This window comes from Dermacentor albipictus, chromosome 3 (genome assembly GCF_038994185.2).
Source record: "Dermacentor albipictus isolate Rhodes 1998 colony chromosome 3, USDA_Dalb.pri_finalv2, whole genome shotgun sequence".
In the NCBI taxonomy this organism is placed as follows: Eukaryota; Metazoa; Arthropoda; class Arachnida; order Ixodida; family Ixodidae; genus Dermacentor; species Dermacentor albipictus.
Window position 1 is genome coordinate 85,092,461 of NC_091823.1, and position 144,179 is coordinate 85,236,639.

The 144,179-nt window shown below is 42.2% G+C and overlaps 2 protein-coding genes and 2 long non-coding RNA genes across 4 annotated transcripts; all 4 read left to right on the top strand.

Moving 5' to 3' along the window:
- Positions 1–16,932: 16,932 nt before the first annotated feature.
- LOC139057444 (uncharacterized) lies at positions 16,933–21,850 on the top strand. The gene is made up of 2 exons (XR_011512798.1): positions 16,933–17,485; positions 18,021–21,850. It is a non-coding gene; the product is annotated as an uncharacterized lncRNA (long non-coding RNA).
- Positions 21,851–31,081: 9,231 nt separating this feature from the next.
- Positions 31,082–42,369, top strand: LOC139057448 (uncharacterized). Its single transcript, XR_011512799.1, has 3 exons — positions 31,082–37,199; positions 37,807–37,931; positions 41,649–42,369. It is a non-coding gene; the product is annotated as an uncharacterized lncRNA (long non-coding RNA).
- A 7,416-nt stretch (positions 42,370–49,785) lies between these two features.
- On the top strand, positions 49,786–80,450 carry LOC139057715 (zinc finger protein 678-like). Its single transcript, XM_070536461.1, has 5 exons — positions 49,786–50,206; positions 58,397–58,615; positions 73,760–73,795; positions 76,320–76,523; positions 78,509–80,450. Exons 1-5 carry the CDS (start codon positions 49,786–49,788, stop codon positions 78,913–78,915), a joined length of 1,287 nt encoding a protein of 428 aa, XP_070392562.1. The 3' UTR covers positions 78,916–80,450.
- A 5,051-nt stretch (positions 80,451–85,501) lies between these two features.
- On the top strand, positions 85,502–128,454 carry LOC135898944 (zinc finger protein ZFP2-like). The gene is made up of 7 exons (XM_070536462.1): positions 85,502–86,185; positions 91,307–91,342; positions 101,040–101,445; positions 112,757–113,022; positions 119,715–120,055; positions 125,013–125,308; positions 127,392–128,454. The coding sequence occupies exons 1-5, from the start codon at positions 86,143–86,145 to the stop codon at positions 120,035–120,037; spliced, it is 1,074 nt and encodes a 357-aa protein (XP_070392563.1). The 5' UTR covers positions 85,502–86,142; the 3' UTR covers positions 120,038–120,055; positions 125,013–125,308; positions 127,392–128,454.
- Positions 128,455–144,179: the final 15,725 nt, after the last annotated feature.

Genomic DNA, 144,179 nt, shown 5'->3' on the forward strand with positions numbered 1-144,179 from the left:
CATTCGGACAGAAATTGAGACAGAAATTGTTCATTGAGTAAGTCACGATTGTTTGATTTGGTTCTCGAAATAAAATCTATCATAAAAAGCCTGTGCACTTGAGGAGTCTTGTCGCAGGGACTGACAAGCAGAGAGCTGTTGTGTCGGTGCATGGAAATCCAAGCTGCGTCTCTATGCAGACATTTGCTGCATCTCTGTGTGGGCAGTGGCTCAATTGAGGCTCAACAACATAGTGAAAATGCGCCTAGTGTTACACTGCTGCTTGCATCATGCCTCACTGCATAGCATTTGTTGAAACTACTACAGCCATGTTCATGGCAAACTAATTTAGGGGAGACACAGCAGCAACAAGCTCTTGACAAAGTATAAACTCCACTTCAGTGATGAAATGTGGAACGATCTGGAGTGTGCAAGACATAATGGAGGATATTCAGCACTGTGTACGAATCACACACCTCAGCGTCTTTTTTTTTTTTTGATAATGTCACTATACTCTTGACCAATTAGAGCCCATTAAGCAACCTGTGGTGTCTCTTGCAGCCACTGCTGCTGCTCGTCTTTGTTAGAAAAAGTGACTTGCAGTGACCTACGGTCAGTTAAACAGGGATTTTTGTATTTAGGGGTTGAGAAACTAATAATTTGCTAAAACCTCACATTTTTCAAAAGGAGTTTGTTTCCTTTTAAGCAATATGGCTGCACTCACAGAACAGCCTATTTCAACATCTTGTTGGGACCTTTTTCTCTGCGCTCACCATTCCTTTGCTGCATACAATAATTTGAAAGTGAAAGATAACCAGCAGTCCTGTCTCATGTTTAAGTAATTTTGCCATTTACATATTGTCTCAACAAAAGACACCTTGAAACACTCAGTTATCACTTCTGGCTTAACTACGTACTTTTCTTTCTTCCCCTCTTGAAACACAGGGTAATCTATAAGATTGCGCCATGCCATAGTGTTCAACTTAGTGGCAATGGACTGATATGAAAGCAATTGAAATTGTGGTACTCGGCACCAGTACAATTTGGCTCCTTGTCCATAGCAATGCTTATTACATACTTAATTCCAGATAACACCTGTACTGCGGCTTCCACCCAATATTTATCTGTAGAATTGTATTGGCTTCTAACTCTGAAAGCTTATTGTGGGTACCTATTCTCTGCATTACCTAGGGCTAAGGTGAACTTCTTTACTGTGTCACTTTTTCTGCAAGTGCTTCTATGAATCTGCTGTTCAGCTTGAGGGTACATTTATCCATTTAAATATACCTTCATGCTACCTTGTCCTGTCACTTTTTTTTGCTGCTGATTCTATCAGTACATTGTGGTAGCATGTGGAACTTTATTGGGTCATATGAGTGGTGCTATGCAAAGTTTTATGATGTATTGTATGTACAGCCTTGTCAAAAGAAGTGAAGCCAATAGGAGCACAAGCGCTCCTTTGTCTTTGAGGAATTATTAGTTTTTTAAAGCTGTAATCAAAGGAAGTGAAGCCAGTGGGAACACAAAAGTTCCTTCATCTTTGAGGAATTCTTAGTGCTGTAAAACTGTGAGGAGTAAGTACTCTCTGATGCTTTTACTGATGCCAACATAGCACAAGGCCAACAAGACATTTCGTATTCCACTGCCATCAATAACATGTTGATTCTGTTCCTTTCAGCAAAGGCTGTGTGCATAAGGTATTTTGCCTTGTGGCTGGCATGAGGAGTTCATTCTTGGCCATGCTGTTGTAGTCCACTTTCTCTACCCGCATGTGTATCACCAGTAGGTTAACAATGCTAAATTCACACTCCCACTATGTAGCAGTATTTAGAATGTGCGATGGCCTTTGTTCGTGGCTGTGTCTTTGTGAATTTTCCTTCATCACTGACTGTGGTTTCAGTACTTTTTCTGGGCATTTGATAATATGTGATCTTTTATTTTATTGCCCGTTACCTTTAAGATGTGTACTCTTTCTTGGTGCTTTGTTTCTTATTACTCTGTCTGAACCATGTCACATTATTCTTGGATGTAAGCATTTCTTTACAGTAATTGAATAATTTGTGTTTAATTAGAATTCATCTCACAGTCTTTTTTGGAGCATTACAACATCAGTGTGCTTTGTGAATGCATTGTTAAACATTGTTTATATGTTGTTATTTTTTTGCTTGCACCTATGGAAGTGATCTTTGCAATTGTCTGTTTATACACTTAATTTTTCGCTTTCTTACTTCCACTATCCTTAGTATTTTATGCTGTTGGATGCGCCAAGAGAATTTCAGTGCCGACACGAGGAAGTTTAATTTGTTATTGCAACTAAAAACACTTGCTATGAGAGATGTATATCAGCAACTCAAATTGTATGCCATTTCTTAAGACCCGTCTGCTTTTTTGGTTCCTACATGTTCATGTAAGACATCGACAATTCTGAAGGCACTGGTGTTACATTTTTCTTTAGTGCAGAGTTCATACAGATCCTCAAAAGGCTCGAAGATTCTTTAAATTTAAAATCACATTTTCAATGCCTTCAATGGGCTGAAATATTTATGGGTCCTTAAAAAATTATTAAATTTTATTTTAACAGTTACAGTTGTTGAATAATGATGAGACTTGCAGAGGGTAACCAAAATTTCAAGAATCAGAAGTCAAAAAAACAATTAGATACTTTTATTCGGCAAGTTGGTGGAAAAAATTGTCAGTGCATTATCATATGCACCTGCCCTAATGCGTGACACATCAGAATGTATTTTGCCCATTGTCAAGATAAAAATGCTGGCAGTTCCTAGCAGCAAATTCATATTCAATGGCAGCATTTTAAGTGGCATGGCATGCCCACAGCTTGCATGTGATAGCTCTCAAACACTTTGTGGACAGTCTCCTCGTTGCCAGAGTGGAAAAATTTACAACCGCTGATGATACTCGGCAATCATTCATGACACTCTCACTATCCAACGCATTAAATGTGATCATCAAAGGAACCCTTGGAATAATGAATACGCGGAGTTCTTTTGGAAGTGCAAGTGCAAGGTGGAGTTGTTTGAAAAGACTTCAGTCAGCGTGGACTTTTGAAGAACAACACATCATGAACTGAGCTTCTTTTTTTATCCTTAGTAAAGAGCAAACATGCATGAGAGAACTGTTCAATGTCGAGCTCATATTGCTATAGAGAACTTGAAAAAGTGTGCTGTGTCTGCCACAGTCGAATATTCTGCCCGAATGCTAGCCTGAGAGGTTCATTGTTGATAACACCTTATTTATTTATTTTCATAATATTGTTGACATATGTCCAAGCAAGAGAGGTACAACATTGCCAACTCTCCCAAATCTCCAAATCTTTCATAAACTTTATGAATTTGGGGTCATTTTAAGAATGTTGCGCCAATTTTTACAAAAATTGCTGTTTGCAAAAAAGTTTCTCTTGTCAGTTTCTTAATCTCTGGTTGGGAACTTTGCTATAATAAAAAAGTGCAAGATGGGTGCATGCTTCAATCAAGTACAGTAAAACTTTGTTGATATGATCCCATTAGTACGATTTGCCAGTGCCAACGTTCACGATTAAGAACTCAAAAATGACCCAATACAGTTACGGTTATTATTTACCGGTTCATATGTTCTTGGAAAACACAATCTTGTGGCACCAACGTTCAGTAGATCGCCAAACTGCAATTGTATGATACGTCTTCCGGCTGCTAGATCCCATGTAAACAGGAAAAGTCGCAAGGCGCGTGTGATCGGGAATACTAAGTCACCCACTGCAGCAGCTTCTCTACAATACTTGCCCGCCCGTCTCGTGTGAAAACGCTGGTGGGCACTAACCCCCGTATTCAAAAATACATCTTAACTTGAAGCCCATGCTCGACTTGATCTAAATGAAGCCTGTCAAGAACCAGGAAGGAAACGCAGTAAGCGTGAAATACATCTTAGCTTGAAGCCTATGCTTGACTTAATTTAAATGACACCTGGTGTGAACATGCCCAAGACGCTCACTGCGTTTTTTTCTGGGTTCACGACAGGTGTCATTTAGATAAAGTCGAGCATGATCTTTAAGTTAGGATGCATTTCTGATTACGGGGGTAATTTTCTTATTCCGTTATGAGCAAATCTCCTCCTGGGTCATCGCACACCACATTCACAGCTATCGCACCCAACCCTATTGAAATAAACATGTTCACTTATATGTCTCGCGGCACATAGGCCGTAGTGCCATCTGAAGCGTACTTTACACTTCTAGCAAGTAATACAGTGAAAGCTCGTTAATCCGAACTTCAATAATTTGAATTTATGGATAATTCGAACTGTGCGATTTGGTCCCGCCAAGCTCCACAGAAGTCTATGTATAAGAAAAGCCCGTTAATTTGAATGCGAGAAGGTTCCGCCACGGATAATTCGAACTACGCGCCACTGTGCCGGCGGCTTGGCACCTGGAACATGGCCAGAGAAACACGCCTACTGCCTACACACAAGGCTGCGTCGCCTCCGGAACAGAGAGAACGGCGAGAGAAGGCAAAATCGGGAAAAATCTAACCAGCGCGGGACCGGCCAGAAGGCAGCTGTGGCTGCCTTCTCTCCGTTCTACGTGACCTCCAAGACTTCTTGCCCATAGCGAATCTCGAAGCTGCTAATGTTGTGCGGCAGATGGCACGGCAACCACCAAAACACAGTGAATCAAGTGCATCACAGGTGCGCTTGCAATCAAGAACCGATAAATCGGGGCCTTAGCCACCTTCACATGTTCAGCGTTTTTGTCTCAGCAGTCTTCATCGGTTGTGCATGTCTGTTTTCAGCTTAGGAGGTACTGGCCATCGCGATTCTTTTTGATGGTGTTAAGCCTCGGCTAACGTTCGTTTTGGTAGACATCGGTGGTGTGGCACTGTCGGACCCAGAGCTGCGACTTGATGATGGCGTGTGCCCGCGGCACACGCTACAACTTTCTGACATGCCAAATTTCTGACATGCCCTACTGCTTCCAAATCGCAGTGTACTGTTGTTCTCCTTCACTTTCGTTGGTTTAAACTTTTGTTAAATCGAACTGAAGCGGCTTCCCCTTATGGTTTGAATTAACGAGCTTTTACTGTAATCCAAATACGCTGTGATTTCGTGCTGCATGTAGCACAAAGGGAGCATCACGTATCGCTCTGGCAGCATCATAGGCATCGTATTTCAATGTTGCCCACCGGCGCGATTTTGTTTACACTTCCAGTTGCACTCTCAAAACACTACGCTATAGGAAAACAACAGTGTGTGTCTCGGGTCGCTAGGTCCTACCAACTTGATGCCTGTCCGCATCTTGTGCCACAACGATTCACGCTGACTGGGCAGGTTAAAACTTTCCACCAAAATGTCCTGCTCGAAGAAGCTGCTGATCCAGGATGAATTCGAGGAGTACATACTTAAGCTCACCAAAACCGTTTTAAAGAATTCACGTTTCGGGGCCACTCGAGCCCCACCAGTCTGGATTGCAATTTCGTCTGGTGCTGCAACAATTCATACAATGCTTCGCATTATGTAGATGTCAACTACAGTTGAGTCTGCCAATTTTTTAGTGACTTCCGTTTGTACGTTTCCATGATTAGTAAGTTGTTTTCTCACTTTTTTTTCTAAAATGTAAGAATGAGGTTCTGCTGTATATACAGACAAGTTTCTGAACCAGGCAATATCTGCAACAGCAAAGTTCCTGAAAGACTCACTGTCACAAAAAGACAATGTGTGTCTTGTCACTTTCAGCTGTTCCAAGATTGCTGCCACTGCTGGTGGTGGTGGTGGAGGCAGGAAGTGGTTGCTCTTGGCCATTGTCTCTTATTTGGTTTCTCCATGTTCATCTGAGTGGCCTAGTCTATCCTTAAGGATTGCTGTGCAATCGAGGTATGCTTTCAGTTTCTTGTGACACTAGATCTTATCAATTTTAGCTATTATTTCTTGATGTACTTTTAAAATGTTCTTGGAATTTTTCTGTTACTGCACATCGAAGGGTGTGAAGACCTACCACCAGTTATGGCACACTGCGTTCTAGCGCACTGATTTGTCTGTCCTGCCTTTTGAATCTCTGTGCGAGCATCTTCACTCCACATGTCCTCCTCCAAGTTAGCGTCGCTGGTTGGCAACGTGTTTTGGCGTACTCCAGGAGTTGACACTACCATCGCTTGCATCGCATGTTGGTTCACTACTTGAGAGAGTGTTACTGTCGGTTGCGCATCTGTCCAGGACGACTGACTTTTTGCAAAACATTCTCTAAGCTCTCCATTTTCTGCTGCGAGCTGCTGTATTAAGGCTTATTTCATCTGTTTCTGAAATTGTTAGCTGCATTTGCTGTTGTCCTTGCAGCGGTGATTGCTGCTCGGGGTTGATATTTGTATCTGGTAGTGTGCATGGCAGGTGGTTGTTGAAAAGCTTTGCTGCCCAGCTCACCTGAGGTGTTCTCGTTCATGAGGCCTTCTGGCTGTTCACTGGTAATGGTGGCCAGGAGTCCTGACTTGGGCCCATTTTGGGTGTTGATCATGACCACGATCTTGATGATAATCTGGATCTCAATCGCTTCCTTCCCGGGTTGTGTGTCCACCACACCCAGGATCTAGATCTCGAGTAGGCATGCTGTCCACGAATTCAGCTCCTTTTCCTGGATCTATGAGCCAATGCAGCCACACTCCTTGCTTACCATCAAGTGCGGACCACTCAGCTGCCACATGGGTGTACAGGTGTGCTCTGATCTTGGGCCCCATTTGCCGTAGGCTTGCCGCACTGATTAGTCCAGGTTGGGAAAGATGTCCACGCAGTGCCCCATTTGGCCCCAAAGTGTTAGATTTGTGCAAAGTGTCTGTAGGGCTTGCATCACATCTCTCCTGCTAGTATCCCGATGTGAAAATATATTTATTTGCCTTCAAAAGTCGCAATTTCTGATTAAGACTTTCCCATGGTCCTCGCGTGTGGCCATCCAATGCTAAGATGCTCATGAGTCTTTTTCTCAGGGATGCCAGTGGGAACCCCATGAACAACTCCTTTAACTGAGTTAGAGAGTGCCAAAAAGTACATGGTGCCCTCGTATCTTCCCGCACTGAGTTGCAGGGATCTTTCGAAACTGCAGGGCTAAGTCTTCTTTTGTTGTGCTAGCGATGATGATGTTCTGTGACCGGTAGGAGCAGGTAATGACTGTTTTTCCAATGACTTCTCCCTTGAGGCTGCATGCTGCTGCAAGCTCTTGCACAATTTGCATGACCGTGAACTTGTATATGTTGAGCCCTTGTTGGGGTCGAAATATTATTTTCGAAGTGCTCTCAGGAAGAGGTTAGGTCAGCACTTGAGTGGTTCGAGGTTTGACCTGGGTGGCAGCTTTGTTGAGTGCCAGCTTGGCAGCCTTACGGCATCTGTGGCATTGTGTTATGAGCCATTCATTCAGACAATCACTCTCGGACAATGAAAGATCTGATGGGTAGCCACATTCCATGCTTCCTTCTTTGTAGGTTCTATGGCTATAAGGTGCCCATTCAAGCTGCCCAGCCCCTCGGGGAAGCCAACTGCCACCACACCTCAGCATGGATAGACCATACTCCTGGTTGGCCTAGCTGGGCAGCCGCAGCTTTGCAACTTTCAGAATGAATAATTACGTGAAAGAAACACTCACGGACTGGCGGGTGGTCTCTTTAGCTGCGACGAATGATGTAAATTCTGTGGGATATTGAAGTGAAAATCAGCAGAAATTTGACGTTGAAATGGGAGCCTATGTGGAGAATTTCCATTCCTGTCGGCTTCGTTGGCTTCGACCAGATACGAAATTACCTAGTTATTGGCCTGTAGAGATATTCTGAGAATTTTCATTTTAGGTGTTGTCTTGGAAAGAAAATAGCATCAACCTAACCGCCCCTCTTGGTCACTGAATTGCGCTCATGGGCTGTGAGTACTAACTGTGTAGTTGTGGAGTACCCCCTCTAAAGCAGCTGTGTAGCACTAAGTATATTGTTTAATCTTAAGAAATCATTAAGTGACTAAGATATGTGCTCTAACACTTTGCAACAGCAACTGGTGAGTGATATTGGCCAGTAATTACTTACAGTCAAGGACTTCTTTTAAAAACTGAGGTTACTTGTACCAAGTGCCAGTCATTGGGGACACCGTACCTTAGTCTAAAGATTTAGTAAAAATAATAACCGTGAATCAAGGTACTACTTCTGAATATCTTTTAAGAAATGCCAAAGGAATGTTACCTGGCCCTGAGGCTTTGACCACGTCCTGCCGCAAAGGAAGCTCAATCACACTTTCATCAGTTGCGCTGATTATATTTGTACTGCCAAATATGAAAAATTTTATATTTTCACTGCCACTACATACAACATTTTTACATTTCCAGATATTTTTGTTAGTGGCTTTCGCTTTGTAAATTTTCTTGCACCTACATGACTTTTTTTTTTTTCAGTGTTGTTTGGTGCATGACATCAGGTGATCTTTATATGTTTCACGTATTTTTTTTTACCTCTAGGCTCTAGTACTGGTGCTAATTCTTGAAGCTTTCTTGTTATTATTTTGCTATTTTGTATTATATTTAGTACTCATATTGTACTGACGATTGCAGAACTGCCAAAGAAAATTGAGGAGCTAGAGGTAAAGATTAGTAACAGGGCTGTAAGTACACGTGAACTTCTCTTTGGTAAGATCTTGCTGAGAATGATATTCTGGGATCGATATTGTACAGTTGAAGAAAGAGGTTGATTGTTTTGATTCAAGTGCTTTTCACTCGAATGGGCTTGTTGAAAAACTAAATAGCCAAAATGCTATGCTAATCACTGAAAACAAGCAACTGAAATCCCAGAACCACTCATTGACACGCAAGGTTGAGGAGCTTCAACAGCACTCTCACCTTAGCAATGTCAAGATCAAAGAAAATCCCTGTTCTCAAAGCGAGGACTATGTTGCAATCATGAAAATAGTAGGGGAGAGAATTGGCTGCCTTGTATTGCCCAGCAAGCTCAACATTGCTAATCGTGTACTCACCAGATCGAATGACAAGAAAAACATCATTGCCCGGTTCTGTTCTAGAGCTAACAAAGCTGGCTTTGTTAGCAAAGCACATAAAGTCAAACTCCATTTTAGTGACATTGGATTCTCTGGCTGTTCCAATGCTCTCGTTTTTGTTAATGAGCATCTGTCCCCATGTAGCAAGGCTCATTTTTCCAAAGTACTTATGTTGGAGAAAGAAAAAAACTGAATGTTCCCTGTACTGACAACAGCCAAATTAAAGCTAGGAAGAGTCATAACAACAAAATTTTGCACATTTGAAACAAATCTGACTTAATGAGAGTAGACTAAACCGTTTTGTGTCACCACTTATGAATCATGGCTTCTCTACTGAAACCCAATCAAGTGAATTCCTTCTTAAGCAAATTAAGTTCGATTATTCATTTCAGTGTGAGGAGCGATCATAAACACTTCAATGAAATTGATAATTTCCTCACATGGCTAACTAGTTTTACTATAACTGAAACTTGGTTAACATATAACATAAATAATTTGTGTTTCTTCCCTAACTTTAAATCGGAATACTGCAATAGATTAACCAACAGTCACGCTTATGCAGCCATATATATTTCTTCTAATCTTGCTTATCGAAGACATGACCTATGCTTAATCATTACTAATTGCAGATCTGTTCAGATTGAATTCAGTAAAAGGTTCCTTCCTCAAGGTGACAGGAATTTCATATTTGGCTACATTTAGTATTCTCCTTCATTCTCAGTCAATGAATTCTGTACTAGTCCTGATCATATTTTACATACTGTATCACTAAAAAATAAAAAGGTTTATAATGGATGATATAAACATTAGTTTACTTGATGAAACATCTGTAATAACTATACTAGGTTATTTTATTCCTGCAGATATGATTGCTTAATTGACTTTCCCACACACTAAGTCTCTAATGGCACAAGTACACTAATTGATCATGCTTTTTCTAACTTCCTTTTTGCCTCTGGTGAACAAAGCAAGTTAGAAAGTTAGAAACATTGACATCAGTGATCATTACCTCCTTCTCTTGCACATTCTATTAAGACCTTGCCCACCTTTGCATACTATGTTCTGGACAACAATGGCTTCATAACTGCTGTTGCTAATACAGACTTGTCAGAAATTAAATCACTAAACGATTCACAGAAAGCCATTCCCGCATTTTTTTCTGAAGAGGAGGAGGATGTTATAAGCTGTAGGTGGGTCTAGCCATTGTTAGATACGGACCCTTTTCCTGGCATCACTCAAGTTCACCAGACCACATCGAATCGCCGTCGCACCGAATTAAGGTGCGCAGAAGCACATCTAACACTTTCCCGGACCTCTCAGACAAGTGGGCGACCCCCCACCTCATGCGCCGCATGTGGAGCTATTGTCCCACTGCTTGACTCTTCTCGAAAGTGCAATGGCAGCCTGGCACGGTTCCAGGTAGTTGATCCTGGTCCCGAGAAAAGCTGCTTTGCAGCTCTGAAAGCTCGTTCAAAAACAACCCGTATCCTCCAGCTGAGCGCTTTCAGACGGGGATGCAACACCAAGGCAACGCGGGCTGTAAGTCACTGTGAAGCCCTCGGAGCCACACCATCTGCCAATTGTGATGGCAGTTGCAGACCAGGAGGCAATACCGGTGGCAAGTCATCCCTCGAACAGTAGAGCCCTTGGAGCGACACCATTGGCCGAATGTGACGGCACTTGCACGGGCACCTACCATTGGAGGAAAATGACGACACCTGAGCGTGCTCGACGAATGGCCAAAAGTGACGTGACCCCGAGGCACCGAAAGGGTTAAAAGCAAGAGACTGGGAGCAGAGAAAGCATTCCTTGCCATGGGCCACGGCGTCCAATTTGCTGCCGGCCATCAATGACTTTATTACTATTAATTTCTTTGTGTTCTTACTGTAAATAATGTAAATAAACCTCCAGTTTCATCTGAAAATCCTCCTCAACATCGGCCAACACCCACGCTCAATGGCAAGATCCAATACCATGCAAGGCATTTTAAAGCGAAAGCTTTACTGGCCGCGAACTTGCGATTTCGTCGTGGCGGTGCTCCGAGGAGGCACATGACGTCACAACGCTCACCTCGCCGCAGATATTTCTCTCTCTAGCTCGCTCCCTAGTCTCTACTGCGCATGCACCACTAGTAGCATCGAGCCACAGGTGGTCCGCCGCTGCGCAACGCGGCACCTTTCTGCCGCTGCCGTTTGGTATGATGTCACACCGCGTTCCTTGTCGTTGCGCTCGCCTCCGCTCGCTTCGCCAGCTGCGTCGCATGCCTAATAACATGTCGGAGGATTGAAAAAGAGAGCTCGCGTGCGCCACAACCACAGTTGAGGCGGCAGTATGGATAGCGACAGTTCTGATAACCAGGAGGAGGTCTGGAATCGACATCGGAACGAGATGAAGAGGAAACGAATCGCCCAGGAAACAGATGAACAGCGTGCTGAATGGCTGGCCAAACGCTGCAACATAGCTAGACAACCAGACTAACCTGGACTTGCAATCAAGATTAACCAAGGCTAACCATGCTATGCCTTAGCTTTCGCTACTTATATCCTGGCATAGCCGTGCTAAGCCACTGCCAATTTTTTACACTAATAATTTCATATGAAAGTTCCTCCAAAAAGAATTGTAAACAAGCTGTGGCATTCTCTTGCAATCCATGGACCTCGCAGAAGTTGGCAACATTGGTAAAACGGGATAAGTTATATAGTGACATGTGTGCTTGTTTATCTTTCTCCTGTGACAGCTGTTCACTGGCTAACAAGCATTAAACGTTATCACTCAGTGCAATACGCGCCTGCATGATTTAGAACTTACATGAATGTTATCATTAATTCTATCTATCGTGCATGTCCTCGCCGAACCTTGTACTATCTGATTGCGTATGCGGCACGAATTATATAATAGTTTCAGTAAACAACGAGGGCATGATTGCACTAGAACCTTCGACGAGTGATGTATAGAAGCCGACGCACCTGACCCGTTGATCAGATTTCGACGATCCCCAACTGTATTCGCCGCTATCGTTGTGCTTCAAGTGTAACTTGCTTTTGTGGGCACAGGTTCGCACAATGAAAAGTCACTTTCATCATTCACAGTTTTACAACTGTTTTCTGCACCATCACTACTACGTGAAAATAAGAAAACTAAAAAGTAGATGTTTAACATGAAGTTATATGCCCGATATAAAAGCTTCTGTAATACTCTGAACTGTCAGCTAAATTCAGCTAAACAATTGTATTTCAAGCAAGAAACTCTAAAGGCCGGTAATAACACTTTAAAAAATGGGAAATTGTCAACTCTTTTTAAACAGGATCACACGACAAGACCGGGTGTCCAGAATTTTAAATGATAGAGTTGAGTACAATTCTGCACCTGATATAGCTTAGGCTTTCAGTAGTTTTTTTTTTTTCATAACGATTTGCCTTCTCCTACACAGATTATTAAGATGAACTGTCTGCCCCATTCATTCTTCCTATTTCCGACAATGCTGGAAGAAATATTTAACATTATGTATAGCCTAAAAGTGACAAGCGCTGAAATTGATTAGGTCCACCCTGATAACATTAAATTAATTAATAAATCTTTATTAAGTATGAATTTAAGTATAGAAAAGTCATCCCAGTTCTAAATAAAGGTGACAGCTCATTATTACATGACTACCAACCTATATGAATTCTACTGTTCTTTGTGAAAATTGTTGAAAAACTAATTGAAATATTTGGCTAACAAAACACCTTTCTAAATTTGTTATCCTCTCTTCATTCCAGTTTGGTTTTCATCATGGATATTCGACAGAGCTGGCCCTGATCCATCTTCATCATCATCAGCAGCAGCAACCTGTTTTATGTTCACTGCAGGACGAAGGCTTACTGACCAAATAAAAATAATTAATTGACGAAGGATTTCTTACGGGCTCAGCTTTTATTGATCTAACACAGGCATTTGATAGCATAAATGATAATATCCTATTCGGCAAGCTTGAGGCAATTGGCATTTGTGGTCCAGTCTTTTGCTGCTAAAAAGCTACATACATTTAAGAGTTCAAGTTGTTTCTATTTATAATGTTTACTGTCAACAGAAAAGTGTTAACATTGGGGTGCCTCAAGGCTCCATCTCAGGGCATCTCTCGTTTTTGGTTTACCTGACTGTCTTACTTCCACAAGATGCATTCTGTACGCTGATGATCCTACTAAATTTACCTTTCACAAAAGCATCTCATTTCTCGTTAATGAACTAAGTGCTGATTTAGAAAATGTACTAACGTGGTGTAATGCCAACATGTTGTATATTGAGGCCACCAAGACTGAAGTTGTATTCTCTTCACATCAGCGAAACTTAGCATCCATTCCACCTATCATTTTTGGTCCCCACCATCTTCCTCTAGTTCATATTCATCTTTCCTTGGCATTCTACTTGACTGTAATCAGAAATATCAGAATTGTATTGCCCATGTAAAGAATAAAATAGCTGGTGGTATATACACCTTAATTAAAACATGCCCTTACTTTACATGAGCCACCGTTACACTCACTTTACCACTCTTTTGTTTGCTCCCATATTACTTATGGTATAGTAAGTAATGAAACACCTATAACACTGACATTGCATCTCTACAGATAGTTCAGTGCTAAGCCTTAAGGATTATTACTTGCAGTTCATGCTTCACTAATGCCAAATCCCTACTAGACGAGGATAACATCCTTACCCTTTCTGGACTTGCCGAATACAACTTAAGTATATTGTTCTACAGATTTGTGAATAATGAACTACTACCGGTAACATTTTCACCATCTAACTTGGTGATTTATAGTGCCACCAGATTCGGGTTAAATAGCAATTTTCAATTACCAAGAGTTCACAATAACTCTGGTAAACAGACTGTACCATATCCATATCAAACACACCGCCACTCATTATGAAAAATGCAAGATCCTTACACCAATTTAAAAGAGAACTAAAAATGCACTTATTATGGGCAGACTAACGAGAAGGTTTATTGTATCCATTTCCTTTTCTTTTAATGAGTGCTCTTTAACTATGCGAATAAACTCTTGTCTTTTTTTATATCCATCCAGTTTTTCTGTTATGCTATGATTTGCCTTGCTACCATGAGATATGCTAAACCATTGTTGTTCTTTGTAATCAATTCTGTATTTTCTTCTGGTAATGTTCTTTTTTATTTCCTGTGTACTACCTTATTGATGTGTGACTGCTCCTTTGAGATAACTATCGTAATTGTTTTTGTAGAGGACGTCCTGATACAGTCTTTGGCTATGAGCTCCCCTTCTGTGCAATAAATACCTACCTCTAACATGATCAAACTTTTAATAATAAATTAGTATTTGAACGTTTTTATTGTCTCCTGGCACATAGGGGTTCCTTTGCAAGAATTGTATACTTATCCTTGATTAATAATTCAGTTAACACTGTGCTTCACAGTGTTCAATAAAGGGCTGTTTGGTGAATGTACATTATTTCTTGCCATTTTAATGCTTGCACTAGTAGCAATTATCTTTTGGTATCACTAACATTTTATTGTGCTGGATGCTCCAAAAGAAGTTGAGTGATAGCATTGGCATTGGCATTCATGATAGATAGCATTGGCAATTATTGGAATTCATAATTGGCATTGAATGCATCTGTAATGACATATTCATGAGCAATTAAAATTTTGAGGCGACTGTTGTGATTGATGTTCTCATTACGCTTCTCCATTGGTTCAACTACAGTACCGGCAGCCCTGCAGCCACTGGTGTGGCGTAATTATCCTCCAATTATATTTGTTTTAGGTAGGTCATATTTTGACTGAGCCACGATATGATAGATACTGTACACAATACCATTATTGTGCTAGTGGTCAGAGTATGTGCTATTCCTGTTTTTTTTATCTCTCCGAAAGATTCTTCCAGGATCACATTTGTGCCAGTCTCTGACAGCAGGGTTCCTCAATGCTAAGATCACTTCAGGGCGTGTGCTTCTATGTTCAATAATTCCAACAATTAGCTGTTCCTTGTTTACTATGTTTATACTGTGCAATAATGTGCCTGTTTGGGTAAACTAAACATGTGAACAGCACTACAATCTCAGCAGCCCATCTATAGGTTGCATGGAGTATTAGACTGATAGCCCTCACAATTTTTTGTGCTGTGCAATGCTTGTCGTGTGTTATATTCTTTTCTGTGGTAAGATCAATGGCATACTACGGCACTTTGTTTGTTCTATTCTCCACACCGGGCATGACCATAGAGTGCATTGATAGAGTGCATTGCTTGATCTGAGTTAAGCCAGCTCTTGCATTACGAAATGACCTACCTGGTTTATCTTTTTGTAAAGTGTGCATCACCTTATCTTTCAGTGTTTATTATTGATTTAAGTACTTGTTAAGTTAATTGATGTCTTTCATGCTTAGCAGAACAAACAGGAGAAAATGCTGGAGTAGCATTTGGCCACACTATGCAGACATACTGATCATTGAACACAGTGGTGTGTTCTAGGTATTATGCCTTAGTCACATATGTTGTGCACAGAAGCTTTATTTCTCTGAGTGCTATGTATATTAAATAGCTCAGATAACAAATTATCAGCATAAAACCAGAAAATAATTGTAATAACAGTGTGTGCTCGATCAAGGGCATCTGGTCTCTGTTCAAGGCTTTATTGAACAAGCATGGTTCTTGTCACCTCAGGTGGTGAGCTTTACTGAAAAAAAAAAAAAAACGGGGACTTGCTTTTGTATGGTCAATGGAAAAGGGGGTTACCTTAGGTTTGTAAGACTGTATTGTGAATAACTATGTGATTGAAGAGGTTATGCTTGTCCAGGAGAGTGCTTATTTTTGCATTCCACTGGGAACAGTACATTGGTCATGGCACCTTCACATTATTGCTGTTGTTACTGGTGCATAGGCTGTGGTGAAGGGCGCGAAACTCGGTAAGAATGTCGATATGGTCACAATGTGTAACACGTACCAAGATAGTGTACAAATTTCTGTGCACCAAGTTTGACATTTATACAGAAAATATCCTAAATTGCTGACAGCGAAAAATTTTTTTGAAGCTTTGTTGCATGTGAATTGTTTTTATGTGATAATTGTCTTGGATATCATGAAAACATCGCCATTTTATTTTGGCTGAGGTGGATGCACATGCAAGTGCTACACTCCACATCCTCTGCTTTCAATGAATTTTACCATACAACACTGCTTTCTTTTGTGCAAAAGTATGGTCACACTTTGCAAAACCTATATACCTTTTGGGCAAATCAGAAAGGTTGTCCAGCCCTTGACTTTCTTACAATTACTACAAGAAACTCTGGTGCTGCGATGGTTCAGCCACCATGGGAATGATGGGCAGTACATGAATTAGTCTGATATTTGTGCTTGGGGCTTCAGCTGTTCTTGTAGCTTCGTTTATTATGCTTTATCTGAGTCTAAGTTGAACTAAATATCAGAGTAATATATACTTTTTTTAGTGCAGGACGTAATAAGACTCTGCAAGCAGGCATAATCGCTACTAAGTGCAGTGGTTCCACTTGTCCATGCATCCTTGACATAATGGTTTCAATATCGGGCTTCCTTGCCAGGGGTTCTGAGCTCGAATCCTGCTGTTGGATAACTTTAACAACATTTATTTAATTATTTATAATGCAGTACTTTCTTAAAAATTATCACTTTGCAGTCTTCAAGCCATTTAAAGCCAGAAGGACGAAGTTTAGGCAAATCCATGTACTACCCATCATTTCCATGCTGGCTGAACTGGCCTGCTTGAATCTCCCATAAACGCTAGCGCCACAGTATCCTCTAGTAAATATATGAAACTGTGTGGTCCAGCTGTGCTATGTTTGATCATTTCTGAGATCACCCTCAAGGCCTATTGAAGGAAAAAAAGGCTCATCATTAGCACAAGCATCTGTGTTCTCTGATTGTGGTACTCCGTAAACACAGTTTTGTTTTGTTTGCGCAGGATCAAGGCTTTCTGTCTCTCCAACAACTGTCAAGGATGAGAAGTCGCAGCAGTCACGCCTCCACCGTTGTAACTTCTGTGACTATGAAACTGGAAGACTCTTCCATCTGCAAGCACACATCAGGGTCCACACAGGGGAGCGTCCCTTTAAGTGCCATTTGTGCCCTCAGAGCTTCACACTGAATGCCAATCTGAAGACACACCTACGCACCCATACAGGCGAGAGGCCATATCACTGCCCTTCATGCCTTCGGAGCTTCTCGCGAAAAGACACCCTCAATGACCACCTTCGCATCCACACAGGCGAGCGCCCATTTAAATGCCCTGTATGCGGGGAGACCTTTGCCGCAAAGTTCACCCTCAAGACTCATTTGTACGTCCACTCAGGCAAGCGGCCATATCAGTGCCCTTCATGCTCTAAGACTTTTGTGAATAGCAGTGCGCTCAAGAGGCACTTGCGCACGCACACGGGCAAGCGACCATAACGCTTCACCGACTGTTTCAAGTTCTTTCTGCCTTTGACTTGAACAGATGAAAACACTCCACGATAACACCAGTGAGTAGGCCGCCAGCCTTGTAGATGTGCACAGCATGTTAGCTACATTCTAAAAACAGTTACACCCTTTGGGGTGTATATGTGCCACATAACAAGAATCGTCGTCTGTGTTGCCCACATTTCCTTTATTTAGGGCTGCGAGCCCGGTACTTCCAAGTCACGAACGACATGCACATTATCAGCATGACAGAGCATTCTTAACAGGAAAGTAGCAAGCGCAGTGTTTTCAAGAAAGGAAACGCAAGCAAGACAGATGACGATTGTTGTTGTGTGGCAAATATACACCCCAAAGAGTGCAACTGTCTTTAGAGTGTAGAGCCTGAATTATGAAACTATATATCAGCGCATTATGGTATTCTGGTGCCGTATTTCTCATGTGTTGCTATAAATTCTTATATGTTGTCTTATATGTTGAACTGCCAAGTTAGTACGCAGGATGTTTCAGCATAACCTAACAAATTACAAAGACATTTGTTGTAGCAACATTGCTATACATTGCACTAACCACGTTCATGTGGTATTCTTTCATGTGCAGGCACAAAAAAGCTTGAAGTGAGCAGCCAACATCAATGCCTTCAAAACACTTGTGTGTGCAGTAAAATAGTCGTAATAAATTCTGAATGTTAGCTTACTTATTGGGACTTGTTGGTGATCTCCAAATATACTGCTGCCTAAATGAACATTCTTGTGAGTTAAACTGCCCCTCAACAGGTTTGGGCATTACCAACAGACAAAGCAAGGTGCATAGGTCATTCGATGAAAATTATGTCAACAAAATATGGAATCATTCCACGGTGTGAAAACAGCTAAAGTTTTATATGAAAACCTATGCACCTTTCCTCTCGAGGTAGCCCCACTTCTTGCCAGAAAATGAAGGTCACATGCCTCTGTGTAAAACACACTCTCCGCAGCATCCCCAATTATGACATATGACTTCAGTAAAGCATCTAATGCAAAATGCACTGCACCACCACTGGAAGTGTGTCATTGTGTGGAAAATGAAGAATAAGAAGGAGGGGAAGAAAAGAAGGTCGGGTTTCTGATGTATACATGACACAGTTTCTCTGCTTGGGTATCAAAGAAACCAGGGGAGGAACGTCACTTCAGGATGCTAGTCGAGGTAAAGGAGATGTTTATGTTGGCAGTGAAGCTCTCCTCCTGGCAGCATAGTAACACGACAATTCAATTCCTCCTATCTGCTTTAAATAATAATGAACCAATACGAAAAACTTTTGCAGTAAGATGCTCCTTAGGTGGCACTTTACAAGTTCCAGTGTATAGCCAAAATTTCTGATGAGGCCTCATGAGAGGTCCTTCAAGATGTTTACACACGCACCAGAAAAGCTAAATGCATACTGCTTTTCTGTTAATGCCCTCAGTTATAGGAAAGGCCTGTGGACTGAGGTTCAACTCGTACTATGTGTGTGCCTTGTTCTGGAGCCAACCGGTGTTTCCATGTTGTCAAGAACTTAAGAAGTATAGCGGCAAGTAGAAGAACCTGTTTAATCGTCTTGTCGCAGCACTTTATTCTGCATTCACTCTTTCTTTGCTGCACACAATAATTTGAAAGTGAGAAGGAAACCACTAATCCTGTCTCATGTTTACATCAGTTCATGATTTATGAAACTTCTCAGTAAAAGCGCTCGTTCGTCGCTTCAGCTTGGCTATACTTGTGTTTTTTATTTGTCTGTTTCACCATGCCATAGGATTTAACCTAGTGAAGATGAACTGATATGAAAACATCGACTGAAATTGTGGTTCTCTGCATATATACCATGTCGCACTTTGTTTATTGCAATGCTTATTGCACACTTCTGTTTCGAATATCACCCATAGAATTGCTTCCACCCAATATTTATCGATACTATTGTAATTTCTTGAAACTCGAAAGGCTTTTTGTAGGCACCTATTTGCCGCCCTGCTTTTGGGCTAAGGTGAATTTCTTTACTGTATCATCTTCACCATAAAGTTTCATACAGTAATTACTACAGGAAACTCTTGTGCACGGTCGTTCAGCCATCATGGAAATGATGGGAAGTGCATGGATTTGTCTAATCTTCGTACTTGCAGATTCAGACGTATTTGTGGCTTTATTTATTATGTTTTATCTGTCTTCCTTGTCCTAAATTTCAAAGTGATCTATAATTTTCAAAGTTTAGAAGACTCTGCAAACGTGCACAAGCGCTACTAATTGCAATGGTCCAGCTTGTCGAGGTGGCCAAATCAAAACGCGCCAAGCGTCTCAAGCCACTGGCTTGCCCACGATAAATCCATAAGGGCATTATATGTCGCTTGTCAATTCATGGGTTCGTGGTGTAATGGTTTCAATATCGGGCTTGTGTGCTAGAGGCTCTGTGCTCAAATCCTGCCATCTGACAATTTTAATAATGTTTGTTTAATTATTCATTACGGAGTACCTTGTTGAAAATGACAAATTTACAAAGTTACAAAGTGGTTTGAAGCCAGAAAGACGAAGTTTAGGCAAATCCATGTACTTCCCATAATTCCCATGCTGGCTGAACCACCCCTATTGCAGCTCCCATAAACACTAACGTCAGCATTTCCTCTAGTAATTACTGTAATAAACTCTATGGCTTTACTGCAGGTGCTTCTTTAAAATACACTGTTCTTCAGCTTGAGGGTACATTAACCCATTTAGATATACTGTCATGCTATCTTGTGATTTTGTATTATTAAGCATGAAATGCTTTTAGCTCTCATTGTTGGCGACCTTCAAGAGACCTTGAGCCAAAAGCCAGAGCTGTTATCCAGGCACTCAAGATGAGGACGGAGCAAGAATGAAACGAGAACATCCGGGCATCGTTGCAAGAACAAAACATGATCATCCGGGTAACCACTCAAAACGTAAGAAAATGCAGTCTTGTGCAGGACCACATTGTATACGCTAGTTACTGCACAAACAAGTTACAAAAAAAAATATTGCTTCCAATTTCTTCCTAATCTTTGTTCACAATATCACTCAAGCTGTAACTTCTATTACGCTGAAGTTTAATTTGTCATTTCTAATAGCGACGTTAAAAAGGCAGATACGTGGCACCATACTCTTGATTGTGATCTTTTGGTGCTGAGACAAAGTTGCCTGTACTCTTTTCAGCATCAGCGGTCCGTGAGTTTTGCAGCGCTGGTTTGGTGCTGTCTTGAAAGATGGCGCCATGCTGTGTGACCAAGCCAGCAGCGTTCGGCGCGTCATGGATAGTTGTTTGGCCGAGGCGCGACTTGCAATGAGGTTCAGTTCAAAGCAGGTTCATTTTGGCTCAGTAAGCTCTCAGGCCTGCGTCGCATCATGGCTTGGCTGCATTTGCTTCTCCGTCATTCTTCATATCAATGAGGTTGCTGTCACAAATGCTTGCAGCAATGCAGCACAATGCAAGAAAAGTTAATAAGCGTTTTTTGGAAACCAATCGCTTAGCGAGTTATACACCAGAGCAGAAGACTGCTCGACTGTGCCGACAATGCCAGGATTATGGAGCCATTCATCATCACGCACCGCAGCCACCTACCTAAGGCTGCACATTTTCAGCCGACTACTTCGACGTGACAAGAAGAAAAAGTAGCGACAAGCGTTGAGTGCGTTGCACTGTTGGAAGAAGAAAAACGGTTGGAACGAGGCTGTTTGCTGTCACTTTCTGTGACGGGAAACAGTTGCATCCTTATGGACCACATGACAGGAAACGATTGCATCCATATGAACCGAGTGACAGGAAACAATTGCATCCATATGGACCAGTGCAAAGTGTGGTATGGAGTGGTGTGGAGTGGTGTGGTGTGGTGGGGTGTGCCATTGCGAACATGTACTACACCTATTTTAATATAGTGGTTAGTATCATCTCCAACCAAACTGCTTTGCCGGTAGCCATTTCATGCTTACATTTACTCTCGATTATGGGAGAGCCAGCAATTCTTGCTGTAGAATATAGAAAGACATTGTGGTATCATGTGGACCTTTATTGAGTCATGCTGTGCAAAGTTTCATAAGGTATCTTATGTACAACCTTTGGTGAAAGAAGTGAAGCCAATAGGAGCAAAAATGATGCATTGTTATTGAAGAGCTCTCTATGCTGGAAAGCTGTGAAGCTCTGAAGAGTCAGTACTGGGGTTCATGTACCTCTCTGATGCTTTGAGTGACGCCAGTGCGGCAGGGGACAAACAAGACATTTTTTATTCACTTGCCGTCAATAACATAGCAACTCTGCTTCTTTTGACAACGGCTGTGCATTTAGTATTTTAGTGACCTGCGTGAAACAATTTACAATGTTAAAGTCTTCTTTCACTGTTTTTATTCATTATGTGACAAAAGTTCTTGTAAATAATTCAAGAAATAAATACCAAACTTTCTCTACTTCATTCCTCGTTGAAACCTCAGTTTCTGTGCATGTCACCTCACAACTAAATAATTTTTAATCTCAGGTTTGATCCATTTTGGCTTTAGATAAGTTGTCAAAACTTGCTGTTAGATTAAGCCTTTTGTTCCTTCGAAGTCTCCCCCTCTTGGTAAAGAAAGGATTTTTTGCCATTCATGATGCATAATTATTGTGCTAACAAAGCTTAGTCTAACTTTTTTTTTTGTACCTGTAAGAACAAAATTATCTGCATAATGTAAAATCTATTTAATAAAGTTATGTGTCGCAACAAACATTTTTGTTTTATTTAGAAGTAGAAAACGTCATCAACGTCTTGCTCTAGAACTGTGTGAATTCAAGTAGTGCAGTCAGACGGCCCACTATGGGAAAATGACTTTATCATGGCTTACATTAAAATTGGAAGCCGAGCCAAACATGGATCTTTTGTAGGCACTGTCCTTGTTAGAATGAGAATACAACCAAGCCAAGCCATTCCTTTGCGTAGAACATCTACTGGCACAATCATTTTCTAAATATACAGGAGTGATGAGAGGTGTGCTTTTTGTGCCACTAAGATGAAAACTTGGATGGAAATACTATGGGATGGTGCACTTGCTTTATAGCCAAGAAAAACAAATGCACACTAGCTACTCAAAAAGGCTGTACAGAATTGCTAATCTTTCGGCTCACATGCTGTCTAGCACTAAGTTGACACAACAGCAAATTCTGTTATGCATACCAACTGAGACATCCATGGGCAGACTATGCAAAACATACAAGATGCTTTCACAGAGGTTCCCTACTGAAAAAAAGATATTGAAATGCTGTCCTAAGGTTGTGCTCAAGCCGTAAAAATGAACTTGATTGGTATGTTTTGACACTCATGCAGGGACGTCCTAAGGATGTCCTAACATACTTGTGTACATCCCGAGGATTTCTTTAGGAGTTTATGGTGGTGTTCTGGATGGATCATTGTGAATAGGAGCATTATCAGGGTTGTCCTCCCTGTTGTTTTTCAACCGTAAAAGTCCGATCTAGTGCCTCATGGTAAATGATGCACGTAGCAACAAATGATGGAGATACAGCACACCACCATGATCAAATAATTCACACAAATTGGATGAAATAATATCTCACCTGAATGTCTGTACTCGCAAAGTTACACCAACCTAAAATTCACATGATTTACATTACCGACCTCAATTTTGTTAGGTAAATTTGAATCATTTGCTTTTTTTTCTGCTTTTTATGGCTGGGAAAGAAGAAGAGAAAAACTTTTTCCCAAGATTCTCTGTTATTATTAGTTTTTTTTTTCTTTTTTTTTCCAAGCCCTCAAATTTTAACAGTACCACTCAGTTCTAGGTGGCAGATGGCTTCCCGAAAAGAGTGCACCTAATAATGGGATGTAGTACAGAATCTCTGGTCATTGCAGCCTCAAGCACCCCAGCTGACAGCATATCAGGGTTGGCATTCTCAAGCACGAAGGCTTCCTGTATTCTTGGCTCACCAAGGAAAGTGATCCAGAGAGACACATACTCAGAATGTCAGCATTACCCAAACTGGCTCCCAGCCAGTAAGTCAACCTGTAGTTTTACCTGCTTAAGATCAACGTCCAACACAGCAAACTTGGCGAGCTTTGTGCGACAATTAAGCATTCATGTTCAAGCTGACCCAAGAACAGTTTGTAATATGTGAATATTTCAGACTGGGGAAACTTCATTACGCCAAACACCACAGCCAAGGCTTCTTTGTCCAACTGACTCTAGTTTTCAGCTTCTGTTAAGTGTCCTGATGCAAATAACACAAGCTTTCCTACCCCAGATTTAAGTCAGTGTGCCAGAACTGCTCCTATGCCATAAGGAGATGCATCACAGCGAAGCTACTATAGTGCCCAGCTCGCTCAGGAAGACATTGTCTCTAATCAACTTCAACTAGACCTTGACTAGGCATAGACTACAACTACAGGCTTTCCCGCTCAGTTTAATCCAAACGCCATTGAAAATAATCCAGGTGTGTGTCAATTTAATCTGAGCGCCAGCATTTTTAATCCCAGTGCCAATAATTTAATCCAGGCGCCACCACATTTAATCCCAGCGCCATCCGAATTAATCCACATGCCAAGTCATTTAATCCTTGCACCAGCCATTTTAATCCAAGTGCCACACATTTTAATCCCAGTGCCAGTCAATTTAATCCTGTTGGAAATTGATTGAGAAACGAATAATTCTTGCAGAAGAGCTCGTAACAGGCGTCATGAATGCCGTATATTTATTGATGTGATCCCTATATTGGCGACAGCACTATAGGAGCACAGTTTCCACGCTACCGGTGTTGTTTTGGTTTCTTCAGAAACAATTCCGTGTGTTATACCGCTCGCTCATTTCCTCCTTTTCAAGCCGCATTTCCGAGTGACAAGAGACTCACATAAGTGAGGTAGAATCGTGACGGATTTTACGCGACTTGTGTTGCGATCATGACATGCGATTTTCTTCCCTATCGCCTTGCATATCGATCGACATTGTTCGCAAGGGTAAAAACTTGCTCACCATTACTCAGGCACTTGGCATAATCACTAAGCACCACTCTTCTCACGCATGTGCTATCCTAAACTGCCGGCATGCTTATCAAACGAAGTGCATAGTTGGGTGAAAACCATGATGACATCATGTGAGTCACTAGAGATCACCTCATTGGCTGCGTGATAGTGAGCCAGTTATTACCCTTTATAGCCACTTCGTTTGATATGCATGCCGACACTTTAGGATAGTGCATGCGTGAAAAGAGTGGTGACGTCACGAGAGTCACTAGTGATCACATCACTTCAGTCAATTATAGGGAGCAGGGTTTTAAGCTTTGAAAGCGATTTCCTTTGATATGTTAGTTGCCTGATCAGGATATGTGTGACGGCGGTGACGTCGAGTAGGTCACTAGTGACCTAATCATGTCACTCAAGAATAAGCTGTCACATTCTCAGAACCAACTGGTTTGATATGCATGTTGGAAGCATAAGAGTGTATGCAAGACACAAGCTTAGTGAGCTATATTGAATCGCTTAGTGATTATGTCAAATGCCTGAGTAATGGTGAGCAAGTTTTCACCCTTGCGAACGATGTCGATCGATATACAAGACGATAGGGAAGGAAATCGCACGTCATGATCGAAACTCATGCCGCGTAATATCCGTCACGATTCTGACTCACTTATGTGAGTCACTCTTGTCACTCGGAAATGCGATTCGAAAAGGAGGAAATGAGTGAGCGATATAACACACGGAAGTGTTTCTGAAGCAGCCATGACGACACCAGTAGCGTGGAAACTTTGCTCCTAAAGTGCTGACGGCAATATGGTGATTACATCAATGAATATACGGCATTCATGACGCCTGTTACGACCTCTTCTGCAAAAATTATTTGTTTCTTAATCAATTTCCAACAGGATTAAATGGACTGGCACTGGTATTAAAATGTGTGGCATTTGGATTAAAATGGCTGGCGCAAGGATTAAATGACTTGGCACGCGGATTAATTCGGATGGCGCTGGGATTAAATGTGGTGGCGCCTGGATTAAATTATTGGCACTGGGATTAAAAATGCTGGCGCTCAGATTAAATTGGCTGGCACCTCGATTATTTTCAATGGCGTTTGGATTAAACTCAGCGGGAAAACCTGTAGACATTCAGCTAGAGCAGTGTTCTTTCTGTGCTGTCGCTCTCTATCCTTTTGTCTTTTTTATTTCTGCTAAGTGCTGAAACTGTGGTCATAATATCATAAGGATGTCTGCACAAGTTAGCAACCTTTCGCTTTCCTGAAACCTAGCTTGTTTCTCTAGTCCTCAGTGCCACGGTGCCTTTCTTTAATAGCTGGTACAAGAGTTGTAGTACAGAAATCAAACTTGGCAAAAAGGTTCTATAGAAATTGAGCAGTTCCAGGGAAACTCTGTAGCTCACATATAGTTTATGGCTTCGGGGCCTTGACAATTGCTCCACTCATTCAAGCACCGAGTTCATAATGCTCTTATTAATCACATAGCCCAGGTATTCTGCCCTATGTGCTCCAATAAATGCATTTCTTCAGTTTAAACTTCAAACCTATGTCACTCAGTCACTTACCTTCTCTAAATTGTGGCAGTAATCTTCATCTCATAGCCCAGTTACCATTATATCGCCAAAATAGACGACCACTCAGTGACAACCTTGCAGCAGGTTTTTATTAGGGCTGGAAAATTGCCAGTGTTGACACCACCCCAAATGACAGACGACTGTACTTGAAGAGCCCTTGGAAAGTTTTAATTGTCGCATTTTTTTTTAATGCATCATCAAGCTCTACCTGTTGATAAGTGTATCGAAGGTATAGCTTCGAGAACAGAGCACCTCCCCCCCAATTTTGCCCAAATGTCATCCATGTATGGTACTAGGTATGTCTCAATGTCTGCCACCTTGTTCACTGTCAGCTTGAAGTTACCACCTAGTCAGATGTTCACATTCTTTTTGAACACCAGCACTAGGAGTGCTGCCCATTCCGACATCTGCACCGGGTTCGAAGTGCCTTCACATTGGAGTCTGAATTTCCTGATCTTGAAGGTGCCAAAGGACAAGAGGTGCTGTCCTAGGCTGAAAAAATTTCACCTGCACGAACCTCAGGCACTCTTATCTTGGCCTTGACTCCATGCCGTACACCTAGTTCATCCAAAAACAATTCGGGAAGCTTGATTTCCCAATCGTTACTCTGTCTGTGCAATGCGCTTTCAAGAGGCTATGCAGTGTGGTATACCAAAAGCTATTGCCCAGTTTCTTCCAAGCAAGGCACAAGAACTGTTTCTAATGACAAATAATGGCAGCTTGGCCTGCCTTCTCCTGAACTCAGCGAGTACAGTTACCTTACCATCGACGACTCACTGGTGGCTGAAGTATCCCTTCAACTGAATTTATGAGGTACCTTCGAATGGGCAACTTAAAGAAATGCCTCAAGAATTCTGCTCTGTCCATCTAGTACAAGGCACTGGTGCCAGCTAGCCTTGCATCAGCACACATGCGTGAATGCTCGACTCCCATAACCTTTTATGGTCTTTTTGTATTGATGGTCCCATTCAGCAATCCCAGCTTCGCAGCTACACGGCTGTTATTGTCCAGCGATTCAGTTTCACCGTCAGTACCATCCTTTTCATTCATTTCATTGCATTTCATTCATTGCCGACACAGTGCATCAAGCCTGTGCTCTAGACAAATGTGCACTAGGCCTACTGATCGAACTGACCACCTTCCCCAGGTCATCCACTGGCACTGCAAGTACATACCATCTATCTGGAACATCCAGATTTCTTGCCACCTACCATGCAATTAGGTGCCTCTTTGCTACTCAGCCTTTCTTTTTTCACACTAAAAACAACTGTTACGCATCACGCATTCACTACATTACCCACTGCAGCAATGCCAGGAGCCTAGAACATCTGCCTATCATGGCAGCTGGTGTATATCCACCGGTGATGCATGGCTGGCCAGTTGTCGTGCCCTTGGTGGTGGTGGCCTTCATGCCATGATGATTTCCATGGTCCGCTCCAAAGGAAGGCCTTCCTCTTCTAGTAAACGCCTCCTCATGGCATCATCTCAAATACTGTGGATGAGCCACTCTCTCAGATCCAGTTCTTGTCCAAACGTGCATGGTTCCACCAGTTTATGCAGTTCAGCGACGAAGTCCTTTGCTGCTTCCCTCTCTCTTTTCACCCTGCAGTATAACCGGTAGCACAGAACAATTACGAAAGTGTTTAGCACGTAGTATGTTGTCAGCAGCGGTAGGCTTTCTTTAAGCATGATGTCACCAGGTCTCTTGGAGGCCAGTAGTCTCCATAGTAACAAGCATGTTGGCCATCCACATGGACTTTGGAACACTTGTCCTTTCTTGTCATCAGCAATGCTGTTGGCAATGAAGTATTATTCCAGGACTTCGACGTATTCCTCCCACTCTTGGGATTCGCTAGAGAATGCTTCTAACTTCGCGATTACAGCTTTTGGCATGAGCTGCCGACAAAATTAGAACAAAATAACTAAACAAAACAAAGTTACTCCAGGTACCTTTATTAGCAATTGTTACTCGTTAATAAATATGTTTGTTAAAAAGTGGCCAGGCACATTGGCTGGCCAGAACCAAACTCTTGACATCGTGCCTGTGCTGCTTGATACAGGTGGGTCAACCATACACTTCCTGGTTGCTCTGCAGATGCAGCACCACCTATGATCACTACACACTGTTTCTACAATTGCATCCTTTTGTTTTTAAGTGTCAATTTCATTAGATTGATAGTGAGTTAATCTATTTAGATATTCTGCCGTACTAATCATGTTCTCTCTTTTCTTTCTTGCGGGCCAATGTTTATTGGTTTAAAGTGTGCACAGTTATGTTAGCTATGGTGTGTACAGCATTAGTCAAAAGAAACAAGGGAAGTGGTAGCACAGTTCGCAGGGGCTTGTGAAGTCTGCAGGGGTTCGGAGCGTTGAAATGGCATGGACCCTTCCATGCCTAGCTGGTCTCGACTGAGCATTGTTCGAGGAAAAGGGAATCATAGTTGTTGAGTCAATGTGTAGTGTTTGGACCTTAAAAGAAGCTACTTGTCACTTGAGCTTCTTGTATATAGCCCCTCTGAACTAACCCTACTGGGGCAGAACTGCAGTTGTGTAAAAGCACAGTAAACATGAACAAAAAATACAAAAAAAACAGGGAACCATGCGCAGGCACTTTTTTACCTACAGGCTGACAGACATGTATATGTTCAACACGAACAAGGATAATCTTGCTCTTTTGTGGATAATGAAATGGAAGGCTTACTGACACATGTGTCGCCTTATGTTGATATGTGACTAGCTTCTATTATCAAGTGTGCCATCTCACACTTGCTTCTACTCATGATGACTTTCTTTAAATCTGGGTTTTCATTTACATCTTTGGCAATGAATGGCAAGAAAGCCGTCAGCCGCCACATTGTTTACTTTGTTATTGTATTTTCGTAGCCTATCATTTATGTATCTACCTGTTTGACCAATGTAGGATCGTCCATACCTGAGAGGAATGCGGTATACCACACCTGCGATGCAATCAATTAGTTTGTTTTTATGCTTCTTTTCGCATGCGGTACCTGTGATTCTTTCTGGCCTTGTGTTTCTGCGCAGGCTCACTAATTTATTAGGCGCCGGAAAAACATTGTTGGTGCTGCTCCTTCCAGCAATCTTTTTTAATCTGTGGAAGAACCTATGTATGTAGGGGATGACAGCAACCTTTCTTTTGTTTATGTCAGTGCTTGTAGCATCCACCTGCTCTTAACTGCTTTCCTGTGCCTTCTTAAGCAATCCTTCTGCAAGTGACACAAGCATGTGGCTCGGGTAACCAGCGCCGCTTAAATGTGAGGGTTGCCATCCGAAGCTATTGGGCATTAGGTGCTGGCATGACTTCTTCAGTGCTTCACTGAAACGCATCTTCGCGATTCCCCTCTCACTTTATTTCGTCATTCCCTTAGATGGCTGCTATTGGCCAATAGCTGAAATCAAGCTGCGGTTGGCTACATATGGCGGAGATACCACGGCCACCGCAGGGTGCCACCACAAGTCCACTGGCTGAGGACACTGCGGCTCACTGAGGACAATCACGTTTGACTTGTGTTTAGCACGTCGTAGGGTGCCTTCATTTCATTTTCATTGTCATGCCATTAGGTTTCTGTTTGATGTCCTTGCCCTACATATAGTACATTCGAGTTAGCAAATTATACTGTGTTCGTCACATCACGCGGTTACTTTATTAGTTGTCAATGAGATTATGTTACAGTGCTTTCTTTTTCATGACATTTATGCACATGTAATTCTTCAGTCATGCTATTCATACTAAAGCCTGTAATTCTTCCACGTTAACGATTTGTTGAAACTGCTGTAATTTGTTTTATTACATTTACTCTGGAAAGGAGGTCCCGTTGCACTCTTTGACTTCGGGACCTCCTTCTGTATATTAACATCTTGTAATCTTTCTCATCATTTCAATAAAAACTGACTCTGATTCTGAGAGGTGAAAGCCACGGTGTCTATGTTAACATCCAAAATGAACTTTGAACTGTGCACAACGATGACATATAGAAGGCGGAGTGTTGTGGGCAGGCCCCACTGTGCTGTAACCCTCCCAGTGTTAGGCATTGAAGAAGGAATGGGAACACAACAGATGCCGTGTTTGATTGCCATTAACTCCAATTCGCTGAACTAATTGAAGTACTTCTTGTGGTTCTTGTGGCAAAATATTTCTGAAATAGCCTATTTTCACTTCAAATGCCTTTCTCCACTTCGATAAAAAGTGATTCAGGACCCCTTTAAAGGATGTCCCCCTACAAATCTCCTGTCATGCAAATTTTTGAAATCTTTCAAGTAAAGAGATATCACATTGTTCTCTCAGCGCAAGGCGGACACCCAGGCTGCGCCTCACGCCACCATGCCCCTGGAGGCTCTATGCCTGGAGGTACATACGTTTGTATAGGTGTTCTGTGGTACATATGTCACCCACACAGACCGATTGAAGCGCATGGTTGTCAGCAGCCAGATAGGGGCTTTACAGGCAGAGGATTTGTCGCGACACCTCGTGGTGGCTGCGCTATCTACACTACTACAGTGAACTATTATAGCTGCAATATTTTCTAGTGCACTGTATACACTACACAGGACACAAGTGCAATCTCTGAGGCCATGCGCAGCAGATGCAGGCATGCTGCGGTTGTATTTAGACTGAAAGTGCAAAGATGAAGCACTTTTTGGGTGATTTTGGGATGGCAGACCGTCGAAGTCGAACCCACTTATAACGATACCGGTTTTAACAATATATTGGTTTTAATGATGAGAGTTAAGCAGCTGCATCGTTAAATTCTGTATGTTTTCTATTGTGAAACAACCTGCTTACTACAATGCTTCTATGCCGCACTATCAGTTATAACGATGAAGTATTACTACTGGGTGTCTGTGCCGAAAGGTAATGGAATGCGGAATCCTTGAAAAGAAAAAAAGGAAAAAGAAATTCGAGCCGCTGCACGCCGCCGTGCGGGATATCCCGCCTTCTCCGCTTCGCCAGCCTCGCGTGCCTCTCCCCCACGGAGGAAGGAACTTCTCCCCCGTCTCCCTTCTACCCTCCGAACACGAATGGGCTGCGCCCACAGCTCGCCGCGCCACCCTCCCAAACACGAATGGACTGCGCCCGCGCCAACTTCGCTGGCTGTTCATGTCGATGTTTATGCTAAGGCATATGGCCGATAGCGCTAGGTTTGGGTCTGCGGCAGTTGCTGCACTTGCTGGCTCCTTATGCTTAGCGGTCATATGGCGCAGTTCTGCCTTTCTGGCTTCTATAGTTATGCCAGCGGATTGGACCATTCGTGCTCGTCTTTGTTGGTTGCGTCGAAGTCGTTCCTGGCCACATGTGGTTTCTCAGCCTGGTTCGACTCGCCGCCGAAACGGGAGATAGGCGATCCGCCCGCTGATCATCGGCAATGCGCGACGTTGCCGATGGAAAGAAAGCGCGCTGCTATAAACGAAGTGCTTTCGTCGCGAACGTGCTTGCATCGGATAGCGACGGCGGCAGCGATGACGCGGTAGGGCAGGCTGCCTCGACGTTTTCCTCGGAGAAGGCCCTGCGGATGATACAGTCCGCCCGAGGCTTCGTTTTCGCGAAGGACCTTCCGCTGCACTACGTGGAGCACCTGAGTGCCTTGGAGAAGGATGTCTGCAAGCGTCACGTAAAGCAAGCGAAGCTGGTGGACGTGGGGTTTTCTTGTGCGATACCTGTGAGAAATACGTGGCGAGGTGCTTGTGGCGATCTCGCCCCAGCGTTTCTTCTGGATTTCTCTAGCTGTGAGGCTGCCGCGGCAACCGTCTCGCATTTTTTTTAAAAGACCGCTTTTGAAGCCACCAAAGCGATGCCACGGCGCAGTTGACATGTCACTTGCCGCCCGTGACCCCGCTTTGCAGTTGTAGCAGTGCCATTCTTGAACGCCGACAGACGCTCCTTGTTGCACGAGATCGGAGCGCCCAGGAAGCAGAGTTCACAGTTAAGCGAGTCAACGAAATTAGCAGATAAAGGAAGGTGGTGTGGAGGGGCAGTGGCCTCCTCGCCATTGTAGTTTTCTCACAACAGCTCTACCATCCCCCTATTTTGATTATTTTTTCATGCAACCCGGTTATAACAATGGAATTTTCGTGGCACTTGAATATTCTTAAGTGGGTTCTATTGTATTCTTATTTCACTCAATGTTAGCAATAATAGTATTACTGAGAATGTTATCGCGATCTCGAAATCCGCCAATATCGGTTGGTTGGCTGCTTACGAATTAGCTGCTGATGACATTGCAAAGGAAAAAGCAAATAATTTCTGCTGGGCCTTTTTTTTTTTTGGTACACAAGATTGTAAATGACCTGCTGCATGCACTGAAATAATATTTGTCAGGCATGTTTGCAGGAGCCTCCATTACAGATGGCTAATGTTTTCTTACTACATTCAAAAAGTGTTTTCGGGCCCCTTTAAGATTGACGCCAAGAAAAAGCCTCTAAATTCATTTTTAAATTGAAACAATGCTTTTAATGTGAGGCAACAAGCAAATAGTTGCTTGTGAAAGCAACATCCTTTGCCTGTGGCATCTAGGCCTTTGAGATGCTACATGACATTATACTAATCTCTGCATCAGCTTGGTCATAGCACAACAGCTTATAAATTTCTTTGTTGCAGTACAATTAATCAAATGTCATGCCATCGCTGTCATACTATTGTCATCACCCGTTAGCTGTCACACAAATACACATCACAAAAACAATTCTCACATCGTGTTTGTGCCGTGGCATTACCAGATAGAACAACAAATGTTGGGCTATCTGAAAATGCTTTACAGAGTCTCCAATGGTGCTCGATACTGGCTAAAGGCAAAATGTTTTGTATAACATTGGGTCCCACAGTGCAAGGAATCTGCGTAACCGTTTCTAAACATTCCGATTATTAGTACATTTTCACAGTGCCTATCCTGTCATAATTAATTGCTAGTCAGCTTTCCTATTACACGTTTGTCCGCCTATATCTTGCATTTTTTTACTGCTGTAAAGGAGGTGTGCCCTTGCTCTTTTAGTCGTCCCTGTGTTACGAAAGTAAATATATGTAAATTCGAGGCAGTTTTTATTCTTATTTCTGTTCTGTACAGCGCTGTGTGTATTTTGATATTCTACTTGTTTCATCAGATTCATATTGTTTTTAATGTTTCTGCCATGACAGCAAAGTAAAGTCTGTTAATCAGTTCATTTTTTATATATATCTTTATGGTGCTGGTGTTGCAATGGTGAGTTCTCTGCATGGGCTCATGCAAAAGAGCCACATGTCTAACAGAACTGTTAGAGAAACAGAATTTTTTTTGTGTGTGTGGCGTGGGGCATTTCGTGTAGTTATTTCTTTTTTTTTATGGCTGTTTGCTACTCACCAAAAAACATTTAGTACTGTCCTATTGTCATTTTAACACATCTCTAACATTACTACTTTCAATCTACTACTTTACACATCTCAATCTACTACTTTCTCATTCTAGTCAGCATTTAATGTTTTGTTTTTGTTATACAGATTGCTATGGTTACCCTTTCTGTAGCAATTTAGAAAGCTCAGATTTGTAATTGTGACAGAACAGTTTACATTTAGCTGATAATCTTTCGTGACTTTGTTGCGCTGAGTTTTTACACTGAAAAAAATAATGACTACAACAAGTAAGAATAAAGTGCAACTTGTAGTGGTCAATTTTCCCAGTGTGAAAACTCGGCACAACAATCGGGAAAGTGCGCCAACTAGTCTCATTTATCATTTTACTGGTCACAATGTTTATTTCGCCATCTGTAACAAAAAAATCACCGACAGTTACTCCCTAATGCGAAATTTGAGCACAACTCTCTACACGTTTTCATACACCCCTATTCTCTATTTAACTGCTCCTCAATCTCTGCCCATTTTTCCTTTCTTCTGCCGCCTTGCATGTTGATATAGCCTATTGCATGGCTAGCTCTCTTTATTGTTTTCCTCCTTTTTCTGTTATTGACATCGATGCTATTCTGAGGTTCCCCAAGGGGACCTTCATTACTCTCTGGCCTCCTGAGGGCTCATGGGCCCCCTAAAAAAGCAACAGAGTGACCAGCAAGACGCCAGCCCACTTCTCATTTAAGCCTGTAATTGAAGTGGATCCCATTCCTTTCGAACCACCACACCTTCTCACTTTCCTGTTTACTTTGACAACCTCGAAACTTTCTCTCGGCTCATTTTCCATATCGCCTCATTAGCAGCCACTACGGCTCTTTGTATTTGCACATGACTGTCACGTACAGGCATCTCCGGCATCATGCACCTGAAGGGACAGCTTGTGCAAGTCATCTACCTCTTTCGCCAAGCGGCTAGTCCTGTCCCTCTCCTGTTTAGGACGTCATTTAGCCTGCCTGCTACTATGGCAAGGTTGCGCACATGGGCATTTTCTGCAAGCTTTGCTTTTGCTCGCTCCATGACAGAACCCAGTGTCCACCCTGGAAATGTCCCTACTGCCACTTTTATCGCATTTCACCCTTTCCAGAATTGCCTCTGAGCACCTAGCCAAGTTTGATTCGCCAGCGATAATCACCATTTCACTCTGTCTTTCCTCTTCATGCTTCCCTTTGTCCTTTTTCGCATTATTCGGACTTGACAAAAGGCATTGACCCCAGTGCTCCTGCTTTTTTTTCGTGGCGGCCACAAGGTAGGTGCCGCTCTTTCCAGCTACCCCCTCCCCATCGTTGCACGCATTCCACATGTTCTGCTGACACTAGCTCGCCTGTGACGTCGGGGAATTGCGTTCCATTGTCACGACCATTCTCGTTCACAATGGCGGCCTTGTCCAGCTTTTCGTCGGCTACTTGGTCTTTTTTTCCACTACCTTCCATGCATTGTGCTCCGTATTAAGCTAATTTTTGAGCTCTTTGACCTGTTTGACAAGCGCATCCTGGAAAGCTTAAATTTTCTTCAGCCTAGCATCGACATCACAGTGTGTGCCAGTTGACTCGATTCCCTCTCCATTCTCATCCGTCCCCTTGTCTGCCTTGAGGGACCCCCCCCCCCTCCCCCCCCCCCGTACACTGCTTGCTTTTCCGGCTTCCTTGCCTTGTATGGCACGGCTTTTTCTAATGCAAATACTATAATAATGCAGAGCACGTACCTTCTAGCAAAAACCAATACGCATAGAATCTAAATCCTTAAATTGCCGCAAAGTAATTTGCACCAATGTTTTAAAAGCAATCAATGCTGCACAGACTTAAGGTATGCCACGTTTTCGCACATGTTCAACTACGTGGCTACACTCACTTTCCTGCCAAAGCAATATTACCGATACCAAAGCACACACAGTAAAACTAGTAAGACCATAAAGACTTAATGTCCCACCCAGTTGCACGTGTTGAAGCACATGGCGCGAAAGAACGCTCTGACTATCCTGCAAAGCCAAACATACACTTAACACACCCACGCACACGAAAAAAGAAAGAAAAAAGAAGGAAGCTACCCAATTATTATTTGAAAGGCTAAATATATTAGCAAGTGAGAAACAAAAGCAAGCTTAAAGCGTGCACACAAACTTATGATTTCGTCACCGCCATGGAGCCCTGGAAAAACGCGTCCATATGCCACAAAATCTCGCGCTCCCCCAGGTGTGCAGACGTGAGCGCCATCTGGTGGTGCTTCCAGATGGCTTCTGTTTCCACCCTGCACTCTTTTTGCTGTTGCAGTCTTCTGCTGTTCTCCTCACCCTTCCACCACTCCTCCTCCGCTTTCCTCCTCGCACTCTCTTTGCTATCACCTACTTTCATACCCCACTGTACTCCGCATTTGCTCTGTTACACCAAGGGAGGACATAGCACTTCAATGCTCAACGCAGGAATGGGTGCCCTAGAGCTGTGCTCTAAAACAGGAAGCAGCTGCTACAAAATACACTCCAGAATGCTTTTCTTCAGTCCCACCACTTAATCTAGTTTATCCCCTTTTCAAAATTACCGAGATCTCTTTCTTCATTGTGTGCTATTTATCCAATTGTTTGTTAAGCATATCATCCTCTACTGTGCATGGTAAAACAAAAATGGTGCTTTTAAGTTATTCAATTAAAAAGATGGACAAAAACAGTGCTTCAGCAGCATCCACCCATGGTGTGTGGACATACTGATCATTGAGTATAGATGTGTTTTCTAGATTTGAAGCACGGATGTGTACCATCTATTGTAGTACCCTGTTGTAGCAAATGAGCTTGTAACAGCTACCACACCAGGGTGCATATGGTGGCTGCTAAGGTTTTACGTTATGGAGTCTGGAGCACATACCTGAAGCTATATATAAGCACCATAAAAACACAGTATACCTAAGACAATGTATAATGCTTGGTCAAAAGCATGCAGTCTGAATTCAAAACCTAATTGTGCAAGCATACCTCCCATCACCTTAGAAACCGTGTGGGGTTGCATTTGGTATAAGAAAAATTTGCTATCCGATGGTCTTTGCAAAGGGGACTCCTTATGTATATATCATTGGTGCCAACAGCTTTGTTTGTGATTCCAGGGCTTATATTTGTGCTGCAGAGTACTTGTCTTGGCATTAAACTGTGAACACCAGATGTTTAATGCACTAACTATTTTGTTACGGCCACTTTAGCCTGTATTACGGTTATTACTGCTATATAGACTATGGTGAAGGGCATGAAACTGACTGAAACTGTCGGCATGATCGCAATTGCTAACACTTGAAAACACAAATGCAACACACACACACATAAGTGATAACACAAATGCATGTTGTACCAAATTTGGCATTTAAAAAATCATGAGCCATACCACTCTGTGAAGGTGGGTGACCAGCAAAGCTGTTTAGTTCATGACACAGAGCTGACACAGAATTTTGAACAAAGGTAGGAACTCATTTATTGCCTTGAAGGGTGGTCATTATTCATCTTCATCTGCGTGTCATTATTTTTTTATTGCGATGGTGCGATAATCACCATTTCACTCTGACCTTCCTCTTCACGCTTCCCTTTGTCCTTTTTCGCATTATTCGGACTTGACAAAAGGCATTGACCCCAGTGGTGGTAACGATGGCTTTGTGGTCGCTGTGGTACACACTGATCGACTTGGGTACAACATTTGACACATTCTTAGTCTGAGTCAAATCTATGTATGACTAATGGCTCATGCTCACAAGATGTGTTGCTCAGCAGCTGCTGGTTTTATTATTGTGCTCCAGTGTGAACAACTACCACCACCTCGGGGAGCCGGAGGAAACTAGCTATGCACGTGATTGAAGCACTGCTGCCCCAAGGAGCAGGTGAAAAGGACGCATCCATGACATTTCAACGGCACTGCCCACAAGCGCAAAGTAGACACGCAGTTTACCCATCACCCCACTAGAGCAGAAGGAAACTAGGCAGGCATGGGCTTGGAACCACAACAAAGGGAGGGTGTGCTGAGTTTTTGCTCATGCGCATGAAAATTTCATGGCAGGCTAGCCATAGTGAGCTTTGCTGTAAAACAACAATTCAATACAGCTGACAGTAGTGGAAGCATTTTTTTGTTACAATGTTATATGTGTATCCAAAATATGGAAGACTTCACCAAAACATTAATTGGCTTCCATGCTTGTAAACGCTGCGGCCAACCTTCACTCAGTTTAGGATTTCTCGCACAAAAAAAAAAAGTTTACATTTCTTGGTAAAAAATATGTGCAGGTTTTACAAACCTTGTCATTGAGTAATCGCATATCAGATTACCTTTAGCAAATCAAAATAGTCTGGCAGCCACGCTGTCTTTGATCTTACCTGAAATCAACATCTAGACCTCCTGACAAAAAATAAATATCTCATGGTTGGCATAATTATCCACGGTCTTTTATTTGTTTGGCATCTTGTAATTGCAGTTTTGCTTTCTTTGTGCAGCACCGAGGCATTACAACTGCCCAGCTGAGGGTGAAATATCTCATCTTGGATGCCTTCATCAGTGTCATCTTTGCAACTATAAAATTGGAAGACTGATCTGAAAGTACACAGCAGGGTCCACACAGGCAAATGTCCACTTGACTACCATTTGTCTCCTAGAGCTTCAAGCGAAGGTTCATGTTGAAGCAACACTTGTGCACCCACACAGATGAAAAGCCACTCAATGTCCTTCATGTCTTCTGAGCCTCTCACAAAGATCCACCCTGAGGAGTCACCTGCACATCCATGCAGGGAGGCGTCCATTTCAATGTCCCTCATGCCCTCGGACTTTTCCACATGATAGAAACCTTGAGAGGCAACAGTGCTGTGATATGGGCAAGCAACCATACCGCTGCACAGTCTGCTCCTTGTCCTTTATGTATTTAACTCGGAAATACGGGCTTGTTGCTCATGCTAACTTTCCTGCATTCTGGCAGCCCAATAGGACTAGACAAGGGACACAGACAAACAGAAAAGGCATTGACTTCAAGTCATGATTTATTGCAATATGGCACGGATGAGCTGGCACATAAAACAACTGATAGAGGAAAAAGGAGGGAGAAAAGTTTTGTTGTAGCAAACTAGTTATACGTTTTTCCATATGCGTTACAATCCTCAATCCAGACATCTTAGTTCTTTTGATTATGCCACTGAAGAAGCATTCGCACATGTTATTTTCAGTGTTTTTGGAAAGGCCTCAAAATTTGTTCTTGCTTGTTGATTAGAGAGCTTTAGCTTGTCTGGTATTCGGGTAAATTCAGACGGAGTAGGCGCTTAGGGGAGGGGGCAGAGAATATTCCTCTAATGTTAAATCAATTTAAAGCTAAAATAACAAATTTTTAGCACAACCGCAAATCATTGAAAATGAGAGGTGTAAACGTGAGCGACCTGCATGGTGCAGCCAAATTGTGGCGCAGAGCCCAGACAGACAAAAGCAGCTAATATTGCAGTAACCAAGTGTATTCTACTTCGCTGCTGGTGTAAATTTTCTGGAGTGGCATAATCATGTTGCTGCCAAAATTCACACCTGCAGCAAAGTAGAATGCGCTTGATTACTGCAATATCTGTTTAAGCTCTGTGCCAACAGGTGGCTGCACCATGCAGGCCACTCTCATTTACACTTATTCCCCAACGGCCAGTCCACCTGCGTTTACCCGAATGCCCTACAAGGCAAAACTTTCTATCAAAAGTGCACGAAACATGTACTTCATGTATTTCACTGATGTATTGGTACATTTTCATGTTTCTGTCCCACCATGCCACTGATGTACCTATACGTTCTCCCCTTTCTCCAATCATATGTACACTGTAACACACTGTTAGCAAGCTCCAAGGTGGTCCCATCATCTGTTGTACATTTCTAGAAGCATATTTTCTCCTTTTCCTGGGTTTGTTCAGTCTAGGATTTTGTTAGCGGCTGCGGAATGTGCTTCTTCGTAGACATGGTTCCGCCACGTGCATCCCTGCAGATAAGAGGAATGACTCCCTGACTTTGTGCACTGCTATGGCAGTAATTTTCTATTCAGATATTCATGATATGTACAAAGCCACTACTCGTGCTTTTTTTTTGCCCTCTGTCGTATGCTTACAAAGTTCTTTTATGTCTTCGGCTACCTGCGCTATGGCACACCTCCTTTAGCAATATGGAATAGATTGCACTTTGCTATAGGATACAGACTAGGTAGGCTGGACTGGTATGAATATATGAATTGAAATTCCATTCCGCAGTACCTTCTATGGTGCATGATGGGATGTTATCTTTTTCTGTTAGGTCCACGCTTTGTTCCCTCTAGGTTCCAGTGCTTCTGTTCCTTATGGAGCTATTTTTCTTGATTATATATTGTTTGAGCTTTTTTATTGTCTTCTAGCTCATAAATGTTTCTTTACAGCTTGACCTTGATTAAGAATTCAATGCACACGGTGTCTCTGAAAACTAATTAAATTCCAGTTTTGGAAATGTGTATTGTTAATTTTTGTTGATATGTTAATTCATTCACTAATGGCATATGATCATCTTTTGGTGTCATTAACATTTTATTGTGTTGGATGCTAAAAGCTTAGTTTAGGGATGGAGCTTGATGTCCTCTTTATTTTTGCTGCATAATGCACTGTTGTGAAATATTCATCAGGAATTCAAATTTTGAGCCTAGTGTTATGAGATACGTTCTTATATAATTCTGCTTGACTCGTTATATTTATACCGTGCAACAATGCACATGATTGGATAAAATTAAACATGTGAGTACATGAGAACTTGTAAGCTTAGTGGCCCATTTAGGTTTTGGATGGAGTACTAGACGATTCATTACATAATTTATTTTTATGCTCTGCAACATTTGTTGTATTCTTTTGTGTGGTAAGAGCAATGGTGTACTATGGCCCATTGTTAGTTGTATTGTCTACAATGGAGATGACCGTGGAGCGTGTTCATGGAGCGCATTTCTTGTTCCTACTTAAGCTAGTTATCCCATTGTGAAATGACATACTTTGTTTACTTTGTTGCGAAGTTTATGTCATCTTATTCTTGATAATGTGGAAGCTTGGGCAAGTTGGTGATTCAATATTGACATGATTGCACTGCGCAAAAGATGAGGACTGAAGGAAGAACACACCACAGGTGCTACACAGGCGTGTTCACTATTGATCTATGTTTTTGTTTATGGGTTATTGATGTCTTGCATGCTTGGTTAACAAAGAGTGACTAATTAAAACAACTCAGACGATGAAAATAAACAAAAGAAAATGCCGAAGCAGAACCTGACCATACTATGCAGACACATTGATCATTGAGCACTGCTGGGTGTTCTAGGCATTATGTATGTAGTAAATAGCTTAGGTGACGAATTACCAGCATAAAACCACGAAAAACGTGTAATGACAGCATGCTCGACCAAGGACATCTGGTCCCAATTCAACACATTGTGCAAGTGTGCTTCTTGTAGCCTCAGAAACTGTATGGTAATGAATTTTTTTGAAAAGGACGAAGAAAAGAGGGGAGGGGGAGACTTGAATTGGTACGGTTAGTGCTAAGGGGTGACCTTTTTGAACAATTATGTTGTTGAGGAAATTGTACTTGCCCAGGAGAGTGGTTATTTTGGCATTTTGACAATGGCACCTTCAGTTGTATTGCACTTGTTACGGGTGTGGATATGTGCTGGTGAAGATGGTGCAGAAATGTCTGTGCGCCATGTCTGACATTTAGAAAGAAATTACCCTAATTAGCTGACAGTGGCATAAATTTTTTAGCAATAAGGGAAGGTATATGGACTTATTGGTATGGCATCTTCTTTGTTGCAGTGCAGACAGAATGAAAGGGACAAAACTACATTGGACAGCACGCAGTGCGGTGCTCTGTCTAATTTACCTTTCCGTGTCCCTGTCAGTCTGTTTGCACTGTAGAATGTGTATTGTTTTTATTCTTTTGTTGTCAAAGATATCATGAAAGCATTTTGTTCACTATAATGATTTATCGTGAAAGCTTTAACTAGGGCATGAAATATTTTGTTTGACTTGCATGTGCATGTTTGCATGTGCAAAGGCGCATGCAAACACTGCACTGTACCTTCTCTCACTTCAATAAAGTTTAACGTTGCAACCCCTCCCCCTTTTTTTAGGAAAGTATGTTCACATTTCACAAACTGGGTCCTTAAGCAATCACACATATAAGAATATTGAGCAAATCAGAAATGTCAACCAGATCAACCTAAAGAACTATTGCATGAACAAAAGGCTCATGATTAGCGCTAGCATTGTATTGTTCTGATTTTTGCCTTTCCTAAGTGTAGTTTGTTTTCTTTGTGCAGGATCAGGGAGTTCTACCTCACCAACAACTACCGAGCATGATAAGTCGCAGCAGAGATGTCGTCTCCGATGTGACTTCTGTGACTATGAAACTGGAGAACTGTTATGTCTGAAAGCACACGTCAGGCTCCACACAACTGCGGGTCCACTTCTATGCCATTTGTGCCCTCAGAGTTTCTCGCGACGAGACACACTCAGGAAACACCTACGCATCCACACAGGCGAGAAACCATTTCACTGCACTTCGTGCCCCCAGAGCTTCTCGCGAAAAGAATACCTGAAGGAACACCTACGTGTCCACACGGGCGAGCGGCCATTTCAGTGTCCTTCATGCCCTGTGAGATTCTCACATAGGTCCACTCTGAAGAATCACCTACACATGCACACGGGTGAGAGGCCATTTCAATGCAATTTGTGCCCTCAGAACTTCTTACAAAGGAGTAGCCTGAATGATCATTTGCGCATTCACTCAGGTGAGCGGCCATATCAGTGCTCCTTGTGCTCTCAGACTTTTGTGATTAGCCGCCACCTGAAGAAGCACTTGCGCACTCACACGGGCAAATGATGATGCCACTGCACCATCTGCTCCAAGTCTTTTGTGTGGGCCAGTCGCTTGAGAGAACATATGGAAACACAGAACCACAATGACATGGAGTAGGTCATCAGCCACATTGGTGTACTTCTTCTAATAAATGCAGTAGGAATTGACAATATGTAGTACATGTGCAATATGCTGTCTCGCATTCTGGTCATCAGGAAGTAAGTAACCGTCTTTGCAATTGTATGGTATTTACCTAATATGTTTCTTACTTTAACTATCCTTGCTGTTATATTCTGTTGGATGCTCCAACAGAATTTCAGTGATGCCAGTTGGAAGAAGAAGAAGCTTTATTATAGAATAGTCCGGCAGTTCTTGCTGTGGTGGCCTCGGGTGACGGCTCGAAGTCCTTGGACTCGAGCGGCATCTTTGGCTTGCCGGACGGCTATTGAATACATGCACGATAACACCTATTCATGAGCTTGAGTGGAAACAGCTAAATATAACAGGGCGTGAAAAACAGACAGACCGCGGCGCTCTTGTCTACATTAGATCATATGTCCGAATCGTACTTCCCTAGGACATATGTAAAAAGCCTGTGGATCATTCTTGGATCTCCATGGGCTTGTCCCATGCATACGAATTGACGTTTGTGGAAACGTTCCATGAATGTCATATTGGGATATTGGGGTGTCCAAGAGATGTTTAAATATGGATTATTCTCATTGCATAATCCTGAGTACATCCTAAGGACATTTATTTTGGGATGTAGGATGCTTCTGAGACTTTCTGTGTTAGCAATTGTTCAAAGTATGTTTGTGGGATATTTGCTTGTGGATTCAAAACAGCCACAGTACATCCATATCGATTATAAATGAACATAATGGGGACGTTTTTTAGAATGGCCCAGCAGTGCAGCAGGCCTGCTGCATTTACCCATATTCCGCTAACAAATTAGCTTGGCCTGGTTTTGTGTTGGCTTGTGGGGCAGGATGAAAAGTAACTGCATGGCTCTTGAAGATCCATCCCAACGCTTCAGTAAGGCGACCAAAAATTTTTGTCATGCAAAAGTTGAAGTACTGGGAGAGAGTCCAGGAATGCAGCCCATCGCATCTAAAGAAGGCTGCACTTCAGCTAAGCACTGTGCACATAATTCCCTGCTACGGTAACCAAACACATCACATAGAGCTTGATAAAAATGCATCATATCAAAACATAAAATACAGTCTGCCAATTCTTTGACACGTCCGCATGAGCGTTGACTGGCCGGCTAGTCAGTGCCTTCTAACCATGTGAAGTGACAAGATCAGCAAGAGTAGCGCATGCGCACCATGTTCACTGGAAGTACAAGTTTCGTCTGCTAGGCTCTTTCCAACAGCACGACACAGCCCTTGGCACAATTAAGTCTATGCAAGCTCCCCGGCTTATGGAGATAACAGCTTCCAGTGAACTTGGGGTGCATGTGCTACTCTTGCTGATCTTGTCACTTCGCATGGTTAGTAGGCGCTGACCAGCTGGCCAGTCGCTGCTCGCATGGTACTGGTGAAGAATATTTTGAATGTATAAGCTATAATAAATCTGAACATGTAAGCTATATTTTTTTGTGCTAACATGAACAAAGCTGCAGAACTAAGTTCTGCAGGCTGCTGAGTCATTTGACAGTCTCTTTAGAAATAGAACATTTATTTGAGTAAAACAGCTGCAGGAAAATTTCAAGTTTAAATTTTAAATGTACTCGACAGTTTTCAGTAAAGCATATTAACCAAAACTAATAAAACTAAATAATTTCGTCATGCTACTAGCTCGGCCATTAGAAGTTATGGCACACCATGGCCAGTAAAAAAAGTGAAGGAATTCAACTCTTTACAAATGCACTTTGGCTAGCAAGAAAAGTTGGGAACTCGCGGTGAGGCCACTACGGAAGTTGTCATGAGGCTTGCTGCGAGCTCACTTCCGTGACTGCAGGCACATCAGTGCAAGATTTGCTGAAAAGTTCAGATATGTTAGCCACTATAAGTTACCAGAGCCTTCCTGTAGGCCATATTTATTTATTTATTTAACAACAATACTGTCAACCCCCTTGCGGGGGTCCTTACAGAGAGGGTTATGAAAAAATGCATATAAAAGAAAAGAACATGTGCAATAATCACAAACACAGAATACATCGAAATCAAGCGGCGCATTCGCACAGACAGTCATCCAGAGATTTTTTGAATTGGGACAAATCAGTATGTTCCACTACACACATCGGTAACTTGTTCCACATTTCAATCACATCTGGGAAGGAGGAGTTCCTGAATGTATTAGTGTGAGTGGTATAAGCTTGGATAGATCGGTTATGGTTGGTTCTGGAGCTCGGTTTGCCAGGTGCGAGTATGTATGTTTCCTTCCTAATATTTATTTGGCCTTGAAGTATTTGGAATAATAATTTCAATCGATGTTTTTGTCTACGCGTTTCTAGCAGGTCCAGTTTAGAAAAACGGAGCATTTCTGTGACTGAATCAGTCCTTCGATATCGGGAGCATATAAAGCGCACCGCGTACCTCTGAATTTTCTCTAGTTGTTTCTTCATATAACATAGTAGTTACATATACTAAAACGAGTAGTAGTTACATATACTAACACGAGTTATGCTAAAGATGTCGCAACTACATTAGGCTATAACGAAAGTACTTGAGACTAGTTCATTGGTCATAGATGCAAACAGCTGCTGTATGATCACATATTTATAGAGAAAATGCGCTCTGCATCCATAACATATTCTTGTAAAAGTCACCAGAGCAAACAATGACACTTTTGAGTACAGTAGTTACAAGATCATTTCAGTTGAGGCAATATTTTGCACATGCACCTTGGCCATCTAAAAAACTTTAAAAGCCCTCTCTAAGGGTGGGAGGTACAAAGGAAGTTAGTAGGAGGCCTATACTGCAGGCTTGCTCACTTCAACAGTCGCAGGACCATAAATGCAAAATTTGCTGAAAAGTTTACAGATCTCTTAGCTATCAAGCAAGCTACTTCAGATTTTCTGCAGGCTTGCTTCAGTAGTCGTACACACTAAAAGCACTAAAGATAGATACATTGGCCATTAATAAAAATACTAAAGGGTCACTTAAGCAGTTGAAAACATGAACATTACTGTAGAGTTCGCTGGTACAAAAACAGTTACAAGACACTTGCTTCAGCATAACACCAACCTGAGTTCACAGGTACTAGAAGTTGCAAGATACTTGTTGTACTGGAGTGGTCACAGACACAAATTCACCGTAAGTGGTCCCAGGCTCGAAGGCCTCTAAGCAAGTAAGCAGAAGCTGAATGCGACCTTTCTTCCGTGGTCATAGCAAAATGTTGCTGAAGCCGTCACAGGTACCTTGGCGACTACACATTTGACTAAAGGCTTGCAGCATGCTCGCTTCAGTGATCACTGACACAAAAATGCATTGTATGAGTTCACAGCAGGTTGCCATTATCCCTCAAGAGAAAAGTGTATAGCAGCTGTGTCTTACCAGTACTCACATATGGGGCAGAAACCTGGAGGCTTACGAAAAGGGTTCTAATTAAATTGAGGACGACGTAAGAAGCTATGGAGAGAAGAATAATGGGTGTAATGTGAAGGGATAAGAAAAGAGCAGATTGGGTGAGGGAACAAACGTGAGTTAATCACATCTTAGTTGAAATCAAGAAAAAGAAATGGGCAGGGCATGTAATGAGGAGGGAAGATAACCGATGGTCATTAAGGGTTATGGAGTGGATTCCGAGGAAAGGGAAGCGTAGCAGGGGGCGGCAGAAAGTTAGGTGGGCAGATGAGATTAAGAAGTTTGCAGGGACAACATGGCCACAATTAGTACATGACCGGGGTAGTTGGATAAGTATGGGAGAGGCCTTTGCCCTGCAGTGAGTGCAACCAGGCTGATGATGATGATGAGTTCACCTGTACCAAAAGTTACCAGAGGATTTGTGTGGGCTTGCATCAGCGTTCACACACAAACACAAGTTCACCCTAAAAATTAATGGGTATCAGACAGCCTCCATGTAAGTTACCAGAGGAAGAGTGTGTCCTTGGCAGCAGATACAAATACTTCTGAAAAGATCACAGGTATCTTGGCGACTAAGCAATTTACTAAGGCTCTCTGCAGGCTGGCTTAGTGGTCGCAGATAATCACATTGCAGTTCACAGGCACTAAAAAAGTGGGACATTTCTGTGGATTTGCTTCAACAGTTGCAGAGACAAAAATTAACCCAGAGTTCACAGGTACATAGGCCCATAAGGAAGTTCCCATTTGTGTGGTGCAGCCTTTCATCCACAGTTGCAGATGCAGAAGAGATCACGGGTACGTTGGCGACTACGCAATTTACTAGTCATCCTGCAGGATCGTTCCAGTGGTCGCAGGCATGAAAATGCACTGTTCAAATCAGAGGTTCTAAGAAAGTTAGCAGGCAGTTTCTCTGAGCTTGCTTCGGTACTGATCAGCAACAAAGAATGACGTCAGGCCCAACGTGACACCATGCTGATGGCAGGCACACAGCATGGCTGTAAAGTTTGCAAGAAAAGTATGTTAGAAATATGTACAAAAATTACTATCCACCCTGTGGATGTTGACAACCTACACATTTAACAGCAGTCTGCTGGTTCTGACAGTAACTTTGCTTCCTTGTGGCTTTATACAAACTTGATGAGCTAACAGTCACCAGAAAAGAAGTTGTAATAATTTCAATTCTGTGCAAAAATAAAAAGAATTTTCCGATTCTTTACATTAGCATAGTTTTGTCAAACGAGCTGATAACAGGCACCGTTCGCCCCAAAAACAGTGATTGTGACAGCTAATTACCAAATAGCTATAAGTAAGTATTATCGCAGCTGTATGTGTTATTGCCAGTGTAAACTATAGTAAAACTTCGCTTCCCTGTTAAATGAATAAACTTGGTGTTGTGCATAAAGCCAAACATGAACACATCTCACTTGAGGTAAGCTCGCTGTAGGAACGCTGGCGTTATGAAGCAAGGCAGCAGCGACCAGCAATCGCTTCTTGCTGCTTCCAGCTAAAGTGCTTTTCCAGAGCTAAGCTTTGACACTCTAGCTGCACGGGAACAGCGCTCACGAAGCCACAACCCACTGCAGTGCACGTCCCTATCGGCAAAATTTCTTCAGGAGTGTCCCTACAATTTCTGTCGCAATAATAAAAATACCAGGCGAACGTCGAGTATATAGCTTCACTAAGAATACAATGACAATATGGGGATGCAAATCCCCATATCTCATAATCTTGTCCAGTACGTCGTGCACACATGTCAGAACATACGGTGACCCAAATGATAGCATATGTGAGAGGAAAAAAAACTGAAGCAGCATGGCTGATCAACCGCCCTGTGTGGGAGGTGCTGCCATTGAAATACAAATGCCTACAACAGTTCTGTTGTTCAGCCCTTCCGCGATTTTGCGGTTACTCTTGCAATCGTGGTTATGCAAAGAAAACTCATACGGCAGACAAAGCTTAAGAAATATGCTCGGTCACCGAAGTCGCATGACAAAAATTTAACTAACAGTCAACAGAGACAAATATTTCCTATGAATAAAAATATTATGACGTGCAAAGGAGCAACAGCCTAATAAGTAGCACAAACGTTTCGATTGATATGACCAGCTGAGAGGTAAGCTTGATATTGTCATACTGGCATGCACTCAACAATGTGCAAATAAACAGCAGTTTCACAAGAAGTCGCCCAAAAGTTTCGTTATTTCCAGAAATGCATGTGTACAGCATTGTTTGGCACTAGCATTATACCGGCCTAAAAGAAACACGTGGAAATTCAGTAGCGCAGCCGGCCAGCCATCACGTGCAGCAAGTGCTTCGATCATGATACAAATGCCTGCAAAAGCTTAGTTATTCCAACCTTACGTTGTTTTACGATTGCTCTCGCAATCACTGTTACGCAAAGAAAAATTAAACGGCAGACGAAGCTTAAGCAACACTGTTAATCACTCAGGGCGGGCATGTGACACAAATTTAGCAGTCAACAGAGACAAACATTCCCCATTGCTAATACTAAACAACACAACCTCGTGCAAACAAGCAATAGCCTAAATCGCATAAATGTTTTGATCGTTACAGGAAGCTGAGACCTAAGCTTGATCTTATTACCATCATACTAGCATGCATCCGACCACATGCAAATAGGCAGCAGCCTAAAAGTCACCCAAAGGTTTCGGTATTTCAAGAAGCATGCATGGCACTGTTTGGCACGAATATACCAGCCATAAATACAAGCGTGGTAAAGTTCAGCAGTGCGTCTGGCAAATTTGCCATCACGTGCAGCAAGTTCACCGATCGCAATACAAAGGCCAAACAAAAGTTCTGTTATTCCACACGTACACGGTTTTACGATTATTTTGGCAATCGTGGTTATGCGGACAAAACGCCAACTGCACACGTACAAAAATTTAAGTGACACATTTATTAGAGCACTGCACGGGCCCGATTTTTCAGCCTGGGCCCGCCCTGCGCATACATGACCAAGCCCCGCCGGCCCGGGCCCAGGCGTTCATTACTCTGCTTAGCCAGGGCCCGTGTATGCATGACTAGGCCTGGCCTGTAAGTAAAATACATATATATACAGTCGACTCTACAACAGACCCAGATAATCCGACAGAAAACATCCATTTTATCAGAAGTCTGTAATATCTGAAGCTTTCGTCACCATGTCTGACAACTTTATTGCAAACAATGAGTGACGAACATCTAAAGTAAAGGGTTGCAGTTTCGCCTGAAAGGCAAAGTATGAATTGCGATAGCAATATAAGCAAGATAAGTGTGGCAGGGGCAGCAGGTGAACTGAACTTCGTGCTGTGTCTCACTTCAACACAAAGTAAACATCGAAACCACAGCACATGCAAACCTACCACCACTCGGCGCACTTTGTCCAAATTGCAGATCACTTTCAAGCTACGGCGCGCCCATGGCCGCACCGTTAACAGCAGTCACCAGAGTAGAGCCCGCTCTTTCACTTGCCTCTACCCCTCTCCTCCGTGACTCGCACATGAAAGACAGTGCGCTTCCACCGCACTTTCCTCCTTCCCTCACGTGCAAGGTATTTAGCCACAATCGTCGGCTAACTCTCGCAAGTCAGTTGCCAGCCCTTGACGACACAGCAAAAGTCCATTTTATATGGCCAGTTTTGACAAAAATTGCTGCTAATTTCGTCCACTGTAGCCAATAGTCCGTTGTAGCGCGGTCCGTTCAAAGCGAACTTCGTTGCATTAATAAAATAGGTAGAACAAACTAAGGCTGAAATATGGTCCGTTATATCCAAAAGTCTGTTGTACATGGGTCCATTTTAACGAGCGTAGACTGTATATATAGATTTTTTTACTAGCAGATTGTACAGTATGTGTCTACCTTACCTTCTCGGGGTATAATCAGCTGCAGCCTGTACGCCTTAAGGCTGACGGTGTCTTCCAACTTCAATCACTGGGGTATATGCTTAAGTTAGTGTTGCTGGTGTGGACGCAGCATCGTCGTCATTCGAGCTCCGTCATGCGACTGTTGCCTCTGATTCTCGCATACTAGCTGCACTGAGCCAGGTGGCACGTGTAACAATATCAGGGCATGTCAGCTGTGAAATACTGGGTGGTGGTTGCCTCTGTACTAACAGCGATTCAAAAGCAAATTTTTTGCCCCCTGCACTCCAACTGGTTCCTGACGCTCACAAAGAAGCTCTTGAAAGACCACGACTTCCTTGAAAAGTGCCTCAACACAGACATTGTGTTCCTCAGAGCTTTACTTGAGCAGCTGGAGGATGGCGTACTACTGGGGTACTACTGGACGCAGAGGAAGGGGAACATGTTCCCAATGATCGAGCAGCTAGGCAAGCCCATGTTGTTTCTGACCCTCAGCATGCCCATACTCCACAATCAGTGCTTGCTCGAAGTCGTCGAGAAAGTGAAAGAGCTGGTCAAGGTGCACCGCTGCAGGGTTGATGCTGTAGCCAGCTACCAGCAAAATGCTTCGCTTAACTTCGATTCCCACAGTACGTGGGATCTGCTTAATTCTTTTTTTGGTGCCAGTTTGCTGATCTGCTGGTTTAGTATTGCTGGTTTATGAGTCCATAAACGAAATAAATGTATGTATACAGGAGAGCCATGCAAGTGAGCATCTCACAGTAACGCTCTAAATGATAGAAAATGTGACAGAAATAAATCAGTTTTTGCAACATTTGTACCTCGAAATTACATGCACAGAAATGCAAATAAAAAAGTGCACATGTGCGGGCAGGAAAAAGTGAACTGAAAGATCAGTCTTGCCAGAAGCTGAAGGGTGGCAGCACAATAAGAATTATTTCTATAAGCCGCGAAATGTTTCAGCAGCTCTGGAGCGGAACTTGGCTGCGCTTCGTTTTAAAAAGGAGCATTTTTTCAAATGTTCAGTCTCTGCTGTACATATGTGGCCGTGACCACTTGGGATTTGTTTCTGTCACCGTACCAGTTCGGCAGTGACCCTCAAAGGGTTAACCTTGTTGAAATTGCATCATGCCATGGGATTCAGGCTTATGAAGCTAGACTGATGCAAAAGCATGAAAGCGAATGCTGATTTCCAGAATCAACATCATGTGCCACCTTGTTCATTACAATACTTACCTCACACTGCATCCCCAGAAAAACATTCGTACCAATGCTGTCATCACGGTCTTTACCAGTAGAATTGTGATGGTTCGACAAGTTGCAGCTTATTTCACAGGCTTATTCTCTGCACTGATTTCAAGCTTACATGTGCCTTGAGCATGGTTCCTGTCACTTTCTGCAGATGCATCTCTGAATCTTCGGTCTTTCAGCTTAAGACTACCAAGGCTGTGTATGTAGTACAGTCAACTCTTATGAGCTGGACCTTGGCTAATTGACTTTTCGGTTAATTTGATTGCATAGGAAAGCCCTGGCGAGAAACCATGCATTGTAATGGAAGTAAGACTTGTTTAGTTCAACTATGGAGGCATTCCACTTCTGGTAACCTGTACCGGTGCACCCACATGTGTGCAGCAATTGCTAAAAGCTTGAAAACACAAGACACTAATGAGGCGGCACTGTTGCGTTTCTATATGTGAAGTGTGTTTGTTTCTATCTTTTAGTGGCCAGTGGTCCTTCCACCCAGAATCTGTCTTCACTTGTTTGGCGTCATTGCACACCCCCTTATTTAGCAGTCTGCTTTATCTGTTCGGCATGGTGCCACCTGGGCTGTGCCATGTTGCGAGCTAGGCAGAAATCTCCAAACTGAATTTGTGCAATTTAAACAGTTAATGCTGCAAACGAGATCCCTGCATTCGTGACAATACATGTCATAAATTGGTCTGTGCCAACTGATGAAAGCAACTGCTTGCATAGCTTAAAGTATTGCAAAACTTTAATTGGATAATATTTCATATAGAGGGACCTGAAACGCTTTTGCAGCTAATAGAACGGCCTCACTATTAAAGTATGCTATCTCGGGAAACCTCCTGCTGCACAAATTTGTCAAATCCTTCAAGTGCAGTTAGAGGTAGTTATTGCATTGTTCTCTCGACGCAAGATGGGCGCTCCGGCTGCCTACATCACCAAGCCTACAGGTACTTCACCCACACAGAGCGATTGGAGCATGTGATTGTCACCAGCCAAAGAGTTGTCATGGCACCCCATGGTGGCCACGGTATCTACCCTACACAGTACACCAGTGCGATCGCAACAGGCCATTCGCAACAGATGCAGCTAAGCACAACTGTCGCATGTAGACTGGAAGTGCAAAGATGGAATGCCTTTTGGTCTTTTTGAGATGGCAGACATATATATTATTTATTTAACTCAATATTAGCAATAATAGTACTAACTACTGAGAATGTTCTCGTGATCACGAAATCCGCAAATACTGTTTTGTTGGCTGCTTGCGACATAGCTGCTGATGACATTGCAAAGAAAGAAAGCAATGCAGTTTTTGACTTGCTCAAACAAGCAAGACAGTTTTTGTTTACACAAGATTGTGAATTTCATGTTGCATGCAGTGAAATAATATTTTGCTCACATGTTTGCAAGTGCCTTCTTTACAGATCGGTAATGTTTTCTTACTGCGTTCAAGAAGTGTTTTAGGCCCCTTTAATATTGACACAAAGGAAAAGTCTGTAAATTCATTTTTAATGCATTTACAGACTACACACTGAATGCTCCGCTGTGCTCCGCATTCGCTCTGTGACGCCAAGGATGGACGAGGCACGCCGACGCTCGATGCAGGAATGGGTGCCTAAAAGTTGCGATCTAAAAGTAGAAGCAGCTCCTAGAAATTGCTATTTCACCTGCTACAAAATATGCTCCAGAATGCTTCCAGTCAGTACCATCACTCTATCTAGTTAAGTCCCTTTGCAAAGTTACGAAGATCTCTTTCTTCATCGTGTACTATGTATCCAATTATTTGTTAAGCATATCAGCTTCTCCTATGCATGGTAAAACAAAAACATAGTGCTTTAAAATTGGTTGAATTAATAAAACTGCATAAAAACAATCCTTCAGCAGCATCCAACCAGTGTGCAGGCATGTTGACCATTGAGCATAGCTGTGTTTTTTTTATTGGAAGCACGGATGCATACTATCTATTGTAGTAAGTGAGCTTGTAACATGTGCCACGTCGGGGTGCATACGGTGGCCACTCAAGTTTTACTTTACGGAGTCTGGAGCACATACCTGAAACAAAATATAAGCACCATAAAAGCATAATATACCTAAGATAATGTATGATGCTTGGTCAAAAGCATGCAGTCTGAACTCAAAACTGCATAATAGTGCAAGCATATACCACCCATCGCCTCGGAAAGTGTGTGTTGTTGCATTTGTTATAAGAAAAACTGTGTGCACTTCAATGGTTAATGTAAAGGGGACACCTTGTGCATATGTCAGTGGTGCCAACAGCTTTGTTTGTGATTCCAGGGCTTATATTTGTGCTCCAGAGTGCTTGTCTTGGCATTGCACTGTGAACACCAGATGTTTTATACACCAACTATTTTGTTACAGTCACCTTCACCTGTATTACTATCATTACTGCTATAGAGGGCTATGGTCAAGAGTATGAAACTGAATGAAAATGTTGGCATGATCATAATAGGTAACACTTGTTGAGGTGGCATACAAATGTATTCTGGACCAAATTTGACATTTAAAAACAGTAATTCAATATAGCTGACAGTAACGTAAGCATTTTTTTCTTGTTACAATGTTATATGTGTATCCAAAATATAAGAGACTTCAAAACATTAATTGGCTTCCATGCATGCAAGCGCTATGGCTGTGTATCCAAAGTATGGAAGACTTCACCCAAACATTAATTGGCTTCCATGCATGTAAGCGCTGTGGCCAACCTTCACTCAGTTTAGGATTTCTCACAAAAAAAAAAGTTTACATTTCTTGGTAAAAAATATGTCCAGGTTTTACAAACGTTGTCATTGAGTAATCGCATCAGATTACCTTTAGCACATCAAAATAGTCTGGAAGCCACGCTGTCATTGATCTTACCTGATATTAACATCTAGACCTCCTGACAAAAAATAAAATCTCATAGTTGGCATAATTATCTATGGTTTTTTATTTATTTGGCATCTTGTAATCGCAGTTTCGCTTTCTTTGTGCAGCATCAAGGCATTCCAGCTGCCCAGCAATTGCTGAGGGTGAAAAAGCTCATCTTGGATGCCTTCACCAGTGTCATCTCTGCAACTATAAAATTGGAAGACTATCTGATCTGAAAGTACACAGGAGGGTCCACACAAGCGAATGTCCACTTGACTACCATTTGTTCATGTTGAAGCAGCACTTGTGCACCTATACAGATGAAAAGCCACCCAATGTCCTTCATGTCCTCTGAGCCTCTCACAAAGATCCACCCTGAAGAGTCACCTGCACATCCATGCAGGGAGGCGTCCATTTGAATGTCCCTCGTGCCCTTGGGACTTTACATGTGACAGCCACCTTGAGAGGCAACAGCGCTGTGACATGGGCAAGCGACCATACTGCTACACAGTCTGCTCCTTGTCCTTTATGCATTTAACTCAGAATTACGGGCTTGTTGCTCATGCTAACTTTCCTGCATTCTGGCAGCCCAAAAGGACTAGACAAGGGACGTGGTTTATTGCAATATGGCGCGAATTAGCTGGCACGTAAAACAACTGATAGAGGAAAAAGGAGGGAGAAAAGTTTTGTTGAAGCAAACTAGTTATACATTTTTCCATATGTGTTACAATCCTCAATCCAGACATCTTAGTTCTTTTGATTATACCACTGAAGAAGCATTCGCACAAGTTATTTTCAGTGTTTTCGGAAAGGCCCCTAAATTTGTTTTTGCTTGTTGATTAGAGAGCTTTAGCTTGTCTGGTATTCGGGTAAATTCAGACAGAGTAGGCGCTTAGGGGAAGGGGCAGAGGTGTAAACATGAGCGACCCTGCATGGTGCAGCCAAATTGTGGCGCAGAGCTCGGACAGACAAAAAAATGGCTGTGGCTTAGCTAAGGTTAAGCCCAGGATGCGAAGCATACTAGCCTTTATTTTAACGCGACAGCGTTAAGGAGCTCGTGTCGCAGAAAAGCCGGTGTCGTCGGCTCAGGCGTGCGGCGCTTGCTCAGGCGCACATTTCGTTGTCGCGCCGAACGCTGCGTTGCTCGACGCTCACCGCGTCCGATGCGGGGGGCAACGGCGCGAGTTGGAGCCCCGTTTCTCCTCTGTCGTGACGTCACGGTGTCACGTGGTATTGAAGGCGACACCGCCGCGCCTGAGGAGCTGGGTTGCGCTCTCGTAATATGCTTCGCATAAAACAGCTAATATTGCAGTAACCAAGTGTATTCTACCTCGCTGCTGGTGTAAATTTTCTGGAGTGGCATAATCGTGTTGCTGCCAAAAATTTACACCCGCAGCAAAGTAGAATGCACTTGATTACTGCAATATTATCTGTTTAAGTTCTGTGCCACCAGGTGGCTGCACCATGCAGGCCGCTCTCATTTAAACTTGTACCCCAACGGCCAGTCCACCTGCGTTTACCCGAATACCCTACAAGGCAAAACTTTATATCAAAAGTGCACAAAACATGTACCTTATGTATTTCACTGATGTATTGGTACATTTTTATGTTTCTGTCCCACCATGTCCCTGATGTACCTATACGTTCTCCCCTTTCTCCAATCATATGTACACTCTAACACACTCTTAGCAAACTCCAAGGTGGTTCCGTCATCTATTGTACATTTCTAGAAGCATATTTTCTCCTTTGCCTGGGTTTGTTCAGTCTAGGATTTTGTTAGCGGCTGCGGAATGCGCTTTTTCGTAGACATGGTTTCGCCACGCGCATCCCTGCAGATAAGAGGAATGACTCCCTGACTTTGTGCACCGCTATGGCAGCAATTTTCTATTCAGATATTCATGATATGTACAAAGCCACCACTCTTGCTTTTTTCTGCCCTCTGTCAAATGCTTACAAAGTTCTTTTATGTCTTCGGCTACCTGCGCTATGGCACGCCTCCTTTAGCAATGAGGGTGCCCCTTTCGTCGATGTGCTTTCTCCAGAATGGCTCTGTTGTGTTTCTTGCATCTGTTGTTCTGTTTGCTTTGTCTGGCCGAGTTTGAATAAATGGAAGTGCTCTTTCCTAAACTCCTTCCTTTCTAACTAAAGTGGTACCTGTCCTGACTCTCAATATAAGCGAAGTTCAGACTCGAAAGGTGACCGCTTGTCATTCCAGGAAGAGGCAACTTCCGCCACATTATGTTCTGGTGAAAAAACCGAGGACGGTGGTGTTTTTGAGTCTGCTGGGCATATTATTTTTGTCAGCTAGGAATCTGAGCACTATACTAAGTGAGCATTTGCCATTATTGTGTTATTTCTCCCCTATCGTGTAAACAAAATTGACCTGTGTTTGTTTTATAATATCTGGGGGGAAAAAACTGCTACAGGTTTGTCACCTAAAAATAACTTAAAGGGTTAAAATGCTCTTCTAGCTCTTCAGATTTATTCCAGATTTGGTTTTTGTATCTATCTTGAAATGGGATAATATGGAATAGATTGCACCTTGCTGCAAGATACGGACTGGGTAAGCTAGACTGGTATGAATATCTGAATTGAAATTCCATTCCGCAGTAACTTCTGTCGTGCATGATGGGATGTTATCTTCTTCTGTTAGGTCCGCGCTTTGTTCCCTCTGGGTTCCAGTGCTTCTGTTCCTTATGGACCTATTTTCCTTGATTATATATTGTTTGAACTTTTTTATTGTCTTCTAGCTCATAAATGTTTCTTTACAGCTTGACCTTGATTAAGAATTCGATGCACACAGTGTCTCTGAAAACTAATTAAATTGCGGTTTTGGAAATCTGCATTGTTAATTTTTGTTGATATGTTAATTCATTCACTAATGGCATATGATCATCTTTTGGTGTCATTAACATTTTATTGTGTTGGATGCTAAAAGCTTAGTTTAGGGATGGAGATTGATGTCCTCTATATTTTTGCTGTATAATGCACTGTTGTGAAATATTAATCAGGAATTTAAATTTTGAGCCTAATGTTATAAGATATGTTCTTGTTTCATTCTGCTTGACTCATTATATTTATACTGTGAAACAATGCAAATGATTGGATAAAATTAAACATGTGAGCACATGACAACTTGTAAGCTTAGTGGCCCATTTAGATTTTGGATGGAGTACTAGACTATTCATTACATAATTTATTTTTATGCTCTGCAACATATGTTGTAATCTTTTATGTAGTAAGAGCAATGGTGTACTATGGCCCATTGTTAGTTGTGTTGTCTACAATGGAGGTGACCGTGAAGCGCATTCATGGAGCGCATTTCTTGTTCCAAATTAAGCTAGCTATTGCATTGTGAAATGACATACTTTGTTTACTTTGTTGCGAAGTTTGTCATCTTATTCTTGATAATGTGGAAGCTTGGGCGAGTTGGTGATTCAATATTGACATGTTTGCACTGCGCAAAAGATGAGGACTGAAGGAAGAACACAACACAGGTGCTACACAGGCGTGTTCACTATCGATCTATGTTTTTGTTTATGGGTTAATGATGTCTTGCATGCTTGGTAAACAAAGAGTGACTAATTAAAACAACTCGCATGATGAAAATAGGCAAAAGAAAATGCTGAAGCAGAACCTGACCGTACTATGCAGACACATTGATCATTGAGCACTGCTGGGTGTTCTAGGCATTACGGATGTAATAAATAGCTTAGGTGATGAATTACCAGCATAAAACCACGAAAAACATGTAATGACTTAGCATGCTCGACCAAGGACATCTGGTCTCAATTCAGCACATTGTGCAAGTGTGCTTCTTGTAGCCTCAGAAACTGTATGGTAACGAATTTGTTTGAAAAGGAAGAAAAAAAAGAGTGGAGGGGAAGACTTGTGATTGTATGGTTAGTGCAAAGGGGTGACCTTTTTGAACAATTATGTGGTTGAGGAGATTGTACTCGTCCAGGAGAGTGGTTATTTTGGCATTCCACTGAGAACACCAGACGGTTTGTTGTTCTACTGTTTTGACAGTGGCACCTTCAATTATATTGCACTTGTTACTGGTGTAGATAGGTACTAATGAAGATGGTGTAGAAATGTCTGTGCACCATGTCTGACATTTAGAAAAAAAAATACCCTAAATAGCTGACAGTGGCATAAATTTTTCAGCAATAAGGGAAGGTATATGGGCCTATTGGTATGGCATCTTCTTTGTTGCAGTGCACACAGAATGACAAGGACAAAGATACATTGGACAGCACACAGTGCTATGCTCTGTCTAATTTACCTTTCCGTGTCCCTGTCATGCTGTTTGCACTGTATAATGTGTATTGTTTTTATTTGACTGTTATCAAAAATATCGTAAAAGCATTTTGTTCACTACAGTGATTTATCGTGAAAGCTTTAAATATAGCATGAAATATTTTGTTTGACTGTAGTAAAGGCACATGCAAACACTGTACTCTACCTTCTCTCGTTTCAGTAAATTTTAATGGTGCAACCCCTACCCCTTTTTTTAGGAAAGTATGTTCACATTTCACAAACTTGGTCCTTAAGCATTCACACATATAAGAATATTGAGCAAATCAGAAAGGTCAACCAGATCAACCTAAACAACTGCTGCATGAACAAAAGGCTCATGATTAGCACTAGCATCGTTTTATTCTGATTTTTGCCTTTCCTAAGTGTAGCTTGTTTTCTTTGTGCAGGATCAGGCAGTTCTACCTCACGAACAACTACCGAGCATGACAAGTCGCAGCAGAGATGTCGTCTCCAATGTGACTTCTGTGACTATGAAACTGGAGAACTGTTATGTCTGAAAGAACACGTCAGGCTCCACACCATTGCAGGTCCACTTCTGTGCCACTTGTGCCCTCAGAGTTTCTCGCGACGAGACACACTCAAGAAACACCTACGCGTCCACACAGGCGAGAAACCATTTCACTGCACTTCATGCCCTCAGAGCTTCTCGCGAAAGGAATCCCTTAAGGAACACCTACGCATACACACAGGCGAGCGGCCATTTAAGTGCCCTTCATGCCCTCTGAGATTCTCACGTAGGTTCACTCTGAAGAAGCACCTGCGCATGCACACAGGTGAGAGGCCATTTCCATGCCATTCGTGAACTTCTCAAAAGGAGGTAGCCTGAATAATCATTTATGCATTGACTAAGGTGAGTAGCCATATCAGTGCTCCTTGTGCTCTCAGACTTTTTTACTAGCCACCAACTCGAGATGTACTTGGACAGTCACACGGGCAAGTTATCATACCACTGCCGCTCTAAGTCCTTTGTGTGTGCCACTCACTTGAGCGAACACATGGAAACACAGCACCACAATGCCATGATGTTGGTCATCAGCTATGTTGGTGTATTTCCCGTAGTAAATGTAGTAAATTGCGTCACTCCACTGAATGCACCAGAATGTATTTTACCCAATGCCAAAGTGAAAGTATTTGCAGTGCCCTGCACCAATCCACATTTGATGGTTGTGTAGTAAGTGGTGTGTGTGATGTTCATAATTCACATGTGATGGCTCTCAAACACTTGGGGAGCAGCATCCTTGTAGCCAGAGTGACAGAAATTTATAGCAGTAGACGATACTCGGAAATCTCCTGTGACACCTTTGCTATGTTGTTTTTTTATTTATGTTATATATAATGCAGACCAACACTTTGGTCCAAGTAGAAGGGGAAAATGAAACAATTAATCAATCAAAACATAATAACAGTGTGATACCTTTAAAACATCAGAGATTAAATCTAAACGTTTTCGGCGATGCCAACAAAAGAAAGCATCCAATTCAATGACAATATAAAAAAACAGTAAAATAGATTACAAGACTAAACACTGATGAAGTAATCCTCTAGGTTTTGTGCAAAGCAACTGGAAGTGAAAATCTATTGTGATAGTGAATTCTATTCTGATGCTGTCGTGGGAAAAAAACTGTACTTATAGGTATTAATTTGTGCAAACACAGGTGCTAGTGAGTCATCTTGTTTATTTTGCATTCTTGCTGTATCTGGTTTAACACAATGTGGTACGCTTGGTATTATTTTCAATGAATGTGACCATCAATTGCAATAAATGTCACGATCAAAGTGACCCTATGTATACTGGAAATGCAAGTTCGAGTTGAAGTTGTTTGGAAAGAGTTCAGTCAGCATGTACTAGGTCTTCTTTGACCTCTTGAAAAAGAGCACATCATGTACCAAGCTTTTTTTAATCCTTAGTAGTAAGCGGGCAAAGCTGAAAGGAACGTTCATTGTTAAGCTCTAGATTTTTCTAGAGAACTTATTGTGAGTTGGCCACAGTTAAATATTTTGTCTTTTTAGATGCATGAAACCTTAATTTTTATGTTCATAATCACATTTTATGTAATAACTTGGCAAAACATGGTCCCTGAAGATTTAGGGTCTGGTCCTTGAAATTCCTTGGAAACTGTTGCATATACATATTTGTCCTTCAAGGCAGCATGAGCCGTGGACTCTTCAAGTAATACTTGTATAAAATTGCATTTTGATTGAAGCATGCAAAAGCGTCTATACTGCACAAAACATTACTTTACCAGCAGCTAGAGTAACCTATCAGTCCTGTTTTTGAATTGTCAGGAAGGTTCCAGAATTGCACTTGTGCCACTCTGTGATAGCAAACTTCGTAAACAGCAGTATCAGATGAATGCATGTTTTAGGTCAATAAATTCAGAACACTAGCTGTGCATTGCTCACTGTGCTTGTACCACGGCAGTAATAAACTTGCTTGTGTGAAATTGAACGTGTGAACCCTTGAACACTGTATTCCCAGTGATAAATTTAGACATTGCAAAGAGAACTAATCAAATAGCTCATCCTGTCACGAATTTCAGCATTCTAGAGACTGGCAGGACACGAAATGAACATGATTGAAAAACATCTTTAACAGGAAATGAGTAAGGTCAAACAACACAGGAATACTGTATAATTTTTTATGATAAAGCAGCTAGCCCAGCTATCTATTGTTCTAGAATACTATACACTTTACATTCATGCAAAATATCTATTCTGTCTACATATACACAGAATACAACACTTGAAGTATGTCTCAGTTAACACAGTTAAACCTCGATATAACGAAGTATTTAACTTTTCAGATCCTCTTGTCCATAGAACACCATGTAATTAGAACCTCAATATAACGAAGTGTCTTTGTGTGTGATTTCAATATAAAGAAATTAAAGAAATTTCGCTTCTACAGCAAAGGAATGCCGAGACAATAAATGGAAACTTGCAAGGACACAGAGGGTCAAATGATTGAATTACAAGCGGCTGCTTGCAAATGCACCTTCCAAATCACTCACGGCACGACAAGAGCGACTACCAAAGGGGAGCCACATCATGTTCCATATAAAGTCCAAGTGTGATAGGATCCTATCGTGCCCCGGGCACTTTGTGCTTTAGGTGCGAGTGAAAGTGTGCACGGGTGAGACAAGTAAGATGGTGGCTTCATGAGTGCTGCCTTCCCACGCGAGCAACACATTTTTGTGGGCACTTAACTGCTCGCCAATGCCTGTTATACTTCCTCGAGGAATGAATCTAGCTGTCATTGATGATGCCATCGGAAATTCTATCGCAGCCGTTTACGTAGAAAAAGCTCAAAACGCTTGACCTTTTGTGAATGCAGTTGTTCCTACGAGTCGCAGATTCTGAGCATGGTTAGTAAGAACCTATGGTAACACGAGTGACAAAAATTGGTTGAGCTATTGGAAAGATACGCTTCTTTCTTTGACTTGTGCAAAAAGGAGAAGCGACCATCTTTACCCTGTTCTCGAGCTCAGCACAGGATCGTTACAAGCTCTGCTCGTCCGGTCCAGCAAAAACCTTACCAAGTGTCGTCATCGGAGCGGAAAGTTATTGCTGAACAAGTTCAGGATATGCTGCAGAAGGGCACTATTGAAGAATCGTGCAGCCCTTGGGCAGCACCTCTCATTTTGGTTAAAAAGAATGACTGTTCTTGGAGGTTTTGCGTTAATTATAGACAAATAAACACCCTCACCAAGAAAAACGATGTATATCCATTGCCTCGGATGGACGATGTCATCGACTGCCTGCATTCAACTTCCTACTTTTCTTCACTAGATCTACGATCTGGGTATTGGCAGATCCCCATGCACCCTGCTGACAAGGAGAAGACTGCATTCGTGATGCCCGATGGACTGTGTCAAATTAATTTCATGCCGTTTGGGCTCCGCAATGCTCCCGCTACTTTCGAAATATTTATGGACTCGATTATTCGTGGTCTGAAATGGGAGGTATGTTTGTGCTATCTAAATCACGTCATTTTCAGATGTACTTTCGAAGAGCCTTTTCGAAATGCCCATTTAAGTCTCCTTTTAGACTGTGTCGAAAAGGCAAGATTCCAAGAAGTGCTGGTTTGGCGAACGACAAGGATTAGTCCTTGGCCACCTGGTTGACAAAGATGGTGTCAGCCAGACCCTTGTAAAACAGAAGCAGTCAGTGCCTCTAAGCCACCTTGGACATTAAAAGAACTCCCCAACTTCCTGGAATTAGGCTCCTACTTTCGACGGTTCGGGCCAGTTCCAGCGACGGTTCGGGTGGAAAAGATAGTCCATACGAGTGGGCACCTGAATGCGATGTGGCATTCTCTGAACTCAATTTTCTGCTGACATCAGAACCCATTCTTCGTCACTTCGATCTGTCTTCTCCTACTGAAATGCACAGTGATGCCAGCGGAATCGGCATAGGAGGAGTGCTTGTGCAGTGCCATAATAATGAAAAGTACGTGGTTGCCTATGCGAGCCAGTCTCTCAACAAGGCTGTACGAAATTACAGTGACAGAGCAAGAATGCTTAACAGCTGTATTTGCTATTCAGAAGTTTTGTTGCTATCTCTACAGACGCCCATTCACCATTGTAACCGAACACCATTCCTTATGTTGGCTTGTTACCCTCCGTTACCCCTCCGGTCGTCTAGCACGCTGGGCTTTATGGCTCCAAGAATTTGACTTCATTGTTTCATACAAAAGTGGAAGATATCATGCTGACGCTGATTGCCTTTCTTGCCTTCGTTGGTCCATAATGGAAGATAACATGGACAATCTCGACACCAGCTTTGCTGCTCTTCCTCACATGTTTCCTGATGCCACCATTTTCCTGCAGGAACAGCCCAATGACTTATGTTTGGACCCCCTGTTTGCAGATGTCTGCAGTCCCAAGGCCAGTGGTCCCTTTTGTCTTCGCGAAGGACTGTTATACAAGACAAATTACTCTGCAAGTGGTGTGTGGTATTTACTGGTTGTTCCCGAAAGCGTGCAATGTGATGTTCTCTGTGTCATGCATGATGATCCGACGTGAATGACGTGGTGAATTCGAATGTTTCCACGGTAAGCTTTGCCATCTTGTTTCAGGCTCGTGGTAGCAGCAACCACGATTCCTCCTCGGTCACATTTGCAGACAAGAAGTCATCGCCCTCATTATGACATCGGGTCAGATAAGTCAAGGCAGTGCCAAACCTCTCCGTCTTCTGACAGTGGTTCAAAATCTTGGGCATAACTTGCGCACACAAGAGCCGATAACCGAGATGTTCATGAATTATGGTGTGAACTGAGCTGTGACTAACTTTCACACGCTCTGCTAGTTCATCGATACTTATCCTCCATTCTTGTCTAATCAGCTCCTCAAGCTTTGCAATTGTGTTGGAGGTGATTGCACGATGGCTTTGGCCCTGTCTTAGATCGTCTTAGAACTTTCACATCCTTATTTGAACCGTTTGCTCTAACGCTTTACAGTGGCCAGTGAAATGCAATGTTCAACGTACAAGGCAGCCATTCAGCGACTAATTTCTTTTTGGGAAACACCTTCAGCTGTCAAAAACCTCACGACACCACGCTGTTCAACTTTTGGAGCGTCCACTATGTCACGCAACCATGTTCAACCCAGTGTATGAGAGCATCAAAGAACATTTATACTCACACCTGCTTGTCATTTTTGTGAATGAGAGATGTCTGTGTGCTACCCGCATGCCTCGCAGATAATGAACAGAACCATTATTGCGCGGGGTGGATTGGCTAACTTTCATTTGACTCGCCCTTGTACATTAGAAATAAGAAGACACAATGGAATATACAAATGCGAATATACAGCTTGATAAAGGGCAAAAAAATGTCACTCGGAACAAAGTTCACTGCACGTGTACACCAAACCTTGCAACAGGATGTTTCACTATAGGTATAGGTCTCCAACAAATCTATGTATCTAAAAGAAAGTCATTATATAATGCGTCAAACAAGGCAAGTAAACATGTTGTGAAGCCCTCCTCTCTCTGTTTCCACTCCTCCTGATGTATCGCGCGCGGCGGAAGGTGGCACTTGTGTGCACTTTTCTTCCTTGCGCGCACAAGACAGCCACCATCGTTGGCTCACCCATGCCTCCCCCCCCCCCCGCTACACTTTCACTCGCACATACAGCATGCGGCACGTGGTCATGATGTTATTTACCTTGGGACTTTATGCGAGACATGAGGGTGATGGTGACGGTAGGAATGCACCTGGAGTGTCCATATCATTGCTATCACAATAATATAATAAGAGTATCCGGCAAAGGAAGTATACCGTGGCCCATTACTTTCCGCAAAAGAAGAAGGAGAATCGAACTTTCACCGTGCGACAATTCTTTGTGCCGCAAGGATGTCTTCATATTTTTTGTTTTGTTTTGTTTTGTGAGGCCAGGGCACCGAAATGGAAGAACACAAAGGAAAGCATGTTCGCCACAATCGAATGCCTAGTTTGGGCACCTAATGTGGCTACGAAGGAATATTGAAGAAAACGTGAGACACTTGGTTCACGCAGAACCATACGCATACTGGCAGGTGTCCTACACCGGCAAGATAAGACTTTCTGGAGAAGTTGCGCTCAAGCGAACGTGTTGCAATCCGTCGATATCCCACAGTGATGGTGGCGAGCGACCATTGTTTCTTTTTCTCATATGCTAGCCAGAAAACGTTCAAAACTCTGCCAGGCGAAAACCCACTCGGCCATAGAAAAACGAACACGCCGAAGTGCGCCGTGCGGTCTATGAGGCAACACGAGAAAAACGTGTGCGCTCTGGCTGGCTCTGGCAGCCCGCAGGCAGTGAGAACAAGAAAATTGAAGAGGCTCAATGTGTCCTGGCTAATAAAATTCAAAGTAGAAAAATAAATAAGAACATAGTTACCTTTGCTGGCTTTAGTGTCTTGACATGGATGTGTGGGCAGGTGAAAAAAATTTTGATATTCTTTTCTGTGACATGGCGGCACAAATGAACCATCACAAAGCTTCGTCTCATCGGACCTCGCTGCGTGCTTTGTCAACTTTTCTGATAGTATGTTGATTTGGCTTGTCTTGTTGTATGGTCCAATGTATGACTTTAGAAAAGTTAATACACCTTTCGCATCAAATGTTTATAACATTAAACCCACAAAGTTCCGGAATTAAAAAACTAAAGCATGACTTTGTAAATGTCAATGCATCTTTTGCATCAGAAGTTCATGACAACTTTATACCCATAAAGTTTCGGAATTCAAATCCATGCGCTCCGTAGATTCCGCGGCTTCTGCGGGATGCTGCGACAAGCTCGCTAGCCATCAAAATGCCCTTGAAACTTTGTGGTTGGATGGGGCTCCTTGAGTTAGCGGCTCCTTGTGCATGGGCGTTGCCACGAAATCGAGTTCGAGTTCGCAATGTTTGTGCTGAAATGTCTTTTCGAGCATGAAAAATACATTCTAGACAAAATCCAGAATGATTTCCGGTGCCAGGGATTGTTTTGGTCGGCGGTGCATGAAAGCACGAAAACATTTTGGGGGAGGGGGAGAGCTTATGGGGCTTCAGCCCCCCCTTCCCCGAAATATACCAGACCCCTTGGCTACGCCCCTGGTGGTTTTGTATATTTATTTAGTAATATTTGTATTAAAATATGTTTTGACTGAAGCATGTGCTGCAAAAGATGTTGAGGAAATAACTGCCACAGGTGGCGAGTCCTGTCCTTTAGCTTGCAAAAAGATTCTTCCCAAAATTGTACTTCTGCCTGTCTCTCATGGGAGAGTTCCGTAACAACAAAATCGATATGCAGGATGTATTTTTTATATGTACAAACTCTAAGAATCACAGCTTTGCTTCACTCCTAGTGTTCGTGCTTAGGTGTATTAATCTGTTTGGGTAAATTTGAGCAAGTAAGGACCATGAGCCCAGTGACCTTTTCAATATTGCAAACAATGCTAGATAAATCCCTCACACAGAGCCTATTATATGTATTAAAATATAGATTGTTTCGTTGTATTCTTTGGTGTTGTACGAGTATGACTGTGATGCACTGTTACTTGGTTAATCCACAGTGAACTAAGAACACTTCTGATATTGGGTTATAACCTAGCTCTTGCACTGTGAGATATCACGTCTGGTATACACTTGCGAAATTAGCATAGTCTATTTCTTCATCGTGCACTGTTTATGTATTTCTTAAGCATAACTCTTCTCTTAACGCTAGAAATGTGCTCATATAGGATGCTTTTCCACTTTAACATCTTAATTCAACATGGAATAGTCATAAATTATAATGTGATACAAAAAATTATAGCCTGATCACTGGTGTTTCGAATGGACATAAAGCAGTAACAATTGTTCAGACAATCTTTTAGAATTAAAATGTAACTTAGAAGAAGCACCTCAAGGAACATGAATGAAAGCAATAATTTTCATTTTTTATTAATAAGTACTGAGTGAAAAAAAAAGTGAAATATGCAAAATATGTGGCTGGCTTCTAGTTTCCAATTTTTGTAAGTCAGACCGTGAAAAGAAATTATTATGCAGATTTATTGGCGTCAATACTAGCCATAGTGATGCCCATGCTCTGCAGAAAAGCAGTTGCTTCACAAATGTGAAAATGGGTAAATTCCTATTATGCAGGAAGCATTAGTTTTTACTCATTTCAGCAGGCACCTGGTTCGTTTTTTACCCCATTTAGGCTTGCAAAAGCATGGTTGTCAGGTCAAGGAGCATGCAGAAGCCACCTCATGCTTAATTATTGCATTCAATCAGCTTTTGTGTGCAAGCAGGCTGTAGTGCATCTTCAACTGGTGCTGGACCTTCCATGTGCTTTGTACACTTCGTGTCCTGTACAGTATCTTACAGTAATGTGGAGTGTTGCACAATATTGTACAGTAATGAACAAGGTGGTGTTCAACATGGAGAAGATTAGACTGCTAGTCAAGTTCTGGTTGAAGGTCAGTCTGAAATCGCCTGCATGCTTTTGAGTCAACTCACATGATGGGAAGGATTGGTTATAATAATTCGTTGAAACACTGATAGATAAAAGCAGCACACGATGGGAAAAATGAAGTAGAGCTCAAAGGGACACTAAAGGCAAATACTAAGTTGACATGGACTGTTTAAATACCATTCCAAAAACCTCGCAATGCTTATTTTATGCCAAGAAAAGACAGAAAGGTCTGAATACCTTTTTAGAAATTCAAATCTCCCGCCACCCAACCGGGGAGTTATGACGTTGCATATGCCATCTCCACCCTTTACTGCCGTCGGTAAGTAAAATGGTGCCCGACAGATGGCACTACCAAACCAAGCTGTGGATTTGCTGCTGCAGTTGCATTTTGGTCAAATGGCCTAGACTGTTTGAGCATCCTACGACATCACATGGACGTTGAATTCTCTGCTACTTGTAGTTTGTGTGAGTTTTGCAAGCCAGCAAAACCAGTACAGCACTACGCGATGATGAAACTACTGAAACGTGAAAGCGTGGGCAACGCAGAGTCAAGTGAAAATGAAGCCTTTTGACTGCCCATGTTGTTGTCAAGGGTAATTTCAATTAGCTCTTTTTTTCTAAATATGATGTAGAACTGTACAAGTATAATTTTATTCCATCTTATAGGATGCTTTTTGCAATTAATGGTTTAGTACTAGTGACAGAATTTACCTGAGGAGTGCTTTCGTCATCGGGCAAGTACTTGAATATCCTGGGGGAGTCTCTAATCATGTCCAGCATTTAGCTTGATTTCTTGATTATTAAGGTTCTGTTCACAATAATATTGACGCATTAGAGATTCTCAAGCACTAATCTATCAATTTAGCTTCACTTAATGTTTGTGTTTAGTGTCCCTTTAATATCAGTTGAATACAATTATCAAAATAACACACTCATGAGCATCTACAATTTTTTGAGATACCGTTAAAGCAGCCTACACATCAAATCAGAACATTGGACAACCCAACAGAAGCTTCTGTGTTTTCACAACTACTGTCATTTAAAAATTATCTTGCCCAATTGACCAAAGCGCAAATTTTGCTTTGTTTTATAGAGGAAGTGCTAGGAGCACTGGATGCTAGTTTTGACAATACCTACACTCAAAGTTGTATTTTTCTAGACTCCCCAATCCCTAAAAAATTTTCAAATCTGACCAATAGTTAAAGTTCAGTCATCAATTCAGATGGTGCAAACGACGTTGCTAGTAGAAGAATTCTAACGAAAATGTTTAATGTGTCGAAAAACTTTCGATCACATTGAACGACTAGGCCTGGTAAGTAGGGTGGGCAGCGTAAAAGGGACCCTGCAATGCTTTTTCGACCACCTTCTGGAGGGTTTTTATTATAATATACTGGATGAAGTCAAAAAGAATTATAAAAATTGTCGCATAGGAATTTAAGTTATTCATCTTTAAAGCTCGAAATCTGAGTATGCGACAAAGGAAAACCTTCCCTTTCGCATTTCCCTCTCTTAGTGGCCTCACTGGTTGCTTCCAGTCACTGTGCGCCTCTTATATAGAGATATACTGGAAGCCTCACCTCATGGTGGCCTTTACACACCTCTCTTTTTGACGGCTTTGGTACTATGTTTAATGAACCATATGCAAACTGTGGTGCAGGAGTACAAAGACAGCGTCTGCAATACTTTTGCATGGGTTTTCATGCACATTTATCACAGCCCAAAGGACATAGTGGCAATGCCCAGAGCACTCTCATTTCAAAGGTCTTTGCTACAAACCGTTGCACAGCATGCCTAGTGTCAGGTTGTAATTCTTACCAAAATATCTTATTCAAAAACAGAAATCTGTTTGTGTTTGATAAAGCATAAAGCATGTTTTGATGCAAATGAGTCAAATGGCCCATTGACTGCAGTCCTCTGCAGCAGCGAAACGGCACCTAAACTCTCATTGCCATTGGCTGCCACGCCACATCACGAGCTGTGTCTTGACAAAGCAGAGTGGGCGAAAGGAGACGCCTGCTGCAGTGGTAGCGCATCAGGTGTTGCATGAGGGCAGAGGGTACCTCCGCAATACCACATCACTCTCTCTCTCATGCTCTTGGTTGCTTTTGCTATCCGCAAATTCCTTGTCCGCGCAAGCTCTCGTGTGCATTCTGGCTGCGCCTCAGTAAGACCAAATCAAAATGTGGCAAGCATCTCAACGCACTCGCTTGCCCATAAGGAATTCATCACTCAAATCATTGAAAACTCATAAGAAGTGATTAGGTGACCTGTGAGGAGGAGGAATAAACTTTTATTGTAGAACCAGCACTTTATGATGGCCGGGCCTACGCCTCCCACGAAGGGACGTCGAGGGCTTGCCTCGCCGCCGCCTCGCGGGCGTGCTGGGTCGCCCAGGTTTGGTCGTCGAGGGTGGAGCTCCGCAGAGCCTCATGCAACCTCGACGAGAGAGTCGTGGTGTTAGTCTGTGCGTACTGTGCTGGGCACTCCCATAGCATATGCGAAAGCGTAGCCGGGTGAATTCCACAGCACTGGCAGTTGGGGGTAGTGTAGACGTCCGGAAATATAAGGTGGAGGCGGGCGGGTGAAGGGTACGTGTTTGTTTGTAGTAGACGCAGGGTGGTAGCCTGCGCCCGGCTGAACTTTGGGTGAGGCGGGGGGAAGATTCGGCGACTCAGGTAAAAGGCCTTAACAAGATCGTTATAAGTTGTCAGACTGTCCCTGGTGTCCAACTCATCTCCAGTGACTCCGGCGCGGTTGACTAGGCCTAGGTGACCTGTGATATTTTATTTATTTAATCGTGTAATGGTGTGACTTAGCTGCGGCCATATGAATGCTACCTGCGGCTTAGCATATCAAGCCAATCGAAATGCAAGCCATTGGCTTCAGTGTCATATGTACCATGCATCACTTCTGCTTCACAGGCTTGAAATTGTTGTGGGTAGCTGTGGTTGGAGTGGGAGGCAGTTTCTCCCGTCAAATTATAAATACAGCCAAACCTCGCAATAACAAAACCAACAGGGGATGCGAAAAAATTCGCTTTTGTGATAATTTCGTTGTTGCGAAATGAGATAACACAGATAGGTAATGCATCGCAGAACGAAACTTTACTGGTGAAATTCCGTTGGCCTACTTTGGCAAGCTTGTTCGAGGATATAGAACCACATTGCCGACAGTATAAAGTGCGCCACATGCGTCGATCAGCAGTGCCAGCACTGTCATGGAGCAGTATTCTTGGTCAATTGCTTTCTGAGATTCACTTTTGCAAGATTCGTCATAATTAGGCACCAGCGCTTCATGCATGCAGCAACATTTCTCCAGCGCATGCTATCGCCCGTAGACGCCGATGCATCCAGTGTTGAGCGTGAAAGTGATCGTATCTCGTATACACAAAGGCAGTCGATTGAGATTGTGGCCCCTTTGCGCAAATCTATGTCTGGCACCGAATCCACACGCAATGCCTTTGGGTCACATCAAAACTAGTGTTCTTGAAGCAAGAGATGCGTATTCCTGGACGATCGCTCAATCATGGCCCAATGTGTGGCATGCCATGTTGTGACTGTTATTACAAGCACGCATGCCTTAAACAATTCCACGTCGGTGGGACGTGCATTTCCTTGTTTTTGCTGCATTTTTCTCACCGAGGCGTGCATTAGACACTGCACTAGGTGTGCAAACACAGCCATCACATGTCGATAGCAACATGCGTGCTGCTTCAAACGGGCAATCAACAAACAAGATGGCAGCCATGACGTGTTTCCAGCACACATGATCGCTTTTGGTGCGTGGTTGTTTTTCTAAACGGAAATGACAGTGCCCACGCAAGTGTAATGTGGTGGTATTTTATCCAATTTTAATACAAAGCAATTGCATTTGAGCACGTTTTGAAGCCTGCTAGCCTTGTGCAAGTAGGTAATATACAAGGTTACATACTGGCAAATTTCGTTGATGTAAGATTGTAGTAAAGTGACATTTTGTTGCCGAAAGGTACGAAATACGTTGAATACTATGGGCGTTCGCCGGGGATATGAAAATATTTCATTGCCGTGGGATTTCATTATCGCAGGTTTTGCTATCATGGGCTTTGACTGAACTTTGCTTTCTGCGTTTCTGCTGGCGCTATGGTGTTGCCACATCCCACAGTACTAGAAGAAGCAATGAAAGCGACATGCTTAGTTTGTGTCGCAGGGCCCCTTTAATCACTTCTATGCATGGCAAAACTAATAATGACAGATTAATACAGCTCAAACAATAAAAATGAGCAATACTAATGATACAGTAAAATCTGACTACAGTATGCAGACATAATGACTACTGGGCATCGTGATATGTTGTAGATGTGAAGCACAGATTCGTGCCATGTGTTGTTGAACTATGTTGCAGAAAATAATTTTGCAACAAGCGTTGCGTCTGTTATGCACCTGTTATGAACAGAAATTTATCACTCTGAGAATTTCGCAACAAATAGTGCAGGTGATAATTCATCACCATAAAGCCAAAAATTACTTGTACCAGCACTGCATACCCTACTCAAAGCAATCATTTTCAACTCAACATTGCCTAGCACAAGTGTGCTATGGGCTAATGCTTGGGGCATTGTGAGACAAACACTTAACATTCCTCATTTAAGCACGAGCTTTGGAGGTAGTTACTAAATACTTGTTTTCTTCTTATTTTCAGGTGTGATTTAAAATCCATACAATTCGGAAAACTTAAGCACCGGTTTGATATTCAATGGAAATTGTTGTGACATTGTATAAGTTGTGCAAGAAAAGCTTACTGTGTACACATGGGTTATTATGCAAGCAATAAACACTTGTTTTCTAGGCATCCCGAGAGAACAAACAGTGACACATAATTCAAATTGCTTGAATTGGATTCCCTGTCATGATTCATAGGTGGTTAACACTTTAAAGCAGGTGCTTTGATTATGGACAATGGAAATTCTTTGCAGAACTGCTCAGAATAAAACAGCAGTACTGGAAATTTAAACCTTGATTCTTCATCGTTACACAAGCCTGCTGTGTGTGTGTTTGTGTGCGTGTGTGCGTGTGTGTGTGGGGGGGTGCACGCGCACTTGTTGGATGTATTGTTGGTGGAATGGTGGTTAGTGTATGTGCATTGTTTATTCTTGTTGATATTTATACAATGTATATTGACACTTATAGAATTTAGTATTTCATTATCATTAGCCATGTGTTCTGTTGAATGCGTTAAAGTAAGTTGAGTCATGACACTTGAAATTTCATTTATTATTGCCATTCAATGCACTTGTTGTTATAGATATTCATCAACAGTTTTAAGTTTAAGCCAATGGTTAATTTCCATGTGGTTGCTTTATTCCCACATTGGTGCAGTTATGGTAGTGGCAGTTCTGCAGGCGCTGGTGTGGCATATTTTCCTTGGAATAGGTGAATGACATTGCATTTTGACTGAAGCATGCATCAGTATCTCCACTGTACAAAGACATTATTCTACAAGCAGTTATGTGCCAGTCCCAGTGGTAGGAATGCCATGCTAATCATATGAATCAGCACCATTTTGTTAGAGCTACTACTTCAATGCTACAAATGAAAATAACTGCACCACAGATGTGCAAATTAGAGCAGCTGTCATTGCCAGATGGTATGATCTACCCATTATTTGGAAAATTTTGTGGAACAATAATGCCTATACTGCACGAAATATTACTGTATAAGTGGCCAGAGAATAGGCCAATCCTGGTTTTCACTTCTTGAAAAGATTCTTCCCAAATTGCACTTACACCAGTGTTTCATAGGCGAGTTTTTTAATAACAAAATCTGTACACAGCCTGCTTTTAAAAGTGTAGCTTTCTTTGCTTCTTCCCCTTACTTTGTGGGTGCTGGCTGCTGTCTTGCATGATTAGCCAGTACTGGACATAGTACAAACTGGCACTAGGACAAACTGAGACAGCCAGGGGGGTGTGGCAGGTGATGTATGTAAGCACAGGCTTGAAGTCCAGCACAAACACACTGTTGTACTGTCATTAATTTATTGCCTTCATTGCATTGTGATCATTCCTTCATTGTCATGCCATTTTCATCATTCCACCATTTTCACTCTATGATTTAAATTCCAGCATCGTCATTACTATGTTGCCATTCAATGTGGCTTTGCAGTGATGCCCTCTTCCCTCATACAACTCCTGGCACGCTATCGCGACAGCAGCTGTTTTGATTTGCCTGCTCTGCTTTGTCAAGGCGTGCTCATGACGTGGCATCACAGTCAGTGGGAGGTGCTGTTTCACTGCTACAGACGCCGCCGACTTTTTCGCTTAATGAGCCATTTGACGCCTTCGCATCAGAAAGCTCCAATAAATGCAGGTTCTAGAACCTAGAGGCAACATAACAGCCTCACATGTGTGCAAGTTTATGAAAAGGGGTCATTTTAGGGTTTATGAAAAAGCGCTATACACACCATCTGAAAACTCTACCCTTTCTGATTATTAAACAAAACTTGTGGCATTTATTGAGTCAGAAGAATTACATTCCCAAAATATTTGTGTGGAGAAAAATTTTAGTCTACCTGAGCGTCATTTGAATTCTCCCCTTAAGCAAAGCAGGATGTGCAAAAAAAAATAAGAAGTTCATCATAATTCAATGAAAGTGGATGTTTTGTCTCAATACCTTAGAAGCGTTGTGTTTTAATGTGCACTCTCCTTTGTATGCCGTGAATCTATTTTAAATATATGAATATAGTTCATAAAACAACTGCTCATAAATCTTATGTTGTCACAAGAAACCCCAAAAAGTGCTCTTAATTGTCCTTATTTCTCACATTATGATTATATGTCTTGTTTTCCTTGTGCAGCATCAAGGCATTTTAGCTGTCCAGCAACTAACGAGGGTGAGCAGTCGCAATAGGGATGCCTTCACCATAGTCATCACTGTGACTATGAAGCTGAGTATCTGTCAGAGCGAAAACTATACCTGAGAGTCCACACTGGAGAGCGGCCGTCTGAACGCCACTCACACCCCCAGTGCTTCACATAAAATACAATCTGACACAACACTTGAGCATACACTTAAGCAAGCGGCTGTTTCAGTGCCGTTGATGCCCTCAGAGCTTCTCACATATGTCTCACCTGAACACACACATGCATATCCATACAGGTGAGCGATCATACCGCTGCACTGTCTGCTCCAAATCATTTGTGCCAAGCTCTTCTTTTTTTGATGAGATACATGGTCACACAACATCACGATGCTACTGCAAAATAGGTTACCAGTGTTGTAGGCACACAAAGATAAACAGATTCGGAATTGATAATTTCCATTGTGCTAAGACTCATAGCTTTGGCCATCTATACAGAAGGTGAGGGAAATGATACTTCTAAAGAGTTTGGAGGCCATTAAAGCTGCCATTTTCATGTGACGTTTGCCCTTGTGAAGACTAGAAATTAGAAGTGCTCAGCCATCACCTACACCTTTGAAATACTGAGTAAGGTCAGTTCAACAGGAGGCAGATAAGACTTGTATTCAGCTGCCATAGTGAACTCAGTGGCTTTCTCTTTTTGAAGCAAGCTATGCATGTACTAGTGCTTTGCCTTAATGCTGGCCTGACAAGTTCATTCTTGACAAAGCTTTTGTTCCTCTCTTTTGCTTTCTAGTACATGTATGTCACTGGTTGATGAAGAATGTTAAATTTACATCCATACTGTGCAGCACATATGTAAACGTATTCTTTGTTAGGGGAAGTAACTTTGTAAATTTTTCTGTGTCTGAGGGACTTATACTGTTCTCATTGTTTGGTACATGATTTGTTTGGTGCAATGTGACATAATCTTTTCCTGTTGGCCTCATGTATTTTTCGCTTCTAGTGCTTAGTACATACGTAACTTTTGTTCTCATAGTTATTTCATTATTATTCTGTTTGAGCTCTTTCATACTCTTCTTGTGTATAAGCATTTCTTTACGGCAGTTGAATGTTTAGTCACCATTAGGAATAAGACTCTGTGCTTAATGAATGCATTGTTAATTCTTGTTTTTATCTTATTGATTGCAGTTATAGCATTTAATCCTTTTTGTAATTGTTTTTAAACAAACTTATTCTCTCTCTCTCACCCTCCCCTTTCTGTATCATTACCATTTTATTCTTTTTGCTCCAGGACGGGTCTAATGATGGCACTTGTAAGTTAATTTATTATTGCCATTCATTGCAGTTGTTATGATGTATATTTATCGGCAATTTAAATTTTGAGCTATGTGATGAGATTCATTTGCTCAACTACGGCACTGGTGGGGTATATTTCTCTAGTAATATGTGTATGAAATTGCATTTTTACTGAAGCATACCACGATGTCAGCACTGAACAAACTGTTACTGCACAAGCACATACAGAATGTGCCAGCCCTGTTCTTTCAATTCTGAAAAAGATGCTTCTCTAAATGCACTTGCACCAATCTCCACTACCAGAATCCCTGAACAGTGATATTAATACATACGTTTCTGCATCCATAAATCCCAAAAATTAGCCACATGTTGCTTGCTGATCTTATGTTGTGAGTTGCTACAGTAGCAGACATTCTCCATAAAACATCTACCCTCAAAGCCACTTCACATGCAAAAACTGAAACCTTAGCTACCGCATGTAATCTGACCACCTGGAGACCTGAATGGGACTCTTGGTCAGGACTGTACTGGAGCATCTGTTCTCTCTAGACTATCTCGTGCATGCCAAAAGATATCCATTTTTATTGATACCCATTGTTCTTGTTATAGGAGATATTTGAGGAGTCCAGTGAAACCAGCTTGCTTTCCTTGCTCCTTATGGGGACAGTGTATACAAAAATGATGTCTCTGTGTTTGACATCTCTGCTGTGTTTTGTGATTTGTGCATGCGCCCATGATGAAGGGCCTCATGCAGGGGTGAAAATGAACACGGAAAAGATGAAGAAACGCATTTGATTACAGGCGTATTTGTAATACCAAAATGGAAGGCTATTTTAAATATTTTAAAAGCCAATGCTTTAGAAAGAAAAAAAAAAGTGCCTGCCAATCTTAAGTAAACTAAGCAAGGCAAGGCATAGAGGAGGAGTGCAGCTAGACTAATTTAAAGGAAGCAGATCAATAGCACTGACTGTGGTGCTGCACAAGTTTACTGTGCAGTGAGAGCCAAATTTTACTTCATCTTGGTGTCTCAATTTAACCAGTGTGACTTAACAGAAGAATATCACATCAGCTATGTCTTCTTATCATCCATGCTTCTAGCAAACAGAAATTTCATTTTCTTGATATGTCTGTAAATCTTCCTAATTTGTCATAGATTCAGAGTGAGCCTTATAGAATTGTGTAGGCTTTTTCTTCACTTTTTTTTAACAAAATGATGCACAGTTGGCTAAGCCAATTACTTTTTATGCTTCTGTCACAGGGAGGTACCACGAATTCCCAGCAACAGTCAAGCAGGAGGAATTGCAGGAGGAGTTGAAAGAGGAGTTGCCCAAGGAGTTACAGGAGGAGTTGCATGAGGAGTTACAAGAGGAGTTGCAGGAGAGTTGTCTCAACCATTGTGACCGTTGCGAGTATGCAACTGCCAGGCTGTCCACTCTCATCATACACAAGCGTAAACACATGGGTAAGAAGCCACTTCATTTGCCGTTACTGCCATCAGAGGTTTTCACGCAAGAGTGGTCTTAAGGGACAGCAGTTCAGGCCACTTGAGTAAATTTAAGCATGAAAACATGGAACCACAATACCACAGCAGAGTATGTTGCTAGCCATCTAAGTGCACCTGACGAATTAAACAGAAATGGATCAAGAAATCTTACATGTCTACATGTGCAGCTACCTGCATGGCATTCTGGTACATAAAGGTGCACAAGTGCTACCAAGCTCGGAAAGTGCGATGCGTTGCACAGTGCCGGTTTTCGAAAGTCAGCTTCCCTTCAATACAGACATGGTAAACGGTGAAGCATATGCAAAGTATTGCGGTAAAGCATATCAAGAATGGCAAGGAGCAATTGTTACGGGACACACTATGTATTAAATATACACGCATGAACCCGCCGTCTCCTGTCGCAGTACGATCGAGCACCGATAGTACTAATAAGTGTACTGGTAGGCCGTCAGAGCCATTTTGGACTTGCCTGTGGCGATTTGAGTCATTGGGGCAGTAAATGGCATGCATTCATTTTTTTTCTGACTGCCCGACTTGGGCGTTTTCACGGCCCCTAGGAAGTCAGAAAAATCGAAAATTGTCTATAATGACTGGCAGCTTGCCACTACCCATAAAAATAAAAATGTACAACCATTCCATTTTATTGGCATTTACTGACGTATGGAGCGCATAAACTTGCATGCAGGTTAACATTGAAACTTAGATGAAGCTAAGAACTGCATAAAAAGCCATTAAACAAATATGTTACACAGAACGTTAACCCTTCACTGCAGTGATGAATTTGAAAAATATTGTGAGAAGTGCATATTTCTTTAGAACTGAACATTTTCTAAAATATATTATACCAGGAATGACACAAACAGTTTGAAAAATTTGAAAAAAGTGCATGACAAGGTAAATTTGCATCGGCACTAGAGAGTGCACATCAGCACTTAAGGGGTTAAGGGACAGTGAAATATTCTAGTTGACATTAAGAGGAAGCAGTGGAGCTGGGCAGGCCATGTAATGCATTGGGCAGATAACTGGTGATCTGTTAGAGTTACAGAATGGATGCCAAGGGAAGGGAAGTGCCGATGAGTACAGAAGAGAATTAGGTGGTATGACAAAGTTAGGAAATTTACAGGCACAACTTGGAATTGGCTAGCACAGGACAGGGGTAATTGGAGTTCTCTGGGAGAAGCCTTCATCCTGCAGTGCACAGTGTTTCCCATAAAAATTACTAGGGTGAACTATGGCGCCAGTGTCTGTGTGAGCTGCATGCATGGCAGTTGAGCCAGCATGGGAATGATGGTTAGCACATGGATATGCCTAGACTTTGTCCTTCAGGCTTCAAATGATTTTGACAATTATAAAGGGATAATTTTAACAAATTATGATGTAACACACGTGTGTATGTATATTCTAAATAACTGATAAGTGACAGTAGCATACATTTTTTGTTGCCCTGTTTACTACATGTTTCATTTATTTCATTTCATTTCATTTCATTTATTCAGCCTTAAGGGCCCGAAGGCATTACATAAGGCATTACATGTATACTTCTGTGTTCAAGTATCAAGGTTGTAATCAAAATATATTACTAAATGCATGGGCTATCATATTTGGCTATAGTGGCAGCAGTTTCTAACACAACACACCATTTACTCTCAATTTACAATTTTGTTCAATGAAAAAAAATTTTATTGGTAAATAAATGTTCAGATTTCTGAAGCCTTGCCATTGAATGTTGAAGACTCACACAAAATGATATTGCGCATATGAAAATGTTTAGCCAGCCATGCTTTGTTCAGTCTCGCCTGAATTCATTGTCAAAACTTCATGAATAAAAAAGCAGCTCATCATTAGCACTAGCAACCATGTTCTCTCATTTTGTTGGCATTATTTAAGTGCAGTTTTGTTTGAAATGAAAAGTTTTACTCTAATAACCTGTCTTACTTTTGCAGCATTGAGGCATTCCACCTGTCTAGAAACTGCAGAGGGTGAGAAGTTGCAGCAGGCACACGTCCATCGCTGTCGTTCCTGTGACTATAAGACTGAAACACTGCGTGATCTGAAAGTACACAAGAGGCTTCACACAGACGAGCGTCCATATGAATGTCATTTGTGCCCTCAAAAATTCACGCAGCTGTGCAAACTGAAGAATCACCTTCGCATTCACTCAGGCGAGAGGCCATTTCAGTGCCCTTCTTGTCCTCTCAGGTTTTCGCAAAAGGCCCATTTGGTTCAACACCTGCGCATTCATACAGGTGAGCGACCATACCGCTGCGCTGTTTGCTTCATGTCATTTACACGAAACCCTAACCTGACGAGACACATGATCAGAAGGCACCATGATACCACGTCAAAGTAGGTTACTATGCTTTCAGGCAGATATAGTAGATGAAAGGGATATTGAATAACAAGTTCCATCATGAAAAAAAAAAAAATTGACATCCATCCGTTTGTAGCACGAAGCTACAAAGGAAACCCACATGGATTTTCTTTGTAGCTTTGTGCCACATACATGCGGATGTCAATTATTCCTGTCATGAACCTTCCTCCACCTGGAAGAATTCCACAGAACCGATTTGCCATATTCGAGTTGACAATTAATTCTTCGTGCTGCGCTCTGCTAGCCCTGCTACTGCTATGGGCCATGTTTGGAATTTCTTTACATTTATTTTTTGTAGACAGCATAAAAAATGCGGGGAACAAATTACTGTGAAGCGTATTAAAATGAGCAGAAAGGTTTTTCAACATGATTTTTTTAGTTTGCATTTAATTCGATCGTGTAATAAAAAAATATTGTGGTAAGCATAGGGGGACGCTCGCACCACCACCTCCTAATATTTTTTTGGTTTGCTGGGAACACCTTCCGGGAATAAAATTTTTGGTTGCATGCAGTTTGAATATTCCTACATGACATATAAAAAAACCAGACAACACAAAAATATCGAATGGACATGCATGTCCGATCTCTCGAGGAATCACCCAGGTGCTTCTGTGAGTCTGCTGCTCTTGAGCTGGTACTGAGTTTGTATGTCATGTTATCTTGTTCTCTGCATTTTTTTCTTTCCACACATACAGATATTGTGGTAGCATGTAGACATTTTGTTGTTTCAAGCTGTGCACTATTACATAAGGAATATTATGTGCAGCCTTTGTCAAAAGAAATTAGGCTAATAGGAGCATAAGCATCGCTTTGTCCTGAGTAATTTTTTCATTCTTGAAAGCTTCAAAGACGAGTGACTTTTGTTCATATTCTTCCACAACACTTTGAGTGACATCACTTCAGCAGGAGGCGAATAAGCCTTGTCTCATTCAGCTGCCATGGTTCAGTCAGCGGCTTTGTCTCTATTGAACAAGGCTACACATTTAGTGTCCAGCCTTGATGCTAGCCTGAGAAGTTGATTGTTGACAACACTTTTGTCCCTGTCTTTCTCTGCTTGCATTTATGTCACTGGTAATGGAGACCACTGCATGCGCATCTGCTTTATGTAGAATTTTGAAAAGATGTGGGTTCACTTCTGTTAGTGCCTATACCTTTGTAAATTTTCCTGCACCTGCGAGACTTGTGCTTTCAGTATTATTGTTTGCCATGTGATATGTTGTGATTTTCTTTCAGTTAGGCTCATGTATTACTTGCCACTTGGTTATAATGCAAAAGTTTATTTTCAGATATCTTTTTGTTATCATTCTGTTTGAGCCTTGTTCATACTCTTCTTGTATACAAACATTTATTTGCTGCAATTGATTGTATAACCGTCATTAGTAATTCAGCTAATATGTATATACAAGAGCAAATTGCATTAGTTTCTGTATTTAGTGACAGCATCCTTGAACACTACCACTTATAGCATGTAATATTCTTTGCATTGTTTGGAAATAAAGTTGATCTCTCACTTTTTTCTTCTTTCAGTATTATTGACATTTTTTCATGTATGCTCCAAGACAAATCCAGTTATGGCAATTGGAAGTTTCTTTATTGTGCCGTTGCCTTGTGCTGTATTGTGCCAGTGCAGTTTTTACAACAGTTATTCATCAGGAATTTAAATCTTGAGCCATATGTTTAGATGCATTTGCTTATTTCATTCCCACTTTGCTCAAAATTCACATGTGCAACTATGCCACTGGCAGTTATGCACCGTCTGGTGTGGTATCTTTCTCTAGTAATATTCATATGAAGTTGCATTTTGACTGAAGCATGCAGTGATGTCTATAATGATATACATAGTGCGTGAAATTTTTTAAATCTGCAAGGTGCAACGAGTAGCTGTTGCGAACATTATTTGTTCTCAGTGTCTTGGGTGAGCTAGATTATTCACCACCTGGATATTTAGATGCCTGCTATGGTACTTGAGTGGCTGGGGCGTTGTGTTGCTGAGCTTGAGATGACAGATTCAATCCTGGCTGTGGTGGCTGCATTTCGATGTGGGTGAAAATGCAAAACTCTCATGTGCCGTGCATAGCATGCATATGAAATAAGCCCACGTGGTCAAAATTAATCTGAAGTCTGCCATTGCAGCGTGTCTCATAATCAGGTTGAGTTTTAGCATGTGCCATTGCAGCGTGTCTCATAATCAGGTTGAGTTTTAGCATGTAAAATGCCACAATTTAATTTAACGTTAACTGGATATTTAAATGGTGCTTGAGGTGTGTCAGAGCTGGTGTGCAGGCAAACTTTGAAATGCCTGTGTTAATTTGTAAATAAATGAATACTGCTAAATCCTCATTTTTCTGCCTGTACAGAGGCAGTATATGAAATACTTTGAAAGTATCCCCTCTGCCCTAGAAGAACATGAGAGCAATATTTATTTGATGAGAATGAGGACTATGTAATGGGGTACGTGCACAGAAAGTTTGAAGTTTGTAGTTCAAATATAAGGTTAACAAAAATTGCTGAATACTCTTCTTTTAATTATTTTCATACATTATACATGGCGCATGTAATATTGCCCCAGTCTCCTTGGGCAACTAAAGAAGCGATTTTTATATTTGGATAAAATATGGAGCATGTTGTGGATGATGTACAGTTAGTTTGAATGATATAGGGTAATTACAGCTTTTGTCAAAAATGCATGCATGTGTTCCAGAGTGTTAGAAACATATTTTATGTACCATGAAAGTTTTCTGACCTCCTAAATGAAGTCAACATGTCTCAAAGTTGACATTCCAGAAAATGGTGACATTATCCACAATGTTTTCTAGTCTTAGGAGAAGTTTAGATGACACTGTGTACGTTTGGTAAAAATGTAAATGTAACACATTGCAAGTGACTGTGTCACTTGTAATGTGTAGAGAAAGTCTGTTTCTGCTAAATATGAATGTATCAAATAATCACTGAATGCTCTTTTTCTTCCCGTTTTTATGGGTTTTTCAAGTTATCTTGTAAGTTCCCCAGCATTCTCGGGGAACTTAATGAGGTACCTTGTTTACGTTTGGTGAAAATTAGAAGAAGGTTATAGGTTATGTATGGAAAAAATGCAAAGTGTATGAGTCAGTTGTGGCCTTTGCAGTAAGTTGCTTATGCAAGGACTCTTTATAGAGCTTTGTAATGATACTTTATGAATTGTACTGATTTGTATCTTCCATCCTACAAAAACTAGAACAGCCACTGAGATCAAATTTGTTGAAAATGGGGTAAACATGCAAAGTTAAACATGTACGGTTGAAGTGCGGCCTTTGCTAAATATTTCTGAAGCAAGTACTCAAACACTTTATATGTAGAGATGGGCAAATATAAACTTTTTCAAATGAGAATTGAATACGAATAGCAAGTAATGGAATACGCATTGTCAAATACAGATGCATTTGTATTTAAGCAGGAATATTTATTTCGGTATTGCTGGGTGCCGAGCTTGCACTGATTACTGAAAGAAAGACAACACTCTATAAGGGACAAAGGATCAGTTTAAACACGAGATGTCTAATTGTCATTAGAAAAAAATTATGCAGATCCCACGCACTGTGGAAATCGAGGTAAGTGAAGCTTTCTGTGCTGGATGCTTTGATTGACGATAATTAGTGGTGACGTTGACAGCTAAAGCTTAATTTCTTCAACATTTAATCTAAAACTAGAGTGATGAGTTGATGTTAACCATAACCTTGCGTCCACCACTGCTGTTTGTCTGCATAGTACCCATAACACACAGGGAGAAGTGTTTGCTTGAGGGGTTGTGTGCCGTATTTCATAACCTCTGAGAGGATTGAGCATTGTCATTGCCTCACATGGCACACTCCACCATAACAGAAGTATTAAACTTGAATTGATTATGGGGCTTTAGGTGCCAAAACCACAATCGAATTATGAGGCACGCTGTAATAGCGAACTCCGGATTAATTTTGACACTGTGATGTTCTTTAACGTGTCCCAAAATCTACGTGCATGTGCGTTTTTCTATTTCGCCCCTGTAAAATGCGGCTGCCGTGTTTGAGATCAAATCTGCAACCTCTAGCAACGCCATGGCTCCAAAGCTACCGTGGCAGGCACAAAAGTGTTGATTTGACGGTCGACCATTTCTGTAATCTTGACCGTGTTAGTGCGCTTTAAAACTTAATGCAGCTCTGCTTCTGCACGCTCTGTCTAGTTTGTCCACTTGACATATTTGCATGGTGTTTTTTTTTTTTCAGAAATAGCAGCAATCTACTGTACCATACCTTGAACTTAAGCTTATCCAGTTTCCCTGCAACCGCTGTCTACTGCAACCGTATAGTAGTAGAGTTTCCTTGCCTTCTCACGTCACCTTTCCCCCCTTCCCTTGTATGGGAACTGCCTCTTCTCCTCCCTCTACAGTTCTCTCTACGTCCCCTCAGGACTCCCAAGTTAGTAGAAAGGGAAGCGCTGCAGTTTCTGCAATGCCTCTGAGGGGCGACATGGGTAATTACAGCTGTCAAAAAGCTTATGTGGCGACACCCAGGGAGCTCCAGAGGGCATTGTGCACATTCTATGCAGTGGGGTGAAAACAAGTTTCGCATCGCTTTTCCTTTTTGACTTGCTTCTGTCATGCATATACACACTATGAACAACTGGACAGCAGCAGCCACAGCAGAAGACGCAGAAGCAGTAGTGGAAAAGTCGAAGGAAGAGGCAAAGATAGCTTTGTTTTAAAACTGCACGAATATCCTCTCAACAACATTGAAGCCTGGTTTCAGGCAAGCTTTCCATGATATAATGGCTGCTGTATTGGTAGCTTTCCAGAAATGCGAAACCGTCGGTTGCCAAAGAAAGATCAGAGGATGTCGAATAAGAAAAAGAAAAGAAAAGCTGCTGAAGAACCTGTGTTCCGCAGACACATATAAAAGGGTCCATTGCAAGGAAAACATTGCAGGTTGTAGCATAAGATGAAACTGCTACATGGCTGGACTGCCAGAAACACTAAATGATAGACTGCAAACAAAAATCACACGTCATGTAGGCTTGCACCATGAAACCAAAAGCAATGCTTACATTACTAATTCTGTTTCCGCATTGCTTCAAAATACCTCTGTCATATCACTTGTGATGGTTTGCTATATTTTGTTTAGCAAACAAAGAGCAGTAATAATGAGACTTAACATTCAGCTGTTACAAAATATTTGATTAGCTTTGAATTTTCGAGCATACCAAATAGTTCCTTTTTGATTTTATATATATATATATATATATATATATATATATAGTTTCTTTTTCTGTTTTATTATACTGGCGTTGTTTGCTGATTTGTATTAGATTTTACTCATTTGAATTTATTCATCAAAATTATGGATTTCTTAATCTATCCCAACTCCGGCATGCTGCATATTCAAATACATGTAAAACGCAGAAATGCTTTCCTGAGATAACCAATGGACCGATTTTAATGAAATTTTTTGCATTTGAGAGGGAATGTTAAATTCTAGTGACTGTTGGAAGCGGCATCTTGATTTAGGGCCTGAATTTCTTTCAAATGAATTTTCTAAAATTGCTACGTTTGAAGAGACATAGAAGCACGAAGCTTACAAATTCGTACTTCTACACCTACACTCTACACTCTTAGGCAAAGTTACACCCTTTGGCTTGCCCCTTCTGCCACACAACAATAATCGTTATCTGCCTTGATGCGTTTCCTTTCTTTAACGCTGCGAGCCAGGAACTTTCCAGTAACGAACGTACGGAACGCGCGTTATCAGAAGGGACGCTCCGAAGGGTGTAAAATGTTCTATGCTGATAACGCGCGTGCCGTTCGTTATTGGAAAGTACCGGGCTCGCAGCGTTAAAGAATGGAAACGCATCAAGGCAGATAACGATTATTGTTGTGTGGCAGAAGGGGCAAGCCAAAGGGTGTAACTTTGCCTAAGAGTGTAAGAACAGTTTACACCCTTTGGCTTGCCCCTTCTGCCACACAAAAATAATCGTCATCTGCCTTGATGCGTTTCCTTTATCGCTGCAAGCCCGGAACTTTCCAGTGACGAACGGCACGCGCGTTATCAGAAGAGGCACTCCAAAGGGTGTAAACTGTTCTATGCTGATAACGCGCGTGCCGTTCGTTACTGGAAAGTTCCGGGCTCGCAGCGATAAAGAAAAGAAACGCATCAAGGCAGATGACGATTATTTTTGTGTGGCAGAAGGGGCAAGCCAAAGGGTGTAAACTGTTCTTAGAGTGTAGAACAGGTATCGCACTTTTGTCAAATCCATCCATTAGAGCATCCAAAGCGAATAAATTTGATATGTCAGTTTATATACTACGTGGATTTGTTACCATGTTTACAAGGGTTTTGCAAAAGTTCAACTCTGAATTGAGTGGTCTTTTTGAAAGCCAGGTATAACATATCAATTTTGTCCGCCTGAGATGCACTATTATGTGTAATTGATATAATTTTTCATTGCGGAGTTAAAGAGTTATAAGCATGATCAAATTATTCTTACCTTTTTTTTTTAAATGTAACAAACCGATTTGTCATCTCCCACGTACTTAGATAGGAGGCCTCGAGCTAAAGCTTTTGGCACACATGTAAAATCTGCCCGACTCTTGGCAAAGCCCCGTGAGTGGGTGTGTGCCATGGTGTGTGCCAAAGATGTCAAGGTCATCATCATCGTCAATAAATCAGCGCCAGCTAGTCCTATCGCCATCGCCTGTAGTAATGGCGGCCCGCAGAAATAAGAGGTCGCAAATCGGCACCGACTTGACTGCAAAGACTGCGAGACCGCATTGATTAGTCGTGAAAGATTGCGGAAACAAATCGCCGGCGAAAGGGGGGCTTGCATAAAGCGTTGCCTTAGCCCAAGGTCGATCGGCAAATCTGCAAAGGACACAAGGAAAGATATAAAATTTGTGGATGCTTCGAGGTTTTGGTAACGTTTGACGACGATGCGCAGTGGCGCAGCATGTAGAGATGTCAGATATTTGCTGAGTGCGCTATACTGCTAGCCGCCCGCGTTATCTGCGAGCGAGCGAGCGAGAGAGAGATGAACTTGGTTTTACAAATTGCTTATTGTAGCGTATAGGAGTAGCGAACGCGACGGCTCTAGGCGCAGTATCAATGGCCTGAAGAAGTGCATCGCTGCATGGTTCCCGAATAATGTGCGACAGCCGGCGCGCGCTCAAGAACCGCCGCGCCGTGATCGCTGTCGCTCTGCAGCATGGATTTTATCACACGCTCGGAACTGCGTGTAGTCGCTGTCGGTACGGTGTGCAGACTTGCGGTACATAAATGCGCGTTCTCATTACTATCATTAAGCCCGGTTCACATGGTGCGATTTTACATTGCGTTTTTCGCAGCTACGATTTCCGCAAATGCGAACATCGCATTGCCATTTCACATGCACCCAGCGCTGCAGCTGCGATTTTTACCTGAATACCTGAAAACACAAATACAAGTACTTTGTGTGTAAAAACAAGGCTGCCTTTTAGCCTTCAACCTACAGAAAGCCAATCGCACAATGTGGCAGCATGGCATTGAAATTTTCTTGGTGTGTGTTGTGCTCTTAATATGTCGACTGTGTTCAGTTTCCATACAATTCTGTCACCTGTCAATATGTGAACAGCAAGCAGATATGACCATTAATAAATTAGAAAGCTTGGTGCTACAAAAGGGCTCGCTGTTCTGTCCAGAAAATACTATACGTCTACAAATCTAGAATCCTGCCAGTACTGGCACTTGAGTACTAAAGTACGCCACTTCCTGTAAAACCACAACACGAATTGGGCATAATTTTTTACCAAAAGTTACATTTGTGCCGCAACAAATGTCTTGCCACAAGAAGTGACTGCGGTCACTAGACATACTTGAACTGTTATCCAACAAATACTTGGGCTCATTCAGGATATGCCCAGAATAGATGTGTGTATTACTGGAAAACGGCAAAGAACGAAAGCTGGTGTTTAGGTCTCTTTCTCATGCTTTAAGCGGCACCAGTGTAATGCTAGGCAACATGAGCGCAGAAACCTTATTTGTGGAAGCAGCCAGATAATGGGCCAGTCTCATCTCTCAGTTCTCAGAAAGATTCTTCCTGAATTACACTTGTGCCAGCCTCGCAAAATTCCTGCACCTGGTCATGTTATTTTGACGACGTCATTATTTTTTCAACTACGTTTGCCAGGTATTTTCATCACATGTCGCCAATTATGAACATGTATGCAGTGCCAGTTTCCAGCTAAAGTTGTCCGGATGCCACTTTCGTTGCTGCAAGATAACTTTGCTTGGTCACCTTGTTCACAATGCCAGCACCTCACCTAAACCCTGTGCCCTCCCGTGCTAAAGACATCTGCTTTTTCATTGGCATGTGTTCCTACTTTTGTCACTTCATGCTAAATTTGGCGGATATCAAGCACCCATTTGCCAACCTTGTAAAGAAAGATGAGCCTTTTTTATCCTTATGCTCCTTTCCACAAATTTTCTTATATTGGTGCACTTTGACCCATGGGGTCCTACAATAATTCCCACAGATACCAGCAGCGAGAGAATGAATGCTGTCCTTGGACAGTGCTGGCATGGTCAAGACTGCATGATAGCATACGATCTGCTGTTCTCCCCAGGAGTGCAACTGCTTGATTGCCAAGCACGAATGCATTGCCTTTGTCTGAGCAATTGCCAACTTTTCTCCATACCTGCTTGGCTGTTCATTTTCGGTAGTGACGAACCACTACATGCTCTACTAGCTTTTCTCATTGGAGGACCCTAGAAGCTACCTTGAATGGTGGGCTTAGTGTTTAAAGCAGTACTTGTTTTATGTAATGTATATGTCTGGGCACCTGCATCAGCATGCTTGTCCAGATATCCTGCCGACCCACCTGACCTGAGCGACATCAACAACGATGCCTATGCTCTGTCGATAACAGACTTCCTTCATTTCAGTGATGATGAACAGCACTGGGATCCTGCCTAAAATACCATAATAGACCATCTCACCTCTGAGGCCTCATGACACTCAGCTCCAGAGGTTTACTGTGTACAGTGGAATTTTAGAACACCACAGTGTTCTCGCCAGTGACCCTGAGAGCCTGCGCTCCACTGTCCTCCAACAGCTTCGTAACATATCCACTGCATCGCTTTTTGGTGTGACATGTACTTAATTATGACCGCTTTCGGTGTTATTTCTTTTGGCCTGGGCTTTATTCCGTGCAGAAGTATGGTGGCAACTGTGAACCGTGCCAATGAGACATGAGGCCACCAATGCCTCCCACTGGCCTTCTTCAGCCCATTGACATTCCTATAGAGCCCTTCCACATCAGCCTCAACCTGCTTGCTTGACCCTCTCTTAATATGGGCCTCGATGAACAAATGGGTCACTATCGCGACAGCTTAGACTACTCATTACACAATTACTCGCAGAAAAGCAATGGACGGGGCTAGGTAATGTTCATAATTTTCTTGCACAATGTTTTTGACTGGAACAGAACAAATGAGAATGAACAATGCAATTGATAGTGTGGAGGCATTACTGATAATGTGAAAGCACATAAGGGCTCTACGCCTTCATACTATTGGTTGTGTTCTTTTTCATTCTTTCTGTTCTCGTCAGAAACGCAGCAAAAAAGAATGTAGGCTATTACTCATGCATTTCAGACCAGCTGTGCTACAGATCTTGCTGACTTTCTTCTCTATGGTGTGATTCCGTTTTACAGAGCCCCCACTACCTACAATCTTTAGAATTTGTGCAATGTGACTTTTTGTTAGCGGCTGTATATTGTGAATTTTCCTGCATCTTTGCAACTGGTCTATTCAGTAGTCAATTTTCTTTTCTTTTGCATGTGCACAATATAATGTAATTTTTTTTTCTGCTAGGCTCAAGTTCATTTATTTACCACATGCATGGAGTTTCACATAAGTGGTTGGGACGAGGGAATAAAAGCTGCATTAAAAACAGCATAACTAGCCCCACGTCCCCGGTTCACTAAGGCAGCATGGCAGTAAAAGAAAAATACATTTCAACGTCGGTGTCAAATAAAAAAAAAAAACATGATATCCACATAAAACATATTTTACAAAAAGTGTAATTTAACTGTGAACATTTTTAAAAGCATGCTTAAAACAGAAGTGTTAGAGAGTGTGCAAATGTTTTCATAAGAAATCTTGAATTTATTTATTGTCTTTGGCAAGTAATAACTTAATGCCATAGTTTGTGGACGGCCGTGCCTACATACCATTGTTCCGAATGTCTGTTAAGGTGCAAAGAAGGATTTAGTTTCAAGTTAGCTTCACTCTGTATACAACTGCAATTTTATACAATATCAGATTAAAAGGAAAGTAATAAAGGGTATTCATATAGCATGTTTAATTTAATTACATTATATTTAACAAATAGTTCTGAAGTATGTGCATTAAATGGTAGGTTTGCAACAGAACGTAGCTCATGTGTTGGTGCCCTCCAATTTCTAGAACGCTGACTTCCTTAGGAGGCCTTTTTCCCACATTATTATTCCATTTCAGCCTTTTCATTATCTTTGCATGTAAACCTTCCTTTATCATAATTGAGCATTTAACTTTCATTGTGGGTCTAATTCACTAAGTCTGTTTCAGCACATAAATGACAGTGTTTAATGAATGCTTCTGTCTTGTTAATTCTTGTTGATATATTAATTTTTGCACTTGTAGCATATAGCCTTGCTGTCATTAGCATTTTATTGTGTTTGGTGCTCGAAGAGAAGCAGAATGACCACACTTGAAAGTTCATTTATTACTACCAATAAATAGTAATTGTACAACTGCTCGAAAGAAATGGATTCACTTAAAATTAGGCTGTTATTCAGCTTGCTGTTTTTTTAATTCTGTCATTTTTTCTTTCTTACAGCTTGTTTTCTTTGGTGCCTTTAAAAGAGGCACTGCCTTGTTCCTTCAGCCTCAGCACTCAAGCAGTAATTGCGGATTAAGGCAGTTGTTATTCAACTTTCTGTTGTACAGAATTGCATATGGTCTGATATTCTGGTTTTTTATAATGCATGTTTATATAAAAACATATTATATGTATACAGCATATTTATATATTATTACAGCAAATAATTTGTGTGCTGATTCCTTTTTATTTCTTTTCATTTACCTATTTTGTTTCTTTGATTGCAATTTTTTATTTATTGTATTTTTTAGTGCAGAAGAGCTGTGTTTTAACAGTTAAAGCGGTCCTGGGCCGAAAAATCAGGCCTGTGCAGTGCTATAATCTGGTTCAGCTTTTTATAAAGTTGGAACCATCATTTTCTTCATTGTGTGTTTTTTTATGTATCTGTTTATTATAGTTATTCATGTCTTTTATGCTTCACAAGAAATCGTGATGCAACGAACAGGTGCCACTTTGAGCACATGTGCTGCCCACAGAAATTAAATTCACTAAGTGTTATGCACGAAATTGCTGAGAAAATAAATACCTGCATTGAGCAAGTGTGCTTCTCTTCAAATGTGGAACTGTGTGTTGTATTGCAACCTGCATTAAAAAGAAGTTGCTCTTGCATATACAATGTAAACGGGAGACATCATGTGTATATGCTTGTGCCAGGAACCTTTTCTTTCTTTTTTCTTTTTCACTTTGGGGCTTTCGCTTCTTGCAGCAGAGTGCATGTTCTTGCATTGCACTTTAAATTTCTCAGATATAAAACTTTATAGTGAAAAAAACTTCTCCTGGTTTAAAGATCAAACCCATTACCAATGGCTTCTGTTGGGCCATTTGTGACTTTCAAAAATTTTTTTTACAGCTGACAGTAACTTACATTTTTTTTATTGCGATGTCATTATGTATGCAACCTTGAAGTGTCAAATATTGCTTATGTCATCAAAACATTGTCACAAAAAAGGAAGAAGTTTGAATATATTTATTGTAATTGTATGTGATAGTCCACCACAGCACACAATGTGGTGAATACAAGCTTGAGACAAGACACTGCTGCCTCTTCCTCATGTGCTCACTGAGCTCAGCCTCTTCTGTAGCATTATTTTACTAACTGCCCTGTGAAGATATTGCTGAAGATTCAGGCTGCCACATTTGACTACAGCAGCAGCTTGCACTAATACTAAAGCCCAAATCCTCTTACTTTACAGTTTTTTACAATGTGATATATTTTTCTTAGCGAAAATGTGTGAATTTTACAAACTTGGTCATTGGGCAATTAGATATAAGTACATTTGTCAAATAAAAGATTGTCAACTAGCCGTGCTCTGATCAGATCAGGAATTACCTTCTAGACTTCTTGAATGAAAAAATTGCTGATCTGTACTATTAGTATCTATGTTTTCTTTATTTCTTTGGCACTTTATAATTATTCATGTTTCAAATGAAAAGCATTATTCAGGAAACCTGTCTTGTTTTATTTGTGCAGCATCGATGCCTTCCAGCTGCCCAGCAACTGCAGATGGTGAGATGTCACATCAAGGGTGCTTCCATCGCTGTAACTCCTGTGACTATGAGACTGACAAACTGTCTAGCCTGAAAGCACACACCAGGGTCCATGCAGGCAAGCGGTCAGTTGAATGCCATTTGTGCCGTCGTAGCTTCCCCTATAGGTCCGACCTGAAGCGACACCTGCATACCCACACAGGCGAGCGGCCATTCCAGTGCCCTTTATGCCCTCAAAGCTTCTCACAAAAGGTAAATCTGAAGTCACACCTGCACATCCACACAGGCAAAAGGCCATTTCAATGCCCTTTCTGCCTGCAGAGCTTCTCACTGAAGGGTAATCTGAAGAAACACCTGCACACCCACACAGGCTAGCTGCCATTTCAGTGCCCCTTTGTGCCATCAGCAATTCTTGAGAAAGTCCACCCTGTACATCCACCCTGTACATCCAGACATGCGATGGACTGTTTCAGTGAGACTTTGCCCTCAGACCTTTGCACGTTAAAGCCTGCTCTGTAGGCATGTGCGACCATGAGAAGTGAGGATTTGAATGCTAGTTTTGCTCTCAGAGCTTTTTTGTAACAACATATTCGACTGGTCATGTAAGACAGTTATAGGTCTATGGGTTTAGCAGTTAAATATGGCTTCATCATCACTACTGGAGCATTCTTATTCATACAGTAAAACTGAGTGACTATCCTACACGACCTTTTTAGCATTCTCATGTAGCATTCCTAACTGACCAGTCAAGTGTGCCATAACTTACAACCTCAAGGAAAACTTGCATATTCACACAGGAGAGTGACCACACCTCTACATAATCTGCTTTGAATCCTTCGTGCCAAACCACTCACTTGAACACACATTTGAAGACACAGCACTCTTATACCACCAAGCAGGTCACCAGCCATGTAGGTGCACTTTTATGTTTTAAATAAAGTCTGAATTGGGAACCTATATATGTGTGCAGTATGCTGCATGGCATTCAAGTGTATAAGAACGCAGAAGTATTATTGTATGCTCTTAGTGCATTGTAGAACAACCAAGTGACATCGCAGAATGTTCCAGCATAATCTTGCAAGTTCTTCCATTATGTCAAGATGTAGCGGAACCCAGAAATCTGAGCTGAGGTTAAACATTTTCAGACAACACCATGATACAGTGTAGTACAGGGTGCTTTTTTTAGCTGCACTTCATGTTTAAAAATTGCCTGTGGCAGATAACATAATGACTTGATGAGGCAGCCATTACTTTAAGGGGACAGGGTGGGTCCTATTCTTGCCATGCATTTTAGGCTATGTTCGTGACCCTTTTTCTCATGATCTGCTGGGGTTAGAACATTAACCTTGGTGTCATTGTAATCAGCTATGTAAGGTAGTCTTACTGAACCAGGATAATAATATTTTAAAAATCAGTTTTTTTGCTTTCTTTTTTTTACTGGACCCACCCAATTTTAGAGCCAAAATCTGCAGTAAATAGCCTGTAAATAAAAATCCCCTGCAATAATATTTATGATCCTGGTTCAGTAGGCTGCCTGTAATGGTTTCTCAATATCTGGAAAATATTATCTCCATAGCGCTTGTAGTTTCTGAAAAAAAGGGTCAAATGCAGCAAAATTTAGTGTTTTGAGATAATTGCCTTTGAAGTGGAAGAAAGAGCTATATTGCAATATAGGACTATAGAAATGAATTCTGGCGCATTTTTTCAATAGCCACCAGCCTGGTAGTCCCCTCCATCATCAACACTTCTTTTCTGTGCTAGCTGCCTTGTTTTCTGGGCCTCCTTAGTGACCAGTCTTGTAGCCCTCTCTGCAAAGTACAGTCGTCGCCAGTCAGCTTCGCGCAACCACTGGACTGTGAACCGTCCTGGAGAAACTCCGAATGACCTCAAAATGTTGGCTCGAGCAATGCTGTGGTCATTAAAAGTTAGCACAGCATCCATTGTCGCTATTTTAAGCGTCTTGAGGCCAAGAAAGACATTCTTCGGAGCGCGCTCCCATACAACGTTGTTGAACTCCTCATTCGCGTTCTGAGGTTTTCCATGGAGACATTTCTGGAGAAACTCAGGCTTTGAGAGCTGCTGAAACACCGGCGTTCCGCTTCAAGTGTTCCGCCGAGCGCGAAAGCTTCGATGCAGACGCGCACGTGGTGGCCACGGTGCCCACTCCTGGATTGTGTTGCGGAGAATTGGCGTCATTGGAGATTGACTCATGCCGGTTTTCGTGGAAGAGACGTTTTTTAAAGCACTTCTTTGGCTTCGTCATTGCATTACCGCTAAACAACCACCATCAAAGTATAAACAAATTCGATTGTCCGCGAAAACACACCGAAGCACGAGCAAAACGCCGCACGTTGCGAGTAATCCAGCTGCGTCTTAGGATTCGTTTGGCTACAGTGGCTGTAGTTTGGTTAAGTGAAATATGCTAGCTAGGTTTTCACTGTTGCCAGATGAGTGACAGCCATTCCACTAAACGTGACAAAGAATAGGCGTTGAAAAAAATTTTTTTTTCAGTTTAGGATAGGCACAGATCTCGAGCATGTGTCAAAGGGGGCGTGGCTGGATGCTGCCTAGGTTTCGAAAAATGTTGAAAATGCTAAAAATGGTGCAGCCGTGCAGTGCTGACGTAAAGTCCTGAATGTGAGGTATTGTGTCAACGATATAGCGGAGCTTGGTGATGTGGCCAGTGACGTGGAAAAGGCGGCTGGATCCAGGGCCAGGAACAGTGGTCGTTGTCAGTGTTTGGCCTAACCGTTTCCTGCGTAGGAGCAGAGCTGGCGGCAATCGTTTGCATTAGAGTCATAGTGACAGTGGTACCAGCAAAGTGTAATGGGAGGAGGAGAACAGTGTTCAGAGTGACCGGGGCTGGTGGTGCGAGGTCGTGACAAAGAACACGGCTGGCGTGTCCGGATGGCAGCGGCCTCAGCTGTCAGTCACGCTACTTGCTGTGTGAGCTCCTCCTTAGCTTTGAGGAGACGTGCATAGCTGTCGCCACTGCCCATGCTGTGGGACAGAGGGTCAGGAGGGCGATGAACTGTGGCCTAGGTGGAAAAACCGACATCTAATCTTGTCGCCCAACTGGGCCAGAGATTCCAACGTCAAGAATGAAGGTGTGGTCAGGATCATGCGCAACTGCGGTGGAAGGCGCTGCAGGAAAAGTTCCCTGAGAAGTGTGCCGTCAGTTGAAGGAGCCAGGTCTCCAGCCAAGGCTTGCATGTGACGCAACAAGTTGGTATGTTTGCGGTTGCCAAGCTCCTCCAATTAAAAAGTTGTTGTAATTGATGCTGCTCCATTTCAGTGTTGTGCTGGATAAGCATCACCTTAAGATGATCATAGGGGCGGTCGACAGGCGGCAAGCATAAAACAATGTGAACAATCGCAGCAGTAATAAGTGGAAGTGCTCCAACGACATATGGTCGAACATGGTCAACTGTGAACTGGGGCGGCGGCGACGGAACAAGGATTTTATTTTATTTCAAAGAACCTTACAAGCCCCAAGAGAGTATTGAGTAAGGGGGGTGTCATTGAACAAATGACAAGAGAAAACTGATACATGAGAGCTAAAAATGTGAGGTAAAATTCGATGGTGATGAACCAAAGTTCCGACGACCAGAACTCCGGGAACTTGAGAGCAAAGACCTCGGTATCGCAGGGTAGTGGAGCTGATAATAGTAGTTGATCGGGGGAAGCTGAGGCCATGGCTGACTGGATAGAAGACGGACTGCGAAGACAGCTGGGCTCGAGCTCTTTGCGGCGGTAGGCCCAGTGAAATGGCTGATGTACCCGGAGCTGAGAGTGGTGACACCAAGTCTGGAGTGACCAATTTGTGGGTGAAGAAAAACCAGACGCTGGTGCCTGGTGTCCACAAATTAAATTTTAACCGAGCCCACTCAATCAGGCAGAAACCTTATTCTGCCGATTCCACTGCTCGTGCACCGTCAGTGTGCTGGGCGTGTTGCCATCTTTTGTGACCAGACCATTGTGGCATGTAGTAGTGCACTGCAGTCCCATGAAAGAGTGTGAGACTCCCACAGAGTGCTAATCACATTCAAATTTTGGCAGAATCCATCTCACATATGTTGATGTTAATGAGATTAGCATACCGAGTGGCACATACCCAGTGACACAAGTTGGCGTGAAAGAGGTTTGTAGCGGACATTGTAATTATCAGACTGGTGACGATGAAGAAGAAAGTTTAAAAGGTTCTTGCATTCAAACTGTCAAGTGCCACTGACATGTGACTTGCTACTAGCCACAAGCCTATTAAAGGAACCCTGAAATGATTTTGACGATTTTGTACAAACATTACTGAATTGTTAGAGTGGGTCCTTCTGATCATTAATTGACGCATCTAAGTGCTCCGCGTAAAGCGCACTCGTGACGTTCTCGTGACGCCTGCTGCAGAAAGGATGTTCCACATCTGCCGCCAAGGTTTGTGAGTGGTGGCGCTGGCTAACACTCCCAAGGTTAGTTATAGCAGTAATACATAAATACCCAAGAAAGTGGATGGGGAACCGCGCCGCAGTAGCTCAGTTGGTTAGAGCATCGCATGTGTAATGCAAAGACATGGGATCGTTCCCCACCTGCGGAAAGTTGTTTTTTCATCCACTTTCTTTGCCATTAATTTATCATTTATTTAATTTAATTACTAAGTACAAATAATTTTCCCTATGTTTTCCTTAGTATCTTTGTTGGCTTCTCATGATATAACTAATAAAAACCGGGCCCCTCGATTAACCCCATTTCTTCTCGTGCATGTAAGGCGTGTAATTTATTATATAGTTTTAAAAACGTGCATCACTGCCAATCGCATGACACTGCTCGGCTAAATTATCAGCTGCACCTACCAATTTGACGTAAATTGCGCTAATGACATCAGTAGGGCGAGCTATCGAATTGGCTGCTCAGGGCACGTCATCAATAATTTTTCCAACTTAATGGTGAACAAATGTTGTTCGTAATAGTTGGAATGTTAGTCAATTTGTTTCTATAAAAAGAAAGTAACAGAAAGAGAATGCACAAGATCAATTTCTCAATACACTTAAGCACTTCCGGCACACAACAAATGTTGTCTGCTTGCGTTACAACATTAATCTTGAGAGCTCTGCGGTCAGTCTCAGTGTGTCTTTTCGTGAGCACCATGAATCGCCTTTGTTGCGCTGTGAGCTGCAAACGTAGTGACCGGCAATATGTCAAGTTGCGATAGCATGTCCCTCTGCGCGAAACGCTATTGTGGTAGGAACCCTCCGGTGAAAAGTGGCATCCAAAAACGCGCAAATCCTGGCACCAATCGAATACCGATAATCCGATGCGCTGCAGCCACTCAGCTCAACTGCTGCCTTGCAAAGGGTATTGCATCTTGGTTCTAGTATAGACCTTCCTTCTTTTTTTATTAACAATGTTGTGTTTGAGCCTCTTTGTTGTCTTATTGCAAACAAGCATTCTCTTCACATTCTGTCACATTATGTTCGTTTACAATTCAGAAAATCTTTTCTTAGTGAAAATATGTGTGAACTTCATAAACTCTGTCATTTATCAATTACATGTGAAATTGTTGAGCAAATCAATGTGGTTGACCAGCCATGTTGTGTTTGATATTATCTGAAATCACCCTCAAAACTTCTTGAATTAAGAAAAAGGTCATCATTAGCATTAGTATTATGTTGCTTCATTTCTTCATATCATAGCTATAGTTTAATTTTTAAAGGAACACCGATAACCTGTGATGTTTTATTTGCGCAGCACCAAGGCATTCCAGCGATCCAGCAACTGCCAAGGATGAGAATTCGCAGCAGAGACGCCTACACCGGTGTAACTTCTGGGTCTATAAGACTGATAAACTCTTTAATCCTAAAGTACAAATCAGGGTCCTACAGGTCAGCAACCATTTCACTGCCACCTATGAGCTCGGAGCTTCTCAGTAATGCCCACCCTTTTGCAACACTTGCGCACTCGCTCTGTTGAGCGGCCATTTCAATGCCATTTATGTCCTCAAAGCTTCTCACAAAGGTCCACACTGAATTCACATGTGCCCGTTTATAAAGGTGAGCAACCACACTGCTGCCCTGTCTGCTCCAAATCATTTACATGGAACACTGAACCGAGGAAACAACATAATCACACAACATCCTAATTTTACACCAAAGTAGGTTACAAGTCATGTGTGTAGATATATTGGAAAAAACATATTCTGAAATTAAACGTTGCTCCATCACATTAGAACAGAGGTGTGGCCATTTTTATTGAATGATACAGGGGTGCACATTCCAATGAGTTGGCCACATTACAGTGGCCATGTTCACATAAAATTCCTTCATCTTAGGACTTTCTTTCTTATTTAAGGACCTTTGTGCAGCAAAATGCTCAGCCATGATTAATCTTGAATGTTAAGTGTTTTACGATTATGTTGCTGTTCTAAAAGTATTCTGCCACATATTTCAGCATGTTTATGAGTGAAGAAATGCTTATGTATGCACAAGAATTCTAATTGTACACTTTAAATAAGTTATTAATGTTGTGACTTGAAATATCTCATGTGCTGAGGAACAAGTAGTATGTGGATGCTTTTTTAAGGTTATTGCTAAGCTGTCAAGAGCACTACTGGTGGACACAGTCATGCGAGAACTTATTTCATTGCTTCATCAGAATCCTTTTCTTCCGCATTAATCAATCCTTTGCCATACAGTAGTTCAGAAGGGGAAAAGTGGCCATCACTCCTGTCCTATGTTTACATCATCTTCTCATTTATGAACACTTTTGCTCTAAAAGCAACCTCGGAACACTTAATTAATTGTTTTATCTTGACTTAGTATTCATCTGCAAAGTCCCTCTTGAAACACTAGTGAATAATCTGGCTAAGATCACACCACACCACAGAAAATAGTCTGGGGATGCTGTAGTGCACAATAATCCTTATCTGCACAATTAACACCTCAGTTAACTTTGTTCATGGCAATTATTCCATGCTTCATTCCTGGATAGAATGAATACCAGTGCTTTCATCCAAGCCATTTGCAGCAGACTTGCATTGGCTTGACGATTTGAAGGCTCATTCTAGGTGTTCATTCTCTGCAATGATTTCATTATTTGGTAAACTTTTTACAGCTTGAATACCTTCCATGTCACTTTTTCTTCAGGTGCATCTGTAAACCTGGTGTTGTTCAGTTGGAGCATGCCTTAATCAATTTAGACATTCTGCCACATCTTGCCCCCCACTCCCACCCCCCTCTCTCTCCATTTTTTTTTCGTAAAATGTGTCAGGACATTGTGATACCAGCTGGACATTTACTGGGTAAAACTGTGTACGAGTATGCGTTGTACGATGTGTACAGCTTCAGTCAAAAGGAACAAGGCCAATATGACTATACAAGTGCATTTTCTTAGTTCTGAGGAACTCTAGGTGCTTGAAAACTGTGAAAAATGGTGAATAGGGTTCATATACCGTTCCGGAGCTTTCAGCAATTCCACTGCAGCTGGTGGCTGACAAGATGTCTCATACTCAGCTTCTGTGACTAACACAGCGACTTTGTTTCTTTTGACAAAAGCTGTGCATATGGTATTGATGGTGGCCTGAGAAGTTCATTGTTATGACCTTTGTTCCCCACTTCCTCCCCCTACATGTTTGTCACTGGTAGGTGGAGAATGTTATATACCCGTCGTGGTTGCTCAATGGCTATGGTGTTGGGCTACTGAGCACGAGGGCGTGGGGTTGAATCGCGGCCGCGGCGGTAGCATTTCGATGGAGGCGAAATGTGAAAACACCCATGTACTTAGATTTAAGTGCAGATTAAAGAACTACAGGTGGTCGAAATTTCTGGAGGCCTCCACTAAAGCGTGCCTCATAATCAGAAAGTGGTTTTGGCACGTAAAATCCCATAACTTTTTTAATGTTATATCCTTATTTCCACCATGTACTACATTTAGAATGTGTGATGCTAGTTTTAGTTAATTGCATGAAATTTTTCTGCATCTGTGTGACTTGAGCTTTCAGTGTTGTTTTTACATGTGCAATAAAAGATATGTGATATTTATCTGTGAGGCTTATGTTTTTTTTCCCCCTGGATTCTAGTACATATACTTAATTTTGAAGCCTCCTTTATTATTATTTTTTTCTGAATCTTTTCATTCTGTTCTTTTACAGTGATTAAGGTGAATGTTCAGTAGGAATTCAGTTTTTTCTGTCCATTTCAGAGTGCTAATTGAAATATGTGATTAGTGAATGTGCATTGTTAATTCTAGTTCATAATTTAATTATTTGGCTAATGGCATTTAACTACTGTAATTGTTTGTGAATAAGGTTGATTTCTTCCTGTCTTTCTATCACTATTATTAGAGCTTTATTGTGTTGTATGTTCTTCATTGATGGAAGTTGGAAGTTCATGTAATAGTGATATTGAATGTACTTATAACAAATATTAATTGGTAATTTAAATTTTAACCCATGTGTTAATGTCCATGTGCTGATTTCATTCTACGAGTTAATTGTAACTACTCTACTGATTCTGCAGGCATTGGCACAACACGTTTCTCTAAAAATATGTGTATAAAAGTGCATGTTGACTGAATCGAGTAATGACAGCTGTATGTTTTTGTACAAGCAGCTTGAGCATTGGCCAATCATGTTTTTTAGTTCTCAAAAAAGGCTTTTCTGAATAGCACTTGTGCCAGTCTCTGATAGCAGATCTGTAGAACAATATTGGTATCCTGTATGTGTTTTCACATTCATAAAATCCAAATATTTGCTGTGCCTTGCTCACGTTGTATGTTGCAGTAACAAGCCTGTTCAGGTGAAATTGAACATGTGAGCATATGTGCACTATAATCCCAGTGGCCCATTTAGATATAGCACAGTGTACTAGATGGATACATCACAATTTTATTCATTCTATGTTGCACCATTCGTATTGTACTCTTCTGTGTTGTAATTGCATTGCTGTGTCACATTATTACTTGCTTTTTCCGCATTGGACTGAGTACACTGGTTGTATTAAACTAGCTCTTGCAGTTAAAGTAGCGGTAGGAAGCATACACCTACCAATTACAATAAAACATATACATTGACGTTTTGGCACGTGAATGTGTTCAGTTGCATGAATGTGTGGTGATTCTTAGTACTCATAAGTGTAGCAGCCCCCACAGGTTCAAGCTTAGCAAGCTGCAGGAGCATGTCAGCAGTGTGTGCAGCTCAGCACATAATCTGGTCTGTGGCTGAGCGTGTGCACTTGGGCTTCAGAGGGAACATAGTGCCATGGTACAACATAGTAGTGTTCGCGAGTTAATGAAGGACAACTTTTTTTTTTGCTTCCGGCACCACCCAACTGTCCGAACCCGAACGCTCATCATAGGCAGCATGACAAGCGGAGCCCTCCTCTTGGCACCACATGCATTTGGAATAGCGAGGGCACAATTCCGATCAACAAAGGCTTAATGGAAACTAATTACTGGGCCTTGCAGTACAGAACGATGTCCGACTGACAGCCCAGCTGTCCATCACACAGAAGGAGGAAAGGGGAGAAGGGCAGGGACAGAAGAATAGGCATGCATCCACGCAAAGGCAGCGAGGCATGTAATTCTTACTTTGTACATGGCCTCCTGAGTGAACAAAAAGTTCATCATTACCCCTAGTATCTGTGTTGTCATTTCTGTAGTATTTCATATTGCCAATTTCACTTTCAAATGAAATGTGATACTCAGGTAGTTGTCTCATTCTCTTTATGCAGTGTCGGGGCGTTCGAGCCGTCCAGCAGCTACTGAGAACGAGAAGTCTCAGCAGGGACGCCTTCACCGTTGTCATCTCTGTGACTATGTGACTGAAAAGCTGTTTAACCTTAAGGTACATTACCGGATCCACACAGGCGAGCGACCGTTTCATTGCCACTTCTGCCCTCAGACCTTTTCACAAAGCCCCCACCTCAAGTCACACCTGCGTCTCCACACAGGCGAGCGACCGTTTCAATGCAAGGTCTGCTTTCAGAGCTTCTCTGTAAGGTACAACCTCAAGTCACATATGCGCCTCCACACTGGCGAGCGACCATATCGCTGCACAATCTGCCCCAAGGCCTTTGTGCAGCGCGGTCAGTGGAACAGACACATGAGAGCACATCAGCTCCAGGATACCACCCAATGAAGTAGATGATGTAGTTCTTTGAGGGGACATCGCAACCTTAGTAGTCGTGTGAGAAACTTCTTGGTACATTAGAGCAATGGGATGTTATTGTCCTTCAAAGAGCCAGCTATATCAATTTTCGTTTATTTGGTTCCCTAGACGGTGTCAAAGAGAAGCTCAAGGCTAAAGGCTAAACTGCCTGACAATGCCTTGACCTCTTTTGCATACAATATAATTACGTTCTACTTTTTACACATTTATCAGCATGTTTAAAGTGCGCACAATACCATGAAAGTTAATACACAAAATTTAGAAGCATAAGAAACGTGACATATAAACACATATAGCAGTAACACAGGTTAATAAACCCTATCAATAAACAGGTAGTAAGCATCAAAACATCTGAGAAAATGAAGCACTTCTGTAGATGTATGCATAAAATCGTGACGTAGTAGGCGGAAGTGAAAAGGAAATATACAATTTATGTCCATGGGGAGATAGTAGTAGGAGAATGAAGTACATGAGTAACTCTCAAAAGGCATTGCGTGATGCATCAATGAGATACAATGGCACAATTCAGTAGTAGTAATACTAAGGAGTCAGTGTGCATACCTTTTAAGTAAATGACATGCTATTGGAAATAAAACCTGTCTTCACAAATAATAGCACCTGTCCATTGTACCTGTCTTCTTTTCGCCTCGTCTCCTTTGCGCTGTTTTTTCTTCAAGTATGTTACACCAACTCACCCACATCAAGCTCCTTCAACTATTGGAAATAAGAAAGCCTCTAGTTTCTTGATTGTTAGGAGAGCTTTTCTTCTTAATGCTAAGGCCACTTAGATGCTGAAACCAAACAAACAAGTTGGTTTATTATCTTATGACAAAATAGTCAGTTTAAAGACTAACATGAGAATTTCTCCTGCTTTCTTTTCACCAGTGCTTATGTGCTTGTAACATTTCTGCATGTTAGGACATAGCATATTAACACTGAGGCATGCATTAAAAGACTCACTCATTACGAGCTTTTACTTGTTTTGCTTGATGTTGCCCAGCAGTTCATATGCGAGGCTCAGATGCTGCTATTGCTTTTTGCATAACTTGTGGGTGCTGGGGACACTGAGCTAATGCATCAGGATATAGTGTAAATGTGAGGGCCTTTGTGATGCATTGTGACTGCATCTGACTTTCCATTGATGACGCAACACTCACTGGTGGTGCTAAATGTGCCAGCCACCATGCGGTCAAATTATTGCATTTGAATTGCTGAGCACTATACTAATCTCATCACTTGGTTGTTTTTTCTGTGCCGAGGTGCTCTGTCCAAATTGAAAACTATTGCAAACTTGGGAATCTTTTTCAGGCGCACCAAGAGAGTTATTCTCCTCACATTGTTCCTAAGAGCTAATTTGCCAAGTCGTGGGAATGTCCAATTAACAAATCCTAAGATACTGGAAAATGTTTAAACACCTTTGCATATTGCAGCATAATACGCTTTCTGAGCCTAATAGCCCCTTTCTTTGCAGCAATAGCTGTTATGGGCTGTTGACATGTTTGGATGTGCTCAGAGCTGTAATTGTTCTATCACAAATATAGTATCACTGCAGAGCCATGGAAGCAAATACTTGAAGTACTTCTCACATAACATTTTTGACTTGTCATGTTTTTGCATTAAATAAAGGTCCCAGCACTGTAAACCCTGTAATAAATACAGTAAATACAATAAATGGCAGCTATCAAAAGTGCCATAAATAATTTACTAATACTTTGTTTCGTGAACTAGTTTCGCTACTAAGGAGATGGATATGTCGCAACATAATGATGCACTGCATTCCTGTGATGACTGCAGCCGCCACAAATTAGCACAGCCGGAAAAAAATTGTGCCACACTTTTCACATTTTTAATGAGCAATCTCATCATAGTCATCCTTATTGTTACATGGCGTCACCAAATTTTGCTCATGGTCATGGGGTCATGATAACGTTCATGACGCCAGGTGTGGCATATAAAGGCCAACTATTGCATTAAATCAACATTTCTTGAGCTTTCCAACCTTCATACTAAGTGTCATGCTTGGACATGTGAGGAAGGGTGTGGTAAAGGTTAGGATGCTTCCAAAATGTGTTACAGTACTTTTTTAAGGGTTGTGGCACATGCAGCCTTTAGTCAGCACAAATGATTTAAGACACATGCACAGAGTTACCACCACACATCACGAAATACAGAAGGCTCAATTATGTAAGCTGTCACACTTGTCAGTGCAACCCTGCACACGTATTTGTGTGTCCTGGAGGGCACAAAATGACTGCTCAGTTGCTACTTCCCTGTGTTTTGTGCAGTATGCAGAACACTCCAGGGTCTTTCTTATTCTTACATATTGCTGATGGCCAAATTTTGTAGGAGACTTAGATTCAAAGCACGTGATATGTGGTAAAACTTTCAACTATACCTTTTCATAAAAGCTATGCTGTACACAGCAAATTTTGGTCCACTATTTTTTTTTAATTTACTCACCTGAGTAAACTACTGTATGCTGGCACAACATTTCCTTATATAATAAAGGGAAAATGAGACATCCATCCAATCGTAGCAATTGCTACAAAGGAAACCCATACGGGTTCCTCGAAAGAAAAGCCTCGCAATTGAAGAAAAATTCGGTCGGTCGGTCGGTTGGACACCATTCCTACTGAAACGCCTGTTAGAATGAGCCCATAACAGCTTACGCTGTGAAATATGAGTGCTTCAAGCAATTTTTTTTTTTACTCTGTAGCTCATTAACACTTCTCTTATGCCTACTATTGGGTATGCCCGTCTAATTTTCATTTATATATAATCTTGTCCACAAGCACTAATCCTGTCATTGCTCTATAGTAGCCATTCCTTTCTTTTTTTTTTTCCCTGTTTGAAAGAGTAGAGGTCCCCTTGCTTCCATATAAAATGGTGTCACTGCGTTTTTCTTTAGTAGTGGGTTAAAAAACATGGACAGTTTCACCCAAAGGGCAAAGCATCGACAGTGATTGCAAGGTTTAGCACTGCTCTCCAACTCCTCAGACAACGTTCTAACCGTAAGTGGGTGTGGCGTGTTGGTGTAACACAGCACGCAGGGCAAGTGTTGCTGGGCACAATCATCCTCACCTGCAACACTGGTGTGACGGGGATCGCCACCAGTGGTGTTGGATGCGTCGCACCTCGAAAGTGCACAAGATGAGACCAACCGGAAACCGTTGGCATTAGTCAGCACCCACTGAAATATTAGATAATGTTAGCTATACGTATACTATTAATTCAGCTTAGACTGGTGCATACACTCAGCAACTCAAAAGTTGTGTGCGTGCACACAATGTTCTTGCCAGCAGCGAAAGGCAGAATACTGTTCCTCCTCTGCCATCAAGCCAATTGAGAGAAGCACAGGTGGTGCATCCACTTCACCTTGTCGTTTTTGCAGCCAAATGCAGTCTGCATCTCTGGAGACACTCTAACACTAAGTGAATGAGTAGTGCATGTGCTGTCAATACCGGGACAGCATGACAGTGCGTACACCTATGACAGCACCTGTGGCGATGGTGTGAACACGCTTCAAGCATGCATATAATTGCTATCGGAATAAAAAAGCAATGTGTGTTTCTGCAGCTCTTATAGCTTTGGAAACAAATGTCTTTTATATGAGTGTCATACCTCGCGCACATGCACCAACATTAGGAGCATGTACACCGCAGTTAGCTTTATCTCCAGAGATGTTACCATATCTTTACAGGCCTAACACTTTAAGGATGAGACATGTAAATACCCAGAAAAAATATTTATTTTCTATTTAAATGTGCAAAACACATCAAGATATTAAGCATAATCAACAACAAAAAAGATGTTGCAGAAATTTTTTCAGCAGTAGGGGGAAAACCACAGTCAGAAACTGGAAGTGGGCTTCACCCCGAGCTGCCTGAGGCTTTGTTTTCAATTTTGATAGACAGCTCTCATCATATGTGAACCATAGATGTACATTTCATTTCCTTTACATCACATGTGTGGCACCACTGCAAAACAGTGAGTTGCGTGCCAAACTTCTTGTCCAATGTTCCTGCTCTAAACCAACAAACGACACTTGCTGCCTGTCAGTCAGTATTTGCTAAAGATGTTTAACTAGAAGCTTCGTACTTAATCCTGAAACTCAATAAGAAAAAAAAAATTGGGGGGGGGGGTATGTTGCCTTTTGGCAACACTCACCAATAAAAGGTTAAAGTGGTCCTGAACCACCCTTTGGGCTTGGTGAAAAAAAAAAAAACAGTTGACTGATAGCATACACTGCTGTGAACATGTCAGCACTTCTCTTTTCAAGAACACTCGCTTTTCGACAGGAACCTGCTCCTCACTCTTTTCTGGAAGCTTTATTTTGTAATATAGAAGATTCCCATATGCGGCTGCTATAGGCCACCAGCTGACATCAATCAAGAGTGGTATTTGGATCAGTGTGCTTATTCCTATTGTTACTGTGTGTATTTATTGACGCAGTTTAATAAAAAGGCTGAAGTAAGGGAAAATCTGCTTTCAAAGTTTCATAATAATTGCGTACTTCCAGAAGAAGCTAACTTTTGTCTGCTCCCGCTCAGCTGCTGTGGCCCATGTAGGAATTAAACTGTGGCCACCCTGCTTATCAGTGTTGTAGGTGTCAGGTCTCGCTAGTTGTGAACACTCGCATCTAGCCTTGAACCACACGAAACTTAAGGTCAGACCACATGATACTTGTCAATGCATGAGCACTCACTCCTGGCCGCTCCTGGGGAGACGCCTTGGCAGACTTCGCTTCATGTTGCGCTATTGACAGTGCTTTAAAAGGCGCAAGTTGGATGTGGCTACCATATGTCAGTCAAGCTGGTGCAGGAAGAAGCTGGTCCGCACTGCGTAGCATGGCCAGACTGGAGCATATGAGCACTCAAGCCCTGTTGTGCTCATAGCATACGCTACACACACGTACTGCAGTTGCATGCAGGTGTGCTCTGGTTCATAACTTGGATACTGCGGCCACCGCAGGGTGCCGTGACGAGTTTGCTGGCTGAGCGCACTGGGGCTCGCTGAGGACACCCGCATTTGACGCATCGTAGGTGCCAAAACAGGAAGCAGTGGCGTCTGCGTGAACATCCAAAATCAATTTTGAACTGCACACCATGGTGACATTCCGTAGGCGAAGCATTGTGGGCACGCCTGCTCCGTCGTAACCTTATAGTGAAAGTCATTAAAGAAGGAGTGGAAGCAACACGGCGGGGATGTTTGATTGCCAATAACTCTGCTTCTGCCGAATGTATTTGAGTAGTTTCTGTAGCAAAGATTTCTGAAGTAGTCTAATTGAACTTCAAATGCATTTCTTGTGGTTTCTAGTGGTGCAGGACCCGTTTAAATTTGTTTCTGCTTCATCATCCTAATTTATGTCCACAGCAGAATGAATGCCTCTTTCAAAAATCTCCAGTTACCCCTGTCTTGCATCAGCTGGCTCCTCCTTCCGCTTGAAAATTCCTCACCAAATCGCAATACTTAATCCCCTGCCATCCTGAACTTCCGTCACTGTAATAGACCACTGGCTATCTGCTCTGCAAGTTGCATGACTTTGTCACCTTTTAATCTCAACTAGCAGTCTATAATTCATAGTGCTGTCTCTCCGTCTCTTTAATAACACTACAACTATCATTTTCCTTTCTTTAGCTTGTTATGTAATCGTTAGTTTTGCCATAGTGTTCTCCATGAGGGCTATTCAGCTAACATGAAATGTTACAGTGGTGCCAAGACACTTGGACTTGTCTGCTTGACACAACTAGTTTCATTGTTACAATTGCACAAATTTCTTGTGACTGACACATGTGGTGTGGTTCTGAAATCTGTTTTATCAAGACTTTATCAGATGCCAAACACCTACTACACCACTGATTTATTTTTAATTAGAGTTTATTAAGAATGACATCATCATTTGGAGGTCTGGCTTCAGTGTAAATTTTGCAGTCTTCCACAAATAGTCTAGCTTGAAAAGTTGGATGCTAGCTGACCAGGCCCCATTGAAAGTTTTGGTTATAGACAGCTTGGAAGCTGTAAAACACCGTCTAAAGAGCGTTTTACCGTCTAAAGAGCGTTTTAAATCAGTTCATTATTAGAGAAAGAAGGAATTAACTGTCCTGTTATCGTGCCACCAGGAGGTGAGCCTCTCTGCTAATGGAGACTCACTCTCTCTCTGCCTCTAGTATTATCCCAAGTGTTGTTCCTTCCCTGTGTTCTCCCATACCACAGTCAAGGGACATACTGCAGCACCAAGCCCCACCTCCTTTTTCCCTTCTTTTGCGGCATTGTGCCTTCCGCATTGCATGATTTGCCATGGTGAGTGACGAATCATGCACTGTGACGAGGTGTTTGTGCGTGTAGCTGTGACTGTCCAACACGCAGTAAGCTTTCTCAAGGAGGAAGGCATGCGGTGTTTGGTTATGAAATTTCAGCTGTTCTCATGGTGAGCAGCGCTGTAATACTTTGCAGACACGATTGTCAATGCATCATAGATATTCTACACTTGTTAGTTAAAAATGGCCAAACCTAGTGGCCCTTTAAGGTCGCTTACATACGTTAAATACAATACATGTCTAAAGATTTATGGCACATGTGATTTCATGACGCAAATGTTTGACCTATTCCCATCTATGCATATGAATTACCAAACATGTTACGTACAGTTTGGAGATTTTGCACAAGATTGCATGAATTTTACACAGAGTCAAGGCATCTGATGTCATCAGTGATATGCAATTGAACATAATTATGACAAAGGCATTATACATCCATTATGACAATGTTCTACTGCAGCACATGGTCATGCAGGCCATGACACAGATTGTGTTTTTCTTGGTTTGGACCACAGTCAATAAAGGTGTGATGCATTCATGAACACGCTTGTATTCTTAGAACTAAATGAATGCCTTAAAAGGATGCACTCAAATACCATTGCTAGAATAAATGCAAGCAAGAAAGAAATACTGTAACAAAATGCAGTAGAACACCAAGTGCATTTAGGAGCTCATTTGAAGTCAACAAGTTGTACTGGTTGTGGTGTTCCTACACATTTCACATTGCCTTCACACATGTTTGGGCAGTGTGATTAAGGTATGTAGTTGGATACAACTTAAGTCTGCAGTGAAGCCCCACCCAGGCCCTCGTAACCCCACTCACTGTTCTTTCGCGAGGCTGAAAATAGTTTGTACTTCAAACTTTCCCTGTTACCTAAACAAGGCAGTGACCACAAAAATAAAATTATAAGCACATAATTTTATACTTTCTTACTCGTCTATTATAGTGGAATGGTGAAAGCCTAATTCTTTATTGAACTGAAATAAACTGCTTGCTTCACTGCAACTATCTATTGTGAAGTTTTATTTCAGTTGGCAGTGAAATTTCATGAGTAAAACGGGATCAGCAGTGAAATTAATTGTACCACGGACTTTTGAAGAGTGAAATGCTCAGACTCCATACACTTTGTCTGTGTCTGTCGCACACCTCATCACTTCCACCAATGAAAAGACTTTTCAAGAACACTGGATGCTCCTGGGGTATTAAGTACAATGCCATCTTGAAAAGGTCGGATGATGAAAATTTTGTTTGCTTCTATGATTGGCTGGCAGGGCAACACAACCCTGCGCAGTCCATGTGCCTTGGTTGCCAACTGCTGTTTTATTTAATGTATATTGCAACATGAGTGACCTTTTCTTATGCAGTGACTTTTAGAAAAAGAAAATTGCATTTTATTGACATTTTTGTAGATGTTCCTCCTTTAGAGCCCTCAGATGGAAAGAAAAAGCTTTTTTTCAATCTTCCCTGATTTTATTTTTTTCTTGTGTCAGTGTGAAATAGTATGCAAAAGGCTCACATAATTATTTTCATGCAGCAGCAGGAGGCACGCAGGCATTGTCAACACAAAACCTCTGTGACTGCTGCGGCTATGCTATCCCATGCCAGTGAAACCTCATAGCCCACAAGCACATGCGCAAAGGAATTGTGATGCTGCTTCTGCCCTCCGAGCTTGTTGGTTAAGTCAAACCTCAAGTTGCACCTGCATATCACATGAGGAAGTGACCATTCTGCTGTACAGTTTTCTTCGTGCCCTTTGTGCATACTGGTCAGCTGAGCAGTCGCTTCAGAACAGATCACCATTCTGCAGTGAAGCAGAATGCCAACTGCATATGTGGACCTTGTGAGGAGTCACTGGATGAGAAGATATGTTTGCCTGCAGCATGTCATGCGCCGTTGTGGTGGGCAAGCTAGGAAGAACTGTACATGATGTGGTCTACATCATATTGCCATGTCACTGTGCAAGACACTCAAACATTGATTGAATAGGTTGTTTTCTAGTATATTAAGATGTTATTGCTTGCAGAAACGAAAGTCATGAGGATGTTTGTTGTAATTAAATAGTAGTGCATGGTGATGTTCCATAATGTGAAGGCTCAGCCAACCTGATAGCTTGCATATCAAACATGCCTACCTTGGGTAATGAGGCGCACATTAAAGGGCTTAGACATCATGACCTCTTACTCAGTGAATGATTAAGTTGCCTTTCATGGAGATATAATTTGCAGCTAATGCTGCTGCATGATGAAATGTAATTGTGGAATCAGCAGCGTCTATGTGTATACTGCAGTAGCAGCTAGTTATGTAATGCTGGTATTAGCTATGAAATCTATTGAAATATGTTATGTGTACTATGGTAGAAATGATGCGTAGATGCTTAGTTGCATGGAAGCTCATTAGTATTTCGAAAAGTGCTATCAAAAACACAATTGGCAGGTGCCTTGACCATTCCTATGCTGAGCTATTTTGAATCTAATACCTAGAATTATTCCTTTTTTTTTTCAGGCTTGGGAATGCATATATAATGACGTCCAGGTTTGTTGCAGTGTTATCGAAATTCTTGGAGATCTTTAGGTGTGAGTTGACATCATGCAGTAGAAACAATGGGTATGTGTTTTGGTTGAGGTTGCCTTGTTGCTCTAGGAAACAGTCTGGTTAAACCATGGACTTGCAGTGTGGAACAAGTCAGAATTGTGGTGCTCACATCCACCATTACTTGACAATTGTGTTTTACTTCTACATTTCTCAATATATGCACAGTAGTAAAATTGGCGCAGCTTTTGAATCCAAGCACTTGGGCCTGGATTCAAAAGCACTTGTTGTAGTGTCCCACCTTAAGAGTCTTAATTCATCCATTCTAGGCTAATATATTATATAGCGTGCATGCAGACTGAGCCACTCTTTCCTCAAGTAGTGTTGGGAATGCTTTGGTAATGATGGCCCTGATACCCGCCCGGCTTCTTCGATTTCGCCCCGCCCCGCATCTTCTTACCCCGCACCTCCACCAGATATGTTACGTAGGAAGACGCAGACGAAAAGCTATGTACAAATATATTTACAAGGAAAATACGCTGCGCTTGGCCAAGAGGCAACAGCCCGCGCTAGCTTCTAATCGTCGTCGTCGTCTTCACACTGCTGGCCTTTCGTGATCGCACATATTGTGCCGTAGCAATATTGCCCGATTTTGCACGAACAATATGCGTGATTGTGTGATTCTTATTACATACATATACATATATATAAAGTTGGTAAATAGCTTACATGCGAAACCGAAACTGCGTTCGTGACGTTAGCGTGCGACGGCCTGCAGGGTCTACCACTTACTGTCAGAGCGAGCGCCATCGTAATCACAACATGGCGGCCAAACTCGTCTTGTTTATGCTAGAGTGTACTAGAATGGGGGAGTGGGTCCAGCGGAGGCCCCGACAAGCGGCGAGAGTGAAGCAAAAAACATTGAAATTTGTGGTGGCGCTGCAGTCGCCTTCTTCTGACGTTCCGGCCAATCCGGTGCCTCGACGGCCCGGCGGAACCACGCCTACCGACGGTGGTTACGGCAGCGCCCAGCTGTCGTCTGCTCGACGCGCCGCCGTCTCCTGAACACGCCGTCGTGCTTGTGTTTATTTCGTCATTTTCTCTCTAATTGATTTGTGTACCAGGAATGTAAAAAAAGAATGCAATATAAATACTGCTTTGCCACGAATTGAGGTTCCTCGCTTCCGTCAAACGATGCCGTCTGCACGATATCTACGCGCGCAGACGGCCCTCGCATATGTGTTATGGTTTGTCTGGTAACTCGGCGACTTGGCAGTGTTCGAAGACTGAGAGGATGAGCACACTTCTGCGAAAGAACTACTGTTGTGTAGTGGGTTGCATCAACGTATACAGTAGATTGAAATGGTCCTGCCAAGCTCTCGCTCTTCGGAGTCCTTAAGATGAAGAACGGCGACGCGTGCAGGAGCTCATTCTTCACCGCACGGACTCCATTCGTGAGCTGCACTTTGATGCAAAGTACATACTGAGGCATTATGTGCATATCATTGAAGGCCAGGAAGTATCTACACAGCGTGGAAAGCCTGCGCTTCGGTCTGTTGCGGTACCCGCAATCCTTTGCCGTATTTTCAGGATTATCTCTACGAGCAGCCTACACCCGAGCAGCCCACGCGAAAGAGAACGACCTCATATGCAACAGATGAAGGCCGGTCAACAAAGAGAACGCTCCCGCTCTCAGTTGAACGGTCATTCAGATTGGAGGCATGTGTCAATGGAAACCTGCGCGAGCTCGAAGACGTAGACAACCGATAACATGCTTCCTATATAAACAATGTGTTTTGCTTTATTCACCCAGGGTGTCTGGAAAACCAACTACATCTCAGGCGTATATGACGCACAAAAATAGGGAAGAAAAATGCTATTCCGTAAATATTTTCAAAACCCACAATTAACCTACAAAAAAATGTGCTGCACGTAAAGAATAATGTGACCCATATAGGCTCCCTAAATCTTAAATCGCTGCCGTTATTAGGGCATCGGGGAAATTTTGTTAGCATTCAATATATCGCCTTGAGAAAGGAAGAAAACAAAGGTTTACCAATCTTTATTTAATACCTAATTATGCCACACACTAAACTCATCCCATTACGGCACATGGTCCTCATTTCTTCGGAATATCAGCTATGAATTTCGTTTTCTCATGACACAGTGAAACACGCACATAAGGTAAGGAAAGCAAACTGCAAACGCGATCCATCTGACTGCGTGACTCCAGCTAATCCAGGCACGGTCATCCTCGAACGCAACTACAACGCTGCGCTCGACCGCGGCCGTGCTTTTTTTTTTTTCTGGTGGGGGGGGGGGGGGGCACGCTCTTCGACCGGCGCCGCCGCGGCCTCCGCCGTGCGCGGGGGCGTGGCCTCCAGAAGAAGGCGATGGTGGCGCCCTCTGGATTTTCAATAAAAAATGCCTCAGCGCGGAGCCCTCGTTGGACCCACTCTCCGAATCTAGTACACTCTATTTATGCGTTGTATGGCGACGACGACGCGCTGCATTCAAGCTTACGAAGGCTCATTCAAAAGATAAGTTGTTGTGCATGCAGGCAGTAACAACAGAGGCGCGTAACGTGCCCTTGGCGCTCCGGATACTTGCATGCATCGCAAGATCAACTGGCAAGGTGGTTAGTCATGACGTAGGCCGCCATCTCGTTCGCAATGGTTGCGGAGTTAGTGGACTGCACGGTGAAAAACAAGTTAAAAAGGTTTTTTTAGATAGACTACAATAGTCATCAATGTAGATAAATGTCCCATTATATACTCATTCTTTTTTAACAATGAAAGACAGACATTGCGTGCCACTTCAAGCCGACTGGACGACAAAGCGTCCACAGAAGAAAAACGGACTAAGGTCTCGAAAGTAATCCGTGCTGTGGGCCGCAAAAGCACTAGCTGCTGTACTTTTACAAGGCTACTGAGCTCTGCCATTGTCTTTTGTGCGGTGAAGGCTGTTATCTGTGCGTGCGCGCACCACGTGTTCATTTCCGTAGTTTCTGCCAGCTTCTTTTCCTCCCAGTGTTGTAGGGTAGCAAACTAGGTGCAACCTGGTTAACCTCTCTCATTCCTTCTCTCTGTGAAGGTGAGCTATTTGCCATTGCCAGAACCGGCGGCATACTACCTTTATTGTATTTGTTGTGAACATGTGTGCGTGTGATAACATCTGGCGTGTTAGATTTGAGATTGTTTCGTATTATGAATTCATTGAAATGCTGCGCATTTGGTACGGGGGCGCGTTAAACTTGTGGGAAATACCACCAAATAAAGCAGTGGCGTGTTCGAATGTTTTTTTTTACTGTTTCTTTTAATTCGGCCTGCTGTGTGGTTTGATTAAACTTGACGTTCACGTTAAGATTGAATAAATGGACGTTGACTGTATACGTCGGCACGGTATGTTCAAGTGGGGAATCAACCTGTCGCTTGATATGATTCCTGAACTTGTCACATTTTAAAGCTAAGCTTTTATTGCCTGTCTCTCAGTGGTTTGACATGGGCTCGTTGGTCTGGTCAGGTAGACTCAACAATGGGTCCTTTCACCGCTGTACAGCACCGACTAGCTAGTCAGTACTTCTAGTTAACAGTGAGGAGATCAATTTCATGCATAAAAAAAGAAAGCCTATCAAGCCGTGAAGTCATTAATTTGCAACCACAATTCTACAATTTCAGTGGGATAAAACAGGCCATGTTTATTAAAGCTTTCTTTGGGCCACAGGAAGGCTTAGACATAATGGGCGTGGGTGACCCTGTGATCAAAGAGGTCCATTGAAGAGCAGCACATACCCAGAGACCCAAGTTGGCGTCAGGTTTATTGTAGAGCGGTACATACTGTGTGTCACTTACCCAGTAAGTGACACACAGTATCTGTATCTGTCAGACCAAAGTGGTCTGACAGTTGGTTTCGAACCTGGTTCCCTTAGCACAACAGCCAAATACTCTACCAATTACACCATGGACTACCCAATGACCCAAGTCGGCGGTAAAACGGTCAGAGAGATAGACTGACAGATGGGCACCAGAATATGCTTGAAGTACTCTAAGAATGCTAATTGCATTATCATTAATGTTTACTGGTCATCATGTTTTTGTTTATTTGTCAACATTCATTTTCACCAAAAATGATGTGTCTTCATCGATGGTAACTGGACGAAGGACTTAAAATGGTTTCCCATATTTCTGTGCACATGTCTGCAAAGTTGGCTTAGCAACATCACCTTTTATTTTCCCCTGCTTTCATCTGATTTTTTTGCTCGTTCATTCTGTGTATATGGTGGAGCATGTTGGCTTATACACATTCTCACAAAGAACCTCTTGGCTAGCACCGTCTTAACTGCCGGGCTGCTGTACTATGCAGGGTGTTTCGCATATCTTGTGCTAAGGAGTTAAAGTAGTTGGCCACAACTGAATGAAACCAACGGCTTATGGTTTGCTGTCATGTGGTGCTCCTTAGAGTATTTTTTATATTCCGCTTAGTTAATTAAGAGGAATTTTTAATATTCACTTTAGGGCGAAGTGCGTTTTGTTGCACTGTAGAGGAGGTTCAGAAACGATCGATCGAATTTTTTGTGGCAATGTACATGCTGCGTGGTAATTTTTTATGCTTTTAAAGAAAGCCCACAAAATTTGAAATAAAACTATGCGACGGCACTCATGTATTATCGTATTGCAGCACTATCAATCGCAGTTAGTGCTAAAGAACCGAGCACACGAACCATGGCGAAGTGGTTGGCCGCAGCTCTAGGCATTGGCTTCACAGTGCGTCAGCATCTTTGGTGCTGGCACACGGAAAGGAAGCGCCGTCGTGCCTGATAAGCGATAGGTTTGACGCATGGTTGAGAGCACTGCAATACGATAGCGCATGGGTGCAGTCGCATGGTTCTACTTCATATTTCGCAGGCTTTCTTACACCTCCGAAAATCACCATGCAGCGTGTACGTTGCCACAAAAAATTGAATTGGTTGTTTCTGAACCCCCTTTACAAAGTAATGAATGGCACTTGACCCTAAAGTGAATATTAAAAATTTTGCATAATTCATCTTGGTTAAATAACTAATTAAGCACAATGTAAAAAGTACTCTATGGAGCGCCACATGATGGCTAACCACTTTTTTTGAATCCTTGGCACAAGTTACTTGAAACAACCTGTACATTTTTAGAAGTGCGGTGCATACGTGTTGTTTATTTGTTTCTTGTACATTCATGGGCATCAGATAACTAATGGACTAGAATAGGTTAATAGGACTAGAATAGTACGTCAGAGGGGGAAAAAAAAAGGCATGTTCCAAATGCTGTAGTTCATGATGCAAAGCTAGCATAAATTTGTAGAGATAAAGGAAAGGTAGGGTGGAAGAGACAGTGTGTGTAGACTTTTGTTTGTTTGGTGTCTCCTGCACTGTGTATGTGTGAAACGACACAGACTCTAATGCACGAAACATTGCAGAACGAAACTGCTATAAAACAAAATGCAAAATATAGATTTGATTAAGAAACACTCATACAATTGCAAACCGAAATTTTTACTCCAGCTCATGTTATGTCGCCGTTGATTTCTGCCACAGAATGAAGACGTGCTACAACCTGTCAAATGGCCACTCATGAATGCCAGTGAGATCGACAGACTGATAAAACCTGCTTTGCTGCGTGCCTGCTGGATTCTTTTTACTGCACAGAGCAGTCCATGCCTGAGCTACTTGCATATTTATGAATGACAACTATGGCCAGAACATTTTTATGCGCATAGTGGCTAACACAAAAAGCTAGGGTATGTGTGTAGTACCAGTGCCACATAAAAAAAAAGCAATAACTAGTTTTTTTATCCCAAGTTTAATGCCATTCAAACAGGGTCACACAGATGTACTCAAAGGCCAACTGTAACAAAATTTTGAACACGATACAAAGCTTAGGTTCAGATAGATATACAGCAGCCTTCATGCAAAATCCTATGTTTGAAATACTGGTGGACATGACAGGAAAAGTGTGCTGCTAACTTGAAGGTTAATAGCTTTATTCTTCTCTATCCACAAGTTTAACCAGTTAGTAAATGTCTCATTCTCCAGCCTCTATGATGTGTGTGTGGCTGAATCAATGTCATTTCCTGGGTGCCCTTTCTGCTGATGCCTTACAATTGAAAAAGTATTTCTTTTTGCTGCTGTGTGCAGCTTTGTGTACCTTCTCCCTGGCATAGTTTATTTTTGGCTCTTCTCGTGCTGTTATTAAATATCCTTTCTTTTATTCAATGTTGATTGCATATTGTTGTTTCTATAGCAGTGTAATGGTGAAGCTTAAGAATGGGCTCGGATTCACATTGTCTGTTTCAGACTGTTAAATAAAAGAAGTCTGTGTCACTTACAATGTCGTAAACATTTATACTGTTTGTATGCTTCTAAGAAAGTGGAGTGGTAACTTGAAAAAGGTAAATAACTATTGCCATAGAACCCATTTGTGATTACAAATGGTTGGCAGTAAGGTTAAGAAAAATGTATTTTTTGATATCTTAATGTCGGTCTTCTTGCATCATTTCTGTGTCCATTAAGCTGTGATATTGGTGGCTGTGCAAATGCTACTTGTCTGTGTATAAATTTTTTTTTTACTTGAAGCATGCTTTAGTAATTGCACTGTTAAAAATTGTTTTGTGATGTTCAACCAAATGAAGGATGTGGCCATTATCTTTTTCAACTCTAAAAAAGCTTCTTCCTTAACTGCATTTGTTTGCTCTTCGGTAGTGCGATTCCTAAGGAACACTCTTTATGTAGGGTATGCCTCTAAATTGTGAACCTCATGAATTAACTACATGCATCTGTGTGAGGGAGTGATGGACCTGGTTGCATGTGACAGTGTATGAGCAGCATAAACTCTGTGTCCCTTTTGGAAATTGAAAGAAACATAAGAGTTAGCCATTGCACATAATTTATTTTGGGTTGTGTAGTGCCTGCTGTCCTGTTTTACTCTTTTCTGGTGTAGTAGCACGACTGAGGTACACTATTTTGCTCTTTTTACTCTGTACTGGTTGCTTTCTCCGAGTTAAATCTCCTGGATTGTGATGGACGGTATTTGCCACTTAGCATGAACTGCTTTAAAATACTTGTGCATTGTGCGTTTTCCATTTATTGTGAAGTGTTTTATGCTATTTTATGCTTGGGCAAGAGTTCACCAGAGCCAGCTTTAGGAGCCATTCGCCACACATTATTATTACTTACAGCGCGCACTAATAACAAGGACAACGAAAAGAGACGAAACACAAGTGCCTTGTTATTCGTACTTGTTAATAGTGTGCGCTGTAATTACTAATAATGCAGATGTGCCGACTTGCCCAGCTAGCTACTGTTCTACAGTTTATTTGCCACACAGCAAACATTCACTTGCACTGGCTCAGTGCAGTTAGCTGTATTTTTCAGCATTTTCACATTTCCCAGCAGTGCATACCTCACTAGTTTTGTGCCGCAAACCTCTGAGCAGCATGTGCATGCTAGCCAAGCAACAAATAACACGTTGCAGCCCATGCAATTTAGCCTATCTTTAACACGTTCTATGTGGAAATAGATTCTTAAGAGTTTTTGCATCATTAGTAGTAACCTTCTACTGAGCCAGAAATATTAACCCTCTATTGCATGAATTATGAAAAAGTCATTTTAAAAATTACTTTTTCAGCTTTTATTATTGATTGCATGAGCAAACACATAAACAAAATATTTCAGAGTTATAATGACTGTATTAATAGAGATACAGCTTTGTGCCAAATATGGCACACCATGAAGATGGCGGAGCAGTCTTGCTGCCATGGGGGAAAAACAAAGCTTCACGGATGGTGGCCTTTTTAGCGCAATGTGTGGAATGAAATTAAACAGTTGCTTGCTGCGTTCAGGCACAGATGACTATTGCACTTCCTGCATCTTACCAACGACTACTTTGTGCACGGTGGCCGCTTACATCTTTGTCTCTTCTCATCAAATTCTAGCCAGTGGCCGACTTGGTCAGATCGGAAGTCTTTGGGTGGCATTGCGGCAACTGGTCCCCGTACATTTTTTGGCTTGAACCTGGAATTCGATGTCTTGACTAGAAGGCCTTCCTGGTCGCTTGTTGGGTAGGCACTTGTTATGCGAGGTAAGGCATTCTGCAATTTCTGTTTTGAATTGATCCAGCGGTAGTACTTGTTTCTTCCCAAGCAGCTCCTGCACCCTCTTGTACAATAGCCATGCTGCTACTACCGATAAGCCTAGAATGTGCGTAAAAATTCGAAGTGCCATTTCTTCGGCCTGACATGTATGCGGTAAAGTCCAAGCAGTGACTCCAGCAGGTTGACCCTGCTCATGTGTCTGTTGTAGACCTTTACTACGCTGGGGTAATCAATTTTGCGAAACTCCTTGGTGGACGTAAACCAGCGCTTAGTCTTTTGGACTGGATCTCTCCCAACAAAGCTCGCCAGGAATGTCATGGCACAGTTATTGTACCAACGCACACACAATAACTCCACGTCGTCTATCGTGCTTCTGAGTTCCTCTGAAGCACCACGTCCTTTACATTTCAGTTCCTTTTCGCTAATCAGGCGACAGTTTGGTAGACGATTTCTCCTCACTGTACCGAGCAACAAAATTCCATCTTGTGATAGAGTGACCTGCAGCTTCGGGCTATTGAATAGATGGCAGCACGTTACCATTTTTTGTCTTTCAAGTTCATACTGTGCCAAATATAGCACACACCGACTTCGAAATCTCTGCTGTAGTTGCGGACGAAATTGAGAAAACTAATAAAGGGCTTGAATTGATAAGGCCATAAGATATGCCAAATTAATTTTTCTATGTTTCTGCGGTGAAAATGTTCAGAGAAAAAATACCAATTGCTCGTGTTTGCACCCTACGAGTTTCACGTCTCATCCCAAAATCTACTTCACCTCTGTTTTGCATATCGCTCAAGAGATGGCAGCACTTGCCCATAATAAGTGCGCATAACTATGAAGATTACTCTGACGGCATCACATTCTCAACTGGGCATCTCGCACATGCACAAAAATGGTAACCGGTGTGTGCCAAATATGGGACGCCATGCAATAGAGGGTTAACATGAACTAGGCAACTTCACGAACAATCTACTGTAAACACATGACACAATCATCCTTCTAGTTTGCTATGCCCGTTGACCACTACGCTGCCAATAAGCACTGAAACTTGTTATAGGAAAGGCCTTTCCTTACTGTTCTTGTGTTTGGCAAGTTGAGGTTTCATTTCAGTGACACAAGATTTAGCCTTAATTAATTGTTATAGGAGGAGAAAAAAAATTTGTTGTTGCATTAGTATGTTTGCACTCTAATTTCTTTGATGTTTCATAGCTGCAGCTTTGCTTTCAATTAAAAACGATACTCACATAGTTCATCTCATTTTCTTGTGCAGCATTAGGTCGTTCCAGCCGTTCAGCGACTGGCAGAGGTGGGAGGCCAAAGCAGGGGCCACGGCACCACCGCTGTCACCTCTGCAGTTACGTCACTGAAAAACTGGCACATTTGAGAACGCACGAGCGCATTCACACAGGCGAGAGGCCATTTCGTTGCCACTTCTGCTCCCAAAGGTTTTCGCAAAACTCCCACCTCAAGTCGCACCTACGCCTCCACACGGGCGAGCGACCATTCCCGTGCGCCTTCTGTTCCATGTCCTTTACACAGCCCAGCCAACGTAACAGACACATGAAAAGGCGTCACCCAGATGCCACGCAGTGAAGTACATTGCTCTATTGTGTGAGTAGGCCTGGCTTATTTATAACAATGTGCATGACAATCCTAAGTGCAGGAAAGCAACTAGGTATTTTATTCGCACAGAAAAGGAAGTATCATTGTACATTCAAACCTCAATAAAATGAAGTCTGTAAAATTAGCATTTTACTTCATTATAAAGAAATTTTGTTATATTGCAATGTCAACCTTTTATTCAAGAAAAGTAGCCGCCAACGGATTTTTCTTAGAAGAGGCCGTAAAGCTTTCCAAGTTATTAGGCAATCCGTATTTTCCTGTGCTGCCCTCTGCCGCGCACCACTGAAAACGTTTTGGAAGGGTGCCGGTGCTTTCGCCGGTTGGTTTGTGTACCTCCCTCTGCCCATGTTGAGTGCGCGTCTGTTGTGTGTTTCGTGGATCACTTATCATTATTAATGGCTACTTCGAGTAGCATGGTGTCCCTGGAAGCCATGTAGCACTCACCGATTACTGAGTGAGCAGGCCTGAGTGCGCTGTTGTGCAAACAGTGTGGGCGATAAGGGCACGCTGAGTTCCGTTTGCCGACACGGCTACCTTAGAGTTTGTTGTCGCTGATTACTGCACTTGGAGCTCGCTTTTTGCATTCTTTTTGCACATTATTTAGACATTTTGCATATTCAAAAAGTCTTTGAGCGCAGCCTTCCTTGTTGGATTTATCAAAGTGGTTCACTTGTTTACATTGACATATACAGCTGCAGATCTTTGTAAGCGTCAAAGATTGTGGAAAAGGTGCACCGTTGATATGGAATAATGACAAAATGTAGCAAAACATACATATCTGCGCAAATGTGCCGTGTTGTTTCTGTCTGAAACAAGCCAAGGATGGTGAGAGACTGCACCACTCAAACAAGTGACCCAGATACATATATTACCGGTCGTTAATTTATTACTGATTCTCACTTTTCTCTAACTCAATCATACTTGCAGTTGGCACGTGCCATAAAGCATTATTAGAGGAAATTGCTTGCTCGCATATGTGCTAAGTTATAGGCCGTGTTCTCTCATGAAAATGTGGATGCCCTCACTGACACCGTTAGTATACTGAGCAAGACGGATGTTTATGCAGCTGTATACCAAATGTGCCAGCTTTTGCTTGCCATTTAGTGCAGAGTTAAACAGTGAATCTATGAAATTGAGAAATTTGTCGGCATGAGACGTACAGGCCTACCCATGTACGTAAGTAGCGAATGCGACCGGTAGCCTACGGGAATTGTGACGTATATGAATATTGGCACACCGCTGTGTCTCCACTTGCTGCTTATTGTGTATGCATCGTGCAAAGTGAAGAGTAGCCAATTTCAAATCGTTAAGGCCAGTACTGAATTATAGAAGTGGTTTCTTTCATCCTAACTGCCTACATTTCAGTTCAGGTCGCTGGTAGCGGGCGCGTGAACTCTACTGCACCAGGCTTGACCTTCACTGAAGATAATCAATATTGGCTCGAACTTAATGTGCATGACTTGAAAGGGTTGAAGCTTGTGCATTTCAATTTGGTAGGCGTGTTTGACTCAGTTTGAGCGTGATTAATTATATATACAAGTAGAGACGCTGTCGCTATTGCGTTGTCCGTTCGACGCAGGGTTTGGTCGAATGATGGTCGGTGCGCTGATTGTCAGTGCACTTGACAAGAAAGCCCATCGCACTACAACAACTCACGCTCGTCGGTTGCGTTGTCGACTTGGTATGATAAAATGGTCTCAGCAACGCACTGTGCTAAACAGCCGGCCAATCATACTTCGGCGCGAGCGTCTTGTCGCTCTCATATCGACCCAGCATTACTGCGCCTTAAACGAGTACGTGAAGTCAAGCACGTACTGCCACCACCAGCAAGTGAGGGCCGATGCTGCAAGAAGACTTCACCGGTAACGTGATGTTTTTTAAGTGTCACCCAAGTGTAATGCACGGGTTTTTCGTTATATTTGCTAGCCATCAATAAAACGCGGCGACTGTATACCTGGCTTACTGTGCAGTCCGGACAACTCGGACAAAGCCCTGACCGCTTTCTGTTTTAAAGTGGAGTTCCAGTCTTATGCTGCATACGTTTACGGCACCGCACCGACATCGAGCTACCAGTGGAGTTTCAACACGTTTCAACACGGTAGGCGGCACGAGTGTTTACAACAGCGCGCGTCTAAGCACTTCTTTTTTTTTTCTCCCAGGTGACTTTTCGGCGCGTAGCCCGTTCGACCCTTCCAAAACGTTTTGTGATTAATCCGCTAGGGCAGGGCACATGCGCCGTTGCGGCATGAAGGTTGATTGGAAGAAACAAATATTTTGATAAATTTGAGAGTTGGTGGCCAATGATATGGTTTCTTGCTATTTTGACAATATTTTCACAATGGCAGTACAAGGTAAGCCTTGTGAAGCTTGTGCGTCTACTCCGCAATGGCGGCTGGTACTGTTGCCGACAATGGGACGGTTCTGTCAGGAAAAGTGCAAACCTCTTGCTTCAACAAATCTCCGAAACTGAATATTATGCCACCTCCAGCACTCGGGGAGGCAGAGCACAAGAAGCTACAGCCATCTAGGTTTGCCAGTCATGACAGGTTTTCCAGTCATGGAGTGCCAGTCATATGTGGCCTGCGCACCCCACGATGGGGTGCGCAGGCCACATATGCGCTTGCCATGCTCAGCTACTGCTGGACTAGAGGAAGAGATGTGCACTTCCCACAACCTCCTAGCGCATCCTTGATCCCATTACTGCTCACTCGCTACCCCCTCCCCCTACTTGCTTAGGAAAACGGCCCACATCAAGCCACCATCATTTTCGGCTCACCTTTGCACACTTTCCCTTACAACCAAATCATGCGGTGCTCGATAGGGTCTTATCACGCTTGAACTTTATACGGAACATGACAGCAAGAGGGTCTTGCTGCCATGCTGCTGTCCTTCGGTGGCCACTTGGTCGTGTGGCATGCAGTTTGAGAGGTGCGTTCATAAGCATCCGCATGTAATTCCAGTTTCCATTTATTGCTTCAATATACCTTCACAGCAACAGGGAGATATTGTTATGTTAAAATTGTAGATAAACACATTTCGTTACATTGAGGTTCAATATACATGGTGCTCTATTGACAAGAAGTTTGTTATATGAGGTTTAACTGTATTGTTCTTAATAAGAATGCGGGCACTCTTCCATAGTGCACTCAAAAGTTTAGTTAATGTCTTGCGCTGAAGGCAGGCACCACCACACAGTGGGGAGCTCACACCACACAGCTTGAGGGGAAATGGCAGGTATCGTGCCAGAATCGTATCTCATTGAAATGTAAAACATTGCAATTTGCTTATTTTGTTGGTGCAGTGAAATGCATGATAAATTGAACTTTGTGCTTGAAAATTCACTGTCAAAACGCTGGAGTGAGGAAGCGTGGTGGCAGCAGTGAGTGAATTGACCTTTGTGCTGTGTCTCGCATCAATGCAAACTAAGCTGCAAAAACAGAGCGCTAGGCAGGACTTTGTCGCCGTCGCAGATGGCTTTCGCCAGTGGGGTGGGGAGTTGACGTCGAGAGGTTGGAAGGGAGAGGGAAGCGCAAGGCCGGTGATGTGATGCAGCAAAGCCATGCAGTGCAAGGTGCGTGGCACAAAGGCAAGCGTGACAAAGTGGCTCCCCCTTCCTCCTTGGGTTTTTGCATGTTTTTTTTTCTTTTGAGGTGCACACCCAGTAGCCAGATTTAATTGTTATATACCGTAATGTAGCATGGGAGCATTGTAGTATGTGGCTTATTTTTCCATGGAACACATAGAAAAAGTGGACGGTGCATCAGCTGCTCATTGTTGTATTCGACATAGTGTTAAAACTGGTATCATAAGTGGGTTCGACTGCACCACAAACTTTTGACTGTTGCGGAAATAGATTTGTCTAGTTATGAAAAATTGAAGCAACAATCTGCCTCCTAGGAATCTTAAGACTGCTGTTAGCATTGTGAGATACATAACGCTGGCTCTGTTGCTTCCTTTTGTTATTTTTCATAGGTGCTTGAACAGGCTTGTTTCGATTTTCTTCTGTAGTAAAGGCCTCGGTACTTTTAATTAAAGAAAGTAGTTCTTTACATTACTGTATTATGGAATTGTGCATTGTGTATTGCTACATTTTTCTTGCTATTTTGTTCTGTATTTGTTTATTGCTGTGATATAATGATATCATTGTTCATCTCTTATTTTATTGCCTAAAAACTAATTGCATTGCTGGTTTTCACTATCATGCAGCACCTGTGTGACCCAGAATTTCCTAAGATAAACAGGGCCTTCGTGGGGTGCTGCAAAACACCTTTAGCCCTACATAGTATCGGCATCAAATGAAACGCAAACAACGGAGCACATAACTGAAAGTACAGGGCGCGCTGTCTAGTCACCACCATTTACAGGTGCGCACATCCGGTTTGACTGCACTACGTGGTGATGGTCCCTCTATATTGTGATATTTTCATTTCTGTTCTGGTTCTCTTTTATGTGAAAGTGAGAAAAGATGACAGCGCAGTAATGATGACTGCAATAACTGTACCACACACACCGCTGTTCGCATTTCATTTGACAGCACATAGGGTTTCGCCGCACGGGCAATAATACTGACCCTGTCCTGTGAAATTTTAGCTTCTGTTTTCATTGCTTTTTCTTTTCTCACTTTCAAATTAAAGATAACCAGAGCAGAAACGAAAAGGAAGAGCATCATTGCGCAGTGTGGTCAAGCCAGATGGTTGCACCTGTCAATGGTGGTGACTGGACGGGGTATGCACTATACCTTCAGTTATGCTCTCCGCTGTTAATGTCCCATTGGACACTGATAGCACCTCAGTGTGCAGCATAAGCTTCTAAACAAAATGAATGATAAAATGAAATTCGTTATTTCAGAATGTCTTGTTTTTTCTATCTCGCATATAGTAATTTCATGTTGTAAATAAAATGATCAATAGCTGTCTTGTTTTATTTTCCCTTTCTTTTTCTGCAGCAACAGGATGGCATCATGGCCATCTGGTAACCATCAAGCACCAAGTGTCACTGCACAGGTGCCATGACCCTTGTGACCAGTGTTATTATATGACCCTCAGACTATCATCTCTCATAGCAAACGGGGGGTGCATACCCACACAGACGGGAGGCCATTTTGGTGTTGCTTTTGCTCTTGGAGCTTTTCGCAGACGGCAGACCTCAAGTTGCACTTGTGCATCCAGACGGACAAGTGACCATTCCTCTGCCCAGTCTGCTGTATCTCCTTTGTGTGGGCTGCTCGCCTGAACGATTTTTGTGAGCACATCACTCTGCTACCATAGAGAAAGAGAACACCAATTTTGTACGCGGAAGTGGTTCATTATTGAGGGATAAATGAAGTTCTGCTACATATGCAGTATGCTGCATAGCGCTCTGGTATGTCGGGGAGTAGAAATGTAACCATGTACTATAATATGTTTTAATAATAAAATAAATAAAGTTGCTCTTTAAAATGGTGCAGCAAAACTAAAGAAGCTGTTGAGACACTTCTGTGGCCAGTTAAGGTTTTTCCACTGATTTTCCAGTGCCTTAGTATAGTGGGAGGGGCACACATATAGACAGCCATGATATTACGCTTTATTTGAACACTGATATATTGAAAGGTGTAAGTGAAAGAAAAGCTTGCTATGTCAAAAATTGTTTATACAGAAATACTGCAAAGCAAGCCGTTGTTGCAAATTCAGTCATTTCCTGTAATTTTTGGAGGTTGCGGCAAACATAAGCTTACTGAATGGTGCATCTGAGGTTTCTAAATTGCAAGGCTTTGTGAAAGGACATGCTTCATACCACGGCATCGTGAGGAAATGCACAGATGCAAAGCACAGGTGCAAAGCACAAGTACCTGATCTGCCATCATTACTAGACTTAACTGGCACTCTTTGCTGAAGCACTACAACGGCAGCAAGAGAAGCAACCATAAAAAAACATTCTTTCTTTCGGGGGTTGGGATCTCTGGGGATGCACTGCCATGACTTGACGCACTTAGCAAGAAAAAGTCAGTGGCTTGCAGTTTCTGTTTCTTTATTTTCTGCTTTTTTCTTCATCATTATAACCATTAATATATATTTTGTCCTGATTTTTCTGAATACCGGTATCCTTTGGAATTTTATGCATGCCTCTTGGCATTGATTTGTTTGGTTTTGATTCTTCATTTTTGTGTCTAGAGTGTTAATATTGCACGGCAGTGTAATTTGTTTATAGTTTCTATGGATCAGTATACAGTGAGCTTTGCTGTATGCTGTTCACTATGTGCAGTGAAATGTGTTGCTGCTAGTATTCAGTGCAAGTAACCTTTTTATCTGTCATATGGTACGAAGTCTCAAGAACCTGAGTTTGCAATATAGAGTTTATTTACTATACTTATACCAAATAATGCTGCCTTCTGTGACCTGCTATTAAAGGCCAAAAACAAGAAAGGGGCTGGCAGATGGAATGGCACACTGTGGTATAAAATTTTTTAAACAGGGATGAAGTACCTCAGACAGGCTGGCCAACGTTTCGATAGGTGGACCTATCTTCGTCAAAGGTGGCCTCGTCATCCTCGGCGTGTTAGTTTTAAAGGGTTAGTGCAGTGACGTCACGTGCGGGTGTTGTCGCTGGCGGCTGGTTTTAAAGAGAGAGATTACAAGAGGGAACTAACACGCCGAGGATGACGAGGCCGCCTTTGACGAAGATAGGTCCACCTATCGAAACGTTGGCCAGCCTGTCTGAGGTACTTCATCCCTGTTTAAAAAATTTTATACCACAGTCTGCTGTTAAAGGGTGTGTTACAAAAACTCATTAGTCAAATTACACTTCATTTCAAGCAGTCGATCAAGATATCTGCTTGAATTAAACTGACAGTTCATGCTTACAGAAAGGGGCAAGAGACACAGATATAACTTCAGTAATCTGCATACATTTTTGGAAGTGTTCCCACAGCAGCCAAGCGAAGCACAGTGTACTTGCTTGACGGACGATGGGATACGACTTGTGTCGCAAGATGTTGGTTTATGGTCAACAAACAGTTGTGTTAGACTTATTGGCAAAGGTAATTCTCTACCAAACTGCATAATTATTGTATTCCTTTTCTTCTTGAAGACTATGGCATTTAATGTAAAGTTATAGGCACGATTATTTTACCACGTTAATTGCCACACTCTGTACCTTGCTGCACCAAAGATTGAGAGTGGCTGGGAAAGCTCACTTCTGGTACGTTAGAGTGTTTCCACTTTTATCGCTGACATTTCAAAAAAGAAAAAGTATCTTAACGATCCAACAGTGTCTTAGCAAGGTCATCACACTGTCTGCATTCAGTAAATTCTAAAACAAAACTTTAAACCCCAATTGATTCTTCCAGTGTATGGCCAGCGGGAAAACAAAATCCCTGGAGAATGGAGAATCGAGGTAGGAAGTGGATGGGGAGAAGAGTGTTCTTACATTCCATGAGCAAGGCACGGCTGGTTGTGTTGGCCTTTTCAATGGCCTGTACCATGTTATTCAGTATAGTGCATGTGTCATGTAGTAGGAGTTCAAAATAAACAGGCAGTGTTTTCATTTTTTTAGTGGTATCAGCAAGGGAACTTTTGCTCTGCTTGATAAAAACAACTTAATCAAAATATTCAGATCCTGTATATGCAGGTTCGACTGTGCTCGCAGAAATGATATCGAACGTTTCAGAGGGAGCTGTGCAAATATGTGATTTCACATTTTAAAGTTATTGTATCTTTGTGTTTACAGAAGAATGGCTGACTTCATATTGCTATTCTAAACTACCAAGTTCCTAACTCACAGTATTGTACTATAATGTTGATTATACAAAGATATTATACGGTGTTTGGACACTTGCTTGTGTCAGTGATGCATTGTGTTTCAGAGCTTTTGAAGCGGCTTGCCCTATGAACCTCTTTAACTTCCTTTCCCCGGTGCTTTCCTTGGCTTCATCTCTGTTAGCTTCATGTTGTAACTAGCAGAGAATGGAGCCCATCTGTTCTCCTTATTCTTGTCATGCAAGGATGCCAAATACTTTATTCAGTACTGTGGACTGAAAAATGCATTCTTGTTGCAACATTAGAGTGAGAACAAATTGGCAGCAGTGAGTTCAAAATAATTTTTGTAGAAGTTGTTAAAATAAAAATGCAGGTTGCTGTAAAATGCCATAATTCTTTTCCTATGTGTTGGCTGTGCCTGTGTGCCATTAAATCATGAGCAAATACTGTATTTACCTGATTCCGACACATCCCCAAATTTAACGCAAACCCAATTTTTGCGGGTTCAATGTAAGAAAATAAAGGTGCATCTGAACGTAACATGCTCCCCCAATGTTCGCTATCAGTAAAACGAGACATGCAGAAGTTACCTTTCTTAAAGGGACACTAAGGCATATATTAAGTAAAGCTAAAGTGATAGATTAGTGCTCGAGACTCTCGAAGGCGTCAGTATTATCGCGAACAGAGCCTTAATAATTGAGAAATTGGGGTAAATGCAGGACATGGTTAGAGTCTCCCCCGGGACATTCAAGCACTTGCCCGATAACGAAAGTACTCCTCGGTTATATTCTGTCACTAGTACTCAAACATTCGTTGCAAAAAACATCTTTGTATTGTATTATAAGACGAAATAAAATGCTACTTGTCCCGTTCTATTTTATTTTTTAGAAAAAGAACTCATTGAAATTACCCTTGACAGTGACGCGGGTGGTCAAAAGGCTTCAATACCACTCGGCTTCGCGCCACTCGCGCTTTCGCGTTTCGCTAGTTTTGTTATCGCCTAGTGCTGCACTGGTTGGCTCGCGAAACTCGCACAAGCTGCAAGTAGCAGAGAATTCAACTTCCATGTAATGTCGCGGGATGTCCGAACAGTCTATGCCGCTTGACCAAAAAATAGCTGCAGCAACGAATCCACCACTCTGTCTTGGCTCGGTAGCGCCGTCTGTCGGGCAGGGTTTTACTCACCAACGGCAGCAATAGGCGATGATGGCGTATGCAACGTAACCACTCCCTCGGGAAATTCGTATTTTGAAAAAAAGCATTCAGACCCTTCAGATGCAATTTTCCCGCAAACTAAGTCTTTTCTTGGCACGAAACAAGCATTGCAAGGGTTCTGGAATGGTATTTAAACAGTCCACGTTGACTAAGTAATTGCCTTTAGTGTCCCTTTAATGAAAGTAGCATGTCATCGTGTGCTTTGTTGCTTTATTAAAGGCCACAGATACTAAGTATTCTTGGGCGATCACTTTTAGAGATAGTCTACGCTTGTTACAACGGACCCGCTTATGACAGACTCAATTATAACGGACCATACTTCAGCCTTAGTTTGTTCTACCTGTTTTATTAAGGCAACGAAGTTCGCTTCTAACGGACCACACTGCAACGGTCTGTTCGCTACAGCGGACGGAATTAGCGTCAATTTTTGTCAAACTCAGCCGGATAAAAGGGACTTTAGCCATGTCGACATGGGCTGGCAACAGACTTGCGAGGGTCAGCATATGATCGCAGCTCAGTATCTTGCGCGCGAGGGAGGGAGGAAAGTGGGGCAGAAGTGTGCCATCTTTCGCATGCAAGGGAAAGATGGGGGGGGGGTTCTACTTCGATGGCTGCTGCTAACGACGCGGGTGCGCATCTTGAAAGTGATCTGCGATGTGGACAAAGTGTGCGTCAGCACGGGCACCGTATTTTGAAAGCGATCTGCAACGTGGGCCAAGTGCGCACCAATGCGGGCGCTGTATTTTAAAAGCAATCTGTGATGTGGACAAAGTGCACATCCGTGCGGCCACGGTATCTTGAAAGTGGTCTGCAATGTGGACAAGCCACACCCAGTGCCAGTAGCTTCGTATGCGCTGTGCTTTCGACGTTTAGTTCGCTTTGAAGCGAGAGACAGCAAGAAGGACAATTCGCTCGCGGCTGCTGCCGCGCTTATCTTGCTTAATTTGCTATCGCAATCGATGTTTCACCTTTCAGGTAAAACTGTGACTTTGTTTTTTACTTTGGACGTTCGTCACTCACTTTTTGCAATAAAGTTGTTAAACATCGCAACGAAAGTTTCGGAGGTGAGGCGTCTCGGATATTACGGACTTCGGATAAAATGGACATTTTTTGTCAAATTATCAGGGACCGTTGTAACGAGAGTCGACTGTACTGCTATCACTTTTGCAAGATTTTACGTGACTCTGCATTGTACTTGTTTAAATATGCAACCAACAGTGTTCCTGGCACTACATGCAGATAGCAAGTATGGCATAGCACCAGAAACACTGGCAGCCGTATATACCACCACATCTGGTGCTCAGTCATGAGAAATCTCACGAAAGTGATAGTGCCGTATTTCCTGGACTACAAATTATACCTTTTTGTAAGTATAATTGATATGCAAGTTGTGTCAGTGTATGAGATGCGCTTATCTCACTTCGGTCGACATGATGAAGCTTGATTATGCACACTTGTACACTCATCGCAAAAATTTCATACTTGCCTATTTCAGGGCACTAAACAAAATCGGGGAGGCCAAGTGGGCTGCCACTGTGCTGCCTGCACGGCGAGCCAAGGAGCTAACACCTATCGCCACAATCATTCTACTGTTCGATTTACAATTTACAATACAATACAGTACAAAGTTCAATACAATACAAAGATTTACAATACAAAGTTCGATTTCTTTCAAAATGTTGTTGTGCACGACTTCTTGTTCTCAGGGGGGGGGGCTCACGTAGGTCTCACCCATCTGCATGCCTTTATGCATATAGAAGTCATGCAGTTGCAATGCACTGACAAAATTTTTTTTAATAGAACGGGGCTTTTAGTCTGTGAATTATGGTATGCATCTCAAAAAGTAATTGACCGAGAATACTGCTCCAGTTCATAGTAGAGCATAAAACTAAACCCATAGCAACCTTCACGAAAACGTGCTCCGTTGCCATCTTGTGAAGGTGATGATGCGTCTGACAGTAAGCTGTTGCCAACACTGCAAATGTTGTTTTGGTTCTGTATCCGATTGTAATGCACAGGCAATTATTTCTTCTGAATGAAGGTATGTGTTAGATTCTGGTCAATACAGTATGTTGGCTATGACTGCACCATGCCATAGAATATACTGTCTAATGAAGCTGTACAGACATAAAAGCATAAATTGTAAACCTGGATCTCAGATTCTACATCATGTAGCATCTTTTCTTCATTTATTCCACACCTCATTCTTTAATTACATTGTGTCTGCAGTTTGTTAGAAGTGACCATGATTTCCATTCAGGTGTTTATCACGACACTTTCGTTTGCTCAGCATTATAAATACTTATCCTAGCTGCCCATTTTTAGCACCAATTTCAGGCTGGTGTAAACTCCTTACATCTTGGGTACCTTTCATGGCACTTGTATGAGATGCCTTTGTTAATCTTCTGTATTTCAGTCTGAGAGCACATTAATATATTTAGACATTGTTATATTGTGATGCCATTTCTCTTTCCCTCTTTTTTTTTTTCATGTGATAAATATTGAAATGATATGTGGTAGCATGTTAACCTTGATAGAGTCAACTTGTGCACAATAGCAAAAGCTATGGTATGTACAGTGTTTGCCAAACATAACAAAACAAATCCACCCAGAGGTTGGATTGCCGAGTGATGGCTACATTGTGTTGCAATTCTGGAGCTTCTGGTTCTAGAAAGCTTGGAAGGGTAAGGAAAAGTGTTTTCCTTTATCGCCAGATCTTTTGGGCCGAGCCAATCCAGTGGGTCGCTGACTACGCTTTGCAGTCATTGAAGCAGTGTCTGCTTTGTCAAAAGCTATAGGTGGTGGTGGTGGTGATGTTGAAGCAGGCGGGGTTAGCCTGGCATACATAGCCGGCAATTGTTCCGCCTGACTTCCTACCATATAGCACTGCGCCCACGTTCATCCGCCTCGATGCTGGTGCAGCCGATTCATTGCCGATAATATTGTTCCCCCCTCTTCACATATGTGCCGTTTGTACTTGGTGAATGTTATGTCTGTAGCCACAAGAATGGATATTTATTTCGAGCCTTCGGCTTGAGTGGCTGTATGTCTGAACTTCTTTATATCTCTGTAATTGCTATCTTCAATGTTGAATTTGGGTGCATGCGGAAACGTTACCTTTTCTTTATAATTTTTATTAGACATAGTACGTTTAGCATTTCTCATTGAACTTATTCTTTCATTCTGTTCAGATCTCTTTATTATATTTTTTTTCATGTTGGCTATCCTTCACAGCAAATAGCTGTTTAACCTTCGTTATCATTTGAATACACTATATGTCTGTTTCAACCCACTGAATAAATGACTGTGTCTAGTGAATCTGTGCTGTTTACTTTTGCTGATGTATCTGTGCTTGCAGTTACATTTGTAAACTGTTTTTGATAATATGAACCCTCTTCTTTAAAATGAGGAAAGCTGCTTAAAGATTGGAATGTTTGCTGTAGAGCATACTTGTTATTACAAATAATTGTCTTTAAAAGGACACTTGAAGGCAAATACTAGGTAGACGTGGGCTCTTAAAGTACCATTCAAGAAACCTCGCAGTGCTTGTTTCGTGCCAAGAAGAAACTTAGTTTACATGAAAATTGTGTCTGAAGGGTCCACATACCTCTGGCACAATTTAAACCACCTACCCTCAATTGAGGAGTGGTAATGTTGCGTACACCATCACCGTCCTTTACTGATGTCGGTGAGTAAAACGGCACCCACCTGACGGTGCAACACTTGTGCAAAATGAAGACACGCAGTCATGGCAAAACAGAGCTAAGGCAAAGCATTGGATTTGTAGCTGCAGCTGCTCTTGGTCAAGTGGTGTGGACTGTTCAGGATCTTGCAACATCACATGGGCCTGGAATTCTCTGCTTCTTGCAGTTTGTGTGAGTTTTACAAGCCAGCAAAACCAGTGCAGCACAGAGTGGACAAAAAAATGTTTCGAGCGCCCTTGTCGTACTCAAGGGTAATGTCCGGGAGTTCTTTTTTTTTCAAAATCAAATATAACTGGACAAGTACCATTTTCGTTTATCTTTTAATGCAGTACAATTATCTTTTGACAGAATTTGACATTAGTAATGACAGAATTATAATGAGGAGTGCCTTCATCATCAGGCTAGTACTTGAATGTTCCAAAGGAGTTTCTAATCGTGTCCTGCATTTACCTCAGTTTCTCAATTACTAAACCTTTGTTCGTGATGCCTTAGACATTCTCGAGCGCTAATCTATCAGTTTAGCTTGACTTAATATTTGTCTTTAGCGTCCCTTTAAAGCTATGGAAAAAGCCACAATGACATTCCAAGCTAATTGTTAAGATCCATGTACTTGAATCATGTCCTTGTTGAACTATCTTGCTGTTAGCTGCAGAAGTACCAGCATTAAATTTGCGCCCTAGTTTTTCTATGCAAGGCATTGTTTACCTCATTTGAAGCACTTTGAGCTAGGGAAGGTAGGTAGCTTCCTTGCACCACTTTGTTGCCTCCAACAAAAAAATGTTTACCCATGCTGGGATTGAATTCCGGCCTCCTAGTGTGCCAGCATGGTGCTCTAACAATTATGCCATACTCATACACTTATTGCATAACAGCACCAACTAGCTACCTGAAACGACTGGCGTGTGAGTCACATTGAATAGCATAAGCAAGAGCACCTGCATGTGCCAGTTTTCTTCAAACTACAAACACTTAAATTAAGTGCACAGATGGCCAACTTTACCATTGTCTTTTGTCTGTGTCTCGTTGAATAGCAACAAGTTGCTTATAAAAGAGAATGTGCCAATTTCTCCCTTTCTTCTCTACTAGCAGCAGCACTTTGAGACATTGTACTTGACTGCAATGCCTTTGGGATTGGCCCACATTCCTGTCTTTTCCTCTTGCTACCTCGTACAACATAGATGTCACGAGGCATTCTACCACCTTCATGATCAGTCCAGTTAATAGAAACGGTTTAATTTCTTTGCCAGGGTATAAATAATTAAGTCATGCCGTCTCATCCATACTAGCGGTGTCACTGTCAACATTGTCTTTCTGCTGTCATCACACGATTGTGTGTCTTGTACAAACTTGTTGGTCCGTGTGGTAACACTTGACAAAACCCCACGGGATGTTTAGCCAGCTGTCTACTTGCGGCTGTAGCTCGGTGGCTACGGTGTTGTGCTGCTGAGGTGTCTGGTTTGATCACAGTCATAGCAGTTACATTTAGATGAGGGTAATTAGCAAAAACGCTCATAAATTGTGCATGAGTGCACATTAAAGTACCAGCCCTAGACCTTGCAACTCACTTAGGTAAGGCTAGCATGAAATAATGTGCTGAGAAGCCCCAATACATCATACTTGATGGCTTACCCAAGGAGCAGAACAAGGTCTGTCTCAGGCTAGCAGATCAAGCAATCCATAGTCCAGAAAAGCGTTAGATCCTTATCCTTGACACGCCCTTTCATGAAGATGGGGTAGTGCCAATGCATGGTTTAAGGAAATGAAACACATTGGGAAGTACTACCTCCATTTAACCAAGGGGACCTCACAATGAACCAGGGGAGCAGGCTCTAAAATTGACCACACGCTTGTCATGGCACTCTTCATATCTCATGCCTGCAGTAATGCTGTATGCTTCTCTCACCTATGTACAAAAAGAGAAAGCTAGAATTTTTATATCGTGAATCTAAGCAGTGTTGCAATAGGCCTTTCTCGGCACACAAGAGCATAACTTCAGCACTTCTGCACTCTTTTCTACAATGGGAGCCAGTCTTGAAGAAAGAAAATAGAACCATGGTAGACGTCGGACACTGGCTTCCTCTATGAGACTCCCCCACTCCCCATGAATTTTCGAGTATACCTCCGAAGACTCCGCCACAGGAAGATGAAAGGATCCTCGGAAACAAACCCATTACGTGAAAGACAAATAAGGAGGCCCATCCCCCTCAATGAGCCTTGCTTAGGCCAGTGGGTGCGATAGGACTCTCGGTGCTCTCTTCACTGATGGTGCTTGGGATCCTGCGACCCACTCTGCAGCCATTGCCGCCCACCATCCAGGCCAAAATGGAACCCATGGCTGGCTACATCAGTACGAGAACAAGAAGGACCTTTGACATGTGTGTTTGAGCTACGTGCAATCAAAATGGCTTTGGAATGTCGCATAGCAATCCATGCAAGGCTTGCCAACATCTAACATCAAGTTGGGCCAGGCTCCTTAAGCTGGGTCTCTGACTGACGGGATAAAACAAGCAAACAAAAAGCAGTTGTGCATTCTGCTTGCAAAATAGAGTAGAGGTGTAGGGGAACTTGGTACCCAGTTATGTGGCTGGCTTTGGTACTTTTGTCACTTGTGTCTACGAGTGTGTCGGTGAAACCCCACTTGCAGTACGGGTGCACACCTCCACACCCACCTGGACCCAGCGGAGAAGGCCAATTTGATTAAAGAATGAGGCAAAAGTGTCCTGTATTCAACTGTCCCAGCTAACTACCATCCACTGTGCAAACCACTATCGCGTTGCAAGTGCAAATCCACATTCATGAAGTGAGAGCAAGTGCAACCTTTAGAGAAAGCATACTTGTCAGATAGTGTGCACATGGAAGTCACCATGGCACACGACAACACTTGGGTACCATCAGCACCTGCTGGATGTGCAGCATGCATGCCTGCCTTACACTGAAGCATCTTGTGTGAGATTGCTCTACTCTAAGGACTACTTAGGAACTTTATCGTGTCAGTGTGATCATATGACACTGGACTTCAACCCCCAAAGGCAACACTACACGGGTCATGCATTTGCTGTAGGATGTTCCTCTTAGAGCAGGCATCTTTGCAAGGATATCATTTTACCTCGTTTTACTATTCCTCATTTCCCCTAATGTTGGGCAGTGTGCCACCAACCTGCGTAATAGTTTTTCCATTGCATTCCATCATTTACGTTAGAAGATGTGCATTCCATGTTGACACTACATATCAAAGATGAAATCATCCTATTATATGGGAAGCAAGGCACAGCATAAAATGAAGACATGGGAGTCAAAGAAGACATCCTTTGTGGAGACAATAAGCTCTGTTGCATACTCTGACATATGTCTTTCTTGCACAACTCTTGCGCGTCTCCTTACATTCAGATTTCCTGCATAGCAAACACAATGGTAGTACCCAGTGTCGTAACATAGATACAACAGATGGCACAAGTGCTCCTGTGTTAGTGCCACCTGATGGCGGGGATAGTTCATGTGTGCGAGAAAGTTGCTTTCTGCTTTTTGATAGTGGGACTTCAGTGTGAAGTCTAAAAGCGCACTTTTTGGTGCACTCAAGAATTGTCCTGCAGATTGCTTCCCTTTTTAAGTTAGCAGCACGGCAGCAGCATAGGTAAACCTGATTGCATAGGCATGCTTTTGGTTTGCAGGACCAAACCTGTGAATGACCCAGACCTCTCAGTTCAGCATGGGCAAACTTTCCCTCTGTATTCCCGGCTGGTGAGTCTAACATTCTGAATTCCTCAGCATGTCTCAACAAGGAACTTCTCTCAGTATACCAGCTAGCTGGAATTATGCATTCAAGGAGCAATGAATCCCCTCTTTGTGTAACTACACTACTGTATGTTGCATCACTTGTTTCAAAGAACCAATCAGTCTCGCATCTTTCATAACTTCTGTACCTCCCTTTGGGTCCTGGTCTTATGTGCTGTAATTTTTTTTCGTGTTCCAGTACCGACGAGCCCAACATTGAACATTGGTGAAAGAAACCCTCAGTGCTGCATTGAAGAGGCATTGCCATTTGCAATGGTGCATTCTTCAGGAAGAAACGAACTTGACTTTTTCCAGTGCTGTATAGAACATGTGCCTTCCAATTTCTTTCCTTAGTCTCCAGCATCCCTTCCTCTTGCTCATCACTAATTTTTTTAACAACAAACACTGAAGTTGCGGGACAGATCAGTCCCAAAAGTGGTGTTCCAAATGTGAGCCATAAACCAAAAGAGAATATGGATTTTCGCCGAAGCTTGTTCTCGAGCGCAAGTTGCTTTCTATCTCACAGTGCCATTTCTAGCAAAGTCGTACATTTCTTCCATTCACTTTTGTTACGCATGTTTTTTGCAAGCTGAAATGTTATTTCATTCATACCTTTGCTTGTCCTGCTTGTTCTAATGTCTGAAAGTGAAAAAAAATCATAGCAACCATATTCAGGCTTGCCAGTTTTCTACATTCATGAGTGTAGTTTTTGTTGCCCGAAGTATGCGGAACTGACCGTTCTGATTTATGTTATTTTATTTTGTGCAGTAACAAGGTTTCGTGGCCATTCTGCTGCAACCAGAAAGCGTAGACCATCACTGGAGAAGCGCTTCTACTGCTGCCACCACTGTGGCTACGTGACTGATAGGCCATCACATTTGCTAGTGCACAAGCGTACCCACACTGGAGAGCGCCCATTTCAGTGCCAATTTTGCCCTCAAACCTTCTCGCACAAGTGCAACCTCAAGTCGCACCTACTCCTCCATGAAGGCCAGCGACCTTTTCCCTGCAGCATTTGTTCCATGTCCTTTGTACAGCCAGGCCACCTGAACAGACATATGAGAATGTACCACCATGATGCTACACAGTAAAACTGGAAATGGGTGAATATTTTAAACTTTTGAATGGTGAATCGAATAGTGTCTTATTCAATTCAGTCTTCGAATTGAAGTCACTATTCATAAATGAATATTTCTTTAATAGTTTTCTAATAATTCAAAACATAACTGTGTGCAATCAGGCATGAAATTGGAGCAAAAGTACAATAAATTTTATCCCCGCCGGCATAGTATAGTCAAAACATGAAAACTAACATAGTGCAGTAAGAGGCTAAGTCTCTCAGGGAGCCAGACTTTACCGGCTATACAGCGAACACACTTCCTGAAAAGTTCTGTGCATGCAAGCAAACTGCTCATTTGTTTCTTATGATCAATTTGTGCTTTGGATAAACAACCCTTGTTAACATGCAATGCAGTGACATCATCATCATAAGCCTATTTAGTGTCCACTGCAGGATGAAGGCCTCTCTGCAATCACAAATTACCCCTGTCCTGCATCAACCGATTCCAGCTAGCACCCACGAATTTCCTAATTTCATCATACCACCTAGTCTTCTGCTTTCCTCTACTGTGCTTCCCTTCTCTTGGTACCTATGCTGTAGCCCTAATGGTCCAACGGTTATCTAACCTGCACATTACATGACCTGCCCACCGCCACTAGGCAGGTGCTAGTTTCACGCGCCACCTCTTGAGAGGTCTCCTAACCAGAACTTAATTCGCCTCTCCCCACGAAGCGTCACCTCTACGCCATTCTCCCATCTGACCTGTTCTCACACCATGATGTAAATTGTCACCAATGGCCACACTGCGACGTATTTTGCTGAGCTGTGTGAGTGTACCTGGTAACTTCAGAAGACGCCGAATGAGAAGCTTACGAAAGGGGGCTTGGAAACAGCGATAGCTTGCAGCAAAGTGTGACCTTGTGCTGGACACTGAAATACTTTGAGGATACACGAGAACACTAGAGGAATGTGTCATGTTAGGACATTGCAATAGTCGTGTGGAGATATGCTGCTTAGGAGTTTGTTTTGCTGATGCTGCACTGCACTTCAGTGCCTATGTGCCGGTGGTATTTCTGTATGTTAACATGCGACAGACTCTGAAGCCCAAGTACTTAAGAAACCAAAGTGCGCACAAATCAACCATTGCTTTTATTTTCATGAAGTCAGCTTGTCTGTACCAAGGTGCTCAAGCCAAATTGATCTTGTTGATTCAGGAGTGCTTATGCATGATAAAGGCATGATGCTGTTATCAGACCAGGTTGTTGGGCAGGAACCTTTTGTGCCGTTAACTTTGACTACTGCCAAGCCTAAAACTGTTTATAATTCATATGTTCTGGTAAAAAACGCAAGAAAGAATATGCTAACCCAAAAAATATGCGATACAAAGTCACTACAAAAGTGACAGACTCAACTGGAATTGACATCTACATAATGTGCGAATCACTGCGGCACGAGACGCTTACGCGTGCCAGGCTAGCGGGACCCAAGTGGCCTTAGATGCACATTATCATTTTTGTGGCTTCGGCAAGCTTGCGTTTGCGCTCCTTGAATTCATCCTGAGTCAGCAGCAGCAGCTTCGAGTGGGGAATTTTAGCAGGAAGTTTTGACGTGTCCACTCGGTGCGAATCGCTGAGGCACAAGGTGCCAATGCACTGCGTATGGGTGGGGCCCGAGCAACCCGACACACACGTTGTCGTTTTCCTATTGCACAGTGTTTTAAGACGGTGACAGGAAAACGAAACGAAATTGAGCCGGTGGGCCATGCTGGAAGATGATGCCTACGATGCCTCCAGAGTGAAAGGTGATTCTGACTGCTGCCTGCAGCAGGGAAAGGCAGTGGTGAATTTGGATTATCTGTTAAAAGCGTACAGTATGCTTTCAATGGCGCTGCACCCTACACACTGTGGAACAGATAGGTGAAGATGCTTATTGCAGTAAGGTTGGCAGCGAAATCTGTGAATGTGGTGTGCGGCACTCTGGGAGATTTGCTGGTATTCGAATAGGAAACTCTGTGCACGCCGGCGTTTTTATGTGAGATGGGCGAATGAGTAGTGTTGTGGAGAAGCTGCTGCTGCAGACAGCTACTCTTGTCGATTGTGTGCGTCTCGTGCCTGCTCTTGTTTACATGGGGTCTAGTAGCCAGAAAACATATCATACGATCGCAGTTTGGCAATGTACTGAACATTGGAGTCGAAAGACAGTGTTTTCCGAGAACATATGAACCGGGAAAAAAGAAGCGTATCTGTATTGGGTCATTTTCTGTGTTCACAATCGCAAACATTTGCATTGGAAAATCATGCGTAATTGCATCGTATTGGCGAAGTTCTACTGTTTCCAAGTCGTATAAACTCCTCTCTCTGTCTGGGGGATAATTTTTGGTCTTTTGACTCTCTATTTCTCCTGTCATAATGCTGAAATATGGTCATCAGGTCCATGAGAATATCAAAATGGGAAAGGCTCCAGTGTTGTTAAGCACCAGTAAATGTGCTATTGCAAGGTGACCGTCTGTGTTAATACAAAGTGAATATTTTGAATAATATTAATATGTACCCGTATAATAATGTACGAAGAGTTTCAGTAAATGTGTTCAAAATTTCTTATACTTAAGTGATTGCCCTGGAACTGCCTTGTCTACAATTGCAGACAAAAAATAAACCAAGGCAGTAATTATACAAATAATTAAATAATTACACTAATCAGCTTTTTAACCAGAAGAGCATAATTATTTGTCATAATGTGAAACTTGAAGCTCGTTGCCTAAGAGTAGTTAACCAATTCCAGGCTTGAGAAATACCGACTTAATGCTTACAAAGTAATGAATCCCGCCAAATTTTACCTTTGAAACCCAAACTGAAAGACCAGTGAGAGCAATTGGCATGCCCTAGCAGACGTTGTGAGTCACATGACTGTTTCACTTCACTATTGGTCGAGTTCGAAGCAAGGGAGATAGAGGTTTGATAAAGCCTCTATCTCGCTTGCTGAGCAATGAGGCAAAAACAGTCTCATCACTCATGGGCACCTCTAATTCTGCAAGGGCCTACGAGGGCCTTGCACAGGTGTGTACCGGCACGTATTTTGCTATGCACTGTATTGTTTTAATGCATCTGCAGTTTCATTTGTGTTAAATACATTTTTGCAAAAGTGTGCTAGCTGAGCTCTTTGTTATGGATCAGATTCAAGAGGTTTAATAACATTGGCTGTAAGCACGTTTTAAGCAAATATTGTTAAAGGTACGCCAGAAAGCAGCTGCAAATCACTTTAATCTCGCAAAGTAAGCAAGCAAAACTCTTATTTTCACTGGTTTAATAGAAAATGTTGGTTATTGCTGCAGAAAATGAAGGCCAAACATCCCTTCTTTGAATTTCATGGGGAAACCTACCTGTCACTGGGATTACACATATTTCAAAGTATTTATTTCATGATTTGGCCACCCTGACACAGAAAAGCTCTTGAAACTTTCTATGATAAGACTGGTCATTTTAGTGTGCAGTGCAATCCTTTATAAATAATTAAACTACACCCATGCACGTGCTGTCAAAAATCTTTGATGTCATAGTGAACTGGTGCAGGAAGTTCAGGTCAGAGTTACAACCTACCTGATTTTTGTGTCTTTTGTGGCTTACCAAGACTTCTGTTATTGTACAAGTGCTTGCTTTGCTTTTGCAGAAGTGTTATTTGGTCATGCTACTTACTGCTTTTATTTAGTCTTTAGTTAATATCCATGTAGTTTTTGTGTTATCACCATGTGCATACTAGTTCAAACCATCCTGTTTATGGTTTTGCTGGGAGTACTTGCGGCTTGCTCACAGAAACCCTATATTGAACTGTGTGAGATTTGCTTATGTGTCCAATAATGGCTGCTCTGTTTAGTACTGTATCAAGTATGTGTATGACTAACAAGGATGTGCATCTTGATTTTAGTGATGGACTTTTTTTGTAGATATGTGTGTTTGCTTTGTAGTTGTAGCAAGGTGCCTAAAACAAGTTTGTATACACATACAGCCTGTATTTGTACAGTAATAAATTTCGCATTGCAGTTTATTCAATGCATGTGTTTGGCATGAGTAAGTACACATAAAAGAGCTACACTAGCAGTTTTAGATATCACTGGGAACATAGACATGCTACTAACAACATATATTTTACTAAGCCGACTATCGCACTGTTTTACTGCGATAGCAATCATATGGACATCCAGGTGCATTTCCACCATTGGCTTGATGTTCTGTATAAAGTCTAAGTGTGATAACATCGCAGCTGTGTGCTGTATGCTGTGGGTGTGAGTGAAGGCATACAAGGTTGAGCCGAGAGGTATGGTGGCTCGATCTCGCGCGTGCAATTAAAGAAGGTGAGAATGAAGTGCACCATCTTCCATTGCTTGCAAGACAACAGGGGGGAGGATGTTCGCTTCAGTGGCCTATCTTGAAAGCCATCTATGGTGGGTTCACAGTCTAGGCGTGGCGAGAGCTGATAACTTCACCTGTGCTGTGTTTTCGCCACTTAGTTTGTGTTCAAGTGAGAGGCAGCACAAAGGGCAATTCGCTCACTGCTGCTGCCACTCTTCCTCATGCCAGTATTTTGATAAGAGAGTGTACAAGGTTATGGAGCAAGTCGCATTTGTGTTTGCCATTTTGTACGTGACCGTATGCTTGTTAATTTAGTTAGTAAGCGAATGTTTGCAGCAGTTTATGCAGCTGATAAAACAACAAACCTCACTTTGTATAGCTGTCGTGCAAAACTGTCACTTCTTATGTTTTGCCAAATAACTATTCCTGGCTGTTTACTTTTTGTCACAGAACGATATAAGAATCTTATATACAGTGTCATACTGTACAGTCTGGCCCAAGTGTACACGCTATGATAGCTTAGTGGCTATGTCATTGCACTTCTGAGCTCAAAGCTGCAAGTTCAATCTCAGTCGTGGCGGTCGCATTTTGATGGGGGTGAAATGCCGAAACCCTCGTGTACTTACTTGGACTTAAGTGCACGTTAAATCCCAGGTGGTCAAAATTATACCAGGGTTACCAGGGTCCCTCATTACGGGGTGTCACATAATCAGATTGCGGTTTCAGTATGTAAAACCCCAGACTTCAGTGTTAAATTTAATGTTCCGAATGTGTAACAAGCCGCAATCCTTTCATTGACAGGCTTGTTGCAACATCTTTGGCTTGCCTGATAGTAGCTCCCTCACCCATAGTGGGCAATGTTGGCTGTGTGGGTACACGACTGTTATAACAAAGTAATAATTATAATTAAGTAATGCCCCCCTCTTCTCCCCCTCTTTAACTTCAATAAGAAAGTTGTCACTGTACCGAATCTTCCACTGTATAAGTCGCGGTATCTTTTCTGAATTTTTCGTTGGTGCCTCTTATAGAATGGTGTGACTTATGTATGTTTTCTTTTTTCCCCCTGAAAAAGCTGCTGTCAAAATCAGATTGGATGCTATGGCCATGCGAAGTGCGCTGGGTTGACCTTCTCTGGCAGTTGTTACAAGTTGTGTGCACGCTATGGAGGGTACCGGGTTCTTCTTGTGATTGAGTTGCCGAGCGCCGTGTGAGAAGGATGGAGCAGCAATGCAAGCGGCAGCAGGTAGACCGCAAGTCAACTGGCTATGAAGTGATCGCATCTGCAGACCGCTTTCAAGATACGGCGCGCACAGTTGCGTAAACTACGCAGTTGCTACCAGAGTAAAAGCCATCCCTGTGCTGCCATGCCTTCCGGCTTACTACCCTTGTGCACAATTTAATCACCGTCCCACGCTTTCACTCGCACATACCGCATACAGTGTGCGGGGACGGTGTTAACACCCTTGGACTTTATACGGAACATCGCTAAAACCACGATGGCAGAAATGCGCCTGGTGTGTCCATATCATTGCTATCGCAATACTGTAGTAATGGCACCAATGTGCTTGCGTGTGACCCGCATTCACAAAGTGAAACGTGATTGTATCTTTTTTTTTTAATAGCTTACTGAATGAACAGGTGCGTCTTATACACCGGTGTGACTTATAGACCGGAAAATAGGGTATGTGAGTTTAAATCTTACTTGAAACTATTGCATTGTTCACTAAAGTAAGTGCTGCAAATGTGCTGCTCAGAAGTTAGAGGGTATAATTGAGAGCAGTGTGTATTGTAAAATGGGCATGCTGAGTGCCAATCCCTGCAAATGGCTCTTTTTTTTCTGCCTTGTTTTTTCACTTCAACTTCATTCCACTAGACCATTCTGCATTTCTAAAAAGAAAGCTTTGTACACAGCAACATCAGTTTTGCCTGTAGACTCCTTTGGTACAAATTGTAAACCACAGAATTGTTTTTTATTCTCCCCTCCAAACTTTCCTTACTACGTCTGATACTGCACAGCCAAACAGTGTCAGTAGTCATAGAGACCCTTTTGATGCCAAAGCATGAAATGGCTTATTGAGTGAAAAAGGTGGCATCTGGTGTCTGTAGCAGTATAATGGTGAGTGCCAGCACACATTCATTTCACATTCAATCTTTTTATTTATTTATTTATTTTGCAGATAGCTGCTGGTTACAGCTACCCTACCACTAACACTAACACACCAAAGATGTCAAGGCAGCCTTAGACAAAAATGGGTCTACCCGCCAAACATCGTCCAGCGTGCC

Excerpts from the sequence above, each read along its gene's own strand:
- LOC139057715 (XM_070536461.1), top strand. The coding sequence starts at position 49,786 with ATGTCAGCTGTGAAATACTGGGTGGTGGTTGCCTCTGTACTAACAGCG. Across the intron at positions 73,796-76,319 it reads CTGTCCAGCAACTAACGAGG|GGAGGTACCACGAATTCCCA; the intron begins GTGAGCAGTCGC and ends CTTCTGTCACAG. Across the intron at positions 76,524-78,508 it reads ACACAAGCGTAAACACATGG|CATTGAGGCATTCCACCTGT; the intron begins GTAAGAAGCCAC and ends TTACTTTTGCAG.
- LOC135898944 (XM_070536462.1), top strand. The coding sequence starts at position 86,143 with ATGGATTTTATCACACGCTCGGAACTGCGTGTAGTCGCTGTCG. Across the intron at positions 91,343-101,039 it reads CTGCCCAGCAACTGCAGATG|TGTCGGGGCGTTCGAGCCGT; the intron begins GTGAGATGTCAC and ends CTCTTTATGCAG. Across the intron at positions 113,023-119,714 it reads CGGAGTTAGTGGACTGCACG|CATTAGGTCGTTCCAGCCGT; the intron begins GTGAAAAACAAG and ends TTTCTTGTGCAG.